Raw genomic sequence first — 144179 nt, forward strand, 5'->3', positions numbered from 1 at the left:
GGGCGCCCACTCCCAATGCACCTCCGCCTAGTCCCATGGCTATCAGGTCTCTTCTTCCCCTGTGATTTCTGTGTATGAGATCGTCCTTTCTTACCTCTTGCCCCGCCTCTATCCAACCTCTTATCATGTCAATTTGGTTCCTCACAAACTCCCCACATCTGTGATCCCACTGGTCGACTCGGAAGTCATCTACAGAAATTCTCCAAGTAAATAGGACGAATTTTGTCCCCGTGATGATCTTCCATGGGGAGGACAGTTGAGGAGCTATAGGATCTGCCAATTGATGGATAGGGGCGTTGCAAGAGTTTAAATGCATTTTTACAGGTTGTAGACCTGTCGCTTCATAGGGGATCCTCACCACCGTTACACAAACTTGCCCTCTACCTCTGAACGGATACCATTGGTCATTTTCTCCAACCTGTAGCACTAGTTTTCCTACGGGTTTGGATTTAGACAGATAGGCCCATTGTGTAAATGTCCAGCACCCTTCATCTACTGCCTCGCAAAAAGGCCATCTAAACGAACCATCTATATTGATGTCAAAGTTAATATCCCTGCCACTGGGGTCTTTCCAATCGGAAGACACATACCTACCCCGGTATTCCTCATTCATAGGGGTACCGTCCATCCATACATCCACTGTAGGGGTATCCACCCCATTGCACACTAAATCCCAACTCCAGGGATTAGTGTCCAAGGTTACCATCTGGGTATCTTGTTCCCAGTGGGCATAGGTGACGAAATAATATCCAGTCACCTCCTGAACACAATTGTCTCTCATGATGGTGATCATAAAGGACCGTATGGATGGAGATCCCTTTAACTGAGCATACCTGGGATCCTTGGCATCTGTCCGTACTTTTAAAACGGTGGCTCGGTAAAAGCCTTCCAGTTTTACCGGACCACTCTGGTCATTCCATAGGGCCTGGCCAGAGTTACTGCAGTTTAACTTTAGCATCACTATGCTGGTTCGTATGTAATCTGTGGACACATGTCCTTGAACATAACTGGATTCCCTAGTGATAATCATCTGGGAATCTCTTAACATACAATAAGCTTTTAGGGTGCCCTTTACCGGAATGGGTCTGTCAAAATATGTCCTTACCCTCAGCCCATCTTGGCTATCCCTCCTTATGAAGGTAGCTTTAAGGATATACCAGCCACTATACTCTGCACCCGTGACATCCTCGGGACTCAGAACCCCCTCCTTGGTACACAACACTGTGGTAGTGTTGGCTTCCACTTGTTTGTAAGGATGTAAGTGAGGGTCCTTAGACACCCATCTTAAGGATCTCATAGGAGTAGGGTCAGAGTCCCGAAAATGTCTGAATTCTTTGAGGCAGAGTGCATGTAAATCATGTTGTATGGCAGACACATTCTCCACCGGGGTATAATGTTGAATTACACCTTGGGCAAAACTCTCCCTCTGGAAACCATACAGATACCACTGTCCTGGTGTAAATGAAAAGTTCTCGTATGGTTTCAGGATTTTGCCCTCCAAACATCCCACCATTAAAAGGCCGGGTTTATTCATAGATATGTCAGCCATATCTATCTTAACTCCCAGGCCCTCCCCCAAAGAGGTTGAACCTGCCATCATCATGCTTACCACCAGTGCCACAAATTGGGGATATGCCATGTTCAGAGGATTTGTATATCTTTTCAGGCTAGTCGTAACCTTGGTGAGTCTCCCTCCCGTGATCTGTTAATTCAATGTGAATGTAATTAGTTTCATGGATCCACCCTCGACCCACCAAAACACCCCCCCCCCCCCCGGTCACCCAACTCTGTGAGGGTTTATGTTATTGAGTTGGGGAGGCTCGGGTGACCTTGGCCTGGTCGATATGGATCCATAAAACTCCCTGTCGCCTACGTGACTTTTTCTTGGTCGTCATCGGCCTTTGCACCTTTAGCATGGTGTCACCCATTACTTCAAGAACCTGATAGGGTCCTTCCCAGTTTGCATCCCAGGGGCCGGCCCGACGGAAGATTTTCACCATCACTAGCTCTCCTACAGAGGGCATTGGCGTTTCCCCCTGTAGATACGGTCTGTGTAGCCGTATCGCTGCATGAGGCAATAACTCCTTCAGGTTTAGTTGTACCTGTTGGAGAAACAGGTCTCTGGCGATGGCGTTCTTCACTGGTTCTGACACTAGGGGTTCATTGGGTAGGCATAGGGGCATTTTGCGTCCGGTCATTAGTTCAAATGGGGTGATACCGGTACTAGTAGCCTCGGTAGCTCGGATTCCCATTAGCACGGCTGGCAGAGAGGTTACCCATGAGGAACCTTTCTCCAGTAGTGCTTTAGAAAGTCGTGTTTTTATGGTCCGGTTCATCCGCTCCACGATGCCCGCAGACTGAGGGTGGTAAGGCACATGAAACCTTTGCTTTATATCTAAAAGACCACAAAGTGCTTTCATTACCTTACCCGTGAAATGGGTCCCTCTGTCCGACTCTATCAATCTGGGGATACCCCATCGTGACAGAACCTGTTCCCAGAGAACACGGGCAGTGGTTGTAGCCGAATCATTAACCGTGGGGATGGCTTCTACCCACTTAGAGAAGACATCCACTACCACCAGTGCGTAACGATAGTTACGACTTCCTGTTGGTAAAGGTCCGATAAAATCTATTTGTAGTGCGGACCATGGACCATCTGCAGGAGGAACTCGCTGCAACACCGGCTTCAGGGCTGACGCCCTTGGGTTAACCTGAGCACAAACCAGGCACTGTTGTGTTACTTCCTCTACTGTGTGGGACATTCCTGGCCAGTATAATTTGTCTCTCAGGAGAGACAAGAGTTTATCCCGGCCCAGGTGTCCAAACAGTTGGTGGTTCAATCTGGTTAGCTCTGCTTGCAGATGCTGTGGAACCACGGGAAGAGGAAGTTGCTGTGTACCGGTATCGTAACACAGGATCCCCTGTTGTATTGACCAGGGATGCTGTGGAGATGTGAGGTGTGTCATTAGAAGAGGATCTTTTGCTTGTTCCTCCTCAAATGACACCGGGCCTTTACTCAGGTTGGTACGAACTGCAATCTGGTAGGCCGGTAACGGCTCAGTGTCTGTTTCCTGAAGGATCCCAGACACTGCCGCTAGTTTGGCCAATTCATCCGCCTTGTTGTTACCTAACGTCAAAGGCTCATCCCCTTTCTGATGCGCAGGGATTTTTATGATGGCTGCTTCCGCCGTGTGTGCCATGCCCCATTCCCAAAGTTCTTTCAGGACCGACAAATGAGCCAGAGGTTTGTTTTGGCTATCCACAAATCCTCGTCTTTTCCAGGTGTCCAGGTGCAGGGTGAGAGAACGAACTACATATGAACTGTCGCTATATATAGTTCGTTTCCCTGGGGGTTGAAGAAGCAAGGCTTCCTTGACCGCCTCCAGTTCCGCCCGCTGTGCCGACATGTGACCTGGTAACTTGACAAGATTCTGGGTACCTGTGGTCTCATCCAGCACGGCAAAACCTGTGACATAGGTCCCATCCATGAAAAATCGAGAGCCATCCACAAAGATGACTCTGTCTTCTGGATGTTTATCGGTCCTGAAAATTTGTGGCGCGTTAATATGCGCTGGTTGGCCACAGTCATGTTCGGTGCCAGTTAGGTTCAATAACTGGGACAGAACATACTTGGCTTTGTGGTTCACCTGCAGACTCCGACCACTGAGATCCATAATCCACCTCCCGAATCTCTGTTGAGAGACTCCAGGGAGTGTATCACGGAGCAAGAGGGCCAATGGAGAGTGTGGAGTCTGTAAAGTGAGGGGCCTGAAGCCTACAATATGCTCAGTGGTTTTGACGGCATAGTGTATGGCTGCCAGTTGTTTGGCACACTCATCGAACCCTCGTTCAACAGGCGAAAGTAACCTGGAGAAGTATCCCAGCGGTCTAGTGTCATACCCTATCTGCTGTAGGAGGACCGCTGAGATAGACTCCGTCCCTGCATGCGCCTGTATGGCTATTTCCCCTTCAGGATGGGGAGTGGCCAATACAGGGGCAGAGGAGAGGTCCCTTTTCAAAATAGAAAAGGCCTCTTCCTGTGCATCAGACCAACCTTTGATTGAGGGGTCTTCTCCTCTGAGGAGTTCATAGAGGGGTTTTGCTTTGGCAGCAAAATCCTCTATGAACTCCCTCATAAAATTAGCAACTCCCAGGAATTTTCTCAAATCCTGTAGAGTGCCCGGTCTAGGTAATTTTACCATGGCTTCCACTCTGGCTGCCACGATTCCTTTGGCTCCAAAAGAAATTTGGACTCCAAGGAAAGTCACCTCTGTTCTGGCCAAATTTGCCTTGTGGGGACTCAGCTTGAGTCCTGACTTGGCCAGGAGTCCCAATAGCTCTTTTAACAGAACCAAGTGTTCTTCTATGGTTTCTGTGTGTAAGAGCAGGTCATCCACGTATTGCAGAAGGCATTCTGGCCGTGAGAATACACTCAGAACAGCTGCCAATGCCTGGTGAAAATATGTGGGACTACTGTGGAACCCCTGGGGGAGTACACCAAACATGTACTGTTTGTCCCCTACTGTAAAGGCAAATTTGTACCTACAGTTTTCAGTGAGTTCAATTGAGAAGAACCCATTGGCAACATCTATGGTTGAGAATATGCGACTTTTGCCGCTTATTCTGGCCATGATGTCGGGAGTCTGTGCCACCACTGGAGCGGACATTGGGGTGTATTTGTTGAGGACCCGGAGGTCTATGGTGAGCCTCCATGCATTGGTGTCCTTTTTCTTTACTGGCCAGAGGGCATTGTTGCATTTAGAATTGCCCTCTATGACCACCCCCCTAGTTTTCAATTCTTGGACGGTGTCCAAAATTGAATAGGTGGCTTCTGGCGGAAAGCGGTATTGGCGTTGAGGTGGAGGGTCGGGACCCTGTATGTCCACCTGAACACCAATCAGTCTGCCACAATCGTTTTTTCCCTGGGCCCAAAGATCGGGGTACTCATACACAATAGGCTCAAGGTCTGGATTATGCGAGATCTCAGGCCATTTGTGTTCAAGTACTTCAGTAGAGTCATCTATTGTTGGCAATGGTGGTCCCAGAAACTGGCGTTGGATGACAAACACCTTGGATTGTCTGGGACCCTTCCATACAATACTATTTGCCAGATCTAAGATCCACCCATTTTGTGTCATTACGTCGGTTCCAATAATGTTGTCAGAACCGGGGTAATACCACATGGGGATCCTAAGGGTCGTGTGACTGGTAATCTGGACAATTACTTCTTCTATTCTGTGGGCCCTCACCCCCCCTTGTTGGTGATCAAATCCGATCACCACACACTGAGGGCTGTTGGGATGTAAATCATGTTTGACATTGGTAATGGAAATTTCCGCACCAGTGTCAAGCATGATTTCGGCGTCCTGATTTTTGATTTTGGCCTTTATGTGGGGTCTCCCTGAAGAATCCAGTATGATGGGACATACTGGCGCCAGATCTTTAGGGATCCCTGATCTTCAATCAATTTCTACCAGACTCCCAGTAGGTACCTGTGAGGTACATACTGCCACTTGTGGGTTCTTGCTATGGACCCTTCGTGTGGATTCCCGGGATTCCACACTCATTACCGAACGCGCTGGGTCATTCACAACAGCCACACGTTTTGGTGTCTGGACCTGTGAATGTCCCAGATATTCCCCCACTGGTTTGGCATAATTAGGTTTCATCTTGAAACCGTTATTATTGCCTGTTCTCTCAGGATTTGTCCGGTTGTTACGTGACCATTGTGGACAATTCCTCGTTATGTGCCCGTATTGTAAACATAGGAAGCATCGAATGCCTCCCATTCTTTCCAATGGCGGGGCTGTGGGGCGAATAGCCGAGTTACCTTTTGTGTGCTGTACCCGTTCATCTTGAGATGTATCGTGTACAGGCGCACGCTCCGTCACTTTGACGGATTTCCTATTGAGCAGTGTATCCTGTCTGCACTGCTCAATAATCATAGCAGCATCCGTGAGGGATGGCTCCCTAGCTGCACTCAACCGGATTGCAGTGTCAAGGTATGGGAATTTTTCCACAAACATACGTATCATACCCTGTGGAATTCCGATACCGTGATCTTTTGTAACCCTTCTGTACATTGCTTCAAACCGACTACACATAGACAGAGGTTCGTCATGTATAGTGGGTTTGAACTTGGACAGGATATCCGGAGTGACGTCCCAATGGCCCGTTGCCAGTCTCATGAGTATGGAGAGACGTTCCTCCTTGTCATAAAACTGTCCATTCATGGGTTGCGTCCTCCCCGTTACCTCATACCTTTGGTTTAGGTGTGTAGGTAACCATAACTTGAATAACTCCATGCGATATTCGTGAGCCACTGAATACTTGTTACAGTGACCCTCGAAGATATCACATGAAGTAAACGGATCTACACTGGGATCATATGTTGGGATCTCCTTGCAGATCCGTAACAGGAAGTTTATCCTTTCCATACTGGAATGGTTAGGATAAAAATCTTCCTGTCTTTCCGGACGCGTTGGCGGATTGGAAGTGGTAAATGGCCAACCACTTTCCTCTCTCCAATCGTTGCCCTGTTCCTGGCATCGGTTGCTACTATTCTCCCTGGGTGTGTGGGTGAAATGTAGCGTCCGTTCCACCTGTCCCCTAGTGTCTACTGTATCGGATGTTTGATCCGTGGAAGATCTTGGCGCTGTCGCCGCTATCTCCCCCTGTGCCGTTTCCGAAACACAAACCTGTTTCGTGGGCACCATACTGTTAGCACCAGGCCGTGACAGATTCGAGATGACCTGCTGCAAATCCGCAATGGTTTGCGTTTTTGCAGCCAGGTCCTCTCGAAGTTGAACAATCATGTTATCCATAGATACCGTATTGTTCCTGAACTGGTTTATCTCAGTGTACAGTCTGAGCAGTTCCTTATCCATGTCAGAGTAGAAACTCTCCTTGTCCGAGAGTCTAGACTCTAACACGCAAATCTCCCTGCCCCTCTCGACCGTACACTGGGATTTCTCTTGTAATTGTGTTTGTAATGTGTGTAATTGTTTAATGTTCTCAACACAACAATTGCAGTGGAAGTTTGCAGTGTTGGAAACTTCCTCTGCCTTTGACGTGCTGTTAAGTGTTTCCAGATGTTCCGGCTTCCAAATGATATCCTCAAAGGTGTGAACCAATTTGGCTAACATTTGGAGTCGTTTTTTTGTTTTTTTAAACATGCTGCGATTAATGTAGAGTTTGTCATGAGCGTATGCCTGGTCCAATAAGGTGGACCATAGCAGCTCAGTGGATTTGTACGTGGTGGGGATGATGGGGTTGTATGTGCTATGTTTGCTGAGGTGTTGCAGTGTGGCGAAGTTCATACTTACTTTTTGACGAGAGGCCATCTTCATTGGTGTCGTTTGTTGTGCTGTGTTGCTGCGTGGAGGAGGTCCTTCAATATTCGGAACGCCTTCTCCCGACCAGCCAGACGACTTATGTTCGACTTCAATGACGACGGTACTCTCTTCAGTGGGCGTGTAAAGGAATCAGAAAATATTAATACAGAAAAAATTTTTTTAGATTCTCTGCTGTAGAGATTGCTCTGTGTCTGGTTCTGATTGAACAAACCGCTTTCCCTGTACGAACTATCAGGCAATGGACGCTCAGAATCCACTGACCGCGTCCCTCCCGCCTGACTAGTTCACAGCGCAAGCGATTCTTTTCACCAAAACCAAACACAGAAAACAAATTCCTAGCAGTGGGCCTGGCTCGCCAATGTTAAAGGGGATATTAATTATTGGTATTTATGCAAATCTCAATAATTAATATTCATAAATAGGGGTGGGTCGTCTTATGATAACTCCGCCTATTTATGCCTTACGTAACAACAAATCGCTACTGGTTGCCTTACACTAACCACTAAACTAGCTGCATGCGCCTTACTAACTACCGCTAGTAACCACACGTTACACAATAGGTATAAATATGACAGTATTTATTAATCCTTACTGAACATAACACACATAATACACTAATAATACAGTACCAACAATACACTACAGCTATGGCTGTCGCGCCTTACTACTAAGACGGATTTATGTTTCCAACTATATATATCTATATCAAAGGGAATAGGTATATATAGTTTATGGCAACCCACAGCAAGGTAAGTACACACACTAATACGGTTCTTTCTACGCTAACACAATCCCAATTCCTCCCCAGTATCTAACTATAATACACATACATACATTTACCAGAAGCCCACCCAATCCTATCAATATACTCTCCCTACGGGAATAACAAGGGGTAAATCCAGACACTGTTGCGTCTGGGATAAGCAGGGCAGTTGGGAAGGGGAGTCAGGGGTCGGATCCTGGGGGAACACAGTGGGATTAGGCTCAGGGCAGGGGAAGGTACCAGGGGTTATGGGGAAACCAGGGCTATAGGGGAACACAGAAGTTGGTGGGTTGAGGGTTAGGGGCTATAAGGGGTTAATCAGGGGCAGGGGATCGTTGGTGGTATAAGGGGTTACTTAGGGGACTACAGGGACTGCAAGGGAATCAGGGGATATGAGGGGTTAATCAGGGACAGGGGATCGTTGGTGGTATAAGGGGTTATATGGCAGGGGATAATATATATATATATATCTATATATGTTGTACATATATATATATATATATATATATATATCGTTGGTGGTATAGGGAGGGGGATATACTTAGCGGTAATATGCTCGTTGTCCAGGGGGGGCTCGTTGTCCAGGGGATGCCTCGCTTGCTGGTGGTGGTGCTGGACTAACCCGACTGCAGAGCGGAGCGCCGCCGGTCTATTTAAACTTCGCGGCGCCCGCACGCAGTCCTCCTCTTGGCGCCGTGCGCATGCGCACCGCCGGCCTCAACCCGTGGGCCGGCGTGGTGATGTGACGTCACCGCGCCGGCCCGAGGATCTCGGAGCGCGCTTCCAGGGGGGGGATCCTTTGATCCTCCCGCCTGTGAAGCGGACGCTTACCTCCGGCGCTGTAATTACAGCGCCGGAGGTCAGCCACTCACAGGGGCATGGGAACTCTTTGTTCCCATGTCTCTGTTAGGCGCACCATCTCCGGCGCGGCCGGAGATGGTGACAAAGGGCAGAGGATCTTATTGATCCTCTGTCCTTTGTAGAGGCCGACGCTGGACATAATTGTCCAACTGTCGGTCTCCTCCACCCACCTGGCAGGCGCACTTCGGCGGGATTCCGGCATATATGCGTATAGATGCTTGGGGCACATCTATACGCATATATGAACGGACATTATATTAACATAGGGGCAGGAATAAGCCCTCCTATATTATAGGGGCCCATATACATCCATAGATGTCTGGGCCACATCCATAGATATATATGTACCCATTAGTGTTGAGCGCGAATATTCGAATTGCGAATTTTTTTCTCGAATATCGCAATTTCGAGATTTCGCGAATATTTAGAATATCGTTCTATATATTCGCGAAATAGAATATTCGTTTTTTTTCTTTTTTTTTTTATTATATTTTTTTCTTTCCCACTTCCCTAAAGTTGTTCTTACCTGTCCTTTGGATTCCTGGCTTCCTGGCTGCTCCAGTCAGTGGCGTTTTCAACTTACTGCTATATTCCATATTAGCTAAATTACAATCTAATCTATATGTGTATTTTACGAAATTTCGCAATAGTCGCAATTGCGATGCGAGTAATATAACACGAAATATTCGCATGAAGATTTCAATTTAGCACTGCTATACTCCATATTCTAGCCTAATATGGAATATAGCTGTGCTAAGTTAGCACTGCTATATTCCATATTAGGCTAGAATATGGAGTATAGCAGTGCTAAGTTGAAATCTTCATGCGAATATTTCGTGTTATATTATTCGCATCGCAATTTCGACTTTTTCAAATGTTCTTAATATTGCTCTAACTTCGTCTTTTAGAAATTTCGCAATATTGCTCTAACTTCGTCTCTTAGAATATTACGAATATTCTAAAAAACGAAGTTAGAGCAATATTACGAAATTTCGTAAAATACACATATAGATTGTAATTTAGCTAATATAGTGCTATAATCCCTTTTTTTTCCTGTAATTTTTTTTTGCCTCTTCTGAACTTAAGTTTTGTAAAATATGTACACTATTAAAAATTATTACTATAGCAGTATATTAGCTTAAATACAATCTATGTGTATTTTACGAAATTTCGTAATATTGCTCTAACTTCGTCTTTTAGAATATTACGAATATTCTAAAAGACGAAGTTAGAGCAATATTAAGAACATTTGCAAAAGTCGAAATTGCGATGCGAGTAATATAACACGAAATAGTCGCATGAAGATTTAAACTTAGCACAGCTATATTCCATATTCTAGCCTAATATGGAATATAGCAGTGCTAACTTAGCACAGCTATATTCCATATTAGGCTAGAATATGGAATATAGCAGTGCTAAGTTTAAATCTTCATGCGACTATTTCGTGTTATATTACTCGCATCGCAATTTCGACTTTTGCAAATGTTCTTAATATTGCTCTAACTTCGTCTTTTAGAATATTCGTAATATTCTAAGAGACGAAGTTAGAGCAATATTACGAAATTTCGTAAAATACACATATTAGCCTAGCCATAGTCATTAGCATAGGAACGTTGCCTTATACTATCAAGATAAATTTTCGCAATATGCGAAAAAATATTTTCGCGATAATTGCGAATATTCGATTTCAACGAATATAACACGAATATTCATGCGAATATTCGCGAAATATCGCGAAATCGAATATGGCACCTCCCGCTCATCACTAGTACCCATATGGCTTACACACATAGAGATGCATGCCGCCCAAGGGGCACACATACATCTCTATGTGTGCAACACATCACAACTGGACGGGCCCAGAAGAAGGGCCTATATATACATATATACATACATATACATACATATATATATATATATATATATATATATATATACACATGCACACCTGAATATGTCCCTTCCCTCAACACACTGCGTTTTGGGTGGAGGGCGAACTAAAGTGACACTAATACTATTATAGATCTGACCGTGATCAGTTTTGATCACTTACAGATACTATAAAAGTACAAATGCTGATTAGCGATACGCTAATCAGCGAATAAGTGACTGCGGTGCGGTGGGCTGGGCGCTAACTGACGCTAAACTACCTAACCAAGGGGCCTAAACTATCCCTAAAACCTAACAGTCAATACCAGTTAAAAAAAAAAAGAGACAGTTTACACTGATCACTTTTTTCCTTTCACTAGTGATTGACAGGGGCGATCAAAGGGGTGATCAAAGGGTTAATTGGGGTGCAGGGGGGTGATCTGGGGCTAAAGTGTAGTGTTGGTGCTACTCACTGTGAAGTCTGCTCCTCTGCTGGATCCAACCGACGAAAAGGACCAGCAGAGGAGCAGACAAGCCATATAACAGATCATATTTACTGTAATACTATACTAATATGATCTGTTATATGGCTTGTGATTCGATTTTTTAAAAATCAGCAACCTGCCAGCCACGATGATTGGCTGGCAGGTTGCTGACGAAATACTCCTTTAACTTTTGCCGGCCCGCAATGCGCATGCGCGGGCCGGCTCTGACCGAAATCTCGCGTCTCGCGAGATGACGCACGGATGCGTCCAGGAGGAATGAATCAACCACCTTCCGGACGCATCCGTGCGTTAGGCGGTCCGGAGGTGGTTAAGTTCCCAGTCTGCCCCTGGCGCCATCTGTTAACTGCTTTGGGCAGTGGCTTCAATAACTAAACTGAATCCTGCTGGCGCATGCACAGAGTTCTAGAGTTTTTCATTTTTTTAAAAGTAGAAAAAAAACGGCTCAAGTTTGGTATTCGTATTGAGACGCAGAATAAGAACGTCAGGTCACTTTTACTGCACAGTGAACGCTGTGATGTCAAAACCTTTGGAATTCTGTTTTTTTTTCAATTTTGAAACGCAAATAATTTTTTTTCCTGTTTTCTAATACAAGACATGGTAAATTAAATGGTGGCATTAAAAAATTCATCTTGTCCTGCCAAAAACAACCCCTCATATAGTTATATAAACGGAAAAATTTTTAAGTTATGGCTTTGGAACACGAGGAAAAAATTTTTTTTTAAATTAAAATAGGCCAGGTCTTTAAGGGGTTAAAGTCAATCAGAATGTTGTCTGTTATAGTCCCCTTGTGGGACTATTAAGCAGTAAAAAAAAAAAACATTTATTCAATAAAAAAAAATTATGCTTTATTTCCATTGAAAATACGCTTTTCAATAAAAAAAAATTGCAAAAAAAAAATAAATCTCCCCCATATGTTTGGTATTGCCGCTTCTAACGACCCGGACTACATAAATATCATGTAAATTATCCTCTACGGTGAACGCCGTCAATTTTTTTCAAATAAAATAAATAAAAAAAAGGCAGAATTGCTCATTTATTCTTAGTTGCCACTGAAAAAAGTTAATAACAAGCAATCAAAAAGCAACATTTACTCCAAAATGATACCAATGAAAAATACAAGTCATCCCGCAAAAATTAAGCCCTCACACAACTCCATAGAAATAAAAATAAAAAAGTTATGGGTCTTGGAAAGCGGCAATGCAAAAACATCAAACTATATGTATTTGGTATCACTGTAATCGTAGTGACCCAGAAAATAAAGATATTATGTTATTTATACCGAAAAATGAACGCCATAAAATTTATAGTGTAAAAACGCAGTGGCAGTATTGCTGTTTCTCCCATCTCCGTCCCAGAAAGAGTTAATAAAAGTTAATCAGAAAGTTATATGTACCCCAAAATGGCGCCATTATAAACTACAACTTGTCCAGCAAAAAAGAAGCCCTCATAAAGCAATATAGACGGAAAATACAAAAGTTATAGCTCTTGGAACGAGACGACGGAAAAGGGAAGAAAAACGCTTGGTCAGTAAGGTCCAAAACAGGCTGGTCACTAAGGGCTCGTTCACACGAACGTATTTTGCGTTCCGTACACGGACCGCTTTCTGCGTTCCGCATATGATCCGTATAAGGAACCATTTATTTCAATGGGTCCGCAAAAGATGCGGACAGCACTCTGTGTTCTGTCCGCATCCGTTGCTCCGTTCCGTGGCCCCGCAAAAATTATGAGTCCTGTCCTATTCTTGTCCGTTTTGCGGACAAGAATAGGCATTTTTATAATAGGCCTCCTGTTCCGTTCTGCAAATTGCGCAAGGCATATGGGCGGCATCCGTTTTTTGCAGATCCGCAATTTGCGGACTGCAAAAAAACGGCACGGTCGAGTGAACAAGCCCTAAGGGCTTAATGCAGTAATTCATGCAAAAGGAGCCCCGATCAAGCACTGAGTGCATATATTAGACATACCGGTACTTACCAGTAGGCCAACATTTCTGTATTAGGGTACTTTCACACTAGTGTTTTACTTTTCCGGCGCTGAGTTCCGTCCTAGGGGCTCAAATCCGGAAAAGAACTGATCAGTTTTATCCCCGTGCATTCTGAATGGAGAGTAATCCGTTCAGGATGTCTTCAGTTCAGTCTTTTTGACTGATCAGGCTTTTCAGAAAAACGTAGCATGTTGTATTTTTACCTCCGGCCAAAAATCCTGAACACTTTGACTGAACGCCGGATCCGGTCTTTTTCCCATTGACTTGCATTAACGCCGGATCCGGCGCTGTGTGTTCAGTCAAACCGGATCCGGCTTTTGCATGTTAAACCCGAAAAATGTGAAAAAAAGGTTAAAGTCCATAAATGGCGGATCCGTTTTTTCCAATGCATTTTTTCATTGTGATCAAAATCCTGATCAGGATTCAAATGTAATCCGTTTTCACACGTTTTTCCGGATCCGGCGGGCAGTTCCGATGTCGGAATTGAACGCCGGATTAAAACAACGCTAGTGTGAAAGTAGCCTTAAAAATCGGATTGGTCTTATATAATATTGTAATTTTCTGAGATAAGGGTTTTCATTAGCTGTAAGCCATAATCATCAACATTAAAAGAAATAAACACTTGATATCAGGGGTGCACCTAGCCTTTCTGCTGCCTGAGGCAAAAATTGAAACGGTGCCCCCTCCCCCCTGCTAATTTCCTAACCTAACCCCTTTGCCACAATGAAAGCGCTCATTGCCCTTAACCCTTCCCGATCGCCTCATTGGTGGTGCACCCCTGCTTGATATACTCTGTGTGTAATGAGCCTATAGAATATATGAGCTTCACTTTTTGAATAGAATTACTGAAATAAATGTGCTTTTTGATAATATTCTTAATCCTGTACATTGTCCGCTGAGACGTTATATAGGCAGCGCTGTGTCTCTCCAACTCATGTGCAATCCACTGAATTTACCGCAGGTGGACTCCAGGTGAAGAGGAATGAGAGGCCCACAGAGCTAAAGTTCAGGGGTCATAGAAAAGGGTCTGAATACTTATGTCCGAAATGTAGTTTTTCTTTTTCAAAAAATTATCTAAGATTTTAAACATTCTGGTTTCACTTTCTCCTTATGGGGTTCTGAGGGGGAAAACCTTTTTTTTTTTTTCATTTTAGCCCAATGCTGCCACATAACAAAATGTGAGAAAAGTGAAAGGGTCTGAAGACGATCAATTCTTGCCATGGTTTCTGTGTGGAATAGTGATGAGCGAAACGAGCTTCGGATGCTACATTGGGTTAATACTGTACGGAGATTCATCTCCGTACAGTATTAGAATGTATGGGCTCTGATGAGCCAAAGTTAGTTATTCGCAAAGTCCCGCGTGACTTTGGTGTGGTGATAGAGGGGTCCAGATATTACCATTACATTCCCCTCCCTTTACATTCCTGTAGGGGCCATCACCACTTCCAGGTCTGTCCAGGCCGGAGATTGTAGCAATAGAAATCAGTAAGGAACCAGAGCCCCCATCATAAAATGTCATGTCACGTGGCAGCGTTAGGCTAGGTCTACACGACGACATTTGTCGCGCGACAATTTCTATAATGATAGTCTTTGGTACAGTCGCAAAAAATCCACCCTGCAGGCCCCCCTCTCCTGACTCTAAGTCCCTTCCGAGATCACCAGTTGGAACCAAAGCCGAGTTCGGTTTCAAGTTTAAGGGTCCATTCACACATCCACAAATGGGTCCGCATCCATTCCGCAATATCGGGAACGGGTGTGGACCCATTCATTCTCTACGAGATGCAGAGAGCACAGAGAACTTCCGGCAGTTCTATGGGGGTGCTAGCCGGGTGTACTGCGGATCCGCAATACACTACGGACGTGTTGAAGTTATTCAATGACGTCACACGCGACTAACTTCTACAAATCGGAGCCCATACATTCTAATACTGTACTGAGACGGAACTCCATACAGAATTATTCCGAAGTTTTGAACGAAGCAACTTCGTGGCCCAATATCAGTCTCTAAAGTAAGGATGCATTCACACTTGGCAGATTTTGTCGGAGAGCGTTTCTATGACCGGAAAACAAATGTTTTCTACAAAATCTGCAGCGTGTGGCCAGCACCTTGACATCTGCGGCTCCAGCTCTTCCATTGTACACAATCCGCCCCCCACTCTAATCCACATCCGTGACACTGTCTCCTGACCACACACTAATCTAGTTACAGGTCGCCGCGCGACGCGCACATCCCTTTAAATAGAAACTTACGTCACCTGATAACCACGCCCATCCACTCAGGTGGGCGGAGACTGCAGGGAACCGATGACGTCCGCACCTCTCCCTCTTCCCCTGACGTCGCTGTGTACACAGAGCCAAGCAGGCACGGCTAGGATGCCAGCTTGTGGCGCATGCGCGGAATAGCGGATCTGGAGCAGCACACCACACAGCTGCCTGCCTCCTGTATGAGCTGTCGGTGGCCGGTACCGCAGTGCGATTACTGCTCCGTGTCAGCCCGCGGCTGTGGAGCCGGATGCCCGGGGCGTCTGCTGGAGAGGGTGAGCACACACAGACTTTACTACATAAGAAGTGCGGGCTCAGGTGAGGGAGCAGCCCGGGTGACGGCCGCTGATTGGCTGCTGTAGGCGCACGACCTCTTGGCGCTCTTATTTGGGGTCTGTAGGAGCCTGGGTGGCCTGGATACTGGGCTGTGATTGGCTGGGACAGGTGACCCCCTGCCTGTTGCGCTGCCGTGGACTGCGGATGGCCTAGTCCAGCTCTTCTCCTCTAGTCACCTATCAATCCCGCAGAGGAGAGAACACAGGTGTATCTTCTCTAGTCACCTATCAATCCCGCAGAGGAGAGAACACAGGTGTTTCTTCTCCTCTAGTCACCTATCAATCCCGCAGAGGAGATAGATAACGCAGGTGCATCTTCTCCTCTAGTCACCTATAAATCCTGCAGAGGAGAGAACACAGGTGTATCTTCTCCTCTAGTCACCTATCAATCCCGCAGAGGAGAGAACACAGGTGTATCTTCTCCTCTAGTCACCTATAAATCCTGCAGAGGAGAGAACACAGGTGTATCTTCTCCTCTAGTCACCTATCAATCCCGCAGAGGAGATAGATAACGCAGGTGCATCTTCTCCTCTAGTCACCTATCAATCCCGCAGAGGAGAGAACACAGGTGCATCTTCTCCTCTAGTCACCTATCAATCCTGCAGAGGAGATAGATAAAACAGGTGTATCTTCTCCTCTAGTCACCTATAAATCCTGCAGAGGAGAGAACACAGGTGTATCTTCTCCTCTAGTCACCTATCAATCCCGCAGAGGAGATAACGCAGGTGCATCTTCTCCTCTAGTCACCTATCAATCCTGCAGAGGAGATAGATAACGCAGGTGCATCTTCTCCTCTAGTCACCTATAAATCCTGCAGAGGAGAGAACACAGGTGTATCTTCTCCTCTAGTCACCTATCAATCCTGCAGAGGAGAGAACACAGGTGTATCTTCTACTCTAGTCACCTATCAATCCCGCAGAGGAGATAGATAACGCAGGTGCATCTTCTCCTCTAGTCACCTATCAATCCTGCTACTTGCATAGAGGAAGCAGTGCAGATGTTTACCTCTTAAAGGGGTTGTCCAGGATCAGTAATAACATGTCTGCTTTCTCCCAGAAGCGGCACCACCCCTGTCTGCAGGTTGTGTGTGGTATTACAGCGCAGCATTAGTCACTTCACTGGCTGAGCAGTAGTACCAGCCACAGCCCATGGACAACCTCTTTAGGTCTGATGGTCCCTGGACATTGTGCTCAGAAGGTGGGCATTGCAGAGATGGGGGGCTCTGGACGTACTTGATTGCAGCATTTTATTACCCACAAGCCTCATGATATTCCTGTGTCCTAAAGAGAAGGAATTTGTGAACAAGACCCCAGAGTCTCCTCAGTCAGACGCCAGGTCGTGCACCTCTGCTTGTTCCTGGAGAAGTCTTCAGATCAGCCCAGGGCCTTCATGTGACATTCCCATTGTAGCAGCTAGGAGAGCCTGATAGAACAGTTCTCCGGTCCAGGGCACTCTTGAGGGACCCCCCTAGGGCTCCTGCATTGCCTAGTAGGGGTTGTCCAGATGTGGTATGCTCCTTCAATGGAAGAGTGGGTTATTGGGGGTAGACGACTACACCTCTTACCTGGTTATGCTGATCTTCAACAGAACAACCTCTTGTGAAAAGGGTAGGGCCCGGTGGGGGTCAGTGACCCTTCACCTCCCACAGGTCAGGAGGTTGCAGTGCTTGGATCTGTTCCTTTTTTTTGATTGGTGGAACTCTGACCACCGCTCTCCAGACTCGCATGCCATTCCTGAAATGCCATTGTGTCCGCCCCCAACTTCTCTAAAAAGCTTTCTAAAGATCTTTAACTTTTTTGTATTTTCTCGTTGTAGGTACCCAGAACAGCTTCCTGAAGTAAGGGGGATCCTCTGGCCCCCAGCGATGGGGCCCCTATGTACTTAGGACGCAGAATCTGCTCTCGGCAGGGTTAACTAATGCTTTTCCTGCTTACTTTGTCGGAACGGGCCGAGCACTCAGAATCGCAGGTAAGTCCCTACAGAAGACATGTAATCCATGCCCTAGCGTCCTTCATGTGTAGCTCTGAGTATGTGTGGAATATGGCAGTGTAGACCTGGACACCATGAATTTGCCCCGGCGTGCCATGCTGTATTTGCTATTGCATCTTGAAGAAACCACAGCAAGTCGAGGTGTAAGGCGATCCTTATGGTACCACACGTGCACTGATGGATTTTGCCATGGGTTGGATTATTTCCATCGCACCAACCTAATTTCACAAAAGTACATTTTATTGTTTTATGAAATTGACCCATCTGTAGTGCAGCGAGAACGCAGAAGGCTCCGACTCCCTCCATGTTCTCCTGCATAGTGTCTCTATTCAGAGCCTGCCAGCAGTGCCTGTGATTGCTTGCTTGAAGTATTGTTATAGGTGCCCTTACGGAAGAGTTGCACGCCCTTCTCGGTTATCCGGACGGATACTACTTGGAGGAAAGTGCTTTATGTGTATTAACTTCAAACAGAATTCCACTTGGCAGAATAAGGCTACTTTCACATTAGTGTTTTTTGCGGATTCGTCAAGGGTCTGCAAAACTGCTTCCGTTACAATAATACAACCGCATGCATCCGTCATGAACGGATCCGGTTGTATTATGTCTTCTATAGTCATGACGGATCCGTCATGAACACCATTGAAAGTCAATGGGGGCCGGATCCGTTTTCTATTGTGTCGGAGAAAACTGATCCATCCCCATTGACTTACATTGTGTGTCAGGACGGATCCGTCTTTCTCAGCACCACATGGCGGACAGAAAAACGCTGCAGGCGGTGTTTTGGTGTCCGCCTCCAGAGCGGAATGGAGACTGATGCATTCTGAGCGGGTCCTCTTCCATTCAGAATGCATTAGGGCAAAACTGATCCGTTTTGGACCGTTTGTGAGAGCCCATGACGGATCTAAGAAACGGAAAGCCAAAACGCGAGTGTGAAAGTAGCCTAAGGTGTCCTGCACTTTGTATTGTAAGTGACCTTGCTGGCTGCAGAGGGACAGCTGCTGCTCCAAGCCCTTCACATGATCAGAGGTTGTCACTTCCACTCTGGCCGCTTAGGAGAAGAATTGAAATGTGCAAAACCCCTTTAAGGCGACATGTGTTGGACTGTATATTATTAAATATAAATGGAGCTAGAAGCCACTCGTCATCAAATAAAAAAAATCTTATTGTCTTTTCACTCGGTGTGAGTTTGGGGAAGGCTGCCTGGAGGCGCTCTGAACTAAAGATCCGTGTCTTTGTCTTGCCCCGGCGTCCGCTAATTGTCATGTAGCTTTTATTACCTGCCAGCGGTAATATGGAAGCCGCCCGTATACTGTAAGTTACACCAGTGTTGGTGTAAGCACTGAGCAATCAGCTGTGACAGAGCTAGAAAGCGTCCTTGTGTACTTAATACTCTGCGGGCTTCTCTCTGTGTGGATAGCGGTTTATTATTTACTCTGCTTTTCCACAGTTCCTCGCTAAAACCATATGATGGGGCGGTGGAAGAGTGCTTACGTAATTTTTTTATCATTTTTTTTTTTGCCTTAGGGCTCATGCACATGAACGTATTTTCTTTTCGTGTCCATTCTGTTTTTTTTGCGGACCGTATATGGAACCATTCATTTTAATGGGTCCACAAAAAAATAGAACATGTCCTATTATTGTCCGCATCACGGACAAGGGTAGTACTGTTCTATTAGGGACCAGCTGTTCCGTTCCACAAAATATGCACACGGAAGTCATCCGTGTTTTTTGTGGATCCGTTTTTTTGCGAACCGCAAAATACATACGGTCGTGTGCATGAAGCCTTATCACGTATAAAGAAAACACCAAATTGAATGGATCTTCCCACAATCATGAATTAAAAATGAAAATGAAAAAGGATTGCGTTATTTTCCATTTCCCAGCATACCTGCCCTATGTTGGGATTCTGGTTGTATCTTCCTGTTACTATTGCATCCGACCATGAAGCGTCTATGGTCGTGGCAGTAGATTCTGTAAGTGGTCGACTCCCTGCACTTTTTTCAGGCCACAGACCTGTCAGAGAGCTGGAGTATGTGGAAATGAATACAATGTAATAAGTTCATTATCCTAAGGCCTCATGCACACGACCGTTGTTTTGGTCCGCATCCGAGCCGCAGTTTTTGCGGCTTGGATGCAGACCCATTCACTTCAATGGGGGCGCAAAAGATGCGGACAGCACTCCGTGTGCTGTCCGCATCCGTTGCTCCGCGGTCCGCAAAAAAAATATAACCTGTCCTATTCTTGTCTGTTTTGCGGACAAGAATAGGCAGTTATATTAAAGGCTGTCCGTGGCGTTCTGCAAATTGCAGAACGCACGCAGACGCCATCCGTGATTTGCGGACCGCAAAACACACAACGGTTATGTGCATGAGGCCTAAATGGTGATCCAGCAGCTGAGACATAAACTGGTACCATGAGTCTGGGGGCAAGTTTTGTGGCACTTTGCCCTGTGGTTAGTAGCTTGGGAACGTTGTCTCTAGACAAGGCGGTTCTGGGAAATTTAGGTGGCATGTTAAATGTGGATCATCTACAGGTTGCAGCAATTCCTGACCTGCAGTGGGAATTGTAAGGTCGTTGCAGATTTTTTGGCTGAAAATTCAACGACTGAAAATCGGTTTGATACAATTGAATGGTGCAGCAAGCACATGGCTTTCTGTAAGCCCTATTAAGGTGAATGGAACTGGTTTTCAGGCGTGGAATTTTCTGCGTCGTGTGAAGGTGCCCTAAAATCTGCAGTATTTCACCTTTAGCAATGCATAGGATGAAATCCGGGGCAAATCCGCATGTAACACACACACTGCGGAAAGGCACGGAAATCTGTGTGCAAATACCAAAGGAAAATTGCAGTGCGACACCATAGACTGCCATTCTAAAAATTGTTGCGCGACATTGGTGCAACAAAATGTTGCGCTACAAATGTTGCAGTGTAGTTGTGCCCTATCGGTCGCGCGACTTATTGTCGTCGTGTAGACGTAGCCTAAAATAAAAACCTCCTGTTACCTATCCTGCGCCGGGGTCCCTCTTCACCTCCGGCAGAAGTTGCGCTCCCCTGTCTTCCCGGCTGCACTTCTCTGTCACCTGACTGCGTGCAGCGTCAGGTCATAGTGCGCGCACTACATCCGGATGCTGTACGCGGTCAGCACAGTGAAGACCAGGGAGGGTGAGTACTACAAGCGCTTGCGGCGCTTCGCTCCCAACTCCCGGCACCTAATTTATACTAGTGAGAGGTTCCATAATGGAAGCGCTCACTAGTATTCGCTTTATAAGGCGCACGTCCATTTTCCCCCCACTATTGTCTTATAAAGCGAAAAATACGGTATTCAGTTTAGTCGTGGTTCATTCAGTCCTGTAGTGCTGGATAGATGGCAGAGCATTTTGTTTTTGGGTAAGTCTGTTATTGGCAGGCATGCACGCTATAACATCTTGGTGCTTGGCAATGGCAAGGCTAAAGTATACGGTTTAATTATTCTATGGCAGTGTGCCCTCTCAGGATCTATTTTATCCTACAGCTTAGGCTAATTTCACACTCGCGTTTGGTGTGGAGCCGTCATGGATCTGCACAGACGGATCCGTTCAGATAATACAACCGTCTGCATCTATTCAGAACGGATCCGTTTGTATTATCTTTACCATAGCCAAGACGGATCCGTCTTGGACACCATTAAAAGTCAGTGGAGGACCTATCCGATTTCTATTGTGTCATAGAAAAGGGATCCGTCCCCATTGACTTACATTGTGTGTCAGAACGGATCCGTTTGGCTCAGTTTCGTCAGACGGATACAAATGCTGCAAAACGGAATGGAGACTGAATGGAGGCAAGCTGATGCATTTTGAGTGGATCCTTTTCTATTCAGAATGCATTAGGGCAAAACTGATCCGTTTTGGACCGCTTGTGAGAGCCCTGAACGGATCACTGAAACGGAAAGCCAAAAAGCTAGTGGGAAAGTAGCCTTAGACGATACAGTGCCCTGGTTCTGCTAAATTTGCTAGTTGTGGTCACAGGCTTAGCTGGGATGTTTTGTGGCTCAGGGCTTAGGACCTTTATGCATAGCTAAAGGCTGACTGCAGCACCTAGACTTGTTTTTATACACTAATGACCTATCCCTTGGTTAGATCATCAGTATCTGATCGGTGGAGGTCTGACACCCAGGACCCCCACTGATCAGCTGTTTGAGAAGGCACCAGTGCTCCCAGTAGTGCTGTGGCCTTCTCTCTGCTTAGTTTAGGCCAGGCATGCTCAACCTACGGCCCTCCAGCTGTTGTAAAACTACAACTCCGACAATGCCCTTCTGTAGGATGATAGCTGTAGGCTGTCAGGGAATGATGGGAGTTGTAGTTTTGCAACAGCTGAAGGGCCGCAGGTTGAGCATGCCTGGTTTAGGCCACGTGACACATTCATTAGTCACATGGCCTAGGAGCAGCTTTAGCCTTATAGAAGAAAATGAGGCTGAGCTGCGATAGCAGGCGGTGAAGGGGGCGAGCCTCCCTAGCGTCACCGGCTATGCTAGGGAGGCTCGTCACCGGCTATGCTAGGGAGGCTCGTCACCGGCTATGCTAGGGAGGCACGTCCCCTCCCCGCCTGCCATTGGCTGCTCCCCCCCCCCGACACCGGATGTTTTTATCCGCGCACGGGGAGAAGCAGCAGTGGCGGTGCAGGGAGCCAGGTAAGTATATTCAATGTGAAGGGCCCGGCATATTGGGGGAGCATTTTATAATCTTGGATAACCCCTTTAAACTACAATTAGGCCTCATACACACAATCATAAGTATTTTGTGGTCCACAAATTGCTGATCTGCAAAACACGGATACCGTTTTTGTTGCAGACCCGTTGACCATACTCTTTTAGTTTATCTATGTGCTTTCCACATCCGTATGTCCATTCGGCAGAAAGATAGAACATGTCCTATATTTGGCTGCAAAATGGTGACCATGGACCCATTTTATTGACTTCTAAGTGAAAATGCAGATGCAGCACAGACGGTATGTGTATTTTCCGGATCCGCAAATTTGTGGACCACAAAATACTTATGGTTGTGTGCATGAGGCCTTCCTATAAAACTTGATTGTGACTTCTTTGAGCTCATCCTGTTTTTCGGTACGTACTGGGATATTTACTGGTGTTAGATGCTTCTGATATGTGACACACCAGTGCGGTGTACAGTATATTACACAGCAACATATTTTACTTCCGTATGTTGTATACTGAGAATGCATGATTCTGAAATATCTCACATTTTTAAGAGTTTGCCCAGCAACTGGTCATACGGTATGTGGGGTATCACCTCCTGACTGTCCACGGATAAGGGGCTCCAAGTCCTTCCGCCGGAAAGCCTGACCACCTGTGGGTGGCAGATCTGCCGTGGCTGCGCTCAGCTGGAAAGTGACTGTTCACCCTGATACTGGAGGAATTCTTCTGCTGCAGCCACTTTTTCTCTTGAGTACTGAACACGCCTTGAGTTTCTGCCAGCAATGTGACTTACTAATGCTATTATTCAGTCAGATCCCTGCATCGCTCCTCTGGAGGGGGGAGTCACGGAACCGTCACTGTGCTGGCCTAAATGAGCAGATGACATTTTGTATCTAAAGAAACCGATGATGGTCATGTAGGTGATGCTGCAGTGATACTGATCCCTCATCAAGTGGATTTGTAAGCACAGTTTTACCCATTTACTTGTGTTTCTGGTGGGGTTTTTTTGTTCAATACCGCCGCAGCCAGATGTCACTTTAAAACCAGCAGAAAATCGCTTGTCCAAGAGGACCGTAAATAAAAACGCTAAAGATGCATGTGAAAAACCTCAATGTTCTCTCTATGTGGATGGTGCATTCAGAGCCCCATCCACATGTTCTGTAATTTGCTGCAGAGATTGTTTTTGAATGAAAGCTGCATTTAACAACCAAATTCTGTTAAAGGGCATCTGTCAGCAGATCTGTCCCTATGACACTGGCTGACCTGTTACATGTGCACTTGGCAGCTGAAGCCATCTGTGTTGGTCCCATGTTCATATGTTCCTGCATTGCTGAAAAAAATTATGTTTTAATACATGCAAATAAGCCTTTAGGAGCAACGAGGGTGTTGTCGTTACACCTAGAGGCTCTGCTCTCTCTGCAACTGCTGCCCCCTTTGCATTTTGATTGACAGGCCAGACACAACGGTTTCACTGCCTGGTCATGTCAATCAAAGTTGAGAGGGCGTGGCAGTTGCAGAGAGAGCAGAGCCTCTAGGTGTAACGGCAACACCCTCATTGCTCCTAAAGGCTCATTTGCATGTACACTGCTCAAAAAAAAAAAAGGGAACACTTAAACAACACAATGTAACTCCAAGTCAATCACACTTCTGTGAAATCAAACTGTCCACTTAGGAAGCAACACTGAGTGACAATCAATTTCACATGTTGTGCAAATGGGATAGACAACAGGTGGAAATTATAGGCAATTAGCAAGACACCCCAATAAAGGAGTGGTTCTGCAGGTGGTAACCACAGACCACTTCTCTGTTCCTATGCTTCCTGGCTGATGTTTTGGTCACTTTTGAATGCTGGCGGTGCTTTCACTCTAGTGGTAGCATGAGACGGAGTCTACAACCCACACAAGTGGCTCAGGTAGTGCAGTTTATCCAGGATGGCACATCAATGCGAGCTGTGGCAAGAAGGTTTGCTGTGTCTGTCAGCGTAGTGTCCAGAGCATGGAGGCGCTACCAGGAGACAGGCCAGTACATCAGGAGACGTGGAGGAGGCCGTAGGAGGGCAACAACCCAGCAGCAGGACCGCTACCTCCGCCTTTGTGCAAGGAGGAACAGGAGGAGCACTGCCAGAGCCCTGCAAAATGACCTCCAGCAGGCCACAAATGTACCATGTGTCTGCTCAAACGGTCAGAAACAGACTCTATGAGGGCCCGACATCCACAGGTGGGGGTTGTGCTTACAGCCCAACACTGTGCAGGACGTTTGGCATTTGCCAGAGAACACCAAGATTGGCAAATTCGCCACTGGCGCCCTGTGCTCTTCACAGATGAAAGCAGGTTCACACTGAGCACATGTGACAGACGTGACAGAGTCTTGAGACGCCGTGGAGAACGTTCTGCTGCCTGCAACATCCTCCAGCATGACCGGTTTGGCATTGGGTCAGTAATGGTGTGGGGTGGCATTTCTTTGGAGGGCCGCACAGCCCTCCATGTGCTCGCCAGAGGTAGCCTGACTGCCATTAGGTACCGAGATGAGATCCTCAGACCCCTTGTGAGACCATATGCTGGTGCGGTTGGCCCTGGGTTCCTCCTAATTCAAGACAATGCTAGACCTCATGCGGCTGGAGTGTGTCAGCAGTTCCTGCAAGACGAAGGCATTGATGCTATGGACTGGCCTGCCCGTTCCCCAGACCTGAATCCAATTGAGCACATCTGGGACATCATGTCTCGCTCTATCCACCAACGTCCTGTTGCACCACAGACTGTCCAGGAGTTGGCAGATGCTTTAGTCCAGGTCTGGGAGGAGATCCCTCAGGAGACCGTCCGCCACCTCATCAGGAGCATGCACAGGCGTTGTAGGGAGGTCATACAGGCACGTGGAGGCCACACACACTTTTGAGCCTCATTTTGACTTGTTTTAAGGACATTACATCAAAGTTGGATCAGCCTGTAGTGTGCTTTTCCACTTTCATTTTGAGTGTGACTCCAAATCCAGACCTCCATGGGTTAAAAAATTTGATTTCCATTTTTTTATTTTTGTGATTTTGTTGTCAGCACATTCAACTATGTAAAGAACAAAGTATTTCAGAAGAATATTTAATTAATTCAGATCTAGGATGTGTTATTATTGTGTTCCCTTTATTTTTTTGAGCAGTGTATTAAAACATCATTTTTCTCAGCAATGCAGGCACATGTGAACATGGGACCAACACAGATGTCTTCAGCTGCCAAGTGCACATGTAACAGGTCAGCCGGTGTCATTGGTACAGATCTGCTGACAGATGCCATCCTACCCTATATTATCAAACATGTCCGCCTATTTACCGTCTTTCCCCGAAAATAAGACATCCCCCGAAAATAAGACCTACCTCTAGTTTTGCCTATCCCTGTAATATAAGGCATCCCCCCCGAAAATAAGGCCTCCCCGATAATAAGGCCCCGCCAGAATATAAGGCCCCTGACGCTACCGTAGGGCGTCTGAATCCTCTGGACTGTAGCGGCGGCTGCCGCCGCGCAGCTCACTGATTGGCCGCAGCGCATCCAGAGCTGTTCAGGCGGTGCGAGGTCTCTTTAAATCAGAGAGCCTGCGCTGCCGCCATGAGAAGCTGCCACCTGCTGCTCGCTCTGCCCTGATGGAGTCTGGCTGACTCGCGATTAGACAGTGAGTCGCACGGGGCAGGAGCTGGGCACATTGTGTGGAATCTGGCTGGCACAGACACACAGGGGTGACTGAGGTGGTGGGGGGGAAATGTTTGATAAAGTAGTGGGGGATGTCTGGTGAAGGTGGGAGGGGGGAGAGAGACTAAATAATCCACTGTCCACTGGCACAGGGGCGTGGGATCACTTAAAATGATACAGGGGGATCAGAGGTGGGAATCAAAATGACACAGGAGGATCAGAAGGGGGTACTACCGTAAAATAGTAATCCCCCTTCCCTCTGATTCTCTTGTGCCATTTTGATTCCCCCCTCTGATCCCCCTGTGTCATGGATAATAAGACATCCCCTGAAAATAAGACCTAGCGCATTTTTGGGAGCAAAAATTAATATAAGACACTGTCTTATTTTCGGGCAAACAGGGTACCATGGCTCATGTGGCCCTACCAGCGGCTTATTCCCCTCACTATAGAAATGTGAAGATCTTGAAGTCACTGGTATTGAAAGGGTTAAAAAAACATTGCGAGGAGGAGATCTAAACAGACTGCTTTATAATAGGGAGTCTTTTTGGATCTTCTTATTGCTTACCAGGATTCCAAAGGGCATGAATAATGGGCACGATCTCCTCTTTGAATATTGATTTTATATCCTATACGACTGAATGTGATTGTTGATTTATTTTTCCTTTTGTAGAAGCTTTGTTTTTGCAAGTAGTTTTGTATTTTATGATGTCACCAGACATTTCGTGTGCAAGAGGCCTAAGACAGATTGTCGAAATGTGTAGACGGTAAAGCTTTCTGATCAGCTCATGGCATTTGGATCATAATAAAGAGATTGGATTTTATCCGTGGTAGATTTTTCCGTTTTTTCAATAAAGAAATGTGAAGGTATATCGGGATGATGGTGTTTTCTTCAATTATTATATATTTTTTTTTAAACCGCATCAAACCCTCTATCTCCGTGATAAAGACAGCCGCTGACTTAGAAATAACTAGAAGGGATTTTTTGTCGTCGCAGCTCATTCAGCGTCCTCTCCCAGCCTTTTTGTTAGTTTAGTTCAATGCTTCAGCGCTAACAAATGCTTGCAGCAGCGCTTATTGTAGAGAGAGCCTCAAGCATGAGACTTGTTACGACCACGTACTGAAAGCTTTCTGAGGGGGGCTTCCAATTGGACTTATCTTCATGTATGAACAGTACTGTTCAGTTATCACCTGTGACATTATTTATCAGGGTAAGAACTGACAGTCCGGATGCTGTCAAAGGCAATACCTTGGTTTCACCTGCAAAATCATACAGCGATTGGTTCCTGCATGTGGCTGGGGTTTCGGCTGCATACAGACTGCCCGTTTTTACCATCATGGAGAGACGGCCTTATTATGGACGTCGCGTGTGAGGGCCGGATAGGATGTGGGTGCGTCGCGGGAAAATGCATGATTTTTCTGCGTGAGTGCAAAGCGTTTAAATGCGTTTTGCACGCGCATGGGAAAAATCGGCATGTTTGCTTCCCAGACCCGGACTTCTTCACAGAAGTTCGGGTTTGGGTTTGGGATCGGTGTTCTGTAGATTTTATTATTTTCCCTTATAACATGGTTATAAGGGAAAATAATAGCATTCTTAAAACAGAATGCTAAGTAAATTAGGGATGGAGGGGTTAAAAATTAAAATAAACTCCCCTTATCCACTTGTTTGCGCAGCCCGGCTTGTCTTCTACTTTGCGGACCTGGGAGAGGAGGACATTTGGTGACGTCACTGCGCTCATCACATGGTCCATCACCATGGTTTAACCCCTCCATCCCTAATTTACTTAGCATTCTGTATTAAGAATGCTATTATTTTCCCTTATAACCATGTTATGAGGGAAAATAATAAAGATTGGGTCCCCATCCCAATCGTCACCTAGCAACCATGCGTGAAAATCGCACCGCATCCGCACTTGCTTGCTGATGCTTTCGCAGCCCCATTCACTTCTATGGGGCCTGCATTGCGTGAAAAAACGCACAATATAGAACATGCTGCGATTTTCACACAACGCACAAGTGATGCATGAAAATCACCGCTCATGTGCACAGCCCCATAGAAATGAATGGGTCGGTATTCAGTGCGGGTGCAATGTGTTCAACTCACGCATTGCACCCATGCGGAAATCTCGCCCGTGTGAAAGGGGCCTAACTGTTTTGATCCTCCTTTTGATAAATGTGGATGGGTCACCCACTTAGCAGTTTTATTTCTCCCCTCAGTAAGGCTTCATGCACACGACCGTTAAGTTTTTTGCGGTCCGCAAACCGCAATTTGCGGAACGGGTGGCCCATTGTAGAAATGCCTTTTCTTGTCCGCAAAATGGACAAGATTAGGACATGCTATATTTTTTTTGCGTGGCCACGGAACGGAGGAACGGATGCAGACAGCACACGGAGTGCTGTCCGCATTTTTTGCGGCCCCATTGAAGTGAATGAGTCCGCACCCGAGCCGCAAAAACTGTGGCTCGGATGCGGCCCCGAAAAAACGGTCGTGTGCATGAGGCCTAAGGGTGTGTCTGCTTGATTTAGGGTGTAAAGGCTTTATTACACCTGCGGATTAGCAGATAATTGTCGGGGAGGGAAGCTTTCCTTCCTGGTTAGCGGAGGAGACTACTTCTATTACATGCAGCGATCACCTCTACAGTATGTGAAGAAACTATCTCTAAAGCAGTCGCTCATCCTCATACTGATCACTGTTTGCCAGCAGCAGATCATGATTAGTCAGCACGATCTGCCACCGACAACAAGGTTTTTTTAAACCTGTTGAAAGATCCAGATTACCTGATGAACAAGCGTTTTCTTGTTCATCGAGTACTTGGCGGCAGTATTACACTGCCTGATCATAGCTAACTAGCATTTCTACGAATGAGGTGTGATCAGGACAGGTTTTGTGCGAACTGATGGGACAGCGGCCATTTTGTTTCCCCTGATTGCTCCCCAGACAAAACGAGCCATAATAAATAATGAAAGGTATTTGAGAATATTTTTATAATAAAGTAATATTTAAGTGTTTTCATTTTCTTAATTCCCGGGGAACTCCTTTAAATCAGATATTTGGTAGATGATTGTTTTCTACAGCACGCTGCAATCCCAGGCTGTTGTTGCGACCGCTAGATCCTGCTAACGTGACAAGGGACAGAAATCTGATGTCCTCCAAGTAGACACTTTACCCTTTCCTGTAAAGAAAATATAAATAAATGTTCACACCTTCCATTCACACAGCAACACTTTTACCATACATCTGTAATAAAATGGAGGCCCATAATGCCATAGCATGACTACTGTCCCTATCTGCACATGCAATTAACCTAAAAAATATTTTACCTGATTATTTTATACCCATGTACAGATGCCAAATACATGCCAAGCAACCGGGGCAGGCTTCAAACCTTAAAGGCAACCTGGCAAGTCTGAACTGCTGGCAGAGGTTATAGAGCAGGAGGAGCTGAGCAGATTGATATATAGTTTATGGGAAAAGATTCACAATATGACTGTCCATCACTGATAGGACCATCTCCTCGACTTCAAAGCTCAGAATGAACAGGAATTGAAATGATCAATGTTCCACTGAATCTTTTCCTACAATGCTATATACACTGCGTGCAGAATTATTAGGCAAATGAGTATTTTGACCACATCATCCTCTTTATGCATGTTGTCTTACTCCAAGCTGTATAGGCTCGAAAGCCTACTACCAATTAAGCATATTAGGTGATGTGCATCTCTGTAATGAGAAGGGGTGTGGTCTAATGACATCAACACCCTATATCAGGTGTGCATAATTATTATGCAACTTCCTTTCCTTTGGCAAAATGGGTCAAAAGAAGGACTTGACAGGCTCAGAAAAGTCAAAAATAGTGAGATATCTTGCAGAGGGATGCAGCACTCTTAAAATTGCAAAGCTTCTGAAGCGCGATCATCAAACAATCAAGCGTTTCATTCAAAATAGTCAACAGGGTCGCAAGAAGCGTGTGGAAAACCAAGGCGCAAAATAACTGCCCATGAACTGAGAAAAGTCAAGCGTGCAGCTGCCAAGATGCCACTTGCCACCAGTTTGGCCATATTTCAGAGCTGCAACATCACTGGAGTGCCCAAAAGCACAAGGTGTGCAATACTCAGAGACATGGCCAAGGTAAGAAAGGCTGAAAGACGACCACCACTGAATAAGACACACAAGCTGAAACGTCAAGACTGGGCCAAGAAATATCTCAAGACTGATTTTTCTAAGGTTTTATGGACTGATGAAATGAGAGTGAGTCTTGATGGGCCAGATGGATGGGCCCGTGGCTGGATTGGTAAAGGGCAGAGAGCTCCAGTCCGACTCAGACGCCAGCAAGGTGGAGGTGGAGTACTGGTTTGGGCTGGTATCATCAAAGATGAGCTTGTGGGGCCTTTTCGGGTTGAGGATGGAGTCAAGCTCAACTCCCAGTCCTACTGCTAGTTTCTGGAAGACACCTTCTTCAAGCAGTGGTACAGGAAGAAGTCTGCATCCTTCAAGAAAAACATGATTTTCATGCAGGACAATGCTCCATCACACGCGTCCAAGTACTCCACAGCGTGGCTGGTAAGAAAGGGTATAAAAGAAGAAAATCTAATGACATGGCCTCCTTGTTCACCTGATCTGAACCCCATTGAGAACCTGTGGTCCATCATCAAATGTGAGATTTACAAGGAGGGAAAACAGTACACCTCTCTGAACAGTGTCTGGGAGGCTGTGGTTGCTGCTGCATGCAATGTTGATGGTGAACAGATCAAAACACTGACAGAATCCATGGATGGCAGGCTTTTGAGTGTCCTTGCAAAGAAAGGTGGCTATATTGGTCACTGATTTTGTTTTTGTTTTGTTTTTGAATGTCAGAAATGTATATTTGTGAATGTTGAGATGTTATATTGGTTTCACTGGTAAAAATAAATAATTGAAATGGGTATATATTTGTTTTTTGTTAAGTTGCCTAATAATTATGCACAGTAATAGTCACCTGCACACACAGATATCCCCCTAAAATAGCTAAAACTAAAAACAAACTAAAAACTACTTCCAAAAATATTCAGCTTTGATATTTAATGAGTTTTTTGGGTTCATTGAGAACATGGTTGTTGTTCAATAATAAAATTAATCCTCAAAAATACAACTTGCCTAATAATTCTGCACTCCCTGTACAGTCCTGATCAAAAGTTTAAGACCACTTGAAAAATGGCAAAAAAAATCATATTTTACAATGTTGGATCTTAACAAGGTTCCAAGTAGAGCTTCAACATGCAACGAGAAGAAATTAGAGTGAGACTAAACATTTTTTGAGCATTCAATTAATTGAAAATAACGATTAAAGTGAAACAGGCTGTTTTTCAGCTGATCCAAATTTTAGGACCACATGCCTTTAAAAGGCCAGATCTGTGCAAAGATGTGGATTCATTGTCATTTTCTGTCAGGTAGTCACATGTTGTGATGGCAAAGGCAAAAAAACTCTCCCTTTTTGAACGTGGTCGGGTTGTTGAACTGCATAAGCAGGGTCTCTCACAGCGCCATCACTGCTGAGGTGGGACGCAGTAAGACAGTCATTTGGAATTTCTTAAATGATCCTGAGGGTTATGGAACAAAAAAGTCAAGTGGAAGACCCAAAAAAATTTCATCAGCACAGTGCAGGAGGATCCAATTGGCTGTCCGTCAAGACACTGGACGATCATCGACCCAAATTAAGGCCCTTACTGGTGCTGACTGCAGCCCCATAACCATCAAACGGCATCTGAGACTGAAGGGCTTCAAAAACAAAAAAACTTCTTCAAAGACCTCGTCTCCTTGAACGCCACAGAACTGCTCGTTTGGACTTTGCAAGAGAGCACCAAACATGGGACATTTAAAGGTGGAAGAAAGTTTTATTCTCTGAGAATTTTTTTTACCTTGATGGTCCTGATGGTTTCCAACGTTACTGGCATGACAAGCAGATCCCACCTGAGATGTTTTCTACGCGCCACAGTGGAGGGGGCGCCATAATGGTCTGGGGTGCTTTTTCCTTCAGTGGAACAATGGAGCTTCAGGAAGTGCAGGGGCGTCAAACGGCCGCTGGCTATGTCCAGATGTTGCAGAGAGCATTCCTCATGACTGAGGGCCCTCGTCTGTGTGGTAAACACTGGGTTTTTCAACAGGACAACGCTACAGTACACAATGCCCGCAGGACAAGGGACTTCTTCCAGGAGAATAACATCACTCTTTTTTGGCCCATCCCCAGAACCTTTGGGGATGGATGGCAAGGGAAGTTTACAAAAATGGACAACAGTTCCAGACAGTAGATGGCCTTTGTGCGGCCGTCTTCACCACTTGGAGAAATGTTCCCACTCACTTCATGGAAACGCTTGCATCAAGCATGCCGAAACAAATTTTTGAAGTGATAAACAATAACGGCGGAGCTACTCATTACTGAGTTCATGTTTGGAAGTTGGATTTCTGTTTTGGGGGGGTTTAGTTTTTTTTTTTTTTGGAGGTGTGGTCCTAAACATTTGATCAGCTGAAAAACAGCCTGTTTCAGTTTATTCGTTGTTTTCATTAAATTGAATGCTCAAAAAATGTTGTTTCACTCCCATTTCTTCTTGTTGCATGTTGAAGCTCTACTTGGAACCTTGTTACGATCCAGCCATGCTAAATAGGATTTTTTGCCACTTTTGATCAGGACTGTATCAATCTGCTCAGCTCCTCCTGGTCTATAACATCCTGCCTATTACATTCCATTATCATGGTTCCCTTTAATTTCCTCAAGAGGGAGGAAATGTGAACAAACAATACATGAAGCATTCAGGTACGTTCGCGTATGCGGCAGCAGATTCCCGCAAGCTGTTTCGGCAGAGCAACCTGCCAGATTTCGCCGTATCCGACATCGCCGGGTTCTACAATTCACTGCTGAATCCTAGTTTACTATAATGGAGTCCTGCGTTGATCCGGCCACTTTCCAGGATAAATGCAACTGTTTTTGTCCGGCTGCCATTTGTACCGGATCAGGCATGCCGCAGATGCGAGCGTACCCTTACCTGTGTGTGCCGCTGCTCTGCTGTTCCACACTGGTCTCTGTTTACTTGACCGCAGCGATATACGACCTAGGTACGTTTGATGCTCTGAGAAAAGCCAACATGTCTATATTCACCTATTCTAAAAGACGTTAATGACATCCTGAAAGGGATCACGTGTCTTCACATCTGTGGGCGTTGTTTAGCCATACATAAACATTGGCCATAAGATGGACCCTGTGGCCCAACACCCGATAGCTGACCTCATTTTCAAAGTATACAATTTATCTCAGTTGGATTTTAGGACATCTGGAAGACAGGTCCACTCCCTACATTCCAGTCATGTAACACTCTGTATCGTGAAGCTTTCTTTGAGAAAGATCTCAGCGGATCGGATCTGATTCCATCATTAGTCCTGAACATATAAGTCCTACAAGGAGCCATAATACATCTATGTGCATGAGCCCCGAAATTCTTCTTTTTGTTCTTTTGTGAAGCTCTGTGCCTGATGTGTTATTTGTGAATGTCTTGGCTGCTTTCACATTTGACTATGTAATCCTTCAAAATGTAGTGCCCTTTACATACAAGACCTTGAGAAAACTGTGGGGTGGACTGAAGATGGCTGCATCCTGTTAATTGGGGTGTTCTCTTTGTAGTTGGTTTCCTTTTGGTCGGGGCTGGTCTGTGTTTGCTCGTCATTCAAGCTGTGACAGCACAGAGAATTTCTTTGCAGAAGAATGTGACTTTTCAGTTTGCTTTTATTCTATTTAGTTTTCTTCCACCAATACACCTTCTCATGGTGGGCATTAGGTGCCTTATTCTGGAGTGCTGTCTGACCGTGTCCTGTGCAGCAGTAATTAGGGTACAGCCACAGGGTCAGGATTCTGCTTGCAGTTTTGGAAGCCCAAACCAGTTGGGAATTAAAGGGGTTTTCTGAGATTTTTCCTCTGCATAGATGATCAGTATCTGATCGGTGAAGGTCCGACATCAGGGACTACCACCGATCAGCTGTTTGTGAAGGCACCAGCGCTCGCAGCTTCTCCTAGGCTAGTGATGACATGTTCATCAGTCACGTGGCCTAGGCGCAGATCAGCCCCATTCAAGTAAATGGGGCTGAGTGCGATACCAAGCATAGCCGCTATATAATGTACGGTACTGTGCTGGAAAACCCTTTTAAAAATAGAGAGTGAACCTGACCGTGTGGCCATAGCCTAAGAGCCTAGCTCCTGCTCGAACTCCTGGGATCAGAGGAACCTCCTTGTCTGCCTATTGATCGCCATGGTCAAGAGGGACCACTGCATGATCAAAGATAACTCCTTTCCATTTGGTCACTGGGTGTCCGAGAAAGGGCCAATGGTCCCCCTGTACAATAAGCATAGGGCAGCACTTGAAGTGCCCTCACAGCGGCCTGTGTCATAGTGACAGGGACTGTAATGTACTAGACTATAGGACTTTTCAAACACATTACAGATTTGTCCTGCCACATTAATGAAGAAAAAATTAAAAAGCTATTCCTACTGAAACGCGGTGAGGCAACAGGGGGGTAATTTAAGGGGTTGCCCACCTGTCTGCAGTCCTGACGTTCCAATTTCACAGCCTCTTTGGGAGACTGGAAGTGGCACGGTCACAAGACCACAGTGGCCAGTCACGAGAAAGGGGCCACAGTCTCGGAACAGCAGGACTGCGGACAGGTGAGTGTGTGTGGTTTTATTTATTTTTTGTCTGTTTATGTTTAGGGAATGTATTTGTAATGTATTTAATTTGTGCACCCGTCTTGTTTGTGCCGTAGCAATAAGGAAATGTGAAGGACCTGTGATCCCTTTTGTGTGTTGTGTTTCTGCTCTAATAATTCTGGTTTGGTTGTTTTGACCCATATTTTGTGAGCACTGTAAACCCTGATCAGTGCTGACACAAGGCAGGCTTTCTACCTAATCCCCTCACGCTGAGTCTCATTCACAATGTGGAGAGCTCCTGTTGTGTTTGCTTATTTTTCAGGTTTATGAAGGAGATGTAGTTAAAGCCTTGTTGTATGTGTGTTTCATTGTGTGACTCTTATTCGTGCTCCGAGCCATACGGTTATGTTGTGCTCCTACATTAGTGTGGAGAAATCTGAAAGGCACATCCAGTACATTACTGCAATGTTGTTTTATAAATTAGGGAATTGCTCTTTAACACTTTCAGCCCTGGAGATTTTTTGTGTTTACGTTTTTCACTCCCTGCCTTTCTGGGGCCTTAACTTTATTTTTTATTATTTTTTTTTTTCCGTTCACATAGCCATATGAGGGCTTGTTTTTTGCGGGACACGTTGCACTTTCTAATTCCACCATTTAATATTGCATGTGATTTAAAGTGGGGAGCTAGAAAGAAATTCCAAATGGGATAAAATTGGAATCAAAATGCAATTCTGCAACAGATTTATGGGTTTTGTTTTAACAGCGTTCCCTATACGTTTAAACTGACCAGTTACTTTCGTTCTCCAGGTCAGTATGGATTATGGCGATACCACATGGGTGTATTTTTTCTAACGTTTTTATACTGAAAACAAATTAGAGCCTTGAAGAAAATTTATTTTTTTATTTTTGTCGCCATATTCTGACCCCTATAACTTTTTTTTTTTTATAGTTATGTGTATGGAGCTGTGTTTTTGTGGGGTGATCTGTACTTTTCACAGATACCATTTTGGGGTGTGTATGACTTTTGGATCACTTTTTATTTAATTTTGTTGTGGGTGGAGAAGTGACCCAGAAATGGCAAATCGCCATTTGACTTTTTTGCCATTTTCCATATGGGATAAATATTTTTATTTTTTAATTGTACAGGTGTTTTCGCATGCGGCAATACACTCTCATACACACACACTCTCACACACACACACTCTCACACTCTCTCACACACACACACACACACACACACACACACACACACAGATATAGATCTATATCTATCTATCTGTAAAAAAAGAGCAGCACTCCAACGCAGGATAAAATCCACAAAAATGTATTCACCCATGGTGTGGTAACGTCAAGCAATAAATGGGACTCAGTGAACAAAATATATACACCCACATCATTAACAAAGTGTCGCATGATCATTACAATACATAAAATTTAACCATCTGTTGTGTCATGATTACAAAAAATAAAGAGTAAAAATATCCACGTGTCATAAATCCATTATTACAGCTAATTCATAAATATATGCATAATTCATCTAATACTATGTGACAATACAATAATCATAAAACTTCATGTAAAAGTGCAAGTGCTTATGTGCATTGGTACATAATAGGTTAAAAGTGCATGGTGCTGTTAATTATTGTTCGCTGGGGCTAAGTAACCAGCCATCTGTGTACAAACTCACTGGCATGGTGGAAGCGCGATCCTGCTAGACGGCCATGGCGTCCTTGGCGTGCTGAGATTCCTATTACGCATGCTCCGGATTGCATAAGCGTAATCAACATCATGATGACGTTGCTGGACTTCTGAGACTGCGGATATCTTCTTTATAGATATCCATATACAAGTTTCGCTGGGATTGAGTGACAGGAAGCAGCATCTGGTGTATTTATCTGGTGTGTTAATGATGTGGGTGTACCGTATATATTTGAGTCCCATTTATTGCTTGAGAAAGGCTCAATTGTAGAGCCAAAACGTTACCACACCATGGGTGAATACATTTTTGTGGATTTTATTTTATCCTGCGTTGGAGTGCTGCTCTTTTTTACATATTATATTTGGGTAAGCTTCAGCCCTCAGCGTGCACCCGGCTACTTCATACTTACATCGGTGCTGCCTCCCATTTTGCCTTTACTAATTATATACAGTACAGACCAAAAGTTTGGACACACCTTCTCATTCAAAGAGTTTTCTTTATTTTCATGACTATGAAAATTGTAGATTCACACTGAAGACATCAAAACTATGAATTAACACATGTGGAATTATATACATAACAAACAAGTGTGAAACAACTGAAAATATGTCATATTCTAGGTTCTTCAAAGTAGCCACCTTTTGCTTTGATTACTGCTTTGCACACTCTTGGCATTCTCCTGATGAGCTTCAAGAGGTAGTCCCCTGAAATGGTTTTCACTTCACAGGTGTGCCCTGTCAGGTTTAATAAGTGGGATTTCTTGCCTTATAAATGGGGTTGGGACCATCAGTGGCGTTGAGCAGAAGTCAGGTGGATACACAGCTGATAGTCCTACTGAATAGACTGTTAGCTGCTTTTTTCTTGCCATAATACAAATTCTATGTAAAGAAAAACGAGTGGCCATCATTACTTTAACAAATGAAGGTCAGTCAGTCAGCCGAAAAATTGGGAAAACTTTGAAAGTAAGGGCTATTTGACCATGAAGGAGAGTGATGGGGTGCTGCGCCAGATGACCTGGCCTCCACAGTCACCGGACCTGAACCCAATCGAGATGGTTTGGGGTGAGCTGGACCGCAGAGTGAAGGCAAAAGGGCCAACAAGTGCTAAGCATCTCTGGGAACTCCTTCAAGACTGTTGGAAGACCATTTCAGGGGACTACCTCTTGAAGCTCATCAAGAGAATGCCAAGAGTGTGCAAAGCAGTAATCAAAGCAAAAGGTGGCTACTTTGAAGAACCTAGAATATGACATATTTTCAGTTGTTTCACACTTGTTTGTTATGTATATAATTCCACATGTGTTAATTCATAGTTTTGATGCCTTCATAGTCATGAAAATAAAGAAAACTCTTTGAATGAGAAGGTGTGTCCAAACTTTTGGTCTGTACTGTATATATATTATATAATATAGCATCAGGGTGCAAAATCAGGCCAACACGAACCGGCACCAAGGTCCAATTCAATGGAGAAAAGTAAAAAAAAAAGCCAGCAGCACTCCGATGTAATCAAAAAGTGAACGTGGTTTATTCACCCAGTGTCAAATAGCAGCGACGTTTCAACCGCTTATTGTGGTCTTTCTCAAGCTATACAGACAAGTGTTACAACAGTGATATATAAAGGTGTAGCAATTCATTACACTAAATCATCCAATTAGAATAAAAATAATCACAATTCATATAAAAATACATCAATTGATTGTGTTCATACCATCCAACAACAATGTGCAATTATATGCGAAAAAAATTGTGTCAGTGCTTAGTGCAAAATACATTTTACATAATAAAAGTCCATTACCAGGTATAATTGTTATTAAATATTCACATGTGTTACCAATATGTAATGTGTTGATTAAAAACTTACAAAACCAATGTTACATTAAGGCCTCTTTCACATGAGCGTGTCCGAATGCGTTGCGGCAAACCCGCGCGAGTAGGTACACAATTGCAGTCAGTTTTGACTGTGATTGCGTTCCGTTGTTCAGTTTTTATCGCGCGGGTGCAATGCGTTTTGCACGCGCGTTATAAAAACTAACTGTGGTACCCAGACCCGAACTTCTTCACAGAAGTTCAGGTTTGGGTTCGAGGTTGTGTAGATTGTATTATTTTCCCTTATAACATGGTTATAAGGGAAAATAATAGCATTCTGAATACAGAATGCATAGTACAATTGGGCTGGAGGGGTTAAAAAAAATAAAAAATAATTTAACTCGCCTCAATCCACTTGTTTGCGCAGCCGGCATCTCTTCTGTCTTCACCTGTGAGGAAAAGGACCTGTGGTGACGTCACTACGCTCATCACATGGTCATTCACATGATCCATCATGTGATGAGCGTAGTGACGTCATCAAAGGTCCTTTTCCTCACAGATGAAGACCGAAGAGATGCCGGCTGCGAGAACAAGTGGATTAAGGTGAGTTAAATTATAATTTTTTTTTTAACCCCTCCAGCCCTATTGTACTATGCATTCTGTATTCAGAATGCTATTATTTTCCCTTAGAACCATGTTATAAGGGAAAATAATAATGATTGGGTCCCCATCCCGATCGTCACCTAGCAACCGTGCATGAAAATTGCACCACATCCGCACTTGCTTGCGATTTTCACGCAACCCTATTCATTTATATGGGGCCTGCGTTACGTGAAAAACGCACAAAGAGGAGCATGCTGCGATTTTCACGCAGCGCACAAGTGAAAATCACCGCTCATGTGCACAGCCCCATAGAAATGAATTGGTCCGGATTCAGTGCGGCTGCAATGCGTTCACCTCACACATTGCACCCTCACGGAAATCTCGCCCGTGTGAAAGGGGCCTAACTCTCAGTGTCGATGGAGCACCAGGGTCCTGAGAGCGTCCACACTCTGCTTGTGCGCATGCAAAAGATCAGATTGATCTCATGATATCTCAAGCGCAAAAAGACTCTATAGGAACCTCATCAAAGATGGCTGATACTGAAGGCTGAAACATGTGCGCATGTCTGAGCATTAGTTGCCACCCAAACCAGGGTCATGTGATCGCAGTCACATGATCCAGATCGCAAAATGTAAACATAAAAGTATGAATTAAGGATCACGACGACGAACAGCGAGCCGTGACCGTGTCAACAGTCAACGATTCACTGCTGGTAGGTGATGGAGACGTTACCGTGGCGAAACGTCCCCACCATCCTCATCGCGCTGTATAGACCCAAAAGTAAACATATAAATGAAAGTATAGAATGCTGGATTAGGGTGTCTCAGTCAAGACCTGCCGCGTCATCAGCCAAGTCATCACTGTTACAGGGCGGCGAAGACGTTGCAACGGGTTACCGTGTCAAACCGTCAACGACGCCCAAAAGACACCAATTTAATCCATACGTATTATATCCGGATCAAGAAGTACGGTGTAACCCCCAGGAAAACCAGAGGAAACCGCTACCTCAATGTCCACAGAGATTATTTCAAATTATAACACACTATATATACATATATATATTACTGTGTGTGTGTGTATGTGTGTGTGTGTGTATGTATATATATATATATATATATATATATATATATATTTCCCCTCCATCCCCCATTTGTAACTATATAACAAGCAGTCATTAGATTTGCTTCTTTTATAGACTCCAATGCGTTAACATTGGAGTCTGTGGGGATTACACTATGTTCCTATGGAGCCCTGCCTGGTAAGGTTGATCGTGCTGATTAAATCAATCCCTTTCTTTTGTCTGTAGCTGCAGCGATATCTGCCTTTTTATTCATATACAAATGAGCATTTGGAGCACTAGGAGGCTGGGCTGAATCCTGGAAGCACTGCTTTTGTAATGCCCCTTGTGCTCTGCACACTCCCCCCTCCACTTGATTGACAGAGCTAGACATCAGCATGGTGAGGGCAGCGCTGTGTCCTAGCAAGTACGTAGTGCATATGATATGTACTATAGCCTTACTACCTGGGAAGAGTGGATTTCTATGCTTAGGAAGCGAATATGTACCGGTATATTACTGCTTTATTCTTTTCCATACTTTTTATTTCTTCTGGTCCTATGTTCTCCAGAGGCATGCCTGCTAGGACTACTGGAAGAGGAAAATTGGCCTCATGGCATGCTCATTTTCCTTAGAGAATCTCTTTCCATGGCACACAGTTGTATAGCACTTAGGTGGTATAACCCGGTCAACCCCACTATAAGTGTAAAGACTACAAATAAGCCAAATACTGACTGTGTAATCACCGAAGATGTCCTTCCATTTAAATGTACTGTTGCAATTAATTCATAGTAAAACGAGTTTTTAAAAAGTGTTGGACCATTTGTCTTCTCCAGCCTGGGTATGTTCTCATACTATCTGTTGCAGGCTGCTGAGTCCCATTCAGTGTAAAACTCATCTGATGACCTCTCTGACAGCTCAATGTGTAACACTCCTCTGATCTCCTGTAGGCAAAGCTGGCATGTTTATAACCTAAATATAACCCTCAACAGGGATGTCAGCGCTATGAGCCTTCAGGAGACGAGGGACTGCAGACCGAGCCGTGGGAGAGCTCATCTGACGGACTTTAACCTATTATCCGACCATTGCATTAAAGAACATTTCCAAACGAGCCTGTACAAGTTGTACTTTAAATTGTGGATAAGATGTTGCAACTAAGGGCTCGTTCACATCAGAGTTGATCTTTCCGATCTTCTGTATCATCAGAGGGATAGCAAAATCAAAAGAAATGTCATTTTGCGCCCTATTTGCTTGAAATGGTGCTTCACGTCAGTGGTTCTCAACCTCCAAAGGAGTATGTGCCACAGGGTGAGGGGTACGCGGGGCTGCCCTAGCATTTAGGGGGGCTTTATTACTCATGGGAGACTGAGAGGAACATGATTACTAGAATGGGCACTGTAGGAGCACTATTAATACTAAGGGCGATTTGGGAGAGGATTATTACTATTGGTGGGGCTTTTGGGAGCACTATTGCTATGGAAAGTATCAGCTTAGCACTATTATTTTGGGGGACGCCATGTTTATGGCACTATTACAGTCATGGACACTATTTGCTGGGTGCAATTATTTTTTAGGGAACTGTGTGCCAGTAGTTATTGAAGAGGGCACTTTTTGTGTGTGGTAGTAATATTTTCAGGGGGTCTATCTGTTACCACACAGTATTGGTGGTAGCAGGATGGACTCCTAACAAACCTGCGTTGATAGAAGTTAGGGATCGACCGATTATCGGTTTTACCGATATTATTGGCCGATATTCAGGATTTTGAAAGGTATCGGCATCTGTTTTGCCGATAATGAATCGGGAACAAGGATCACACTGCTCTCTGCGCGATCCGTGTTCCCTCAGCAGCACAGGGGAGAAGGAAGTAGTGTCTCCCTCCCCCTGTGCTGCCGCTGCTGCCAATGAGAGGACAAGAGGAGGGGAGGGGCTGTGGCCACTGCGCCACCAATGATGGAAACTAACTCATTCATTCAAATTCAACAGGAGGCTGGAGCTGGCTCCCGACCTCTATGACAAGTGGCTGCAATCTGCGGTAGTTAACCCCTCAGGTGCCACATCTGAGGGGTTAACTGCTGCGGATCGCGGCTACCGCTCATAGAGGTCGGGTGCGGCTATATGATTCTGCAGCCAGCACCCGCCTCCTGTATATGAATTAAAGAGTTATCTTCATTGGTGGCGCAGTGCGCCCCTCCACAGTATTAATCATTGGTGGCAGTGGCCACAGGATCCCCTCTCCCCTCCTCATTGGTGGTGCAGTGGCAGCTTCTGATCGGAGCCCCAGCAGTGTAAGCCTGGGGCTCCGATCGGTTACCATGGCAGCCAGGACGCTACTGAAGCCCTGGCTGCCAGTCAGCTCCATGCTGCTGTGTGCAATATGCACAGGGCAGCAGGGAGTGTGTGAGGTTCTATTCACCCTGATAGAGCTCTATTAGGGCGAATAGGACAAGGGTTCTAGCCCCTAAGGGGGCTAAAAGTTAGTAAAAAAATATATATATATTAAAAAACAAACACCAAAATATTAAGTATAAATGAAAAATAAAGCTATACAAAAAAAAAAAAGCTACACGTTCACAATAAACATGTTAATTTTCAGCAGATTTGTGTAGGATTTTTATTTATTTTTTTCAAAAATGAAAATGCACAGAATATCGGTATAAATTATCAGCTATCGGCCTGAAAGATCAGATTATCGGTATCGGCTCTAAAAAATCGATATCGGTCGATCCCTAATAGAAGTAGTGATGGGGAACCACCTCCTTGCAGAGTGTTCACATTCAGTTTGCTTCGTCAAGAGGTTGGGAACGCCTTGTTTTTCTCAGAGGATAAAATGACGTCTTTCCCTTTTAAAAAAACAAACAAAAAAAAAAACGCAATCCCTTTCTCTGCACATTTAAAAGCTTCAGCTAAATCTCTCTGAAGGATTAATTAATAGCAGATAGAATTCCTCCGCTGAGATTCCTGTTGTATTAATCGCTGAAGAGTGAATGACCTTTTCTAGATCATTGATTATTCCTCTTTCCAAATGGTATTGTAGTAATCTCCTCACTAACGCTGGCTTTATCTTCACCACCTTCCTGCAAATAACATTTATGAGGCTCTCCGCTCCCGTGCAGCCTGATTTACATAGTAACCATGCCAGGCTTCGCTAGAACACAGAATGTGATTAGGCAAACAAATATGGAGACGCGTTTGTGACCAGGACATTAATTGTACCTGATGTTGATTTCATATTACAGCCTGCAAACGACTGGAGTCAGGGATATGTTCACACTGCGTTTAGGACTTGCATTCAATGCACAAGCCAAAAACAGGCTCTTTTAGCATGCACTTGGCTAGGAAGTCTAGGTTTACCCCTTTATCTGCTAGGAGAATTTTTTTCCTCACTTTCGGCAAAAACAAAACCTGAATTACGTGCCCCCTTAACTTGGGGTAATGCCCACACGTTCCTCCTTCACTTGGCTAATGCCCACACGTGCCCCCTCAGTGTTTGCATTTCTTTCTGGTAAAGCTACCTGGTTCTGGCCCGCAAAATTTATACCATGTCTAGTGCGGCCCTCAGACGAGAAATGGTTGGGCACCACTGGTGTAGTGGATGGAGCCTGTTCACTTCAGTGGGAGCAGTGCTGCAGTAACCAGATCCGTGCACTAGACAGAGCTGTCTAGTTCTGGCGCTAACGCTAGTACAGCTGATTGGCCACGATGCGGGTTGTTGGTAGGGTGGCCGGACAGTCCAGTTTCCTAGCTCCCTGTTCTCCATCTGGTGCAGGATGGATGCAAGGGTGTCCTCCTTTTCAGTGGCTCCACGCTCAGACGGCAGTATTGCACTGTCTGAGTGTGAGCTGCAGCCACAAACGGACTGACTGAGGCTTCCCTCCCCAGTCAGTCACTAGAGCTGGCGGACTGAGGGTGAGAGAAGCGCTCAGTGCTGCTCAGCACACCTTCAGGTCTTCAAGGCCTTTTTTTTTTTGCTGCCAATGATGGGCGTGGCTTAGCGGTATTGGAGCATGGCCTATTGTCCAGCTTTTTGGGGTGAAGCAAGCAGCCGCCCTAAGTGTTAGGCCCACGCTGATCAGGTATTACAGGTCTATCCTGAGGCTGGCCCACAGTGCACTAAAACCTGCATAAAAAAAAATAAAAAGAAGCATTTCTCAGATTTAGAGGACTGGATTTTCAAGATATGGTTCTGTTTTGGAGCACCTGTCCTACATTGTAATGCCTACTTTGAAACTGATTTTGGAGGTGACAGACACGATTTAGCACAAAGTGCAGCTGGACGTTCACCGTGTTGCCTTCTGAGAAATTCTTGCTGGAATGTGCTAAACGCAGTATTGCAGTTCTCCTAGTAGTTGGTGTAGATGTATCTACTGTCTGCATCATTGTTTGGAGGTGTCCATTACCTTCATTTTATCGATCATTTTGAATTGTGACATAAAAACCACTCCTAACTTCCGTAAATGATTGTTGATGATATTGATTGTACCAGGGAGGTCCTGGTGTAACTGTGCCGTCAGACACTGCCACATCCGAGGTATCCATTCTCCTGATGCGTATATTATATGTCTTTGTATGACCAACAGGATTAACGTGGGTGTTTGTTTTTATTTCATCTGCGTCTTCTAGTCACTGAGCAAATACTGAAAAATGTTACCCACTGTATGTGCCTGGGACCCAGTGTTTGCCCTTCCTGCAGTATGAGCTCACCAACCGGCATATTGATTAACCACTTGTCTGCCACGACAGCTCCTATTAGTCTGTGAGCAACATGTATCCAGTGGCCTTTGATTTATGGATCGGAGACGCATGACTCAAGTACTTTTTATGTTCTACTTACTACCCTTTTTTTTTCTCCCTACAGGGCATTATGACAATGTCCAGCTTAGGTGATCTCTCTCAGGGGGGGACAGGCATGATCACAGGTTTGCCGGCTGCTACAATTCCTGGCACAGAAACCTCTGTAAGTCCCAATCTTTCCAGGATGCCGGAGGAAGAGCCTTTCACCTTGGAGCAGCCCATGTTCCTCATGACCACCACAGCTCAGGCCATCTCGGGGTTCTTTGTCTGGACTGCATTACTGATCACCTGCCATCAGGTAAGTTTTGTGTGTATGTGCATACGTGTGTGTGTATATATGTGTGTGTGTGTATGTGTAATATATATATATATATATAATGCCAGCAGTTCTAGGGGAACGTGTCAGGAGGTTGTTTTTTAATTGATAGAGCACACATGTTGCCCGGCCGTGGCCGTATTGCTGCCTGCTAACAACGAGTCTGCAATACACGGGCACCGGCCGTGTCACGGATCCGGACCCATTCTCTTGAATGAGTCCACAATCCGGGAGATGGGGTGCGGAACAGAGGCACTAATCTAAGCCTCTGCACCTCAAAAAAGTAGTGCATGCACAAATTTTTTGCGGCGCAGACAGTCGGATTGCGGACCCCATTCAAGTGACCACAATTCCGGAAGTGTGAAAAATACTGACGTGTGAATGGACCCTAAGGCTAAATGCACACGATCATGTAGGTCATGCACACGATGCAGATTTTTTTCCGTGCGGATTTTAAAATCCGCAGCATGTCAATTTATTTTATTTTTCCTGACCGGATTTTCTTCATTCACTTAGTAAAATCCGCATGCAGAAAATCTGCACCAAATCCGCACCAATTGATGCGGATTGACCGCACAGATTTGCCTGCGAACACCGGCGGATTTCAGTGCAGATTCTCCGCACATGAATCCTGGCCGTGTGCATGTACCCTAAAGAGCTTTTTCAGGAGTACAGTATCGATATTCATTCCTCGGGATGGGTCATCAGCGTCAGATCAGTGGGTTCCACCCCTGCCTGTGGAAAGGGCCACAGTTCTTGGACGAGGTTTTTTTTTTTGTTGTATAGCGGCTGTGCTTGGCATTGCTCTTTCACTTCTATGGAGCTGAGCTGCCCATAGGCCATGTGACCGATGAATGTGACGTCACTGGCGTAGGGAGAGGCTGCAATGTTCGACACAGCACCCCAGCCTCTACAAAGAGCTGATCAGCGGGCGAATCCCCACAGATCAGATATGGTTGACCTATCCTGAGGATATATTGTCCATAATGACGCAGTAAAATTACATAGAGATCCTTTTCTGCTTTTTAAGTATACGCATCTGTTTGCGGACTTATTTGTGTGGCATCTCTCGGTACATGATTATCTCGTCTGGATTTTCCATCCCTGTAAACACCTTTATTTCCACTTGCTCTTTAGACAGGTGCTTCTTTGTATCATCTGACACTGCTGCCTCCGTAGCAACATAATAAGCGCCAAGCAACAGCAGACAGGTGTGGTGGTGACGTGCCTTAACCCTTCTTTTGCTGACTATATCTCTGCAAGAGGAGATGTAACCACCTGGAGATATAACTGGATAGCTCTTGTCGCCTGCTACGATCTAGTATGCTGCACAACTTCAGGTTGCTGACACAAAAAAAATCTTCAGGAATAGGAAAAAAAATATTAAAGGGTTTCTCCAGGAATTAAAAATAGCCACTCTAACTAATGAAAGGTATTTGGGAATATATTTATTATAAAGTAATATTTAAAGGGGTTCTGCAGTTTGTTTAAACTGATGATCTATCCTCTGATCGGCGGGGGTCCAAAACTCGGGACCCCCGCTGATCAGCTGTTTGAGAAGGCAGCAGCGATCTAGCAGCGCCACGGCCTTCTCACGGTTTACCGCAGGCCCAGTGACATCACGACTAGTATCAACTGGCCTGGGCGGAGCTAAGCTCCATTCAAGTGAACTGAGCTTAGCCCCGCCCAGGCCAGTGATACTAGTCGTGACGTCACTGGGCCTGCGGTAAACCGTGAGAAGGCCGTGGCTCTGCTGGAGCGCCGCTGCCTTCTCAAACAGCGGATCGGCGGGGGTCCCGGGTGTCGGACCCCCGCCGATCAGATACTGATGATCTATCCAGAGGATAGATCATCAGTTAAAACAAACTGCAGAACCCCTTTAAGTATTTTTACTTTCTTAATTCCCGGAGAACCCCTTTAAGCTACACACCCAGTTTGTGTGGATTTTATTATTTAGTTTCCAAAATAAGTTGGTTTTTAACCCTTTTAACGCCTAACTCTTATTTCAATATTTCAACATATTGAGGAATATCCCTGTGTGCTGGAGTGAGATGCCTAATTTATTAAGAGAAGCTCAAAAAGTTTCAAATATGGAGTGTGACACAATGTGTGCTTTTTTATTTTTATTAAAGCATAGTGGCGTAAACACTTTTAGTAAATGCCCCTCATTGTGACTGACAGAGGAACGGTACAATACAGAGTTCTAAGAGGCGGTGCTCCAGAATTATTTTATGTAAAATACAAGAATTTCGTGAAATATGTACGTCAGACCTGTCGACTCTCTAGTCATGTCCGGTTTACTAAATACTTGTATTCCCCATAATATAACATATTTACTGCCTCCTTTCTAAGAACTGTGGGGCAGATTTATTAATGCATTAGGCTCCATTCACACGTCCGTGGTGTGTTGCGGACCCGCAAATTGCGGATCCGCAACACACCCGCCCGGCACCCCTATAGAAATGCCTATTCTTGTCCGCAAGCTGCAGACAAGAATAGGACATGATCTATCTTTTGCGGAGCTGGCGACCTGAAGATCGGGGCCGCGCTCCGCAAATGCGGATGCTGAGAGCACACTGTGTGCTGTCCGCATCCATTCCATCCCCATAGAAAATGAATGGGTCCGCACCCGTTCCGCAAAATTGCAGAACGGATGCAGACCCATTTGCGCATGTGTGAATGGAGTCTTAATGTCACCTTATGGTGTAAAGAATGTACAAATGATGGTTCGTGCCAGTTTTGTGCCATACCTTGTGGCATTTTGAGCTTCTTGCCGTTTTTCAAGGGTGGCAAGAAAAGGGGCTTAGCAGGAGGGGCAGGACCAGCCATGACCCCCAGACTTATCGTACTTTACTCTAGAAATCGTCGTAAATGATACTTCAGATCTACACCAGCTCCATAGATGCGCCAAATTTATTAAGAGGCCTTGGGTTCTTAATAAATTTGGCACATTATATTCCGGTTGTCCTTTTACAAAGACTGCTGTATAAAACACCAGTCTTTTTAAATTCGTCCCTTAGTAGTGTTCCGTTCCTCTGTTATTCCTAATCAGAATTTGTGAATAAATTGCCACCTGCGTGTTACCATTTGGAGTGGTCACTGCACCCTCACACTGTCCAATCTATGCTGGCAGTGTCAGACTCTGTAGGGACATGACCCTATGGCAATTAAAAAAAATAATAATAAAAAAATAATAATAATCTAGGAGTAATACCGGAGGAATGGCACAACTTACAGTTATAAGAAAAGATGCTGGAAAATAGTTATTATATGGGGAATATCTACTAAAACATGCATATTTTTCTGTGCTTTCAGATAACGGGACATCCGTGAGAAAGATGAAAGCCTCTTATTGTGTATTCCATAACTAGGTTTAGGAGATTCTGATTAAAATCCATGTGGTCAGCGTCACTTGATCGCTTCACAAGCCTGAAGAACGGGCTGTAATGAGAACAGTCAGTTGGTTCATAAGATATAATGGGGAGAGTAACTTAGGGCTCTTTCACACTTGCGTTCTTGTCTTCCGGCATAGAGTTCCGTCGTCGGGGCTCTATGCCGGAAGAATCCTGATCAGGATTATCCTAATGCATTCTGAATGGAGAGAAATCCGTTCAGGATGCATCAGGATGTCTTCAGTTCCGGAACGGAACGTTTTTTGGCCGGAGAAAATACCGCAGCATGCTGCGCTTTTTGCTCCGGCCAAAAATCCGGAACACTTGCCGCAAGGCCGGATCCGGAATTAATGCCCATTGAAAGGCATTGATCCGGATCCGGCCTTAAGCTAAACGTCGTTTCTGCGCATTGCCGGAGCCGACATTTAGCTTTTTCAGAGTGGTTACCATGGCTGCCGGGACGCTAAAGTCCTGACAGCCATGGTAAAGTGTAGCGGGGAGCGGGGGAGCAGCATACTTACCGTCCGTGCGGCTCCCCGGGCGCTCCAGAGTGACGTCAGGGCGCCCCAAGCGCATGGATCATGTGATCGCATGGATCACGTCATCCATGCGCATGGGGCGCTCTGACGTCACTCTGGAGCGCCCGGGGAGCCGCACGGACGGTAAGTATGCTGCTCCCCCGCTCCCCACTACTACTATGGCAACCAGGACTTTAATAGCGTCCTGGGTGCCATAGTAACACTGAACGAATTTGGAAGACGGTTCCGTCTTCAAATGCTTTCAGTACACTTGCGTTTTTCCGGATCCGGCGTGTAATTCCGGCAAGTGGAGTACACGCCGGATCCGGACAACGCAAGTGTGAAAGAGGCCTTAGACTGGCATTTCATACTCACCCGACAGTGTGCAGCGAACATAGAATATATAAACCAATGCTGTATTCACTATACAACATATGAGGTACTTAGCCGATATAGGAACCTGTTGTGAGATGCAGAACATTTAGAGACGCAGGCCTCTTAATAAATGTATTTATTTTGGCAGTCAATGTGCCAGAAAATCAAATCTATGCCTCCTATGAGCTGTCCTCAGAATTGGGCCATAATTTCAAATGGAAAAAATATCAATGGCGAAGTCCAGTTTATCCAAAAGTGATTTTACCTTATTAAATAACAAATGTGCAAATAAAATCCATACTCTCCATGAAGCATCTACACGTTTCAGACCTTCATAGCTCGGTCCTTATTCATGACTAGATCATTTCAAATGATAGTAAATTTGATGTCCCCACCTTTTTGAAAAATACCTTGAGTGGTAAAGTCATAATATTTTGCAGAAATCTGCAAATGTTTCAAAAATTTCTTTTACAAATTCCCCGATTTCTTGTTATGGATTATGACAAACCTTTCCTGTGGGAAGAAAAAAAAAAACTGTGTATTTTTAATAGTAAAAGTTTTTTTCACAAGATAGCGGATTGTGAAAAAAAACCGAGCACTCAAAAAATAGGTCAGTAAATGCTTTATTACAGTGTATACAAGAAAAAGTTAAGAGAAAATTACTTTAAAAGTACACTTGGTAATCAAATGGGAGAAGGACCATGATACATCCAAATCTCAAAAACCTCCCCTCTACAAGTACTAGGAGAAATACCGTAATATAAAGTATCGGTGTATATATACATATTAATGAAAGCATCTTACACAAGTAATCACAAATAGTTAAAGGGATTTTCCGACTCTTTGTAACTGATGACCTATCCTCTGTATAGGACCAGTATGCCCAGTCTGCCTACAGCCGTGCATGATGGGATTTGTAGTTTTACAACAGCTGGAGAGCCGCAGTTTGCCCCTCACTGGTATAGGTCATCAGCATCTGATCGGTGGGGGGTCCAGCACCCTCCAGTCATCTGGGAAAACCCAGGTGCTTTTGTAAACCCTGTGGCCTTCTCATTGCGCACCCTAGGCTCCTGATGTCATGACCATTGGTCACGTGGCCTGGGCGCAGCATTTTCTTTTATTAATAATTTTTGTGTTTTATGAATTATTTAGATATATTGGATTTCTGACAGTAATATAGATGTTTGGTATACAATATATATTTACCATACATTTAGTCTGCCGTTACGTTATAATAAACCCTGCTTTATTATATGCAGGTCTTGAGCACTGTTTGTGTAACTTATAGAAAATAAATATTCCTTTTTGTTGATTTTTCTCTCTTTAGATCTATATGCATCTGCGCTCCTACAGCTGCCCCAATGAGCAGAGACACATTGTCCGAATCCTCTTCATTGTTCCTATATACGCCTTTGATTCTTGGCTTAGTCTCCTCTTTTTCACCAATGACCAGTACTATGTGTACTTTGACACAGTGCGGGACTGCTACGAAGGTAAGTGTCTTTAGAAATACCAACCACCAACACACAATAACATTTCAGTATGAGTGGCACTTACATTTGGCTAAAAATCACACAACCTCAATATAGAAAGCTGTGATTATTGTAATGATACTGTATAGGGGGGAGAGCACACGGTTTCATGTGCCTGTAGTTTCTTGATCGCAAATGATTAGAGAATGGATTTTTGTGATTTGCTGTGGTTTCCGCTGGTAAAATATTGGCATTTATCACTTTGAGAAGCTGCGAGCAGTCTCATGTAGAACATCTGGGCAACCATTTAATACAAGGTTGCTAATTGCAGCAGCCTAGCACGCAAGTTAAAGGGAACCTGTCACCAGGATTTTGTGCATAGAGCTGGGGACATGGGTTGCTAGATGGCCGCTAGCACATCTGCAATACCCAGTCCCCATAGCTCTGTGTGCTTTTATTGTGTTAAAAAACTGTTTTGATCAATATGCAAATGAACCTGATATGTGTCCTGTGTCCGGAGATGAGTCCAGCGGAAAGGAGCCCAGCACCGCACCGCGTCCTCCGAATCTCCTCCTTGCTGGCGTCACAGAGCTGGAGCGCCGAAATCTCGTGATGCGCGAGCTAGCGCATGCGTAGTTCGTTCCCTGTGCTGATGCCAGCACAGGGAATGAACATGATGCCGACACTGCGCATGCGCTAGCTCGCGCATCGCGAGATTTCGGAGCTCCAGCTCTGTGACGTCAGCCAGCAAGGAGGAGATTCGGAGGACGCGGTGCGGTGCTGGGCTCCTTTCCGCTGGACTCCTCTCCGGACACAGGACTCGTATCAGGTTCATTTGCATATTGATCAAAACGTTTTTTTAACACAATAAAAGCGCAGAGAGCTGTGGGGACTGGGTATTGCAGATGTGCTAGCGGCCATCTAGCAGCCCATGTCCCCAGCTCTATGCACAAAATCCTGGTGACAGGTTTCCTTTAAGGGGGTTGTCCAGGATTAGAAAAACATGGTTACTTTTTTTTTTCTCCAAAAACAGCACCTGTCCATGGGTCATGTCTGGTAAAGCAGCTCCGCACAATTGGAGTCAACGAGCAGAGCTGCAATACCGCACACAACCAGTGGACAGGCGTGGTGCTGTTTTAGGAAGGAAGTGGCCATGTTTTTTTTTCTACCCTGGACAACCCCTTTATTACATACTGGTCCCAAGTTATGGATCTTCACTCTATATCCTCCAGTTTTGTTACTCATGAAATTTAGTGATGACCACCCACCCCTTCATGACAGCTCTGTAGGCACAGCGGTAATTTATTCATATGTGGTCCTCTTCTTCTTTTTTTTTTTTTTTTTTTATTTCTTACATTTTTGAACATAAACTTGAGTTGTCTTTGGAGAGGCCATCTCTTGTTAGTTGTAGAAATGCAATTTCATGAAGTAGTAAGCCTAAGATAAAAAACCTTTCATGTGTTTACATCTTTACCATGGCGTTCTAGTTGTCAGAGTTATTTCTTGTCTTCTTCATTTAGTAGTTTCCCACCTCGTACGTTGTCTTGTTCCTCTCCAGCACGAGCCCTGTTCTTAATCTTGTGCTGTCCTTGCTTTGTGTTGTGCGTCTTTATTTTTCTCAGTGGCAATCAGTTGGGATAAGCAGATTATTGCCAAGGGAGAGGGCAGTGAGTTTCTGTGTTTAGTGTTCTGCTGATCTTGCGGTCTTCGTCCACATGAGTGTAACATGTTACATGTACTGTGTAAATAGGCCCTGGATGGACGTGTTATCCTCTAATATCAGTTTAATTTTATTAAAGGGGTTGACCAAGTGAATCTTTTTATTTATTTAATAAAAAGGCAAAAAAACTATTATAATAATAATAATAATTATAATAAAAAGTTATACTTGCTATCCTCAACCCACTCAATTCCATCGGCGTTGCTCTGTGATCCGCGCTGTTGCGGCCATGACATCACTGGCGTCAGCTATGTACGGCACGAGACTGCTGAGGCCGGTAATTCGCTGCAGAAGTATACGGACACATCGCCGCTGCAGTCAGGAAAACAAGGCCCCACAGGGGGGTTCAGGACGGTGAGGTTGGGGTTTTTATTTATTTATTTTTGTATTATCCTAATAACGTCCTTGGCTTTAAAAAAATAAAATCAAAAATACAGCATAAACTCTGACAACAGCTTTATGAAGGCTGACAACTGTATCTGTTGAGATAGCATGACCAGGCCAGGACATTGTCACTATGATGTAATGAATGGTGGTTGCATGTTTCCTATTTTTCCTTTGTGTATTTATGGTTGAGCATATGCATGAACACATCTTGGGTGGAGACGTTCTTCATTCGGTGGATTTCTATTTAGTATGGCGCTTGGTTTAGTGAATGAAGATGCCTTTCTATTTACAGCATTTGTCATCTACAATTTCCTGAGCCTTTGCTATGAGTATCTTGGGGGTGAGAGCAATATCATGACTGAGATTCGGGGGAAACCTGTTGAGTGAGTATTATGCATTTTTTTTTTCCTTCCAAGAATGTCATATTATTCCAGCGCTGAAAAAGAATTATAGGTCGTATTCCTATTAGAAACTGGAACCTGCAAAGTACATCACTAGCCTGTATACTCCAGCTGATGCCCTTTATACACGGAATGAAGAAACTTTTCCTTTTATTGATAATATATTATTTGTTTAGTATAGTATATATTTTTTTCCTTTTTTTTTTTTTTTTTTTTTTTTAACCCCTTAAGGCCCTATTTCACCTTAACCCCTTAAGGACACATGACGTATCGGTACGGCATGTTTCCCGAGTCCTTAAGGACACATGACGTACCGGTACGTCATGTGTTGTTCCGATCACTGCCGCCCGGCCGGCTGTGATCGGAACAAGGTGCCTGCTCAAATCATTGAGCAGGCACCTCGGCTAAATGCGCGGGGGGGTCCCGTGACCCCCCCATGTCCGCGATCGCAACAAACCGCAGGTCAATTCAGACCTGCGGTTTGTTGCGATTTCTGCAGTTTCTGATCCCAGCGGTCCCTGACCGCGGCGATCAGAAACTTTAGTGTGCCGAAAATATATTTTTATCACCCCCCCCTGCACCTCTGAATGATTTTAGCCCGGTGGGAGGTGCAGGGGGGGTGGTGCGGGAGGCGGGCGGTGCGGCAGGCGTGATCGCGATCCCCCGCCCGCCTCCCATTGAATAATCGTTGGTGTAGAGTGGGTATACCAGGGTGCCAGCACATTGCTGACACCCTGGTATAAACGGCTGACATCGGTGATGCAATGTCAGCCGTTTAACCCTTTCCATACAGCGGTCCGTACGGACCGCTGTATGGAAAAAGTTAACAGTAAGAGGGAGCTCCCTCCCTCTCCGATCGGGGGGCTGCTGTGCCTTTGCAGCCCCCCGATGGAGAGGGAGAGAGCTCCCAGACAGCCCCCCGCCAGCGCCGTCCTCGCCCTTCCCCGTCTGCGCAGTTCTGAGCAGACGGGGAAGGTTCCCATGGCAACAGGACGCCTGCTCAGGCGTCCTGCTGTCCATGGTGCTGAACAGATCTGTGCTAAAAGCATAGATCTGTTCAGTGTAAGTAAAATACAGTACAGAACAATATATATTGTACTGTACTGTATTATACAGACATCAGACCCACTGGATCTTCAAGAACCAAGTGGGTCTGGGTAAAAAAAAAAGTGAAAAAAAAGTAAAAATCAAAAAACACATTTATCACTGATTAAAAATTAAAAAAATAACATTCCCTACACATGTTTGGTATCGCCGCGTCCGTAACGACCTGATCTATAAAACGGTCATGTTACTTTACCCGAACGGTGAACGCCATAAAAATAAAAAATAAAAAACTATGATGAAATTGAAATTTTGCCCACCTTACTTCCCAAAAAAAGGTAATAAAAGTGATCAAAAAAGTCGCATGTACGCCAAAATTGTAGCAATCAAACCGTCATCTCATCCCGCAAAAAATGAGACCCTACTTAAGATAATCACCCAAAAACTGAAAAAACTATGGCTCTTAGACTATGGAGACACAAACTTTTTTTTTGTTTTAAAAATGAAATCATTGGGTAAAACTTACATAAATTAAAAAAATGTAATACATATTAGGTATCGCCGCGTCCGTGACAACCTGCTCTATGAAATTACCACATGATCTAACCTGTCAGATGAATGTTGTAAATAACAAAAAAAAAAAAACGGTGTCAAAAAAGCTAATTCTTGTTACCTTGCCGCACAAAAAGTGTAATATAGAGCAACCAAAAATCATATGTACCCTAAACTAGTACCAACAATACTGCCACCCTATCCCGTAGTTTCTAAAATGGGGTCACTTTTATGGAGTTTCTACTCTAGGGGTGCATCAGGGGGGCTTCAAATGGGACATGGTGTCAAAAAAACAGTCCAGCAAAACCTGCCTTCCAAAAACCGTATGGCATTCCTTTCCTTCTGCGCCCTGCCGTGTGCCCGTACAGCAGTTTACGACCACATATGGGGTGTTTCTGTAAACTACAGAATCAGGGCCATAAATAATGAGTTTTGTTTGGCTGTTAACCCTTGCTTTGTAACTGGAAAAAAAATATTAAAATGGAAAATCTGCCAAAAATGTGAAATTTTGAAATTGTGTCTCTATTTTCCATTAAATCTTGTGCAACACCTAAAGGGTTAACAAAGTTTGTAAAATCAGTTTTTAATACCTTGAGGGGTGTAGTTTCTTAGATGGGGTCACTTTTATGGAGTTTCTACTCTAGGGGTGCATCAGGGGGGCTTCAAATGGGACATGGTGTCAAAAAAACAGTCGGCGCACCTTTCACTCTATGCCCCGCTGTGAGGCCGTACAGTAGTTTACAGCCACATATGGGGTGTTTCTGTGAACAGCAGAGTCAGGGCAATAAAGATACAGTTTTGTTTGGCTGTTAACCCTTGCTTTGTTAGTGAAAAAAATGGGTTAAAATTGAAAATTAGGCAAAAAAATGAAATTCTCAAATTTCATCTCCATTTGCCAATAACTCTTGTGCAACACCTAAAGGGTTAACGACGTATGTAAAATCAGTTTTGAATACCTTGAGGGGTGTAGTTTCTTAGATGGGGTCACTTTTAGGGAGTTTCTCCTCTAGGGGTGCATCAGGGGGCTTCAAATGGGACATGGTGTAAATAAACCAGTCCATAAAAATCTGGCTTCCAAAAACCAAACGGCGCACCTTTCACTCTACGCCCCGCTGTGAGGCCGTACAGTAGTTTACGGCCACATATTGGGTGTTTCTGTAAACAGCAGAGTCAGGGCAATAAAGATACAGTCTTGTTTGGCTGTTAACCCTTGCTTTGTTAGTGGAAAAAATGGGTTAAAATGAAAAATTAGACAAAAAAAATCAAATTCTCAAATTTCCTCCCCATTTGCCAATAACTCTTGTGCAACACCTAAAGGGTTAACAATGTATGCAAAATCAGTTTTGAATACCTTGAGGGGTGTAGTTTCTTAGATGGGGTCATTTTTGGGTGGTTTCTATTATGTAAGCCTCGCAAAGTGACTTCAAACCTGAACTGGTCCCTAAAAATTGAGTTTTTGTAAATTTCTGAAAAATTTCAAGATTTGCTTCTAAACTTCTAAGCCTTGTAACATCCCCAAAAAATAAAATATCATTCCCAAAACAATTCAAGCATGAAGTAGACATATGGGGAATGTAAAGTCATCACAATTTTTTGGGGTATTACTATGTATTACAGAAGTAGAGAAACTGAAACTTTGAAATTTGCAAATTTTTCCAAATTTTTGGTAAATTAGGTATTTTTTTGTGCAAAAAAAATAATTTTTTTGACTTCATTTTACCAGTGTCATGAAGTACAATATGTGACGAAAAAACATTCTCAGAATGGCCTGGATAAGTCAAAGCGTTTTAAAGTTATTAGCACTTAAAGTGACACTGGTCAGATTTCCAAAAAATGGCCTGGTCCTTAAGGTGAAAATGAGCCCGGTCCTTAAGGGGTTAAAGGGTTTCTATCACTTGGTATCACATATTTAGGTGTTAGACACTAGCGATCCGCTAGTGTCTGCTCTAACAAACCATCCTAATATGATAGGTTTTGGGGCAGCCGTTTTGCTAAAATAACAACTTTTATTAATATGCTAATGAGCCTCTAGGTCAGGGATCAGCAACCTTCGGCACTCCAGCTGTTGCAAAACTACAATTCCCAGCATGCTCCATTCATTTATATGTAAGTTCTTAGAAGAGCAGAGCAAGTATGCATGCTGGTAGTTGTAGTTTCACAACAGCTGGAGTGCCGGAGGTTGCCTACCCCTGCTCTAGGTGCTATGGGGGCGTCATTAGCACCTAGAGGCTCCGTCTACCTTCATAAACTGCCGCCGCCCAGCGCGTCCCTCCAGCCCGCCCATCTCCTGCTGAATGCGATCCTCTCCGTGCGCGTCTCTGTTCTGCGCATGCGCAGTGAATGTCTGACCGCTTCCCTGCTCAGACATCTCCACTGCGCCTGTTCCTCGGAGCACTATGATGTCATCGGCGCAGGCGCAGTGGAGATGTCTGAGCAGGGAAGCGGTCAGACATTCACTGCGCATGCGCAGAACAGAGACGCGCACGGAGAGGATCGCATTCAGCAGGAGATGAAGTGATAGAAACCCTTTAAGGCCATTTTTTGCAAATCTGACCACTGTCACTTTAAGTGCTCATAACTTTAAAACGCATTGACTTATCCAGGCCGTTCTGAGATTGTTTTTTCGTCACATATTGTACTTCATGACACTGCTAAAATTGGGTCAAAAAAGTTAATTTTTTTGCATAAAAAAATACCATATTTACCAAAAATTTAGAAAAATTTGCAAATTTCAAAGTTTCAGTTTCTCTACTTCTGTAATACATAGTAATACCCCCAAAAATTGTGATGACTTTACATTCCCCATATGTCTACTTCATGTTTGTAGCATTTTGGGAATGATATTTTATTTTTTGGGGATGTTACAAGGCTTAGAAGTTTAGAAGCAAATCTTGAAATTTTTCAGAAATTTACAAAAACCCAATTTATAGGGACCACTACAGGTCTGAAGTCACTTTGCGAGGCTTACATAATAGAAACCGCCCAAAAATGACCCCATTCTATAAACTACACCCCTCAAGGTATTCAAAACTGATTTTACAAACTTCGTTAACCCTTTAGGTGTTGCACAAGAGTTATTGGCAAATGGGGATGAAATTTGAGAATTTCTTTTTTTTGCCTAATGTTCCATTTTAACCCATTTTTTCCACTAACAAAGCAAGGGTTAACAGCCAAACAAGACTGTATCTTTATTGCCCTGACTCTGCCGTTTACAGAAACACCCCATATGTGGCCGTAAACTACTGTACGGGCACACAGTAGGGCGTAGAAGGAAAGGTGTGCTGAATGGTTTTTGGAAGCCAGATTTTGCTGGACTGGTTTTTTGACACCATGTCCCATTTGAAGCCCTCCTGATGCACCCCTAGAGTAGAAACTCCAAAAAAGTGACCCCATTTTAGAAACTACGGGATAGGTTGGCAGTTTTGTTGGTACTAGTTTAGGGTACATATGATTTTTGGTTGCTCTATATCACACTTTTTTGTGCGGCAAGGTAACAAGAAATAGATTTTTTGTTATTTACAACATTCATCTGACAGGTTAGATCATGTGGTAATTTTATAGAGCAGGTTGTCACGGATGCGGCGATACCTAATATGTATACAATTTTTTTTTATTTATGTAAGTTTTACACAATGATTTCATTTTTAAAACAAAAAAAATGTTTTAGTGTCTCCATAGTCTAAGAGCCATAGTTTTTTCAGTTTTTGGGCGATTATCTTAAATAGGGTCTCATTTTTTGCGAGATGAGCTGACTGTGAGTGGCACTATTTTGGGGTGCATATGACTTTTTGATCACTTGCTATTACACTTTTTGTGACGTAAGATGACAAAAAATTGCTTTTTATACACAGTTTTTATTTATATTTTTTTACGGTGATCACCTGAGGGGTTAGGTCATGTGATATTTTTATAATGCCGGTCGATACAGACGCGGCAATACCTAATATGTATACTTTTTTTATTTTTTATTTAAGTTTTACACAATGACTTCATTTTTGAAACAAAAAAAATCATGTTTTAGTGTTTCCATAGTCTAAGAGCCATAGTTTTTTCAGTTTTTGGGCGATTATCTTGGGTAGGGTATGATTTTTGCGGGATGATATGACGGTTTGATTGGTACTATTTTGGCGTACATGCGACTTTTTTGATCACTTTTATTACCTTTTTTGGGAAGTAAGGTGGGCAAAATTTCAATTTCCTAATAGTTTTTATTTTTTTATTTTTATGGCGTTCACCGTGCGGGGAAAGTAACATGACCGTTTTATAGATCAGGTCGTTACGGACGCGGCGATACCAAACATGTGTAGGGAATTTTATTTTTTTCATTTTTAATCAGTGATAAATGTGTTTTTTGATCTTTACTTTTTTTCACTTTTTTTTTGACCCAGACCCACTTGGTTCTCGAAGCTCCAGTGGGTCTGATGTCTGTGTAATACAGTACAGTACAATATATATTGTACTGTACTTTACTTACACTTTGTCTGAACAGATCTCTGCCTTTAGCACAGATCTGTTCAGCACCATGGACAGCAGGATGCCTGAGAGGCGTCCTGTTGCCATGGGAACCTTCCCCTACTGCTCAGAACTTCGCAGACGGGGAAGGGTAAGGAGGGGATCTGTCGGGGGGGCTGTCTGGGAGCTCTCTCCCTCTCCATCGGGGGGCTGCAAAGGCACAGCAGCCCCCCGATGGGAGAGGGAGGGAGCTCCCTCTTACTGTTAACTTTTTCCATACAGCGGTCCGTACGGACCGCTGTATGGAAAGGGTTAAACGGCTGACATCGCATCATCAATGTCAGCCGTTTATACCAGGGTGCCAGCAATGTGCTGGCACCCTGGTATACCCACTGAACACCAACGATTATTCAAGGGGGAGGCGGGCGGGGGATCGCGATCCCGCCTGCCGCACCGCCCACCGCCCACAAGTTAGGTTAAGTACATATTAGCAGTACACACAATAACCTGTATGACACTGCAGCAAAATTGCTTCGATTTCCATTTTAGATGCATTGTTGTACACAGAGCATATCAAATATGTCTTTATAAAATAAATCTAAATAAGTTATGCCAAAATCATGGAAGCAATATATTTTTGGTATTTATAGGAAGACTATCTGTGTATAGGATCGACAGCTAACATTGCTGAGAAAGCCTCCCCCAATAGTCTACATCCAATATATTCACTGAAATATTATATAATCTCTATATAACTCTTGTGAAGTCTGTAAGGTCTAGTATATCCGTGATGGGTGATGTCCTAAAAATCCAATAAGGTATCCATTTGAGCAAATGACATGAGAAACCTGGTCTGAACTGTACATTGCTCACCCTACAACACAGAATAATCGCCCTGACAGGATGACGTATCTATGTACAGACAGGTATAGCGGTATCTTTAATGGGGAATGCTGGCAGCATTATACAAATATAAATGCATGCAGAAAATTCTTATGAAAAACTCCTATAACAACCTTGGAATGCATGGATTGCAGAAACTGTAGATATACAGAGATAAGAATATAGTGCCTGCATAGGAAATCACTGTATGCGCTTTTCTGCATGTAGAGTCTCTCAGTGCGTTTTTCTTGCATATGAATATAACCGGAATTCAAACAGTCCTTCTGAATATTTTGTGACTTGTATACATATGGACTGTAGTGACCTAGAGTGCGTTTTATTTGCAAGACAACACCCTGTTGTTAGGATCTGCAGTTAAGCATTTATTGTGTGTCATTGCAGACCCATCCACTATTGAGAACATCCAGGATACTTTGTCTGCAATAAGTTGATTCGAATATTACAAAACTACTACCATTGTTTAATTTATTTTATGTATTTTATTGTATTTTATCATATTTGATCAAACGTAGTTATAATAAATTGTTTCAACTCCGTGGGGCTCCGCATGTTTTGAGTGTGCCAATCCTACATTGACAGTTATACAATTTGAAGGGTGAATTCATCAGATTGTGCACCTCTTATGGTTGTGGGACTAGTGAGCTATTTCCAATATATTTACTAAGCATTATAGTGTCATTGGGAGTCTGTCAGGTACTTTTAGACGTTTAGAAGTCGTAGAGTAGCATTTGGTAGAATTAGGGTACCTGCACACGGTGCTGTACGCAGCGTAATACAGTACCAGCAAAGTGAATGGGATTTGACAAATCTCATGTACACTTTGCATATCTTTTGACTTACCATGCAGATATTAAAATCTGCAGGATGTTAATTTTTTGCGCGATTCCGCACCTTAGATAAAGTGGTTTTCCCAATAGGCCTCACTGGAATTGTAAATTTTAACAAAACAAAGACCTTATAAAAAAAAAACCCCACCAAAACCATGGATTTATGTGCATTTTTTTTATGTGGTTTTGGTGCTGATGTCATCCAGATATTCAGCGGACAGCCATCTCCCCCAATTCGGCTGGGCTGAGCACATGTATATGTTATCAGTGGGGAGAGGCGCCTCTGACAGCTGCTTATCTCCTGGGAGAACAAGAGGATCAGGCATTGAAATTCATTGTGCCAGATGTTTATCTTATATCAGGAACTCCCCGTACACTTTACCTTATCGGTGGGTTCAGCTGACAATAGTTGAATCCGTATGGAGGCCTTAAAAGTTTTTTGTTTTTTTTCTAGTTTGCATTAACATCCTTTAAAATATTCATTTATGAAGGTAGCTGTAATTTTTATTTCTTTCACTTTCATGGCTCCTATCTTCTGTTCTGGACTGTGGTCACATGACCGTGTCCATGCAGCTCTTTTTATTTTCTATTTCCTGTAATTTTATGTCCATGGGCGTGTCAAAGCAGTGACAGGGGAGTGTCTATGTAACTAGCTGGGTGGGAGGAGCTATACACTAGCTGGGCTTTGTTAGGGGCGGTGCCAGATCTGTGGCAGAGAAAGGAGAAGTGCATCATGGGCTTGGTTGGATACAGGAAGTGCTACATAAAGGATGGAAACAATCCAGAGTGATGGGTTTACATACTGAAAACTGGTCAGAAAAGTTTAAATTGGAAAAAATAAAAAATAAAATGAGGAAGGTGTACATGAGGTAAGTAACTGCATGAGCACATCTGTTAAAAATAAGTAATCCCAGAAAACTCCTTTTATAGGGGTTGTCTCATCTCATGGACGGGATGAAATGAAGTCCAGACCACGAGGTGGATGGGAAAAAGCAGAGCAGCCTAGTACTGCACTATGTTCATAGCTCACATTGCAGTGCATGGGAGCTACGGAAACAGCGGAGCACCACAAACTATGCTGTTTCCATGTTAGAGAAATGCCATGGCTCTCTGTGCTACACTGTTTCCATAGCTATCATGTACTGCCATGCGAGCTATGAAACTTGGTGCCAGGGCTGAAAGACCTTGAAGTAATCTTCAAATGTTAATGTCTCTAAGGCAGGGCTCGACAAATCCCAGGTCGCCATGGCGTCCAGGAATTTTGTCCTGGCGCCTGGGTATTTGCCCCTGCTTGAAAATAGGCCCAGCACACCAGCAGCCGGGTGCAGCCACTGGAGCGTTAAAGAGGACCTTTCATCTGGCAAAAAATTGTGAACCAAGTCTCATGATCTGTACAGCGGCGTCCAGGGATCTCACTGCACTTACTATTATCCCTGAGCGCCGCTCTGTTCTCCTGCTATGCCCTCCGGTATGTTCGGTCACTTGGTTATAGTAGGAGGAGACTGCCCTTGTTCTCCTGGGCGTCTCCTTCTGCGATTGGCCAGCGCTACAGCCTAGGAGAAGGAGACGCCCAGGAGAACAAGGGCAGTCTCCTCCTACTATAACCAAGTGACCGAACATACCGGAGGGCATAGCAGGAGAACGGAGCGGCGCCCAGGGGTAATAGTAAGTGCAGTGAGATCCCTGGACGCCGCTGTACAGATCATGAGACTTGGTTCACAATTTTTTTGCCAGATGAAAGGTCCTCACCGCAAAGCTAACAATGTGACAGGCGGTGCACATGAAGGGTTAAGCCGAGTGACATCACTCCCTCTCCCCGCTGGCTGTCAGTGTCAGCTGGCTGCGGAGTGACACACGACATGTACGTGGCAGCGCTCACCTGCCCGCTAGGCGCTCTCCACCGCACGCCTCATGTTCCGGGAGCGGTGCAGGTGACTACGGCAGGGTTTTCGTTTTCCTGTACGAAGACTCTTGTATTACTGTACTGCGACGGCAGCAGGAAGCGCACGGCGTCATAGCAACCAATGACTCCGTGCGCACAAGAAATCCAGGCCGGTATCACACGGTCCGTGTTCCACGGACGTGTGCATGAGGCTTACCACACTCACAGGACTCCGAGATCCCTCTGACAAACAGGACCGCAGCCCCACCCCCTCCCCATCACAGCATGGGATATAGATCTGGCAATAGCTGGAACCAAATCCCGGCCTGAACTCAGTGCGTGTCCACAGCAAGCACAAGGACGGCCCCGGAGACGCCGACAACAGCGACTCCATTATACCCTGGACAGGACAAATAATCCGGGACAGCAGAAGGACAGTGATCCCACAGTGACAGCGGATACAGGCGGCAACGAGGGACATTTCTCTTCAAACCCAGCGCTGCTTCAGTTTTATCTAGTCCGAAATAAGTTTACAAGAGAAGAACTATGAGATGAATGATAATCCTGGAAGGGATCTCAGTTCTGTCAGCTGCAGCGCAGGGATTATACACACAGTGACGTCACAGCGCAGGGATTATACACACAGTGACGTCACAGCGCAGGGATTATACACACAGTGACGTCACAGCGCAGGGATTATACACACAGTGACGTCACAGCGCAGGGATTATACACACAGTGACGTCACAGCGCAGGGATTATACACACAGTGACGTCACAGCGCAGGGATTATACACACAGTGACGTCACAGCGCAGGGATTATACACACAGTGACGTCACAGCGCAGGGATTATACACACAGTGACGTCACAGCGCAGGGATTATACACACAGTGACGTCACAGCGCAGGGATTATACATACAGTGACGTCACAGCGCAGGGATTATACACACAGTGACGTCACAGCGCAGGGATTATACACACAGTGACGTCACAGCGCAGGGATTATACATACAGTGACGTCACAGTACACTGATAATAAACAATGCCCATGTTCTTTGGTTCTAGACTTCTTTATATGTTAATTTTGTCGTTGAAAATTAGCCTTTATAAGGTAAAAAAAAAAAAAAACGACTCCTAATTTTTTTTTTTTGCTGGCTTTTAGATTCCAAGGAAATTTGTCAAGCCCTGCTCTAAGGGTACTTTCACACTTGCGTTGTTGGATTCCAGCAGGCAGTTTTGGATCCTGCAATCTGTATGCAAATGGTTACAATTTGTAGATGTCATCCGGAAAAACGGATCCAGTATTTATCTTTTTCAAATTTTTAAAGGTCTGCGCTTGCACAGACCGCAAAACCAGATCAGTTTTTCCGTAACTCTTGGGGCCGGATCCGACATTAATGCATTTCAATGGAAAGTGTTCCGGAATTTTGGATGGAGAAAATACCGCAGCATGCTGCAGTATTTTCTCCGTCTAAAAAACGTACAGTGACTGAACTGAAGACATCCTGATGATACTGAACGGATTGCTCTCCATTCAGAATGCATTAGGATAAAACTGATCAGTTTTTTTCCGGTATTGAGCCCCTAGAACGGAACTCGGCGCCGGAAAAGTTTAACACAAGTGTAAAAGTGCCCTAAGAACGAGGCTCCAAATTGTGCGTGGTATCTTTTTTCATGTGAAAGCAGGAGAAAGTAGTTAAATAGCGGGCAGCAAGAAAAACAACCTAACACCCAGCTGTGTGCCCCATAATAAATTCAGCCCAACTCATGGGATTTAAATATGTAAACATAGTACCTGTGCTGACAACCACTTGCTCCCACAGTGTAGCTATGTTTTTTTTTTTTTCTCAATACGCCCTCATTTGAGATGTTCCTCCATAGATTATGTTACCTATAATTGATAGTGATTGGCCACAAAGGCTGCGTATTGAATTTAAAAAAAATTTAATAATGGGGGGGCGTGGCAAGCAGCCGACATGGCTGGATGTATGTAAGCTGAGCTCCGCGGCCGGCGCAGAACTACAGGGCAAATCCTGACTACTACCAGCCAGTACCAACATAACATGAATCCTTGGAGGAACTCCGACATCATAAGGAAGCAGACACATATCCGACTTGGGGTCCATTCACACGTCCGTAGAATGGGTCTGCATCTGTTCCGCAATTTGCGGAACGGGTGCGGACCCATTCATTCTCTATGGGGTGGGAATTGATGCAGACAGCACACAGTGTGCTGTCCACATCTGCATTTCCGCAGCACGCCCCCCCGATATTCCGGTCCGCAACCGGAAAAAAATAGAACATGTCCTATTCTTGTCCGCAATTGCGGACAAGAATAGGCAGTTCTATGGGGGTGCTGGCCGGGTGTATTGCGGATCCGCAATACACTACGGACATGTGAATGGACCCTTACCCTGAAGTGTGAGTTGAAGTGAGCAGCGCGACCAACGGCACGAGCGCCGGGAGAGGAGCTGAGGGGTGGAGGTGTACAACGCAGCTGCGGCTGTGAAGAGGTGAGAGACACAGAGAGAGGGGCCCGGAGGGAGACTGAGCGGGCTGAGAGGACCAAAAAAGGGGGAAAATTAGAAGCAGTAGGCGCTGCAAGTCCCCGCTGACTTTCCTGCCAGTCGGCCATTTTTACCAGCTCCCCGGCAGCACCAGGAGAGAGGAGGGAGCTTTGTGCAGCGCAGCAGAGTATCCGGTCTACAGATAAAGTGGACAGTGCAACCTCTTCAAAAGAACCCTCTATTTCCCTCCTGGGACTATATCCTTAATACAGGGGTGCAGGACAACCTCGGCACAGACTCTGCACGCTCCTCTGGTGGGCCCCATAGCCACAAAGAAGCTAATTGAGCTATATAAGTGCTCACAATAGATATGATCAGATATACTTGCTTTCAAATCAATATAATAATGGGGCCACAAAAGGCAGCAGACAAACTGAAAGAATTTGCAAGGCAACCAGAGGAGTCGTCGCGGTCTCCTCTACTGCAGCGAAATGTGCACACTAGGGCTAGCACTGCATCAGACACTGTAGTCCCTGCAACAGCTCCTGAAGATGCTCGGGATGAACCCACCCTTAAACAAGTAACAGCACAAGTCCTAGAGGTTATTACGGCCTGCAAGACGTCTCTTACAGGGAAACTGGATGAAGTTAAGATTGATCTAGGCCTCCTGCATCAAGACATGCATAATTTGCAGGACAGAGTCCAACATGCTGAAGAACGTATATCACGCATTGAAGATGCAACTGCAACTGTTCACAGATCCATATCAGAGCTTAACACCAAAGCAGAACTCTGGAAACAGAAAGCAAATGACTTGGAAAATAGACTCCAGAGAAATAATATATGAATCATCGGCTTGCCTGAAAGAGCAGAGGGTCATACTCCAGATGAGTTTATAGAGAAGTGGATTAAATAACTTTTCCCGGATGCAAACTTCTCTTTTGGCATTTGCAGTTGAAAGGGCTCACAGGGTGTCGGCAAGACCTCCGCCACCTGGAGCCCACCTCGACCCATGCTCGCAAGATTTCTTAATTGCAAAGATAGAGATAGGATATTGGCTTTAGCCAGAAGACGACAAGAAATCAAATATATGATAATTCCAGAGTTTTCATCTTCCCAGACTTTTCCGTGGAGCTGCAAAAACAACGTGCCACCTTTTATAGATGTCAAACGGCGGCTAAGAGATGCCAACATACCCTACTCCATGGTTATCTTACGAAATCAAGAGTGGTAGAGCGGTTTTCTTCACCTCCCCCGGAGAAGTTGCTGAATGGCTAACCTGAAGGCGAAGATCACCAAGATGAGGGAATCCTTCAACCCCTCTAAGGACTGGTCACCAGATGGGACTGGCTAGACTAAGTTGAAATGTTTTCAATATGTTCAAATTTAGCTTCCTGTTCATTCTGTTGCGTGTTTTAGCTACGGACTAAGGGTCGCCTCTACCATATCTTTATGCTTAACTAGAGGTATTAAAGTAGTTACTGCAGCCTGCATACTTCTGTCAAACCATCATCAATGATAGAGGCATCCTGGTTTCACTGGCCAGCACCAATAATGGAGGCATCCTGGTTTCACTGGCCTAGAGTCTGGTATTGAAGGAGCCACACCAGACTCCACATTTACTCAGCGAATACTTTACAGTCAAGGAGTACAGTTGGTATTTCTAGTTTTCTAAGATTTCAAGGTTCCTCAAACAAATTTTCTATACCTTTATCATAACCACTGCAATTTGTTCAGCTCCTGGTATTGTTAAGATTCACAGTTTATGGATCTAGTTTTTAATGTTAGTATGTTTATGGTTAATCAAACGCACATGCTCAGTATCGTCACAGCCATCGCGATATGTCTAGCTCCTGACAACATATTCACGCCCAGGATTCCATGGCTGAGTTGAATATTCTTTCAGGGAATGTTAGGGGATTATGGACTCCACAAAAACGATCAATGGTGCACTCTTTTATTAGAAACTCCAGCCCGCACATACTGTGTCTTCAAGAGACACATCTCTCACCTATTACATCTCTGGTTCTGAAGAAGCCTTGGGTACAATGGTGCGCACACTCCTACCATTCCTCTTCCTCAAGGGGGGTGTCTCTATTTATACATAAACAGCTAAGATGGGAGGCGAAAGAAATGGCTATTGATACAGAAGGCAGATATGTCTTTGTACACACTCTTATTGACCATGTACGTTATGTTTTACTGAGCGTTTATAACCCGCTCCATGCAGATTTTACACCTAGCAGCCACCTTTGCCGCAGCACACCCACATGCTAAAATACTTTGCATGGGACACTTAAACATGATATTAGATCCCTTGTTGGATCGCCACAATGATGTGGCAGGCCCGTTCATTACAGGAAACCCCTCACAGCTAAGCAGATTTTTAACAGAATTTAGATGGCATGACCTCTGGAGGTCTAGATATCCCAGGTCTACAGTATATTCATGTCAAAGTAGCAGCCACAACTCCCTAACCAGGATAGACTATATACTAGGCAATGAATCAACGTTGTTGAATTTGAGGTCCATAACGTACTTGCCCCAGGGAATTTCGGATCATTCACCAGTACTTGGCACATTGATCCGAAGTGTCCCCTCAATATTGTACAGAATGAACACACACCCATTTTGGTTGAACCTCATGGGCGCATCAGATGGGATATCCTATCAAATACAGGAGTTCATTAGAACAGATGAAAACAAATCCAACATCGGGCTGGTATGGGACACATAGCTTTTTTACGTGGGGCGCTACACTCTAATATATCCTACATCAAGAGAGACACTAAAAGATCAGAACTGGAACTGGAGTCTCTGTGCACCACTCTAGAACAGCAATATGTTAGTCACCCGACTGACACTAAGGCTGAGTTCACACGAGCGGATGCCGTGCGTGGCATCCGCTCCGTGAAAGAGTGCCAAGACCCGATGCAGACTGCAGAGGCACGGAGCATTAACATGACTGATAATGCTCCGTGCCTCTCTGTGATCTCTTTACTACGAAATCACAGTTGTCACTGTGATTTCGTAGTAAAGAGATCACAGAGAGGCACGGAGCATTATCAGTCATGTTAATGCTCCGTGCCTCTGCAGTCTGCATCGGGTCTTGGCACTCTTTCACGGAGCGGATGCCACGCACGGCATCCGCTCGTGTGAACTCAGCCTAACAGAAGTGAGTGGCTGCAAGCAGGGAGACAATACCTAGTAATACTTAAAGATGATAGGAAACTGTTCTTTATGAAACAAACGGCTTTTGAACTGGGAAATCAATCAGCTAAGCTGCTGGCCCAATTAATCTGACATGACTCGCCCTCTGCGGTGATTCTAGCAATTAGGGATCACATGGGACAAGTACTCGGCACTCAAGAAACCATTCTCAGCGCCTTCACACACTTTTATCGAGACTTGTATAGATCCAATATAACAGCATTAGAAACTGAGATAGCTACCTATTTAGTAGACATTTCTCTCCCCAAACTCACCACATCACAAAGAGCCTATTTACTTGGCGGAGATACTGCAGGCAATAGCAGATCTAAATAACGGGAAATCCCCGGGCCCAGATGGGCTCCCAAAAAAAAGTATACGCCACATATGCAGAGGTGTTTGCCCCCCAACTGTTGACCACCTTTCACTCAGCTCTAGAAACGGGACACTTAGCGGAGTCGTCTAAGGAAGCCACCGTAATACTCCTGCTCAAACCTGACAAGGATCCTCTTGATTGCGGATTGTATAGACCCATAGCACTGCTAAATGTGGACTACAAAATACTAACATGGGATATTCCATGAATGCAGACTGGGCACTAGTGTCACTAGACGCAGCCAAAGCATTCGATTCCATAGAATGGTCATATCTAACTGGCTGTCTCAGAGGCTTTGGGTTTGGACCTCATTTCCTTAGATGGATCAGTATCCTGTATAGCAACCCGATAAGTAGGCTTCTGGTAAATGGAGAATTGTTGGACAGTTTCCCCCTTCATAGAGGGACGAGACAGGGTTGCCCCTTATCACCACTTTTATTTTCCCTGGCAACTGAAATCTTGGCGATTAAGGTGAGAAACGGCAATAATATAACCTAGGGCTGCAACGATTAATCGACGTTATCGATAATATTCGATAACTGGATTCGTTGTCAACGAATCCCGTTATCGAATAATCGGTCAATTTGTTGTTATGCGGGCGGGAGCGGGTGGTCAGGCGCTATGCCTGCGGGTCCTTGAACTTTAAATCACTGCATCTTTATTACCTTACAATGAAGCAGAGTGGGCGGCGGCGTAACGTCACTTACTCACGTGACGCGCATGCTCCACCTGCTTCATGCATAAAGTGGGTGGAGCAGGCGCGTCACGTGAGTAAGTGACGTTACGCCGCCGCCCGCTCTGCCTGTTACTGGAGCTTCTTTGTAAGGTAATAAAGATATTGTGATTTAAAGTAAAAGTTACTGCCGGTTAAAGAATACTGCTGTGAGCGGCGGGGCCGGGGCTGTTATGGGGAGGGGGATCTGTGGATGGCACTGTTATGGGGATGGGGGATCTGTGGATGGCACTGTTATGGGGAGGGGGATCTGTGGATGGCATTGTTATGGGAGGGGGATCTGTGGATGGCACTGTTATGGGGAGGGGGGATCTGTGGATGGCACTGTTATGGGGAGGGGGATCTCTGCACTGTTATGGGGAGGGGGATCTGTGGATGACACTGCTATGGGGGTGATCTGTGGATGATACTGTTATGGAGGGGATCTGTGGATGGCACTGTTATGTGGGAGATCTGTGGATGAGACATATAGCATATAGTCATCCATAGACCCCCCCCCCCCATAGCATGGTCATCCACAGGTCCCCCTCCCCATAACAGTGCCATCCACAGACCCCCCTCCTTCCAGTGCTGCAGCTCTGATTCTTACTGTCAGGCTTTGTATGTGACTAGGCTGTAAAAATCTTCCTCCCAAAAGTTGTGGGTACTGATGATAAAACACTCCTTTTTAACGTTTTTTTTTTTTCTTGTATATTTTGCCTTTGTCTCCTCTTACAGGTCTAGTTGTATGTATGGTACTTGCTGTCTTTGGGGGAAGACCTATTCTATAGGACTCTTACGCTTTTGTAAACAGGTGAGTGCTCAAAAAATGTTTGGACTTCTACTATTCAAATCCGATTGTGCTCTGCATATGTATACAGGGAGAGTAATCAGCCACCATAGAAACACAGCCTTTATTAAATGCAATTTAAAAAATCTATCACAGGAAGAAAACCAACTGCTGGCGCATTTCAACCTGATCTAGGTCTTACAATGAAGAGATTAAAACAGATGTGTTCAAGGCGCAATCCCCGATATGTCATGTGGCATATTCACAAGCCGATGTCTGCTTAAGTACGTCGCACACCTGGTTCACATAAGGCTACTTTCACACCAGTGTTTTTGCTGGATCCGTCATGGATCAGCAAAAATGCTTCCATTCTGATAATGCAACAGCCTGCATCCGCCATGAACGGATCCGGTTGTATTGTGTCTTCTATAGCCATGACGGATCCGTCTTGAACACCATTGTAAGTCAATGGGGGATGGAACTGTTTTCTATTGTGTCAGGACGGATCTGTCTTGCTCCGCACCACAACGCTTGCAGCGTTATTCTGTCCGCGATGGGGACGCAACCAAATGGAACGGAATGCATTCCATTTCGTTCAGTTCAGTTTTGTCCCCATTGACAATGAATAGGGACAAAACGGAACGGATCTCAATAACGGAAAGGGAAAGTGCAAGTGTGAAAGTAGCCTAATTGTAGAAAGATACAAAAAAGCGAAGTAATGCCACATACAAAATCTTTAGAACACAATAGGCGTACCAAAATAAATATCCTGGTACTACGTTTCATGAAGTATCCAAAAGTATTAGACTAAAGGAGTCTTGCAGTGGGTGTCAGCATCTGGTTTATCTCCATTCAAGGGCTAAACCGCGAGCAGGTGCTTCACAATTAGGGCTGCAGTTATTTTAGTAATCGAGTATTCTATCGATTTTTTTTATATTTTTTACGATTAATCGAGTAATCTAATAAGAAAAAAAATAATAGACTGTTTTCCCTTTTATAAAAACTCATCAGACCCCCTGCCATTAGTCCCCATTAGTCCTCAACACCCTTTGTTCCCCACTGTGCGATCAGCCCAAGTGCATCAGTTCCCCCCAGTGCCATCAGCTCCCCCCAGTGCCATCAGCTCCACTATCCCCCAGTGCCGTCAGCTCTCCCCACCAAGTGCCGTCAGCTCTCCCCCACCCCAGTGCCGTCAGCTCTCCCCCACCCCAGTGCCGTCAGCTCTCCCCCACCCCAGTGCCGTCAGCTCTCCCCCACCCCAGTGCCGTCAGCTCTCCCCCACCCCAGTGCCGTCAGCTCTCCCCCACCCCAGTGCCGTCAGCTCTCCCCCACCCCAGTGCCGTCAGCTCTCCCCCACCCCAGTGCCGTCAGCTCTCCCCCACCCCAGTGCCGTCAGCTCTCCCCCACCCCAGTGCCGTCAGCTCTCCCCCACCCCAGTGCCGTCAGCTCTCCCCCACCCCAGTGCCGTCAGCTCTCCCCCACCCCAGTGCCGTCAGCTCTCCCCCCATGCTCCTCCTGACACCCGGATTGCACAGCGTCACTGGTTTCTATGACGCTGTGCACTCCAGGCGCCCGGCCTTAGTCGCGCCCCACCTCCTCGGTTTCACCAACTTACCTTTCCAGCAGGGGCGCTGCCGACACTCCATCGTTCTGCGCTGCTCTACGCCTGACGTCACACAGTGCGTCAGGTCATGGCGTCTGTACGTCAGAGCAGCGCGGGTCCATGGACGTACTGTGAAGTGTCCGGAGGCCCCCTGCTGGAAAGGTGAGTATTCCAAGCGCAGCGGGAGACCACGGAGCGGGAGTAATAGCAAGCGCTTCACTCCCGCTCCGTGGTCACATGACACAAAAATTTGCATCAAGGATTTTTTTGTGTTGAATTACTCTATTTAATCGAGTAATCGTTTCAGCCCTATTCAAAATCAAATTGAAAAACTGCATAATAACTGGTGGTGGGGGGGGGGGGTTACTGGCGGATTTTGCCCTTTACAAGTAGTAACCGGTGCTGCCTCCATTATAAGCTGTAATAGTAATATGCATCATTGCCTCAGGTTACTGATATGCAAGGAAAGAAAAATATGAACTCTGACATGTCACAGGTTATACAGTATGGGTATGTGGCAGGAAACAAACCAAACGGCAAGAAAGTCAATGCCCTTCACCACCACCAGTCGATTATTTTCTAATGGTCGATATGTCTTACTAGAAGAATCTGTAGAGCACCGGCATCTGCTACATAACCAAGGTATTCATCTTCTCCCTCACAGGCCACCCTGCAGTTCTGTGTGGTTAAACCATTAATGGCAGCAATCACTGTGATACTTCAAGCTTTTGGCAAATATCGGGATGGTGATTTCAAGTAAGTGTTGGATATATGTTCATTCTTGTTGGAACCTATGGTAACTTTTTGCAGTCAGTACTCTGCCAGGGAGAACATGGTCATGTTATGGAGCATAATGTGCTTTATTTTTATACAGATTTTGCCATACGAAAATTATTATTATTATTCACCCCCCTTTGAAAAGCACATTGTCCGTGTTTGAGATCCAAGTGATATGCAACCTTAGTAGATTTATGTGCTCATCCCTAACGGCATGTGAGAACCTAATGCTAAGAAAGCTGTTTTATAGGATTTCTGCATCACTGCAATGCAAAGCAGAAGTGCTCGGATAAGATGGTGTCTTATTTCTATATATCATTGTGTCTGCAGGTGTGCTACTATCTGAAAAGTGATTATAGGGGTGGCCATCTTGCCCGAGCTGTTCTTAACAGCATTAAGAAAATTACTTTACGGCAGCCCCAGACATGCTAGGCATGCTCTGTGACCGCTGCAGTGGTCATTGTACAAGGAAAGAATAGATAAGATTTGACAATCGCCCATTGTGACTGGTGGGTCCTGTCTTATCTGTGCACAGAGGTGATATCATTACAGGCAGAATTAGAATGACAGATAAGCAGGTAACTGCAGTAAAGTGTTCTGTACAGGCTAAGAAGTGGTGCCTACTATTAGGCTTAGTCGCCAGTGCGAAAACTGCAGGATTTTATCTTTGTTGTTTAAATATATCGAATACATGGAAAATTAAAAACCACATCATCAAAAAATGTTAAACATAAAAAAATGATTTCAACAGCAGTTCATTTTCTGATCCCTTGTAGATGGCTGTAACATGTTACATGGGTATCCCCATCTCAGGAGCAGGCTGTGCTACACAATTTCTGTAGCCCCATACAAGTGAGTGCGAGTTACAGAAGCAGGGTATCACAGCCGCATCTATCAGACACTAGTGGATATCCTATGGATAAATGGGAACAGGACAATAATAATTACTGCTTGTAAATGCAGATGTTGCATACAGTGTCTATGTGACTTGTAACCCAGCATTACTCTCGTTGCAGCGTGGCTAGCGGGTACCTCTATGTGACAATTATCTACAACATCTCGGTCAGCCTGTCGCTCTATGCTCTATTTCTGTTTTACTTTGCCACACGAGAGTTGCTCAGTCCCTACAGCCCCGTATTGAAGTTCTTCATGGTGAAGTCAGTGATTTTCCTTTCCTTCTGGCAAGGTGAGATTGAAAACCCTGATGCCTTGCACGTCCAGAAGAATAGTCTAATACACTTCTGAGTGTCCACTTGAATGAACATGTGGTCATGACTCTTTAGATTCACAGATTTTGGCTGACTGCAGAGGCGTCTCTGTTCTTTTTATTTTTTTATTTTTATGCTCGTAAACCGAAGAATAAGTCCCATTTGAAAAAAAAAAAAAAAAAACGGTCACACCGTCCCACACCAAACCAAAAAAGAAAGTACTAGACCAAAAATAACACATTAAAGGGGTTATCCTATGATTAATGTAAAAAATTTAAATCGGACATCACATAGTAGATGACAACCTTTTTCTAATATAGCTAGAACCAGCCCTCTACCTCACATGGATCCAGAGATCTCCCCATTCATTGCACTGCTACATATATATCAAGCTAATGGCTCAGGGGGAGTGTCTTTTCTGCTGCAGCTCAGGAGTTGTCTCAGCTCTCCCTATCACAGCTCAAGAGGTGTGTCTTTTCTGCTGCAGCTCTCTCCCTATCACAGCTTAGGAGGTGTGTCTTTTCTGCTGCAGCTCTCTCCCTATCACAGCTCAGGAGGTGTGTCTTTTCTGCTGCAGCTCTCTCCCTATCACAGCTCAGAAGGAAGTTGAAGGATGAAACTGAGCATGTGCGTCCATCTCAGTGAGCAGGACAAAGACATAAGTAAAAGAGAAAACAGCAGGTGGTGCTATACAGATACAGTTTATTGAATAACTCAGTGGCTATACAAACATTTGAATTACATGCAATTAAAGTATTCAGATCCAGGTGTTGGTTTGAAAACTGTAGAATATTTTTTTTCGTGGGACAACCCCTTTTTAAAATACAATTTTTATTAGAAACCGATGTTAAAACCTGTGATGCCCAAATGAAAACAGATAAAAGACAAGGAGGATGAGCCTGTATCCAAAGTATAAGCATATAGCAACAAATCCACCCACTAGTACAGGGTACAGGCCCAGTGCCCTACACCGGCCCGTACACCGTATCCGCTGGGTGGATTTGATGCTGAATGCTTACACTTTGGATGCAGGCTCATCCTCCTTGTCTTTTATCTGTTTTGATTTTGGCATCATCATATTTTAATGTGGCTTTCTAATAAAGATAGTAGTTTAAATATGTGACTTTTGATCTAGTACCTTTGTTGATATTACTTTTATGCCATAGTAAGTACTGTACATTTCAGAGGATATAGTTATATTCTTAGAGTCCTAGCCTGGTGTAAATGAATAGAATTTATGTTCCACTCTATATTTCTTCTATGATAGTAAATTGTGCAGATATAGAAGGATTTATGTCAGTGCAGGGCAGCCATTTTCTGTCAGCATGATTAAACCAGGCATATGGCCTGGTAGGGTTGATTATGCTTATTAAAATTCTATATTTCATTTCTCTTGCTTGCAGTGTTGCTGGGTTGTGCACTTTTATCTTTTATTCAAATTAGACAATTGGAGGACCAAGGGTCTGGAGCTAGTGTTTCGAGCACTACTACAGCTACGCCCCTAGGGCTCACTACATCCCCCCCTTCCCCTCACCTTTGATTTACAGCACTAGACATCACGTCCAGTGTCTCCTTCTCGTGCCTGCAGTTTTGTGTTAACATCATTCCATCTGGAAGCGTTCCTCATTTACCTCCGAAGCCACCCATGCCTACACTTCCGGGTGGAACAATGTCGTCGGCGCCTGTGCAGTCTGAATCTGCATTGTTTGTGCACATCAGTGCAGGTGCGAGAGCTGTAACTTCCTAATTCCTGAAAAAGATAAGTCTGTGTAACTCGCCAATTCTGCTAGCTTCAGAGAAAAGAAATCGGGCAATATGCCTGGTCTAATGGGGTCGATCATAAGGCTCTTTGAAGGAGTCGACCAGCAAAAGTAGTACCTTTTTGGTTATTGGATGATTGTCAGAAGACCTCCTGCTGAAACCCCCACTGATCAGCTGTTACCATGGGGGATGATTTCAGGACAATACACCAGGGTGAATTTAATAATTGAGTCTATCTAAAGGTGCGCCAAATTTATCACAGTGGCTCACGCTGAAGGGCTATACTCTGTCTAACTTCACACCTCTTGATTGGCTTAGATCCCATGCTCACGACCATTTGCGTTTTGCAGGTGTTAAACGTTGTTGCATTATAGTTGCCTAAAACGTGCATAAAAGCTAGAAGCTAGGCTGCAATATGGGGATTTGTGCTGCAGCTTATATAGGTTACAGAATGCTGCACAAAGTGATCCATTGTAACAAAATGTGTGAAAAGAGGAGTAGATCAGGATGTTCCATGCAGAAACGCTGCAGTTTTCCCCCATGCATTGAAAGCGTTGCCAAAAGATAATGAGCATACTATAAAAGTGAACATTTTTCACCATGCTCTTTTTCTTTTGTTTTTTCCACACTGACATTTTCCCGCTACGTGTACTTGGGGTGTTCTAAACCGGTCTACATTTATTATACTGTAAATTGCTGCAAATTTGTAATGTGGAATCCGCATTGCAAATCTGTTCTGTAAATGGGACACACATCTCAGCTGCTTGTTCTAGATTGTGAGAAGATCATATTTCCCGTGCTCTTCAACTTATCCCAGTAATCGTTTACATTGTATTGATGGTTTTGCTTCTGTCCTGCAGGGATGCTGTTGGCTATACTGGAAAAGTGTGGAGCCATTCCAAAAATCCATTCAGCTGAGGTTACTGTGGGTGAGGGCACAGTAGCTGCCGGGTACCAGAACTTCATTATCTGTGTGGAAATGTTCTTTGCAGCTATAGCTCTGCGTTATGCTTTTACTTACAAAGTATATCTAGACAAGAGGTTGGATGCCCAAGGTGAGTGCGGCCATTACTCATCTCCATAATCATATCTATATATATCTCTGAGTAGTATTAACAACACTTAAGAGTTAAATATTGATAATCAGTCCTCGGGATAGGCCATTGATATCTGATCAGTGGCTGTCCGATCATCTATCAGCTATTTGTCATGTTCCTGGCTGCAGTGGTGGTGATAAATGTGCGCAGGTCACCACTGCAGCCAGTCAATGGCCCCAGCAATATATGGGGTGTCACTGCTGCAGCCAGGAAAACAAACAGCGGCGGAGAGTAGTGGAGCTCAGCGCTGGAAGAAGCAGGGGTGATAAAGGGATGAGTACCCTTTCTTTTAATTTCTCACATGTACAGAGGATTCCCAGGTTTTTATTCAACTTTAATGCTTTCAGCTCCAATGTTGAAATACACTCATTGACAAAAAAATGCACCCAGACAGAAATGCCAGATTGCTGCAAAACTCAGCATGCAGTTATGTCTCGGGCCGATATGGAAATGATTAAAGGTGTGGTCTGATTAGACACTGGGTCTTGTCACAAGAGAGTATAAAAGTGCTTTGCCCACTGCAATATAAAAAGACTCTCAGAGGCTATTTTTGGGTAGTGTACCTCTATGGCGCACTCAAAGATATTTTGCCCAGTTGACAGGCTTTGATAGGGGTCCATCATTGAACTGAGAGACACATGACAGACAGACCACCAGTAGAGAGGGTCATTTGATCTGCTAGTGAGCACATGCGGCTCCCACCGCTTTGTTGTCCACCATCCGGACAAAGTTGGGATTCACTAACCGTCAGAGAGGGGGTGAGGGCCAGAATATCTGTCCATTGCTCCTGAGACAATGCTCCAAGATCCTTTTATCCGGACAAAGTTGGCACTTTCATTACATCCTCTTCTATGGCTGGACCACTTGGCAGCAGGAAATTTGGTGCCGCAGTGCCCATTACGTGTCCTACCATTTATTGACTGCAAATCACTGTTGCCGTTCTTTGCACTGGTGAATGGGAAACCTGGACTGGTGGGGACTGGAACCGTATTGTCATTAGCGACGAATCCAGGTTGTGTTTTCAATCCCATGACTTTTGGGTTCGAGTAAGGAGGCCTCATCGTGAGCGCTTCCATCTTGCCTTTGCTTTGGAGCTACACACTTCCCCAACTGTTGGTGTGGTGATCCGGGGAGTCATCACGTATGACAGTCGGTCACCCCTAATAATGATCCTAGATCGGCAGGTTTATTGCCAGTCGAGCATTTATGGGACCATCCAGGACAACAGTTTCAACAACCTACGAGTGTGCAGGATCTGTGGGCAAATGTGCTGCAGGGTACCATACAGAACCATGTCCAACCACATCTCCTCTTGCATCCAGGGTAGGGGCCGTATCTCATCTTGTATCTAAGCTAGAGGTGGCCCCACAGGATACTAGAGCCTCCTCTGAGTTGTACAGTTATCCCTTCTCTGTAATATTGTGAACACTTACATATATCATTACATTCACACATAGGAAGATTCCAACAACTCCTCCTTGTGGTGTGTTTTTTTTCTTTATTTTATTTTTTTTGTCAATGAGTGTAGTTCGTCATAATCATTGATTGTCTTAAGTGTCACATTAAAGATTGGTGGCGGTCTTACACAGGACAATTATTGGGAAACGAGCTCTGCCAATGTAAAAGGGCCCTAACTGTAACAAGCTGTTTCTATCACTTCCAACCGTAGAGCACGGCTGCACTCGGTGCTCATGTCCTTCTGTTTATAACACATGATTTATTTATTTTTCCTTGAGTATCCATGTCTTTTGAACGTGACTATTATGTGTATACAGAGGACACAAGTTCTATAGTTAGCACATTTTTTCTTTTTTGACAGTACTATGTAATAGAAGCACTCTGCCACCTTGTGGCTGTCATCAGAATGACATCCATTCCACGCCTTTACTGTCAAAGGGAAAAATAATATTAGAATTTCTATAAGATCCTACCCGCAAGCGCTGATGATATAAAGATTATTGCTTATTACTCAAATTGGGAACTTTCTCAGGATTAAATGTGAACCTGTTCGGCTTGTTATTTGGCTATTTTTCAGCTCTAGGTTGTTTAGTTGGTCGCCTGGGGGCTTAAATCTTTCTCAGCAGCTCTGGTAATAAATGTGTAATCCCTGGGAGTATGTAAAGAATTTGTAGATCTGACGCTGGGCAGATCTCCATGGTTTTGGAGAAGTGCTGACCTATCTCGGTGGGAGGACATGAGGTTCTGACGATCTGGGCTATTTCCATGCGTGACTCCTCAACATCGGAGCCTCATATGATGTGCACTGAATTCTTCCACTTCTGTATAACCTCTGTATTTCTTGATCCTGTCCTCTCTCTTTTGTTTCCCTTGCTTTTGCCCTGCAGCTGTTCCAACCTACGGTCCATATGGTAGGTACAGCTCTGTCTGCGTCATCATTTTCCAGCTTGTTTTATATACTACTTTCTTTCCTTCTTATTGGCCATATTGTGTTAATTTTCAAATGTACTGTTGGAAAATAAAATGCATGAAAAGATGCTTAACAGCTGATCTCAGCAGCACTTCACCTGATCTGTAACTGCAATGATGTCCTAGAGAAGTCTACGTGTTAACATTATGTTCATATGTCTGTACACTGCCATCCATTAGCTGAGATATTGGGGGAATTTATCAAAAGTGGGTGGGGTTCTTCTGGAGGGGATGGGGCCTCCTATAGACGACTGGAAATTGGTGCAAATTATAGCGTAAATCTATACCTGTTTCTCACATATTCTGTTGCATGGGCAGCCAAGATGCACCTCTTTTAGAGCTACTTGCCATACTTTTAGTTTTTTAAGTGGTTTTCCAGGAGTTCAGTATTGATGGCCTATCCTCCATCCACCCCCTTATCCACCTCCACCGATCAGCTGTTTGAGCAGGCTGGAGCACTGCGGCCTGTCCCTGGGCCAGTAACATCACCTTTACTAGTCACGTGGCTTATTTGCTGCTCTTTAAGAAAGTGGGCCTGGGCTGCAGTACCAAGTACAGACACTATACAGTGTATGGCGCTGTGCTGTGAGGAGGCCACAGTGCTCACCATGTCAGGAGTCAGACCTCCACCCTTAAGATACCGATGACATATCCTGATAAGCTATCAATATTGAACTCCTGGAAATTCCCTTTAGGCGCAGCATAGGAAATGCCCTTCTAAATCTCCCCCATTGTGTATAATTTTACTCCCAAACATGCTGTAGATTACTGCATGGTAAACCTGCTTCTAGACAATCCTACTTATCTATTCGGGACTATAGCAGCCTAATATGCTAGGGGAACATGGGACACGTTGGATATTTTTTAATTAAGTGGTGGCGGGGCTGTCAGTAATACCCCTAAGACTACTTTCACATCTGCATGTGTTTTATTTTTTTTTACATTTTTTCTGTTTAGTTTTGGGAGCAGAAAAGCAAGAAAAAAAACATTAGCACCAGGTCAGACATATGACATATGAAAACAACAGTGCCTGATGGACCCCCATAATTATAATTGGGTCCACGGGGGGTCCCGCATTGTGCTGGACAAAATAGCACAGTGTGCTGCATTATTTTGTGTAACTCTTTTTAACAGTACCTCCAATGCAAATGTGACGCTAGTGTAGATATATATCCCAGTAAGTGAGTTAGGGTATATAGCTCAGCCAGCAGTCATAAGGCTGTATTCAAAGGGGTTGTCTCATGATACATTGGTGGCCTTTTTCATGCAACCGCATGATCGCCCATTGTCAATAGCTGCCCGTGCGGCTGCACAGAAAAAGCAGAGCCAGTAAGGGGTGAGGCGACTAGGGGCTATCCTTGTACATTTTTGTAAATGCATCTTCTATTTTTTATTTTATTTTCCACTTCTAATCTCTAAATGTGTGTTTTGTTGCTTTTCAGGCCGCTGCGCCCCCATGAAGAGCATCTCCAGTAGTTTGAAGGAGACCATGAATCCTCATGACATTGTCCAGGATGCCATCCATAACTTCTCACCAGCCTATCAGCAGTACACACAGCAGTCTACCTTGGAGCAGGGCTCAAGCTGGCGCAATGGACAAATTATTTCTCGCTCGCAGAGTCTGTCGGGCTCTCGTGACACAGAGAAGACCCTGCTTCTGAGTTCTGATGATGAATTCTGATCTGCAAGAAGAGAGAGCCTGACTAACTCCTAGGGGCGAGGACTCGGCTGTGGTTTACTTTCACCAAATTCTGTGCTGCCTTTTTTTTTCTTTTCTTTACAGAGTCCATTTAAAGCAGGCGATATCCATATAGAGCGGAGTCATAGAATTATTTTTTGGTGATGAAGGTTTGTTGCAGGTTGTGATCGTATTTTTGTAGCTTAACAGATACTGTGTGTGACAATAATTTTAATATTTTTTATTAGAAATTGGAAGAGGCTGGATTATACTTTCGCTGAATTCTATTCTTCTAGTACTCTGACAACTGTGGATGCAGTGTGATCGTCTAGTTCTGTGTAACGCTGAATGAAGGATTACATTGGTGTTTTCATATATGCCATAGAGGTCCATGGAAATGTTCCAGTATAGGTCTAGATACCATCTAGACTTGTACGCTGAGAGATGGATCACAACCTGCAACAAATCTCGAAATTCAGAACACTTGTCCCTCATGCAGGTCTAGTACTTGGTACTCTGTGGCTTCCATTACAAACAGCAGATACTACTCTGTCCTTTGACTCTGTAGTCAGTGGGCTTTTTCCCAGTGTGATGTGACTATTGAACTCTTTTGTTATCTTCTGGTGCTGATCATAGCATTTTTGTTTTTCTAAGTACTGCCCAAAAAGAATGCTGTCTAAGAAGTTCATTGGGGGTCACTTATTTCACATATCCCATTTTATTTACTTACTCCCCTGATGCTTGTTTTTTGGTTGGACTTCTCATTTCCCTTTCTCATTATGAATGGTGTATGAATTTTTTTCAGTGGTTTTCCAGCTTCAGCGCATAAATATTATATTGTATACTGTGAAGTTCTGCAGTTTTCTATTACTATGTTTTTGAGATCTCTGCTTGTAGTCATTGAATGAGAACCTGTAATTTATAAATGTTTTTTTTTTTTTTTACATTTCCAGTATGAGTCTGCCCTGGTCATGTGATGAACACACGGGTGCACAGTTCGTTACAGTACAGTTATGGTAGGTTCACATCCGCGTTAAACGTATCAGTCAGGCAGTTCCAGCAGAGAACAGCCTGGTAAGGGTGACCAGATCCGGCCTGGCTGGATAGGGCTGTTCACCTCCGATCCCCTTTCACTATGATGGGATCCGACTGCTTTCCAGCATAACTGCTGTTTTTCCGCTGAACAGAAACCATTGCAGCTATTGGAACAGCCTGCTGGATACATTTATCATAAATGTGTACTGTAACAAACCGTGCACCCATGTGTCCATCTCATGGCCAGCACAGGTTCCCATCCTTCGAATGTAAAAAAAAAAAGGAGGTTCTGACACAGTGACTACAAGCAAAGATCATGAAAACCATTGGGAATTTAACAGCGGCAGAACTTCATTTTACAATGATTTAAGCCAGGCGTGGCCATCTTGCTGCTCTCCAGCTGTTGTATAACTACAACTCCCACCATGCCCTGCTATAGACAGTCTGGGCATGCTTGGAGTTGGAGTTGTAGTTTTGCAACAGCTGTAGAGCCTCAGGTTGGCCATCCCTGATTTAAGCCTTATTTGCAGAAATACAGCGCTTTGTAGTGTTTAATTTTGATTGGCGCTTTCAGAGGGTTTTTTTTTGTGGTCAAAAATGCTGCAGCCTGATGTTACTTTTACCGTCTGTAGCAAATTATTGAAATTCAAATTATGTTCACAAGGACAGATGATTTTGGGGAGAAAAAAGGATTGGGAGTGGTGAATTTCAGCACCAGGTCCTTTGCTCTACCAGGAAATAAGCTGCTACCAGATGTGACAGCCGCTTTCTCCTCTCTCCCCACTAAAAGCAAATACACACCTGGCCAAACCAAGCATATATTTGTATGGAGGAGTCGGGAGAGAAGGCTGTCAGCCGAACAAACATTTGGCCAACAGTTCTTGAAAGGATATGGGCAGCTTAAAGGGAACCTGCCACAATGAACATGGTGGAGGAGAAATAGAAGGGCGCAGAATCGCAAACAATGGTCAAAAAAATGATTTATTCAGAGACAACGCGTTTCGGGGTGCATGACCCCTTTATCAAGTCTGGTGGATCACAGAAGAGGCTGTTCGCTCCCCAGCACGTGGGGCGTACCAGACGCCCCACATGCTGGGGAGCTAACAGCCTCTTCTGTGATCCACCAGACTTGATAAAGGGGTCATGCACCCCGAAACGCGTTGTCTCTGAATAAATCATTTTTTTGACCATTGGTTGCGATCCTGCGCCCTTCTATTTGTCCGTTCCTCCTGGACTTCCTTGGTCCAGCAAACCTTCAGCTCTTACACTCACCCGATTGGCGGTTTGGCCCCGACCAAAGGGTGTTTGGACAAGACCAGCATCACCAACCAATCACCACTATTGTTCATCCTCCATTGTAGTTGCACCCAATTAGGTGCAACTGTGACAGGTGAGCACATTACCTCCCCTAGACAAGGGAAAACATTATTTTACTTATTTACCCTATGAGCGCCTTCTCTCTTTTTTGTCCAAATACGCTACAATGAACATGGTGGCTGAGGTGCAGGCAGCATGTTATAGAGCAGAAGGAGCTGAGCAGATTAATATAGTTTTGTGGGAAAAGATTCAGTATAATTTTATATTCCATTGATCTACATTTCTTCTCTTTCTGAGCTTTGAAGTCAAGGAGGCGTCTTATCAGTGACTGACAGCTCTCTCTGGATACACAGTCATAGAGGGAAGGCTATCGATTACTGATAGGACGTCTCCTGGAATTCAAAGCCCAGAATGCGCAGGGATATAAATGAATGCTAGTTATACAGAATCTTTTCCCACAGAACTAGATGTCAATCTGCTCAGATCCTCCTGCTCTATACCATGCCGCCTGCAGATTGCACTAGATTTTCATGGTGACATGTCCCATTTAACTGCACCAACCTATAAAGAACGCATGGCTGCTGTGCCTTAATCACATTTAAGGCTCCATTCAGACGTCCGTAACGGGTTTTGTGGATCCACGGATCCGCAAAACACGGACAGCGGCAATGTGCGTTCCGCATTTTGCAGACCGCACATTGCCGGCACTAATAGAATATGCCTATTCTTGTCCCCAATTGCGGACAAGAATAGGACATGTTCTATTTTTTTCGGGAACGGAAGTGCGAACCCGGAAGTGCGGGTCCGCAATTCCGTATCCTGGCAGCACATTGTGCTACTCCATAGAAATAAATGGGTCCGCGATGCGGAACAAAATTGCGAACATGTGAATGGGGCCTAAGGGGTGTTATTTTACTAGGTTAACAACGCTGGTGGGAAAGACTGGTAGTATGTCTTTAATTTTATTACAATGAAATTATCTAGTTTTAGTCCGCTTTCAGAGGAGCGTATTGAAATCCGTCAGTATTCTGGCTCAGGATCCTAATGATATACCATCTGTATTGTCATCAGGATTGCTTTAGGATGTCATCAGGATTTCTTCCTTCATTATTTTTGCACTGCTCAGACTGAAAAGGGTCTATTTGGAAACAAATCCGCACAAAACTCAGACATGCTGCAGATTTCAAATACTGACGGGAATTATACGCCCATATGAATAGCTCCATTCATTAACATTAGCAGCGGATCTTGTTACATTAAATCCAGACTATATACGTATTGCAATTGCGATCATGTGAAAGCGGCCTTAAAGGAGTTTTTGGGCTTCTGTATATTGATTAACTGTCCTCAGCATAGGTCACCAAGATTGTTTGGGATCCGGCACCCCCACCATCAGCTGTTCGCATCTGGTGCCACAGTGGATGGAGCTGGAAGCTGAATTACTACAGCTCAGCTTCTATTCACAGCTGCCGCAAACAGCTAATAAGTGGGGGGTGCTAGGTGTTGGCCCCCCACCAATTTGTTATTGACGATCCATACTAAGGATATGTCATCAATATATAGAAAGTGGGAAAACCCCTTTAAGGACCATAACATAATAAGGCTGAGTTCACATCTGTGTTGGGAATTGTGATCTTCAATATAGGAGCAGAAAAACTGGGATAGGTCATCAGTATCTGATCGGTGTGGACCCCCGACAATCAGCTGTTTGAAAACGCACTGGCATTCCTGTGAGCACCACGGCCTTCTCCTTACTCACCAAGCACAACGCCATATATTGTATAGCGGCTGTGCTTGGTATCACAGCTCAGCCCTATTCACTTCAATAGGGCTAAGTTGTGTCTAGGCCACGTAACTGATGGCCTAGGAGAAGCTGTGAGAAGGCCACAGTGCTACAGCAAGCTGGTGCCTTCTCAAACAGCTGATTGGTGGGGGTCCCGGGTGTCGGACCCCCACTGATCAGATACTGATGACCTATCCAAAGAATAGGTCATCAGTTATAAAATGTCGGAAAACCCCCTTTAAGCATCTATTAGATGATGGACACAGTTGAGTAATAATGGAGTCTGTAGGTTCCATCATGTTGTCCAATTGTACCACAAAAGATACTGCTGTATGCTTGACTATTGTTTTTGGGCGACTATGACATTTGTCACAATCTCCAAAGCTGGTGTGAACGCAGCCTGTGTCTGGATCATTCTGGGAACAGAACGATGGTCCGGGCAGGTTCTGTGCCTTTTCTAGTGTTGCTGTGTAGTATGCTCCTAGGCTTGCAGTTAGTGAGGGGACAATATATATAAATATATATGTCCTTTTCCATTTTTATGTTTTTAAACCCAGGCCACAGACACAAAGTAGATTTGCAATGTTGGGTGGTTTTCATTTCATTGGTAAGATGTATAACCCCATCAATGGTCTACGAGTGCCAATCACAGGACAGAATGAAAGGGGTTTTCCAGGCTAACTATATCCTTAGGATAGATCATCAGTATCAGACCGGAGGGAGTCCAACACCCAGCATCCCCACCGATCAGTGTTTACTTGCAGGCGCCAGCGCTAGAATTACTACTGAGAAAGGAGCTGGAAACACAGCTCCATTCAAAATGTAGGGGCCATGGAGGGTACCTAGCACGGCCACTATACTTTGAATGGAGATGTGCTTCCAGCTTGTGTCTCAGTAGTTGTTCCAGTGCTGGCGCCTGCATGTAAAAGCTGATCTGTGGGGATGCTGGGTGTTGGACTTCCACTGGTCTGATACTGATGACCTATCCTTGAGGAAAGGCCATCAATATTGTTAGCTTGGAAAACCCCTTGAAGAATCGGGTCTGCTGCATAGTCTCTCCTGTGTTCATCCTGAGTCTTACAGCCCTTCTCAATAGGAACTATACTGGACAAATGCTGGAATAGTGGGACCACTGAAGAGCTGAGAATCTGGCCCATAACTGATGCAAACCCTACAGCGGGCTGTCTTCCTGCATCTTCCATTCGCTTTTCTGTGTTAGAAATATTTCTATTTATTAAAAAGTGGCGAACAGACATAAATTACCCATTATGCCCTTTCGCTTATCCCCTGCTATTTAACTCTTTCACTGGCAAAACAGACTGCAGCACCTGTCTGTTCTGGTGGTGGAGAAAAAAAAAAAAAAGCAGGTATATTTTTATAAATGTTTGTAGATATTATTTTCTCTTCATGTTGCAGTGATAACTGTCCAGTCATCGCTGCAGCCATTTATTCTTCCTATACGTCTGTAAATGCTCTGTGATTACTGTAGCTTGCAATAAGCTATCTGCAGCGAAGGAGAAACGTTGTATGCACCTCAGGATTTGTGTATCCTAGCAAAATGATTATGTAGAACACTATCGCTTTAAAGTAGAGATATTGTGGAAACTGCTTGGGTCAAGGGGTCCTTCTAGGATCCCATTTAGGTGCAATATCACGTATAAGTCAGGACTGGAAGATGTTGGTGGTTGTGTGGAGTTTTATTTTTTGTGTTTCTTTAAAAAAAAAAAAAGTTTTGACTTATAATTGAATGTGTGTGGCGGTAAATTATTTACATTGTTTACATTGTTAAAATCCTTTTTTTTTTTTTTTTTTTTTTTTTTTATATATAAAAAGCACTTTAGCAATTTTTGGGGACATTTAAATGATAACTCACAAGCAATATTGTAGCAGTGTAATTTGTTTCTTCCCAACTCAGTGGCATCCATGCATCTTGAACTCTTTATTCATGGGAATATGGTACCAGTCTGACCACATTTCCAGAGCTTGCTCTTCTGTGTGGCTGACATCCTGGGACCTACAGCACTCCATCATCACCAATGTTTCAGACATCTCCCTTCCTTAGGCTTTGTTCACATATGCGGTGTGAACTCCGACAGTCTGATCCAGGGGAGGAACAGACTGCAGAGGTCTCCGTATCCGGTATAGTCCTATAACCATAATGGTATCTGACGGGGATCCGGCTGCTTTCCCGCATAAATGTTGGTTTTCGAACGGATAAAAAGTCATGCATGTAGGACTTTTTGTCCTGTCGTAAGCCAACATTTATGCTGGAATGCGGCCGGATCCCATTGTAGTCTATGAAGATCTGGCAGTGCATGGCCCTCACCAGCCATGCCAGATATGGTGAACTCTGCCAGTCTGTTTCTCTGCCAGAGTTTACAGCGCAAATGTCAACTTATCCAGCTCCATTTTTCTTATTCCTCTGTAGGCGAGTCCATTAAATGATTAGCTGTAGTTATAAAACTTCCCTAACACTGTCTATACCAGGGCTCCAGCTGTTGTGAAACTACAGCTCCCAGCATGTACATTTGCTTAATTGTTCTCTGAACGCCTATAGATCTGATTGGAGCCTCCTAGGAAGTGTGGTTTCATAACCGCTGATGTACTGCAGGTTGCTTGCCCTTGGTCTATACCAGTGATGGCGAACCTATGGCACGGGTGCCATAGGCGGCACTCAGAGCCCTCTCTGTGGGCACCCGCGCCTTGGAAAAACTCTATGGCGTACCAATATGCTTTAGACTTGTCCTGCCATTCATCAGCACAGGACGCACTATGAACAGTGCAGGCAGCGCACTGAATGGACTCGGGCTATTATAGCTAAATGATAAAGTACATGGAAGATATACTGTATTGGTGTTCAGGGTAAATTGCCGTGTTGGCACATTGCGATAAATAAGTGGGTGTTTGGTTGCAGTTTGGGCACTCTGTCTCTAAAAGGTTCCCCATCACTGGTCTATACTATCTGTGTGTGCAGAATCTCCAGTGTATTGTGTAAGGCTGCGTTCAGCCTTTCCGTTCAAATGGAGCAGGAAAACGGAAAGGACGGATTTGGCACATAGCTGAGATGAACCGGAACCTAAGGACCCCATAGACTATAATGCGGTCCGTTAGGTTTCCGCTCAGAAGAAGATTTTTGAAGCTGAGACAAAACGGACCCCATTATAGTCTGAGGGGTTCTTAGGTTCCATTCGGCTCAGTTATTTGCTGAATCCGTCCTTTCCATTTTCCTACTCCTAAATGGACAGAAAGACTGAACGGTGATGTAAACGAAGCCTTAGATGCAGGGTCACACAACTCTATTTCTTATATAATATTTTGACAGCTCAATTTAGCTCTGAAGCCAATTGTGCGGCCACGGATTTTGCTGAAACGGTGCCAAGAAAAGACGTCCTTTGAAAACAATGGTAGGCAGCTTCCACACGACAACCTGGCAGATTTTTGGTGAGGAATCTATGCTACATTGAGTTATCAGTAGATGCCATGTGAACAGTCTCTAATAGCTGATGAGCAGGAGGGACAGGCTGAAAGTGAGTTAGAGGACAAAAGTTCAGTGTCATTGAAATAAGGGAACCATTTTATTGGGGAAGAAGGAATCAAGATAGCCCAGAGCTCAGAACTTACACAGTTATACACAGGGCTGGATGCAGGCCCCTACACAGGCATATGATTGAGATGTCACCAGCAGAAGTCAGGAAAATGAGGAACTTGCTGTTTCTTCAAGGAACACTAAACCCTGAAGAGCAAGAAAAAAAAGGTTCTATAAAAAAAACACCCAACATTGCCCTGATGTGTGCTTCGTATGATACCAGGGCAACATAATCTGTTGTCACCAATGCAGCTCTACAGTCTTGTCACCCGGCTTTTCCAGAACCATGTACACCAAGTTGATCTAGCTATATGAATGGATTTATCACTACATAACTAGGCGAATTTGAAATTCGGCAGTCTAAGGCTACTTTCACACTAGCGTTCAGAACGGATCCGTCTGCATTATAGTTTGAAAAAATTCTAAGTCTGAAAGTAGCCTGAACGGATCCGTCCAGACTTTACATTGAAAGTCAATGGGGGACGGATCCGTTTGAAGATTGAGCCATATTGTGTCATCTTCAAACGGATCCGTCCCCATTGACTAACATTGTAAGTCTGGACGGATCCGCTTGCCTCCGCACGGCCAGGCGGACACCCGATCGCTGCAAGCAGCGTTCAGGTGTCCGCCTGCTGAGCGGAGCGGAGGCTGAACGCTGGCAGGCGGATGCATTCTGAGCGGATCCGCGTCCACTCAGAATGCATTAGGGCTGGACGGATGCGTTCGGGGCCGCTTGTGAGCCCCTTCAAACGGAGCTCACGAGCGGACACCCGAACGCAAGTGTGAAAGTAGCCTAAAAAAAAAAAGAAGCTAGGTAACAATCTGTGCTAAGATGTAAAGGAGGCCACGCTTGGTACATACAGTACATGCTGTTCACACTGCTTCCATAGTTTAGGGACAACCATCGGTATAAACAGGCTTCCAAAGCTGCTGAAAGCAGCTCTACCCAATTATGCAGTAAATGGTAGAATGATCACTGAGTAACTGGGCAGATTAGCCCAACCCTTAGTAAAAATGTTTAGCATGGCGCAAAATTTGTTGTAAAGCCGGTTCCACCAACAAAAGAGCCAAAATCACTCAATTTATTTATTTTTTTAATAGTGAACTGATGAGAAAAGAAATCCTCCTTTTATGTCAGTTATCAGACCCAAACCTGCGCGAGGAGGTTGAGCTTCTATAGACAGCATGCATGAAAGGAGTGGGTGTATGTAGCAGAACAAGGTGTTTCATCACTAATAAAGGAACAAACCACTGTGTATGTACCATATTCAGCCTTTTTCTTTTTTTTTTTTTTTTCACTGCATCTAAAAGAAAAAATTAAGCAACTTTACAAATAATTTCATCAATCTGCTTCCTTATTTCTTTTTAATAGAGTAACATGACTGTAGGGTCAAAAACACAAGGGGTCATTTATCAACTCTGCTACGCCAGTATTGTGGTATAAAAAATTTGCCCGTGTGTGACATTTTGATAAAATTTTGAAACATTTGGTGAGCCTCACCACTTAGAAGTGGATTGAAAAGTAGGTTAGGATTTCAGATTAGAACACCTTAAAGGGGTTCTCCGGGAATTAAGAAAATGAAAATACTTGCATATTACTTTATTATAAATATATTCTCAAATACCTATTTATAATGGCTCATTTTGTCTGGGGAGCAATCGTCAGCGGAAACAAAATGGCAGCTGTCCCATTAGTTCACACAAAACCTGTCCTGATCACACATGAGTTACTTTACAACACTGAGGTAAAGAGCTGCCTCATCCTCCCCTCTGCCCTACTTGTCAGGGATTATGATCCTGAATACAGATGATAAGAACTTTAGCTGAATTTCTGGGGAATGTTAGTTCATGAGGAGACATGAAGTACAGAGAGGATGGACAGGACAGACTGGGGTAATGTGGGCCTGTGGTAATGGAGACTACATACAAGTGCTGCTGCTCATTAGCAAGACCTCACCCTCCTCTCATGACTCCTCATCTTCTCCATTCCCACAGAGATTCACCTGTATTCTGGATCATGATTCCTGACAAGCAGAGCAGAGAGGAGGATGAGGCAGCACAATGGCCCATTGTGGTGAAGTAACTTGTCCTGCTGTGTGATTAGTACAGGTTTTGTGCGTACTGATAGGACGGCGGCCATTTTATTTCTCCTAATGCTTGCTCCCCAGACAAAACAAGCCATTCTAAGTAATGAAAGGTATTTGTGAATATATTTATTATAAAATAATATTTAAGTATTTTAATTTTTTTAATTCCTGGAGAACCCCTTTAAGGGCTCTTTCACACCTGCGTTCTTTTCTTCCGGCATAGAGTTCCGTCGTCGGGGCTCTATGCCGGAAGAATCCTGATCAGGATTATCCCCATGCATTCTGAATGGAGTGAAATCCGTTCAGGATGCATCAGGATGTCTTCAGTTCCGGAACGGAACGTTTTTTGGCCGGAGAAAATACCGCAGCATGCTGCGCTTTTTGCTCCGGCCAAAAATCCGGAACACTTGCCGCAATGCCGGATCCGGAATTAATGCCCATTGAAAGGCATTGATCCGGATCCGGCCTTAAGCTAAACGTCGTTTCGGCGCATTGCCGGAGCCGACATTTAGCTTTTTCTGAATGGTTACCATGGCTGCCGGGACGCTAAAGTCCTGGCAGCCATGGTAAAGTGTAGCGGGGGAGCAGCATACTTACCGTCCGTGCGGCTCCCGGGGCGCTCCAGAGTGACGTCAGGGCGCCCCAAGCGCATGGATCATGTGATCGCATTGGACACGTCATCCATGCGCATGGGGCGCTCTGACGTCATTCTGGAGCGCCCCGGGAGCCGCACGGACTGTAAGTATACCGCTCCCCGCTCCTGCTATGGCAACCAGGACTTTAATAGCGTCCTGGCTGCCATAGTAACACTGAAAGCATTTTGAAGACGGTTCCGTCTTCAAATGCTTTCAGTACACTTGAGTGTAATTCCGGCAAGTGGAGTACATGCCGGATCCGGACAACGCAAGTGTGAAAGAGCCCTAAGTCTAATTTTTAAGAAGTTGCATCTCCATGCCAGGAAAACACCTGGTATAATTTTTTAGACATAGGCTAAAAATAAAATGGTAAAATTGACACCAAAACCACTGCAAAAGGTAAGTTGCAATAGTTCGTATTATGTCACTGTGAAGGCACATAGATCTACATAGAAGTTGTAAGATTTCTTAAAATCAAGCCTATTTGCAATGTTTATTGATTTTTTTTTTTTTTTTATGAAGCAAGGCACATAAGGCTTACCCTAGGTCCTACAGGGAAATATAAAGTAGGATGCATACCCTAAATAAAAAATCCAAAACATATGAGTGACTGCTAATGTGCCACTGCAATTTGGTCTTCCTACAAATTAGTGCAGTTTTCAACTTGTCTCTGGTAAATTCACATTGATAATATGCAAAATAACTACACTACAGACAGCCTGAGATCCCCAAGACCTTGAAGTGTCTATTGGAGCAGACTGGAGTCCTGGATCCGAAGCTTAAATTGCCTTCCGGGCAATTTTTGTCATGATTGCATTTTACTAATTTGGGGCTAAAAATCATTTATTCAATTTGTTTTTATGAAGAATATTGAGCCGTTCTGTCACAAAGAGTTAACAGTTTTTCTAGCTGTGTGACTGGTACTTTCACTTTGTGCCAGTCATCTAATAACCCTTATCTCTAAATTACTAAGAGGTCATAAACACTTATTTAGGCCACATTTTTATCAGTAAGATAAGGATTGAGCTTTCAGTGTTTATAAGGTCTGAGAGCAGAGATGAGGAGCACTTCAGCTAGCCGTCTGACAGAGAAAACTCAGATCCTGCTAGTAGAGCATCTCAGCTCTGTACAGAAAAAAAGGACTCTATATTTTTTTATAAAGACCTATTGAAAAAAAGATTTTTAGCTCATAATGAATACAATGCACTACTAAAAATAAATTGACCCCAAAGGTGTACTTAGCCTTTAAGGGCTCATGTACACAACTATGTATATTGCAGTCTGCAAAACACTGATAATCTGTGTTGCATCAGATTTTTTTTTTTTTTTGCGAAACTGTTAATTGGTTCATGATCCTCCTGATGTGGAAAATACATGGATGAGCTTTGTGCTTTCTGCATCTGTATGTCTATTCCGCAAAAGAATTAACATGTCCTATTCTTGGCTGCAAAATGCGAAACCTGGACCCATAAAAGTCAATGGGTGCGCAAAAAAATGGATGCAACACGGACATCATCCTTATTTTGTAGATCCATGTTTTACAAATTGCAAAATACATACAGTCATGTGCATGAGAACTAATAAAAAACGTCCTAAAGATTCCTTAAACCCTTAAGGACCAGGCCATTTTTTGCAAATCTAACATGTCACTTTATGTGGTGATAACTTTAAAACGCTTTTACTTCTCCAAGCAATTCTGAGATTGTTTTTCTGTCACATATTGTACTTCATGACAGTGGTAAATTTGAGTCAAAATATTTTATTTTTATTTATACAAAAATTCGCAATTTTCAAAATGTTAATTGCTTTTAAAACAGCTAGTGATACCTCCTAAAATAGTTACTTTACATTTCCCATATGTCTACTTCATGTTTGGATCATTTTGTAAATTACATTTTCTTTTTTTTGGACGTTAGAAGGCTTAGAAGTTTAAAAGCAAATCTTAAAATTTTTAAGAATTTCAAAAAGCCAATTGTTAAAGGCCAGCTCAGGTCAAAAGTCACTTTGTGAGGCTTTGTAAATGGCCCCATTTTAGAAAGTACACCCCTCAAGGTATTCAAAACTGATTTTACAAACTTTGTTAACCCTTTAGGTGTTCCACAAGAATTAAAGGAAAATGTAAAGGAAATTTCAGAATTTCACTTTTTTGGCAGATTTTCCATTTTAATAAATTTTTTCCAGTAACAAAGCAAGGCTTAACAGCCAAACAAAACTCAATATTTATTACCCTGATTCTGTAGTTTACAGAAACACCACATATGTGGTCATAAACTGCTGTATGGGCACACGGCAGGGCGCAGAAGGAAAGGAACGCCATATGGTTTTTGGAAGGCAGTTTTCACTGGGATAATTTTAAGTTGCCATGTCACATTTGAAGCCACCCTGATGTACCCCTAGAGTAGAAACTCCAAAAAAGTGACCTATTTTGGAAACTAAGGGATAAGGTGGCAGTTTTGTTGGTACTACTTTAGGGTACATATGATTTTTGGTTGCTCTATATTGCACTTTTTGGGAAAACTTTGAAAGTAAGGGCTATTTGACCATGAAGGAGAGTGATGGGGTGCTACGCCAGATGACCTGGCCTCCACAGTCACCGGACCTGAACCCAATAGAGATGGTTTGGGGTGAGCTGGACCGCAGAGTGAAGGCAAAAGGGCCAACAAGTGCTAAGCATCTCTGGAAACTCCTTCAAGACTGTTGGAAGACCATTTCAGGGGACTACCTCTTGAAGCTCATCAAGAGTGTGCAAAGCAGTAATCAAAACAAAAGGTGGCTACTTTGAAGAACCTAGAATATGACATATTTTTAGTTGTTTCACACTTGTTATGTATATAATTCCACATGTGTTAATTCATAGTTTTGATGCCTTCAGTGTGAATCTACAATTTTCATAGTCATGAAAATAAAGAAAACTCTTTGAATGAGAAGGTGTGTCCAAACTTTTGGTCTGTACTGTATATAATTATACAGTCCTGATCAAAAGTTTAAGACCACTTGAAAAATAGCAAAAAATCATATTTTACATTGTTGGATCTTAACAAGGTTGCAAGTAGAGCTTCAACATGCAACAAGAAGAAATGAGAGTGAGACAAAACATTTTTTGAGCATTCAATTAATTTAAAATAACGATTAAACTGAAACAGGCTGTTTTTCAGCTGATCCAAATTTTAGGACCACATGCCTTTAAAAGGCCAAATCTGTGCAAAGATGTGGATTCATTGTCATTTTCTGTCAGGTAGTCACACGTTGTGATGGCAAAGGCAAAAAAACTCCCTTTTTGAACGTGGTCGGGTTGTTGAACTGCATAAGCAGGGTCTCTCACAGTGCGCCATCGCTGCTGAGGTGGGACGCAGTAAGACAGTCATTTGGAATTTCTTAAATGATCCTGAGGGTTATGGAACCAAAAAGTCAAGTGGAAGACCCCAAAAAATTTCATCAGCACTGTGCAGGAGGATCCAATTGGCTGTCCGTCAAGACACTGGACGATCCTCGACCCAAATTAAGGCCCTTACTGGTGCTGACTGCAGCCCCATAACCATCAGATGGCATCTGAGACTGAAGGGCTTCAAAAACAAAAAATGTCTTCAAAGACCTCGTCTCCTTGAATGCCACAGAACTGCTCGTTTGGACTTTGCAAGAGAGCACCAAACACGGGACATTCAAAGGTGGAAGAAAGTTTTTTATTCTCTGATGAGAATTTTTTTTAACCTTGATGGTCCTGATGGTTTCCAACGTTACTGGCATGACAAGCAGATCCCACCGGAGATGTTTTCTACGCGCCACAGTGGAGGGGGCGCCATAATGGTCTGGGGTGCTTTTTTGTTCAGTGGAACAATGGAGCTTCAGGAAGTGCAGGGGCGTCAAACGGCCACTGGCTATGTCCAGATGTTGCAGAGAGCATTCCTCATGACTGAGGGCCCTCGTCTGTGTGGTAACGACTGGGTTTTTCAACAGGACAACGCTACAGTACACAATTCCTGCAGGACAAGGGACTTCTTCCAGGAGAATAACATCACTCTTTTGGCCCATCCTGTGTATTCCCCTGATCTAAATCCAATTGAGAACCTTTGGTTTGGAAGTTTACAAAAATGGACAACCGTTCCAGACAGTAGATGGCCTTCGTGCAGCCGTCTTCACCACTTGGAGAAATGTTCCCACTCACCTCATGGAAACGCTTGCATCAAGCATGCCAAAACGAATTTTGGAAGTGATAAACAATAATGGCGGAGCTACTCATTACTGAGTTCATGTTTGGAAGTTGTATTTCTGTTTTGGGGGGGTTTAGTTTTTTTTTGGAGGTGTGGTCCTAAACTTTTGATTAGCTGAAAAACAGCCCGTTTCAGTTTATTCGTTGTTTTCATTAAATTAAATGCTCAAAAAATGTTTTGTCTCACTCCCATTTCTTCTTGTTGCATGTTAAAGCTCTACTTGGAACCTTGTTAAGATCCAGCCATGTTAAATATGATTTTTTGCCATTTTTCAAGTGGTCTTAAACTTTTGAATTTTTTTTTTATTTTTTGCGACGGTCTTATGTAGGGGCTCATTTAATTCGGTATGAGATGAATGTTTTATTGGTACTATTTTGGGGGTGCATATAACTTTTTGACACACTTTTCTTTTTACGGTGTTCACCTGAGGGGTTAGGCCATGTGATATTTTTATACAACAGGTTCTTATGGACGCGGTGATACCTAATATGTATACTTTTATTTATTTAAGTTTTACACAATAACAGCATTTAAAAAAAATATATAAAAAATCATGTTTTAGTGTCTCCATAGTCTGAAAGACATAGTTTTATTTTTATTTTTTGGGCGATTGTCTTAGGTAGAATATCATTTTTTGCGGGATCAGGTGACTGTTAGATTGGTACTATTTTTTGGTGGGCGCATACACCTTTTTGATCGCTTGGTGTTGCACTTTTAATGATGTAAGGTGACAAAAAAATTGTTTTTTTCCGTACGCCTCCTAAACGGCACTGAGCAGGAGGGTACCCCGCCTCCCAGGGACAGGAAACGACATAGAGAACAAAGTTTAAAAGCCTCCTCCCCTTTACCTTCTCCAGTTGTTTCCTGTCCCTCAGGGATGAGTTGGAGAACAGGCAGGTTCCCTTCTGCTAAATTCTTTCGCTCAGCCTTTTGGTAAGTAGTCCCTGGCATCCAGGATCCTTTTCCTGCCGCCTGCTTTTGGCGTAAGTCCTGCTCTTCAAGGCAGCCCCGGGCAGCAACGGCTTATATCGTAGCCTACACAGTGGACAGAAGGCACGCCGACGACGCGAGACGCTGCTGGGCCGAAGTCTCGCGAGATCAGGGCACATGATCACGGCAGATGCCGTGCAGCGTGTTTGGCATCCCAGATTAAAGGGGTATTCTCATCTTCCCTTTTCATACCTTCTTTGAGCACGACGTTCACTTCCTGGATTCTTCTCCCGGGCCGCGCTTGCGCAGAAAACTAAAGATTTTCGCCGGGCCGCGCAATGTCCTGAACGTGCACGCGCCATGGTGACTTATTCCTGGCCTGTATAGTACACAGCCGGCGTGCGCGTTCACGGCTCTGTACTATACTGGCCAGGAAGAAGTCCTCATGGCGCATGCGCGACGGCGTGCGCGTTCAGGACATTGCGCAGCCGGGAGAGAATCTTCAGTCTTCTGCGCGGCCCCGCGAGATTCGTCAGGAGAGGTGGCCGTAACCAGGGGCGACCAAAGACATCAGGTAAGAGGGGACTTATTTTCTAAAAAAGGGTGGGAATTGGGTAATATGTATTTAGAAAAATGATCACTGTCAAATCATTAACAGATTTTACAGTGATCATTAAGATGAGAATACCCCTTTAAGCACAGTATTATGTCGCTAAAGCCTTCCGATACCCCTAAGGCCCTCAGCCTGGTAAGCCTTCTCTTGAGAGAAAATCTTTTTTTCCTACACATATGTGACACATCTTTTTTTCACTGGTGGAGGTTCCCCACTCATCCTACTCCTTGGTTAGGAGTTGTTTTTTGTGCTTTCAGAGCAGAGATGCCGGGAAGAGTGGGGAAACTGCAGAAAAGGAAGTGCGCAATCTGTAAAATAAAACAGCTGGCAGGTCACAGTAAGAGACCTATCTGCCAGAAATGCACAGACAAGATTATGTCTGAAGATGCCCCTTCCTTGGTGGATAGTTTGAAAACCATCATAAGAGAGGAAGTAAGCTCGGCTGTTGAGGCGAAAATAGCCTCCTTGACCCAGAAACCCTCCACTTCCAGATCTAATGGAGAACCCCAGATGGATTGGGATCTGGAGGTAGCGGAATATATATTGATTCTTCTGAGTCAGACTCTTCCTCTGAGGACGAAGCGGGTAGACCCCTGTGTTCCATAGAAGAAACGGGCTCTCTTAGATCCACCTTGAACATTGAAGAGTCAAAAGGAGCCCAGACTGTTCAGGATCAGATGTTTAAGGGTCTAGGGCAGTGTTTCCCAACCAGTGTGCCTCCAGCTGTTGCAAAACTACACCTCCCAGCATGTCCGCACAGCCAAAGGCTGTCCGGGCATGCTGGGAGTTGTAGTTTTTCAACAGCTGGAGGCACACTGGTTGGGAAACACTGGTCTAGGGGATAGGAATAAAAGAGTATTCTCGGTCCACGACAGCATTAAAAAACGTATTTCTGAAGAGTGGAAGGATCCTTAAAAAAGAGCTGGTACTTCTAAAGTATTTTAAAAGGAAATATCCCTTCAACGAAGATGACTCAATCCACTGGGATAAGACTCCCAGGGTAGATGCGCCTGTAACGGATCCGCTTGCGTTAATGGACGCTTCCTAGCTTGCGCCGAGGACCACAAGCACCGCACTGGACACCACAAGCACCGCAGACTCCACAACCGCCGTAGCTTAACTGGAGCTGCGCCGTCTTCCTTCCACCCTGAATGAACCTCCAGCATTCAGGACCGTGTGGGAAAGATCTCTCCTCCAGGGAATATGCAGAGCATAACAATCCCCTCCAATAATGAGACGAGGCTGCGTTTTGAAGGGTTAGAAAAACAGGAACTGAACATGAACTCTTTGTTGAGGGCTACCCGCCCGTATTTATGCAGGTCCCCACAATGCATCATGGTTTCCTCCTCTCTGCCCTAGAGACACCCGAAGACAATTTAATTATCTCCTAGGACAAAGGGAGACCACCAATACACATGTGGGAACAATAGGAGAGGAATCCCCACCCGAATACACAAAATCCTCTCTTCTGTCTGTGATATAATTATGGATTAACATAACCATCACAGACAGTAAAAATACAGTTTTTAACCACCTCCGGACCGCCTAACGCAGGATCGCGTTCCGGAGGTGGCAGCCCTGCGCAGAGTCACGCATATATGCGTCATCTCGCGAGACGCGAGATTTCCTGTGAACGCGCACACACAGGCGCGCGCACTCACAGGAACGGAAGGTAAGAGAGTTGATCTCCAGCCTGCCAGCGGCGATCGTTCGCTGGCAGGCTGGAGATGTGTTTTTTTTAACCCCTAACAGGTATATTAGACGCTGTTTTGATAACAGCGTCTAATATACCTGCTACCTGGTCCTCTGGTGGTCCCCTTTGTTTGGATCGACCACCAGAGGACACAGGTAGCTCAGTAAAGTAGCACCAAGCACCACTACACTACACCCCCCCCCGTCACTTATTAACCCCTTATTAGCCCCTGATCACCCCATATAGACTCCCTGATCACCCCCCTGTCATTGATTACCCCCCTGTCATTGATCAACCCCCTGTAAAGCTCCATTGAGACGTCCGCATGATTTTTACGGATCCACTGATAGATGGATCGGATCCGCAAAACGCATCCGGACGTCTGAATGAAGCTTTACACGGGCGTGATCAATGACTGTGGTGATCACCCCATATAGACTCCCTGATCACCCCCCTGTCATTGATTACCCCCCTGTAAAGCTCCATTCAGATGTCCGCATGATTTTTACGGATGCACTGATAGATGGATCGGATCCGCAAAAACGCATCCGGACGTCTGAATGAAGCCTTACAGGGGCGTGATCAATGACTGTGGTGATCACCCCATATAGACTCCCTGATCACCCCCCTGTCATTGATTACCCCCCTGTAAAGCTCCATTCAGATGTCCGCATGATTTTTACGGATGCACTGATAGATGGATCGGATCCGCAAAACGCATCCGGAAGTCTGAATGAAGCCTTACAGGGGCATGATCAATGACTGTGGTTATCACCCCATATAGACTCCCTGATCACCCTCTGTCATTGATCACCCCCCCCTGTCATTGATTACTCCCCTATAAAGCTCCATTCAGACGTCCGCATGATTTTTACGGATCCACTGATAGATGGATCGGATCCGCAAAACGCATCCGGACGTCTGAATGAAGCCTTACACGGGCGTGATCAATGACTGTGGTGATCACCCCATATAGACTCCCTGATCACCCCCCTGTCATTGATTACCCCCCTGTAAAGCTCCATTCAGATGTCCGCATGATTTTTACGGATGCACTGATAGATGGATCGGATCCGCAAAACGCATCCGGACGTCTGAATGAAGCCTTACAGGGGCATGATCAATGACTGTGGTTATCACCCCATATAGACTCCCTGATCACCCCCCTGTCATTGATTACCCCCCTGTAAAGCTCCATTCAGATGTCCGCATGATTTTTACGGATGCACTGATAGATGGATCGGATCCGCAAAACGCATCCGGACGTCTGAATGAAGCCTTACAGGGGCATGATCAATGACTGTGGTTATCACCCCATATAGACTCCCTGATCACCCCCCTGTCATTGATCACCCCCCCTGTCATTGATTACCCCCCCTGTAAAGCTCCATTCAGATGTCCGCATGATTTTTACGGATGCACTGATAGATGGATCGGATCCGCAAAACGCATCCGGACGTCTGAATGAAGCCTTACACGGGCGTGATCAATGACTGTGGTTATCACCCCATATAGACTCCCTGATCACCCCCCTGTCATTGATCACCCCCCTGTCATTGATCACCCCCCTGTCATTGATCACCCCCCCTGTCATTGATCACCCTCTGTATCATTTTTTTGGCCCAAGTTAGCGGAATTTTTTTTTTTTTTTCTTACAAAGTCTCATATTCCACTAACTTGTGTCAAAAAATAAAATCTCACATGAACTCACCATACCCCTCACGGAATCCAAATGCGTAAAAATTTTTAGACATTTATATTCCAGACTTCTTCTCACGCTTTAGGGCCCCTAGAATGCCAGGGCAGTATAAATACCCCACATGTGACCCCATTTCGGAAAGAAGACACCCCCAGGTATTCCGTGAGGGGCATATTGAGTCCATGAAAGATTGAAATTTTTGTCCCAAGTTAGCGGAACGGGAGACTTTGTGAGAAAAAAATTAAAAATATCAATTTCCGCTAACTTGTGCCAAAAAAGAGCACCTTTCGGATTTCACTGGTCATTTTTTACAGAATTTGATTTCAAACTCCTTACCACACATTTGGGCCCCTAGAATGCCAGGGCAGTATAACTACCCCACAAGTGACCCCATTTTGGAAAGAAGACACCCCAAGGTATTCGCTGATGGGCATAGTGAGTTCATGGAAGTTTTTATTTTTTGTCACAAGTTAGTGAAATATGAGACTTTGTAAGAAAAAAAAAATCATCATTTTCCACTAACTTGTGACAAAAAATAAAAAATTCTAGGAACTCGCCATGCCCCTCACGGAATACCTTGGGGTGTCTTCTTTCCAAAATGGGGTCACATGTGGGGTATTTATACTGCCCTGGCATTCTAGGGGCCCCAAAGCGTGAGAAGAAGTCTGGTATCCAAATGTCTAAAAATGCCCTCCTAAAAGGAATTTGGGCACCTTTGCGCATCTAGGCTGCAAAAAAGTGTCACACATCTGGTATCGCCGTACTCAGGAGAAGTTGGGGAATGTGTTTTGGGGTGTCATTTTACATATACCCATGCTGGGTGAGAGAAATATCTTGGTCAAATGCCAACTTTGTATAAAAAAAATGGGAAAAGTTGTCTTTTGCCAAGATATTTCTCTCACCCAGCATGGGTATATGTAAAATGACACCCCAAAACACATTCCCCAACTTCTCCTGAATACGGCAATACCACATGTGTGACACTTTTTTGCAGCCTAGGTGGGCAAAGGGGCCCATATTCCAAAGAGCACCTTTAGGATTTCACAGGTCATTTATCTACTTACCACACATTAGGGCCCCTGGAAAATGCCAGGGCAGTATAACTACCCCACAAGTGACCCCATTTTGGAAAGAAGACACCCCAAGGTATTCCGTGAGGGGCATGGCGAGTTCCTAGAATTTTTTATTTTTTGTCACAAGTTAGTGGAAAATGATGATTTTTTTTTTCTTACAAAGTCTCATATTTCACTAACTTGTGACAAAAAATAAAAACTTCCATGAACTCACTATGCCCATCAGCGAATACCTTGGGGTGTCTTCTTTCCAAAATGGGGTCACTTGTGGGGTAGTTATACTGCCCTGGCATTCTAGGGGCCCAAATGTGTGGTAAGGAGTTTGAAATCAAATTCTGTAAAAAATGACCAGTGAAATCCGAAAGGTGCTCTTTGGAATATGGGCCCCTTTGCCCACCTAGGCTGCAAAAAAGTGTCACACATCTGGTATCTCCGTATTCAGGAGAAGTTGGGGAATGTGTTTTGGGGTGTCATTTTACATATACCCATGCTGGGTGAGAGAAATATCTTGGCAAAAGACAACTTTTACCATTTTTTTATACAAAGTTGTCTTTTGCCAAGATATTTCTCTCACCCAGCATGGGTATATGTAAAATGACACCCCAAAACACATTCCCCAACTTCTCCTGAATACGGAGATACCAGATGTGTGACACTTTTTTGCAGCCTAGGTGGGCAAAGGGGCCCACATTCCAAAGAGCACCTTTCGGATTTCACCAGCCATTTTTTACAGAATTTGATTTTAAACTCCTTACCACACATTTGGGCCCCTAGAATGCCAGGGCAGTATAACTACCCCACAAGTGACCCCATTTTGGAAAGAAGACATCCCAAGGTATTCGCTGATGGGCATAGTGAGTTCATGGAAGTTTTTATTTTTTGTCACAAGTTAGTGGAATATGAGACTTTGTAAGAAAAAAAAAAAAAAAATCATCATTTTCCGCTAACTTGTGACAAAAAATAAAAAGTTCTATGAACTCACTATGCCCATCAGCGAATACCTTAGGGTGTCTACTTTCCGAAATGGGGTCATTTGTGGGGTGTTTGTACTGTCTGGGCATTGTAGAACCTCAGGAAACATGACAGGTGCTCAGAAAGTCAGAGCTGCTTCAAAAAGCGGAAATTCACATTTTTGTACCATAGTTTGTAAACGCTATAACTTTTACCCAAACCATTTTTTTTTACCTAAACATTTTTTTTTTATCAAAGACATGTAGAACAATAAATTTAGAGCAAAATTTATATATGGATGTCGTTTTTTTTGCAAAATTTTACAACTGAAAGTGAAAAATGTCATTTTTTTGCCAAAAAATCGTTAAATTTCGAATAACAAAAAAAGTTAAAATGTCAGCAGCAATGAAATACCACCAAATGAAAGCTCTATTAGTGAGAAGAAAAGGAGGTAAAATTCATTTGGGTGGTAAGTTGCATGACCGAGCAATAAACCGCTAAAGTTGTGGAGTGCCGATTTGTAAAAAAGGACCTGGTCTTTAGGGGGGTTGTAAAGGGGGAATATTAATCACCAATATTTATGCAAATATCGATAATTAATATTCATAAATGGGAGGAGCCACCTAGTGATAACTCCGCCCATTTATGCCTTTATATAACAATTACAATACTTTCGCTATGCTCTACACTGATCACTTATGCTAGCTGCATGCGCCTTACTAACTTGCTACCGCTAACAAGTACACGCTACACAAAAGGGTACAAATATAACGGTATTTATTACACCACGCAATACACTAACAATACACTACGCACGCAGTACACTACGCACGCAGTACACTACAATACAGCACTAAATATACAATCCTAAACTACACTACACAATCCCAAATTCCACCCATCAACTAACTATACAATTCACACATACAAGTATATAACAATATCCCACCCATCTGCACTCACTGTCCCTACGGGGGTTACAAGAGGGTTTATTATTTGTTTGCAGAACAGAGGCATGCTCTACAGAGGATTTGTTTGCAGAACAGAAGCATGCTCTGCAGAGGACCAGGGTAACCACCAGGGGTTAATCAGGGTTAGGGTTCCAGGGGTCAGTAGGGGATCGTTGGTGGGATAGGGGTGGATCAGGGGTACAAATAGGGCCACAGGAACAGGCTGCACAGGGGACTTAAGGGTTAATGCCTGGCAGGGAAGGGGTTCCTAGGGTAACCAGGGGTGTCTAGGGTTACCAGGGGGGTCACAATGGGGTTAATCAGGGGTGATCAGGGAATCAGGGGTGCACCAGGGAATACAACAGGGGAACAGGAACAAGGGGTTAATCAGGGGTGTAGGGAAAGGGTTGGCAGGCAAGGGACCAGGGGTACACCAGGGGAGAGAGAGCAGTAGGGGATAGTCTAGCAGGGAAGGGGTTAAGAACAGCAGCAATGCTGCTGAGGTACTTAGGGTTTCTGCTCGTTGTCCAGGGTGATCCTCACAAGCCAGGGGGCCTCCATCTGGGGGGTGGGGGCGGCAGGGGTCCGGTCCTTCTCCCAGAGCGCAGTGCGCGCTCTCTTCAGGTGGGGGTCCGGTCGGTCCTTATGCCGGCGGGGGAGGGGGGGTCCCGATGTCCTAAGCGCCGATGCGCTATACCAGGTGGGGGCCCCGATCCTCCACCACGAGTACAGGGGCCATGTCCTAAGCGCCGATGCGCTTATCAAGGTGGGGGTCCTCTCCTAACAGAGCGCAGGACGCGCTCCTCTTCCAGGTGGGGGCCCCCGATCTAACTCCTGAGTGCCGGGGCCGCCGGATATTTATCCCCCCGGCGGCCCGCACTCCCGCGCCACCAGGGGGCGCGCGCGCGCACCCACACCACAGTGCAGGACACGTGGGCCGGCGCGGTGAGATGACGTCACCGCGCCTGCCCGCGCGTCCCTGCACGCGCGCCGCGTGCACTTGCTGACAGGCGGGAGATCCTTTGATCTCCTGCCTGTAGCTCCCAGCATTCCGGACATCGCAAGGGAATTGCGATGCCAGAATGCACATAATAGAGTGAGCGGAGGTATCTCCTCTCTCTCTATTATGCTTAATTATCTCCAGCAGGACTGCAGATAATTAGAACAAAAGGATTCAAATTCTATTGAATTTGAATCCTTTTGAGGTCACCAGAATGACCGGACCTTGTCCGGTCATCCTGGCGCCTTCACCCAGATTACATCAATGTAAATGCTTGGGGCACATTTACATTGATGCATCTGTGTCCATGTAAGGGGGGGGGGGGATTTATATGGTATGGGGATATGACAAGGGGGCATAATATGAATATACATGTGTATCGATGCTTGGGGCACATCCATACACATGTATACATTAATCATACTTCTAAGGGGGATTAATATATATATATAAGGGGGCACATATAATAAGGGGCACATCACAAGCCCCTACATCATAAGGGGGCACAAGCCCCTACATCATAAGGGGGCACAAGCCCCTACATATATTAAAAGGGATCACATATATCCCACAGGGGGCCTTCATGAGCCCCTGTGGGCCACTAAGGGCAGATGTGCGCAGATGCTGGGAACATCCGCGCACATCCTCCTATAACGTGATTAATGCATGCATATATATCATACATGCACGCACGTGTTTGCATGTATGTATGTATATATATATGCATGCGTCTCAACCCTTCCTCAACAATCCCCCTGTTGTCGGACTATTTAATACGACAATATAATGGGGGAACGGGTTGAGATATATTTGCCCCCCTTCAACCCCATCTTTGGTGGAAGTTCAGGAAGAACTGTAGTGCACACTGATCTTTAGGTACTTAGACATCCCTCATCCAGCTTCCTCCGGCCTGCCCTTCACCGTAACCTCCTCCTCCGTCCACAGGATACACAGTCTTCTTCTTTAGGATACCACACCCCCACAGTCTCTCGGTAATTCTGCCGATCTTCAGGTATCTTCGTCCCCCCCCAATTCTGGAGTGGGTTCACCCTTACAGTCTTTAACTGGCCTTTCTATAACAGTCTCTTGGTGTCGGCCACCCCCACTTTGGAGTGACCACACCCCCACAGTCTCTCGGTAATTCTGCCGATCTTCAGGTATCTTCGTCCCCCCCAATTCTGGAGCGGGTTCACCCTTACAGTCTTTACCTTTCTATAACAGTCTCTTGGTGTTGGCCACCCCCACTTTGGAGTGGCCACACCCCCACAGTCTCTCGGTCATTCTGCCGATCTTCAGGTATCTTCGCCCCCCCCAATTCTGGAGCGGGTTCACCCTTACAGTCTTTGCCCAACTTTCTTGTTTTCCTTCTTGATGGGTGCGGTTCTCCCGTGGACAGATTAATGGGTCTTTACAAGGCAGGTCAAACTCTTAAGCGGTGATGTCATGGTACCTAAATTCTACTGCGGAGAACACCTCCGCCACACTACACCTCCAGCCCTTCCCTTAAGAACCTCACCGTTCCAGGGTTCAAGGTGGCAAATGAATTATGCCTGTCCCTATCGTGACCTAACCTTATCCCCATTCACACAAAATACACATCCCTCCCAACACCACCAAATTCCATTAAATGTGTGTACCCATAGAGACTAATGCAACCTGGCATATCTCTACACCTCCAAAGACACAGGTAGGTCGCAGACCCCTGTGTCAATGGGAAACTACTATAGGATGCAAATGTGTACAGCCGAATATAGGCTGTCACACATTTGTACCTAGAGTGTCTATGGGTATGCAATCAACCGACAAACAAAATCAATACATGTACAATACAATGTGCTATGGGGTTTCAGGGTAGTACAAGTTATACGTCCCGAACCCTCATAGGAAACAAAGTGTGTCCATACAATATTTGGCTACAGGAACAATGTTTGAGTTATGTCCTGAGCCTCCTCCTCCGGATAGTTCTGTAAAGTTCTGTCTGGTTCTGGTGTATTTGGTCAGTAAGTCCCTTGACCCTCCGATTACGATGACCAGAACCAGAAGAAGTTTCACTGGGTGAAACAAGTGATAAGTTCTTCCACCCGAACGTCTCCCAAGTCTTCCTCCAGAGCCTTAAATAATGCTCCCGCTGGATTGTGGCAGTCTTCATTGCTATAACACCTCTAGGCAGAGGTCGCTTTGTTGCCAAAATCCAGTGGGATCCTCTGGAGCTTCACAACAGTGTCAGGGGGAATAGCTGGTCTCTTCTGTGGCGTCTCCTAGGTTTTTCTTCCGCTCCATATCCTATGGCAGAAGAAAACACCAGGCGCTCCCAGGGGAATTTCTCCCCTAACAGTGCAATTAATGTGAAAATTTCCAGCACCAATACCTTTGACCCATGGGTAGAGAAAGGCATTGAGCTGCCCTTTATCTCACAGGACCCCTCGTTATCCCAACACTGGTGTCTTAACACCGTACCTTCAGAGGATTGCATCCTCTGCTGCACATCCCTCTGCACCAACAGATAAGGATGGCCACCCTACTAGGTTGGGATAACTGGAGCTCTGTGGACAAAGCACCATCTTGTTATTGATGGCACCGTATCCCCGTCCGCTCGTGTGTACCCAGGCCGATTTCCCCCTGTGATCCCATCTTGTGGAGGCCCGCAGAACCAATGGCATAGGCATGCCCTGGCTCCCCAGGACCCCACAACACAAGAACACAGTCCACACTCTGCTGCCAAACACTCTGCGTCCAATCCCTATCAGAGCTGTGCTACCTGACCGGACTAGAATTAAGTGCGCAGCACAACATTACACCAATGTTGTCTGTCCGCCCCAGTCCCCAGCGCAACACAGCCCTACCGAAAACCTTGAGCACAACAGTGTTATCCGTATCGATCTGAGACCCTGGTTGCCCAGAATAATATCACATCATCCTTTGTGTGCTGCATGGAGAAGGTCCATGCCTTCTCCCGACCAGCAGGATTTCCCGTGTGATATTATCTGCTCGCGAACCTATACGTTCTCGATCCACAGTATAACACTGTTCCACTCCAAGGGGACACAGAATGAAACAAAGACAGCAGACGGGACTTACAACACTAAAATCAGCATGGTAGAACACATCCGTAGACAAGGACTACCACCATCAACATCAAGAAGAACGTACAAACAGATAACAAAAACACACAACATGGACATACACAGGGAACACACGGTGTAACAAATAGTACAGGGGTGTCAAATGTTGCCTAGCCTAGCCTGGCCACTCTGACCCCTCAGCAGCTGGTGATGCTGCCGAGAGGTAACCCCGTTATGGCCAGACTGACTAGACCCCACTGCACAATTTGTTACCTGGCTGATACTGTTGGACACATTGCAATTACTTGCACAAGGGCAATTCCTTGCAATGTGTCCTTTGTTCCCACACCTGAAACACGTGACTTGGTTTCCTGTCCTGTGTGTTTTGCAGTGTCTCGCTATGTGACCTAGGCCACCACATGCAAAACATCTGATGTTTGCTCTGCATGGCCCAGGTCCATCTACACTGCATCCGTGCTCCCTTCTCCTGAATTGTTCCATCCTCAGGGACGCACTCTTCACCACAGTTGTTTTTCCCAAAGTCAGGGAAAAATCTCTGTTAGTCTGGACCGGCTTGACCTGATGATCAGACCGGTCACAGACTACTCTCCCCCCTTGTGGCCCTGCACAGGGCAACATTTTGGGAGATTCCGACCCTGGCTTTACGGAAAAAGAAAGGGCCGGCACCAACTTGGTGATAACCTGTTGCATGCCAGACATTAGCTGGGACCTTACAGCAACCTGAGCCTTCAATTTGGCTACCGTCACGTCAGTAGAGGCAGTCCGCTCCTTGAAGGCTTTGACTTCAGTATAAGACTGAGTCAACTTAGCCTCAATTTCCTCCTTCTGCCTCTGCAGCTCTACCAACTGTGACTTTATCCTAGCCACCTGCGCATCTCGGTCAACAGTAGACTGCACATTCTCTGCCAGCTGCGCCTGCAATGTCGAAACCTGGTCCGAATTACTGGCACAGCACTGGCAGTGAATGGCCGGAGGAATTGTCTCGGTTGACCGAGACACCAGCGCAACTTCGTTTGGCTTACAGATGCTAGCCTCAAACGTATGAACGAGTTTGGCCAGCATCCGAAGCCGTTTGGTGGCCTTGTTCAAAACCGTCCGTTTGTTAACACAAAGCTTGTCGTAACTACAAGCCTGTGCTAACAAATCGGACCACAGCATTTCTGCTGACTTGTATGTAGTGGGGAGGATGGGGTTAAATGTGCTGTGTTTGCTCAAGTGTTGCAGTGTGGGGAAGTCCATACTCACCGTTTGATGAGTGTCCATCTTCTCCTTGGCGCCGTACCTCGCAGCTGCTTGGAAGAAGTCCATTTTCCCGGATCGCCTCTTCCCGACCAGCCTGACTTGTACGCCGCTCCCACGAAGATGGATCTCCTCCAGTGACGTGTGCTCTTCTCCCTTGCAATCACTTGAGCGATGCTTGTTGGTGCTGTACTTTTCCGTGTCTTCTTCTCTTACCCCAGCGACGGTGACCGTGTAAAGCAAATACAAAAATATTAGTAACACAGATTCTCTGCAAAAGATTTTGTTTTATTTCTGGTACTCTAAGGGAAGTATCGCTTCTCCTGTATGAATTATCGGGTCCTAGACGCTCAGACACTCCGCTGACCGCGTCTCTCCTGCCCGCTAATTCACAGTACTAGCGACCCTCAACCTTAAGACCAAAAATAAGCGCAAAATCCACGCAGTGGGCCTGGCTCGCCAATGTAAAGGGGGAATATTAATCACCAATATTTATGCAAATATCGATAATTAATATTCATAAATGGGAGGAGCCACCTAGTGATAACTCCGCCCATTTATGCCTTTATATAACAATTACAATACTTTCGCTATGCTCTACACTGATCACTTATGCTAGCTGCATGCGCCTTACTAACTTGCTACCGCTAACAAGTACACGCTACACAAAAGGGTACAAATATAACGGTATTTATTACACCACGCAATACACTAACAATACACTACGCACGCAGTACACTACGCACGCAGTACACTACGCACGCAGTACACTACAATACAGCACTAAATATACAATCCTAAACTACACTACACAATCCCAAATTCCACCCATCAACTAACTATACAATTCACACATACAAGTATATAACAATATCCCACCCATCTGCACTCACTGTCCCTACGGGGGTTACAAGAGGGTTTATTATTTGTTTGCAGAACAGAGGCATGCTCTACAGAGGATTTGTTTGCAGAACAGAAGCATGCTCTGCAGAGGACCAGGGTAACCACCAGGGGTTAATCAGGGTTAGGGTTCCAGGGGTCAGTAGGGGATCGTTGGTGGGATAGGGGTGGATCAGCGGTACAAATAGGGCCACAGGAACAGGCTGCACAGGGGACTTAAGGGTTAATGCCTGGCAGGGAAGGGGTTCCTAGGGTAACCAGGGGTGTCTAGGGTTACCAGGGGGGTCACAATGGGGTTAATCAGGGGTGATCAGGGAATCAGGGGTGCACCAGGGAATACAACAGGGGAACAGGAACAAGGGGTTAATCAGGGGTGTAGGGAAAGGGTTGGCAGGCAAGGGACCAGGGGTACACCAGGGGAGAGAGAGCAGTAGGGGATAGTCTAGCAGGGAAGGGGTTAAGAACAGCAGCAATGCTGCTGAGGTACTTAGGGTTTCTGCTCGTTGTCCAGGGTGATCCTCACAAGCCAGGGGGCCTCCATCTGGGGGGTGGGGGCGGCAGGGGTCCGGTCCTTCTCCCAGAGCGCAGTGCGCGCTCTCTTCAGGTGGGGGTCCGGTCGGTCCTTATGCCGGCGGGGGAGGGGGGGTCCCGATGTCCTAAGCGCCGATGCGCTATACCAGGTGGGGGCCCCGATCCTCCACCACGAGTACAGGGGCCATGTCCTAAGCGCCGATGCGCTTATCAAGGTGGGGGTCCTCTCCTAACAGAGCGCAGGACGCGCTCCTCTTCCAGGTGGGGGCCCCCGATCTAACTCCTGAGTGCCGGGGCCGCCGGATATTTATCCCCCGGCGGCCCGCACTCCCGCGCCACCAGGGGGCGCGCGCGCGCACCCACACCACAGTGCAGGACACGTGGGCCGGCGCGGTGAGATGACGTCACCGCGCCTGCCCGCGCGTCCCTGCACGCGCACCGCGTGCACTTGCTGACAGGCAGGAGATCCTTTGATCTCCTGCCTGTAGCTCCCAGCATTCCGGACATCGCAAGGGAATTGCGATGCCAGAATGCACATAATAGAGTGAGCGGAGGTATCTCCTCTCTCTCTATTATGCTTAATTATCTCCAGCAGGACTGCAGATAATTAGAACAAAAGGATTCAAATTCTATTGAATTTGAATCCTTTTGAGGTCACCAGAATGACCGGACCTTGTCCGGTCATCCTGGCGCCTTCACCCAGATTACATCAATGTAAATGCTTGGGGCACATTTACATTGATGCATCTGTGTCCATGTAAGGGGGGGGGGGGGGGTTTTATATGGTATGGGGATATGACAAGGGGGCATAATATGAATATACATGTGTATCGATGCTTGGGGCACATCCATACACATGTATACATTAATCATACTTCTAAGGGGGATTAATATATATATATAAGGGGGCACATATAATAAGGGGCACATCACAAGCCCCTACATCATAAGGGGGCACAAGCCCCTACATCATAAGGGGGCACAAGCCCCTACATATATTAAAAGGGATCACATATATCCCACAGGGGGCCTTCATGAGCCCCTGTGGGCCACTAAGGGCAGATGTGCGCAGATGCTGGGAACATCCGCGCACATCCTCCTATAACGTGATTAATGCATGCATATATATCATACATGCACGCACGTGTTTGCATGTATGTATGTATATATATATGCATGCGTCTCAACCCTTTCTCAACAGGGGTATAAACCTGTGGTCCTTAAGTGGTTAAGCTAAAACATGACACAGGGAAAATACATGCAATACAGGTAAATACAGACCAAGCAGTCCTGGATCCCTGGATTAAAAAGATTCCGCACGGCATGGGAAGAAATCTCAAACTGCCCTTGGATTCTGGACATAATCCGTCAGGGATACAAGCTAGAATTTTCTTCTCCCCCTCCAAAGAGGTTCGTAATAAACCAAAAAACTAAAAGTAGATCACCATCTCTTAGAGTCTCAGATTCTTCTCTTATTAGAAAAGGAAGCGGTTATCCCAGTCCCGGAAGACCAGATAGGGACTCCCCAATTTTCCTAGTGAAAAAAACCGAACGGCTCCTTCAGAGCTATTATTAACCTAAAATACCTCAACAGGTTCATCCAATACAAAAAGTTCCAGATGGAGACAGTGAAGTCAGCAATCAATTTGTTAACACGGGATCGCTACATGGTCACTCTCGACTTAGCAGACGCCTACTACCATGTACCAATTTATCAAAAGCATCAGAAATATCTACGATTCACAGTCTTCTTGAAAGACCACCTAATACATCTACAGTTTCAGGTTCTACCGTTCGGCCTGGTATCCGCTCCCAGGGTGTTTACAAAAATGGTAGCGGAGATATCAAGTTTTTTCATCAGAAGAAGATCATTTTTATCCCATACCTAGATGATTTCCTGATTTCAGCATCCTCTCAGATACTTCTACAAAATCATTTGAGGACTGTTCTAGATGTTTTCCAGTCTCTAGGCTGGAAGCTGAATTTGGAAAAATCAGATCTAACACCCAACAGGGTAAAGGTCTTTTTAGGGATTCAGATGGATTCCCATCAAATGACTTCCTTTCTTCCAGAATCAAAGAAGAAAGAAATTAATTCAAAGATCTCAGCATTTCAGCAGCTCAAAAAGGTTTCCTTCAGGAAGATCATGAAAATTCTGGGGCTTTTGACTTCAACAATTCTAGCGGTCAAGTGGGCTCAGTTCCACGGAAGACCCTTGCAGGAATTTCTTCAAAAACATTGGAACAGAAGTGCGCTTTCACTGGACAGGTCAGTGACCCTTTCCCCGAAAGTGAAAAACTCCCTGAATTGGTGGCTGAACATGCCGAACTTGAACCAAGGAGTTCACAAACCAAGTGGTCATAACAACGGACGCAAGTGGGTCAGGTTGGGGAGCCCACTGCAAAGAACAGCTAGTACAAGGAACATGGGACCCAGACGTTCTCCCCTTATCCTCAAACGCAAAAAAGCTACTGGCAGTACTTTTGGCTCTAAAAGCCTTTTTACCAGACATTCACTTCCAGAATGTCAAGATCCTCTCAGACAACAGTAGAGTTGAGCGGACACTTGGATGTTTGGGTTCGGCCGAACTTCACAAAAAAGTTTGAGTTCGGGACCCGAACTTGACCCCGAACCCCATTGTAGTCAATGGGGACCCGAACTTTGAGCACTAAAATGGCTGTAAAAATGTCATGGAAAGGGCTAGAGGGCTGCAAATGCCAGCAAAATGTGGTTAAGAGCATGGCAAGTGCTCTGCAAACAAAAGTGGACAGGGAAATGACTTTAAATAACATAAATTAAGTAAAAAATAATAATAATCTTGATCTAGGAGGACGAGGTCCATATGGAGTAGGAGGTTGAGGAGGCGGTGGATGTGGCAGTGTAGGTGGAAGCGGCGATGGAGGAGGAGGAAGCCTACACAGTTTTTTGTGTTTTAAATTTATTTATATTTTTTTAATTAGGGTACAGCCCAAAACATTGGGAAATACACTGCGTGCAGAATTATTAGGCAAATGAGTATTTTGACCACATCATCCTCTTTATGCATGTTGTCTTACTCCAAGCTGTATAGGCTCAAAAGCCTACTACCAATTAAGCATATTAGGTGATGTGCATCTCTGTAATGAGAAGGGGTGTGGTCTAATGACATCAACACCCTATATTAGGTGTGCATAATTATTAGGCAACTTCCTTTCCTTTGGCAAAATGGGTCAAAAGAAGGACTTGACAGGATCAGAAAAGTCAAAAATAGTAAGATATCTTGCAGAGGGATGCAGCACTCTTAAAATTGCAAAGCTTCTGAAGCGTGATCATCGAACAATCAAGTGTTTCATTCAAAATAGTCAACAGGGTCGCAAGAAGCGTGTGGAAAAACCAAGGCGCAAAATAACTGCCCATGAACTGAGAAAAGTCAAGCGTGCAGCTGCCAAAATGCCACTTGCCACCAGTTTGGCCATATTTCAGAGCTGCAACATCACTGGAGTGCCCAAAAGCACAAGGTGTGCAATACTCAGAGACATGGCCAAGGTAAGAAAGGCTGAAAGACGACCACCACTGAACAAGACACACAAGCTGAAACGTCAAGACTGGGCCAAGAAATATCTCAAGACTGATTTTTCTAAGGTTTTATGGACTGATGAAATGAGAGTGAGTCTTGATGGGCCAGATGGATGGGCCCGTGGCTGGATTGGCAAAGGGCAGAGAGCTCCAGTCCGACTCAGACGCCAGCAAGGTGGAGGTGGAGTACTGGTTTGGGCTGGTATCATCAAAGATGAGCTTGTGGGGCCTTTTCGGGTTGAGGATGGAGTCAAGCTCAACTCCCAGTCCTACTGCCAGTTTCTGGAAGACACCTTCTTCAAGCAGTGGTACAGGAAGAAGTCTGCATCCTTCAAGAAAAACATGATTTTCATGCAGGACAATGCTCCATCACACGCATCCAAGTACTCCACAGCGTGGCTGGCAAGAAAGGGTATAAAAGAAGAAAATCTAATGACATGGTCTCCTTGTTCACCTGATCTGAACCCCATTGAGAACCTGTGGTCCATCATCAAATGTGAGATTTACAAGGAGGGAAAACAGTACACCTCTCTGAACAGTGTCTGGGAGGCTGTGGTTGCTGCTGCACGCAATGTTGATGGTGAACAGATCAAAACACTGACAGAATCCATGGATGGCAGGCTTTTGAGTGTCCTTGCAAAGAAATGTGGCTATATTGGTCACTGATTTGTTTTTGTTTTGTTTTTGAATGGCAGAAATGTATATTTGTGAATGTTGAGATGTTATATTGGTTTCACTGGTAAAAATAAATAATTGAAATGGGTATATATTTGTTTTTTGTTAAGTTGCCTAATAATTATGCACAGTACTAGTCACCTGCACACACGGATATCCCCCTAAAATAGCTAAAACTAAAAACTAACTAAAAACTACTTCCAAAAATATTCAGCTTTGATATTAATGAGTTTTTTTGGGTTCATTGAGAACATGGTTGTTGTTCAATAATAAAATGAATCCTCAAAAATACAACTTGCCTAATAATTCTGCACTCCCTGTATAACCTGTGATAACCCCCTCCAGTCGTGTTAGACACATGTTCAGACAATACACTGGCTGCAGGGCAGGCCAGCACCTCCAAGGCGTAAAGGGCAAGCTCAGGCCATGTGCCCAATTTGGAGACCCAGAAGTTGAAGGGGGCAGACCCATCATTCAGTACGTGTAGGCGTGTGCATACATACTGCTCCACCATGTCGCACGTCCCCGTGATGTCCACGATCCAATTGGATATCTTCTCTATCAACTTTCGATGTTCTTTTATGTGCCTACCATGGTGATCACGGGTTTGAGGGGATTCAGGGTTCCAGGCCGGAGAGGGAGCCTGAGAAAGGGATAGCACATCCAAGGGAGGTCAATGGATGAAATTAAATGTAATCGAGCGGAAATGTAGGACAAAGTATTGAAGCATAAGCTTATAAGTTAAGGAGGGGGCGCGCGGCAATTACTCACTCCCGACTCGGGAAGGTAGTGATGATAAATAACAATACAGGTACCCTGTTATTGGAATGATTCATAAAAAATTATAGGGAATGTCACTGTGGTATTTTGGATTTGGAAACGTTAGCCAAGAGAATATGTCTGTGAAGGTTGTCATTTATGCAGGTCATGGTATATCTGTAAAGAATAAATCAAGGCAACTGGACTTACTGTAATCCAGTTGCCTTGATTTATTCTTTACAGATGTTAGCCAGGAGAGGACCTGCTGCCGCTATGTTGACTCTAGATAACTTCTGCCTGATTGCACGTCCCTGTGACGTCCACCATCCATTTGGATATCTTCTCTATCCACTTTCGATGTTCTTTTCTGAGCCTACCATGTTGATCGCGGTTATCGGCGAATCAGGGTTCCACACAGGAGAGGGAGCGTGAGAAAGATCCAAGGGAGTTTAATTGTTTCAAATTAAATATGATAGTGGAAATATGGGACAACTTGTTCAAGTTTAAGCATTGAATGAAAGGTTCCTCATCCTCCACCTCATCATCCTCCAGAACTGTGCCCTGGCTGGACAATAGTGTACTTGGCATTTGTGGGTGCAGGAACACACCCTCGGAGCCACTTGTGAATGACTGGCCGGAAACCCTACGAAATGATCCCTCTTCCTCCTCCTGTGCCACATTCTCTTCCATCATCGCCAGCAGCGTTTTTTGAAGGAGGCTTAGAAGTGGATAGTAATGCTGAGAACGGCGTCATCGACACTGGCCATGTTGGTGGAGTACTCGAAACAGCGCAACAAGGAACACAGGTCTCGCATGGAGGCCCAGTCATTGGTGGTGAAGTGGTGCTGTTCCGCAGAGCGAATCACCCGTGCGTGCTGCAGCTGAAACTCCACTATCGCCTGCTGCTGCTCGCACAGCCTGGCCAGCATATGCAAGGTGGAGTTCCACCTGGTGGGCACGTCGCATATGAGGCGGTGAACGGGAAGGCTGAAGTTACGCTGCAGCACTGACAAGCGAGCAGCAGCAGGGTGAGAACGCCGAAAGCGCGCACAGATGGCCCGCACTTTATGCAGCAGCTCTGACATATCGGGGTAATTTTTAAGGAACTTCTGCACCACCAAATTCAGCACATGCGCCAGGCAAGGGATGTGCGTCAAACCGGCTAGTCCCAGAGGTGCTACGAGATTTCGCCCATTATCGCACACTTGTCACGGCCTTTGGTTTGCGCTGTGACACTGTTGGCACACTTGCGGTTGCCCGTGGCAATGTGTTGCTGTGTGAGCATGTGGTGGCAGTGTCTCGACCTTCTGGGTGATTGCCGTGACATGGTTGCCACGCATGCTGTTGCCGGTGGTAACGTGTGGCTTAGTTTGCTTGTGTGTGCACTTCCCCTTTAAGTGGCTTCCTTCCTCTGTCTGGTGTTGGAAGGGTTAACTCCTTTCCTAGTGTTTTGTGAACACTGGGTTGTGTGTTTGTGGGTGTGGCTGCTTGGGCTATTTAGTCTCTGCTGGATGCTTGAAGCCCAGTGTTCCTCCAGGCTTGGTGTGTGCTGGTGATTCACTGCTCCTGGCTTTACCATCTTTCCAGTGAGGGCCACCCTTGTGGTCATACTGTCACAGTGGGGAGTGGGGGAAACCCCCCCACCGTGCGGTGTCAAAGGGTAAAAGGGGATCAGCCTGGCCAAAAGGAGTAATAAGGGAGCAGGTCACCTCCTACAGCGTCCCTAATCCTCTCCCTGACTCCTCACCGTATGAGCGGACCCCGATGGTAAGACGACTTATACTCAGGATTCCTAGAGACCCTAAGTCACCCTGGTAATCCCTCACCAAGGAGCAGGGAAGAGACGACTTGTTCATCCCAGTCATCGAGGAACAGGAGTCTCTGAGGCCAGGCTGCAAGGAGAGGGGAACACATACAGCAAGGAGATGGCAGGTAAGTGACACTAATAACACACTTACCTGCCACAGACACAACGACTGGAACCCGTGCACAAGTGCTGGTGTCCACACCAATATTAACCACCTCAGCCCCCCTAGCTTAAACACCCTTAATGACCAGGCCACTTTTTACACTTCTGCACTACACTACTTTCACAGTTTATTGCTCGGTCATGCAACTTACCACCCAAATGAATTTTACCTCCTTTTCTTCTCACTAATAGAGCTTTCATTTGGTGGTATTTCATTGCTGCTGACATAATTACTTTTTTTGTTATTAATCGAAATTTTAAGATTTTTTGGCAAAAAAATGACATTTTTCACTTTCAGTTGTAAAATTTTGCAAAAAAAACGACATCCAAATATAAATTTTTCTCTAAATTTATTGTTCTACATGTCTTTGATAAAAAAAAAATGTTTGGGTAAAAAAAAAATGGTTTGGGTAAAAGTTATAGCGTTTACAAACTATGGTACAAAAATGTGAATTTCCGCTTTTTGAAGCAGCTCTGACTTTCTGAGCACCTGTTATGTTTCCTGAGGTTCTACAATGGCCAGACAGTACAAACACCCCACAAATGACCCCATTTCGGAAAGTAGACACCCTAAGGTATTCGCTGTTGGGCATAGTGAGTTCATAGAACTTTTTATTTTTTGTCACAAGTTAGCGGAAAATGATGATTTATTATTATTTTTTCTTACAAAGTCTCATATTCCACTAACTTGTGACAAAAAATAAAAACTTCTATGAACTCACTATGCCCATCAGCGAATACCTTGGGGTGTCTTCTTTCCAAAATGCGGTCCCTTGTGGGGTAGTTATACTGCCCTGGCATTCTAGGGGCCCTAATGTGTGGTAAGTAGTTTGAAATCAAAATCTGTAAAAAATGGCCGGTGAAATCCGAAAGGTGCTCTTTGGAATGTGGGCCCCTTTGCCCACCTAGGCTGCAAAAAAGTGTCACACATGTGGTATCTCCGTACTCAGGAGACGTTGGGCAATGTGTTTTGGGGTGTCATTTTACATATACCCATGCTGGGTGAGAGAAATATCTCGGCAAAAGACAACTTTTCCCATTTTTTTTATACAAAGTTGGCATTTGACCAAAGATATTTCTCTCTCTCATGGTGCTCGCCACTTCACCATGTTGTACGGCAGTGCTGGTACTAGGTCCAGGGAGGGCTGCGCTGCTGGTGTATGCCTCACCACGTGATCCGACAGCGCCAGCCCCACTCTGCTGCTCTTGAAGCGGATCCTGCGCAACCTGTGGTCTAGCGACACGGGGCCGGGTACGCCTGGTTCTATCAGGGACCTCAACCTCCTCGTCCGAACTTTGGGTCAGAGAGCCACTGCTTTCTACAGGTTCATATTCTGACCCGCTAGATTCATCAGATGAGGGTTCCCATTCCTCATCCGACTGGGTCAGAATAATGTAGACCTCTTCAGAAGAATACCCCCTGTTTGACATTTGGACTACTAAATTTAGGGGTATTCCCTGAGACCACCCAAGAAAAAAAGCAAGCCTGTCTTACAAAGGGGAGGCTAGCAAAGTACCGGAGGCCGATGCGATTGATAAAAAATATCAAAACTGATTTTTTTTATCGCCGCAGCGCTTGGAAAGTGATAGTGCAGTGATCAAAAAAATATATATTTTTTGTCACTGCGGCGGGGCGGGTGTGGGTGAACGCACGTGTGGGCGACCGATCAGGCCTGATCGGGCAAACACTGCGTTTTGGGTGGAGGGCGAGCTAAGGTGACACTAATACAATTATAGATCTGACTGTGATCAGTTTTGATCACTTACAGATACTATAAAAGTACAAATGCTGATTAGCGATACGCTAATCAGTGACTGCGGTGCGGTGGGCTGGGCGCTAACTGACGCTAAACTACCTAACCAAGGGGCCTAAACTATCCTAATACCTATCAGTCAATACCAGTGGGGAAAAAAAGTGACAGTTTACACTGATCACTTTTTTCCTTTCACTAGGTGATTGACAGGGGCGATCAAGGGGTGATCAAGGGGTTAATTGGGGGTGATTTGGTGCTAAGGTGTAGTGTTTGGTGCTACTCACTGTGATGTCTGCTCCTCTGCTGGAACCAACCGACGAAAAGGACCAGCAGAGGAGCAGACAAGCCATATAACACATCATATTTACAAATACACTGCTCAAAAAAATAAAGGGAACACTTAAACAACACAATGTAACTCCAAGTCAATCACACTTCTGTGAAATCAAACTGTCCACTTAGGAAGCAACACTGAGTGACAATCAATTTCACATGCTGTTGTGCAAATGGGATAGACAACAGGTGGAAATAATAGGCAATTAGCAAGACACCCCCAATAAAGGAGTGGTTCTGCAGGTGGTGACCACAGATCACTTCTCAGTTCCTATGCTTCCTGGCTGATGTTTTGGTCACTTTTGAATGCTGGCGGTGCTTTCACTCTAGTGGTAGCATGAGACGGAGTCTACAACCCACACAAGTGGCTCAGGTAGAGCAGCTTATCCAGGATGGCACATCAATGCGAGCTGTGGCAAGAAGGTTTGCTGTGTCTGTCAGCGTAGTGTCCAGAGCATGGAGGCGCTACCAGGAGACAGGCCAGTACATCAGGAGACATGGAGGAGGCCGTAGGAGGGCAACAACCCAGCAGCAGGACCGCTACCTCCGCCTTTTTGCAAGGAGGAACAGGAGGAGCACTGCCAGAGCCCTGCAAAATGACCTCCAGCAGGCCACAAATGTGCATGTGTCTGCTCAAACGGTCAGAAACAGACTCCATGAGGGTGATATGAGGGCCCGACGTCCAAAGGTGGGGGTTGTGCTTACAGCCCAACACCGTGCAGGACGTTTGGCATTTGCCAGAGAACACCAAGATTGGCAAATTCGCCACTGGTGCCCTGTGCTCTTCACAGATGAAAGCAGGTTCACACTGAGCACATGTGACAGACGTGACAGAGTCTTGAGACGCCGTGGAGAACGTTCTGCTGCCTGCAACATCCTCCAGCATGACCGGTTTGGCATTGGGTCAGTAATGGTGTGGGGTGGCATTTCTTTGGAGGGCCGCACAGCCCTCCATGTGCTCGCCAGAGTTAGCCTGACTACCATTAGGTACGGAGATGAGATCCTCAGACCCCTTGTGAGACCATATGCTGGTGTGGTTGGCCCTGGGTTCCTCATAATGCAAGACAATGCTAGACCTCATGTGGCTGGAGTGTGTCAGCAGTTCCAGCAAGACGAAGGCATTGATGCTATGGACTGGCCCGCCCGTTCCCCAGACCTGAATCCAATTGAGCACATCTGGGACATCATGTCTCGCTCTATTGCACCACAGACTGTCCAGGAGTTGGCAGATGCTTTAGTCCAGGTCTGGGAGGAGATCCCTCAGGAAACCGTCCGCCACCTCATCAGGAGCATGCACAGGCATTGTAGGGAGGTCATACAGGCACGTGGAGGCCACACACACTACTGAGCCTCATTTTGACTTGTTTTAAGGACATTACATCAAAGTTGGATCAGCCTGTAGTGTGTTTTTCCACTTAAATTTTGAGTGTGACTCCAAATCCAGACCTCCATGGGTTGAAAAATTTGATTTCCATTTTTTTTTTTTTGTGTGATTTTGTTGTCAGCACATTCAACTATGTAAAGAACAAAGTATTTCAGAAGAATATTTAATTAATTCAGATCTAGGATGTGTTATTTTTGTGTTCCCTTTATTTTTTTGAGCAGTGTATAATGTGTTATCTGGCTTTAGATTAGATTTTTTGAAAATCGCCAGCCTGCCAGCCATGATCATTGGCTGGCAGGCTGGTGACGAAATACTTCTTTAACTTCTCGCGAGATGACGCATATATGCGTGACTGTGCGCAGGGCTGCCGCCTCCGGAATGTGATCCTGCGTTAGGCGGTCCGGAGGCGGTTAAAGGACACTACACACACCACAAACCACACAGGAACCCAGGACACCATAGCTGCAATAACATGAAACTGGGGAATGTCTAGTAAACATGACATACAAACACCCTGAACATAACACACTCCATACAAATAGGGACAGGAAGGGAAGGAGACACCGGGATAACATTGCTGGAGACATCGATGTCCCACTAGGTGGCCCTCACACTGGAAGAGGGAACATCCAGACAAGGAGCATAACTCCAACACACACCAAGGCTGGAGTACAACTCACTCCTGGCCTAAAGCCACAGGTATAAGAAGCACAAGTGACCACACCCAGTCAGGGAGTTAACCCTTGCAGCACCAGACAGAGGGAGGCTGCAATTTAAAGGGGAAGTGCACACACAAGCATAAAAAAAACATACGTTACCACCTGCAACAGCATGCGTGGCAACCATGTCACGGCAATCACCCAGAAGGCCGAGACACTGCCACCGCATGCTCTCACAGCAACACATTGCCGTGGGCAACCGCAAGTGTGGCAACAGTGTCACAGCGCAAACCAAAGGCCGTGACAACACTACCAGGCCGGGCTTGGGGCTCACTGGCACCAACCACTCATCGGTCTGTCTGTGCAAGGCCCGTCCACAGCTCCTGCGCGGTGTGGGGTTTGTCCCCCAAACAGATAAGTTTTAAAACTGCCTGCTGTCGTTTACCCCTGGCTGTGCTGAAGTTGGTGGTGAAGGTGTTACGCTCATGACAAAGTGGAGTAGGAAGCAACAGGAGGCAAACTGAAGCGCCCTGCAATCCTCGGTGGTGGAAGGACATGCACCAAACTGCTATCTGCCTCAAGCCCAGCTGCCACTGCATTTACTCAGTGTGCTGTTATGGAGATATAACGTCCCTGACCGTGCTTACTGGTCCACGTATCCGTAGTGAGGTGCACCTTGCCACAGATGGCGTTGCGCAGTGCACACCTGATTTTGTCCCCGACTTGGTTGTGCAGGGAAGGGATGGCTTGCCTGGAAAAGTAGTGGCGGCTGGGCACGAGGTACAGCCACCGCCTCTGTTTGCGGGGTGGCAGGTGGCACTGTCACTCCAGAGGTGGATGAAGAGGCCGAGACTGCAGCAGAAGAGGAATTGGGAGGAGCCAGAGACCTTTCTTGGTTTTTGAGGTGTCTACTCCACTGCAGCTCGTGCTTTGCACTTAAATGCCTGGTCATGCATGTTGTGCTCAGGTTGAGAACGTTTATTCCTCGCTTCAGGCTCTGATTGCACAGCGTGCAAACCACTCGTGTCTTGTCGTCAGCACATTGTCTGAAGAACTGCCACACCAGGGAACTCTTTGGAGCTGGCTTTGGTGTGCTCTGTCCCTTGCTGTGGTGGGCAGTAGCAGACGTACTGTCTAGGGGATGGCCGCTCCGCTTTTGCACCCTGTTCCCTCTTCTGCTGTGCTGGATTCCATGTGGGGTCGAGGACCTCATCGTCCTCCACATCATCTTCCACCCAGTCTTCACCCCTGCCCTCCTTGTCAGTCTGCACACTTTGGAAAGCCCCAGCAGTTGGCACCTGTGTTTCGTCATCATCCGAGACGTGCTGCGATGGTCCTCCCATGTACTCCTCTTGAAACATGATGGTTGGGCATCGGTGCACTCAATCTCTTTCACTTCTTGGGCAGGGATAGGTGGATGGCCCTGGGAAACCCTGCTAACAGAGTCATCAAAAAGCAGAAGAGACTGCTGCATGACTTGGGGCTCAGACTGCTTGGCTGATTTGCAAGGGGGTGAGGTGAAAGACTGATGGACATCGGCTGCAGGTGATCTTTCAGCAGGAGACTGGGTGGGAGACAATGTGAAGGAACTGGAGGCACTACCCAATCTACTATCGACTGTACTTGTTCTGGCCTCACCATTCGTAGAGCCGCATTAGGCCCGACCAAATACAGCGGCAGGTTCTGTTGCCTACTCGCACCTGAGGAAGGGGTTTCACATGTGCGTGTAGCTGGCACAGATCGACCACGTCCTCTCCCTGCAACAGGAGCTCCACCAACAGCACCACGACCTGGGCCACGTCCCTTATTTGACGCTCTCCTCATATATTTCTCAAATTTTGGATCTTGCCCAAAATGGTGGTTTTTCAAATATCTGAATAGAACCACAATATCTAAAGTGTGTATCTCACAATGACATATGCAGCAAAGGCTGCCAAATTAATTTTTTTGCCCAAAATGGGTGTTTGTTTAATAACTGAATATGACAGCAGTACAGGGAGTGCAGAATTATTAGGCAAATGAGTATTTTGACCACATCATCCTCTTTATGCATGTTGTCTTACTCCAAGCTGTATAGTCTCGAAAGCCTACTACCAATTAAGCATATTAGGTGATGTGCATCTCTGTAATGAGAAGGGGTGTGGTCTAATGACATCAACACCCTATATCAGGTGTGCATAATTATTAGGCAACTTCCTTTCCTTTGGCAAAATGGGTCAAAAGAAGGACTTGACAGGCTCAGAAAAGTCCAAAATAGTGAGATATCTTGCAGAGGGATGCAGCACTCTTAAAATTGCAAAGCTTCTGAAGCGTGATCATCGAACAATCAAGCGTTTCATTCAAAATAGTCAACAGGGTCGCAAGAAGCGTGTGGAAAAACCAAGGCGCAAAATAACTGCCCATGAACTGAGAAAAGTCAAGCGTGCAGCTGCCAAGATGCCACTTGCCACCAGTTTGGCCATATTTCAGAGCTGCAACATCACTGGAGTGCCCAAAAGCACAAGGTGTGCAATACTCAGAGACATGGCCAAGGTAAGAAAGGCTGAAAGACGACCACCACTGAACAAGACACACAAGCTGAAACGTCAAGACTGGGCCAAGAAATATCTCAAGACTGATTTTTCTAAGGTTTTATGGACTGATGAAATGAGAGTGAGTCTTGATGGGCCAGATGGATGGGCCCGTGGCTGGATTGGCAAAGGGCAGAGAGCTCCAGTCCGACTCAGACGCCAGCAAGGTGGAGGTGGAGTACTGGTTTGGGCTGGTATCATCAAAGATGAGCTTGTGGGGCCTTTTCGGGTTGAGGATGGAGTCAAGCTCAACTCCCAGTCCTACTGCCAGTTTCTGGAAGACACCTTCTTCAAGCAGTGGTACAGGAAGAAGTCTGCATCCTTCAAGAAAAACATGATTTTCATGCAGGACAATGCTCCATCACACGCGTCCAAGTACTCCACAGCGTGGCTGGCAAGAAAGGGTATAAAAGAAGAAAATCTAATGACATGGCCTCCTTGTTCACCTGATCTGAACCCCATTGAGAACCTGTGGTCCATCATCAAATGTGAGATTTACAAGGAGGGAAAACAGTACACCTCTCTGAACAGTGTCTGGGAGGCTGTGGTTGCTGCTGCACGCAATGTTGATGGTGAACAGATCAAAGCACTGACAGAATCCATGGATGGCAGGCTTTTGAGTGTCCTTGCAAAGAAAGGTGGCTATATTGGTCACTGATTTTTTTTTTTTTTGTTTTTGAATGTCAGAAATGTATATTTGTGAATGTTGAGATGTTATATTGGTTTCACTGGTAAAAATAAATAATTGAAATGGGTATATATTTGTTTTTTGTTAAGTTGCCTAATAATTATGCACAGTAATAGTCACCTGCACACACAGATATCCCCCTAAAATAGCTAAAACTAAAAACAAACTAAAAACTACTTCCAAAAATATTCAGCTTTGATATTAATGAGTTTTTTGGGTTCATTGAGAACATGGTTGTTGTTCAATAATAAAATTAATCCTCAAAAATACAACTTGCCTAATAATTCTGCACTCCCTGTATATAACCCTTGAATTTCACACGTGCTGATGCAGCAAGGGCTGTAAAATTGTGTATTTTGCCAAAAAAGGGTGTTTTTAAAAACCCAGAAAATTTCTAGCTTAAATTGCACACTGACTAATCCTGCAAAGGCACCAGGTGTTGTATATTGCCAAAAAAGTGTGTTTTTTTAACAGAATATGAAAGCTGTATATAACGATTGAATTTCACACGTGCAGATGCAGATTTGAATGTCACAAAACCTCAGATGCAGTACTGGTGCACTGAGCTTGCATAAAATGGCTGCCACCGCCCACCTAACTGACAGACGGATAAAAGTTATTTTTTTCTGTCACTGGGCTCAGGGCAGGGTAAAAAGATTGTGCACTGCACCCACTCAACTAAATCTATGTTGATTGCTGAGTTCAACTGGAGTTCTGATCACAGATTCTGTCCTATTCTCTCCCTCACAGCAGCATCCTCTCCCTACACTAAGAACAGCAGAATGACGTGCAGCGCTACGTGACTCCAGCTTATATAGAGGCTGGGTCACATGCTGCACTGGCCAATCACAGCCATGGCTTCTAAATGAGGGCTTCTAAGCTCACACAGTTAAACGCTTGTTGATTAGCTGCTCTGCAGCCTTTCAAAAAGCGCCAAGAAATCGCCGAACAACAAACCTGAACTTTTACTGAAATGTTCGGGTCCGGGGTCCAAAAATCCTAAAGTTCGGTACGAACCCGAACTTTACAGTTCGGGTTCGCTCAACCCTAGACAACAGCACTACTGTTGTATACCTAAACAAACAGGGGGGCACAGGAAGCAGGACTCTGTGCCAGATTGCATCCCAGATTTTCTCCTGGGCCGAGACGCATAGTCAATCTCCTCAGTCCATCTAAGAGGAGAAGAGAGCATTCTGGCAGACTTTTCTGAGCAGAAGGAGGTTATTTCCAGGAGAGTGAAGCCTCAAGAGATCAGTCTTTTAGAAAATTTGCAGGAAATGGGGACATCCGACGGTGGACCTTTTCACTTTTTAGAGGAACAAACAAACAGATATATTTTATTCCCTCTCATTCAGGCACAACCCAACGAGAGTGGATGCTTTTTCAGGTCCTTGGCCGCCAGGTCTTCTGTATGCCTTCCTACTAATCCAATTATTCCCAAAGATCCTAACAAAGATTGCAGAAAAATGCTCTAATCCTGATTGCTCCATATTGGCAAAAAAGGGCTTCTGAGTCTCTCCAGAAAGAGGTACTGGATTCTTCCTCAGATCCCGGACCTTCTGCTTCAAGGTCCGGCCTGGCACCCAAGAATCAACCAGTTAAAACTCACTGCCTGGAATTTGAATGGTCCATCCTGAAGTCAAAAGGGTTATCAGATGCCGTCATCAACACTATTCTTTCCAGCAGAAAACCGGTCACGTCCAACATCTATCTTAGGACTTGGAAGACCTTTCTCCAATTCTCCAGGGACTCCTGTAATCCTACTTTACCACCAGATACTAAGGTAATTTTAGACTTCTTGCAAAAAGGTCTTGACAAAGGACTCCGAGTTAGCACCATTAAGGTCCAGATAGCTGCTCTTAGTGCCTTTATGGAAGTCAGGTTGGCTGAGTTGGATTTGATCAAGAGGTTCATTAGAGGGGCAAGTAGACTGCATCCTGTTCAAAGGGCCACGATTCCTCCCTGGGATCTTACCCTGGTCCTTTCTGTCCTGCTGGATCATCCCTTTGAGCCTCTTGACGGAATCTCTCTCAGACTCCTATCCCTAAAAATGGCCTTTCTTATAGCCATCACCTCGGCTAGGAGAATTGGAGAAATTCAAGCCTTGTCCTGTAGGCCTCCGTATCTTAATATTTTGGAGGACAGAATTGTGCTAAGACATAAGCCTTCTTTCTTACCAAAAATGTTGTCAAAATTTCATGGTCAGCAGGAAATCACGTTGCCTACATTCTGCGCCCAAGCAAAATCATCTAAGGAATTAAAGTTTCATCATTTGGATGTGCGTAGATGTGTGCTGTCTTATCTGGATTCTACAAAAGAACTGAGGAAAACCGACCGTCTGCTGGTCCAGTACGCAGGACAGAATAAGGGACAGGCAGCTTCAAAAGCTACCATCGCTCGCTGGATTAAAATGACTATCAGAATGGCATATAAAGAAAGCGGACTCTCTGCACCCGCTGAATTGAAAGATCATTCTACAAGAGCAGTGTCGACCTCTTGGGCAGAAAATGCCTCAGCATCATTGTCTCAAATCTGCCAGGCAGCAACCTGGTCCAGTCCATCAACGTTTTTCAATCACTATAGACTGGATGTACAGTCCAACAGGGACTTGTCTTTCGGACAAAAAGTTTTGTCTGCAGCAGCCCCTCCCTAGCCTGTTTCCTTTGTTAATCCTCCTGCTTAGTGCTGTTGGGGAGGCGTACGGAAAAAATTATGATTACTCTTACCGGTAATTGGATTTTCCGTATAGCCTCCACAATGGCACAGTTTTTTTCCCCCCGCTGATACTTTTCAATTATGTTATGTGCTAATGAATGAAACATTTTTTTCTCTCTCCCAAAAATAAAATCTTGTTTCTTCAGCATCATCCTGAGTTCTTGGGTATTTACTGGAGAAGGTAAAGGGGAGGGGGCTTTTAAACTTTGTTCTCTACGTTGTTTCCTGTCCCTGGGAGGCGGGGTATCCTCCTGCTTAGTGCCGTTGTGGAGGCTATACGGAAAATCCAATTACCGATAAGAGTAATCATAATTTTTTTAGCCCAGTTTTTATTTTATTTTTTGACGGTGTTCACCTGAGGGGTTAGGTCATATATTTTTATAGAGCTGGTCTATACGGACGCGGTGATACCTAATGTCTTTTTTCCCTATTTTTTACCATTTAATTTTTTTTACTTTATTTTGGGAAAAGGACGCTTTTTCTTTTTTTTTGGCTTAAAAGTAAAAAAAATTTGTAAAACTTTATTTTTTTCACTTGTTTTTTTTTTTGTCCCATTCTGCGACTTCAACTTTTGGGGGTCTGATTCCTTTTACAAAGCATCACAATTACAGTTGAGCGAACATCTGGATGTTCGGGTTCGGCCAAACTTGACAAAAAAGTGAAATTGAAGTCCATGGGGACCCGAACTTTTGAGCACTAAAATGGCTGTAAAAAAGTCATGGAAAGGGCTAGAGGGCTGCAAATGACATCAAAATGTGGTTAACAGCATGGCAAGTGCTCTGCATACAAATGTGGATAGGGAAATATAAATAATGGAGAAGCGCACCGGGCAGGGGATAAAACAACGTTTTCAGTACTTTTGCTGCATCTGCCTTCAGGAAGAAAGGCATCATCAGAAATGCGCTGCTGGCTACACGCAGGTGCTGCTGGCTGCTTGGGATGGTTTTAGGAGGTGACAGGTTCCCTTTAAGTTTATTGTGTATATCTCATAATTGTCGTCGGGACATTTGTATTTCATCTTATGTTTGAGAGGTAATATGGAATGCTGGTAGTCATGTTAGAGCCATCTAGTGGTAAATTTAGGGCACTACATATAACTGTATATTATTGAGTTTTTTCTATTGATTAAGCTTTGATTGTATTTTAAGTTAATGTATAATAAATCATTTATATTTTTGCATAGACGCTTGTACCTTATTTTACTGATTGCACAATATAATTAAATTAACGACGATCTCTTTTTGAGGTGTTTTTTATATGTCCACCTCTAGGATCAATTCCCTTTGAAATTTTTCCATTGATCCTTTCTTTTATATAAAGCATTTGCTTTATATCCCTGACAGTGCTGAGGAGGAGTAGACATCAGAGGATGAGGGTGGTGGTCGAAGTGGCAATGAAGAGTGGAGGCAATGTATGCCCAGATTTTCTTCTATTGCGGTCAGTTCAGGAACTGGTGCTGCCACTGATACTGTAGTGGCAGGCTCAAAATGTTCCAGTCCTAGGCCAAGTTTGGCTGCCTCTAGCTCTGTGCGACCAACTTCCATATGCATTTTTTTCTCCCCAGCCAGCACATAAAACCACAGCTTTGTGCAAGATCTGCAGGATTAAAATAAGCCATAAACATTCAAACATAGGTACCAGAGCTATATTGCTGTACATGAGACAATGTCACTGGATCCTGTAGAAAAATAGAACTGGGCAGCATTTCTTAGTCTTCTTTGTCGCAGCCAGCCCGCATCCCCAAGCAGTACAATGTCTTTGTGATCATCATCATCTGCTGCTTCTTCTCCTGCTTAGACTCTTCCTTGTCCTCTGTTCCATCGTGAGACGTCCATAACGGAATGGCTGCCATCAGCAATTAGCTTATGTGCAAGCTGAACTTCCACCTGACCAAGCTGATGGTGGTTCAGTTGCTGCCATACCACTTAGTTGTGGTAAATGTGGCACACTCCGTGCCTTTGACTAAATATAATTCTTCCTGGCTCTGTCCTGGGTGGTGTTGGTGTGAGACTTCTTGGCAAGCGAGAAAGGGTTCTGCTGCTACTGTATATGTAAAATGTAACTCTCGTCGATCAACAGATATGACACATTTTCGCGTCTTTGCTAAAATTTTATTTTACCTACCCTTCCCCCTTCAGAGCCCATTGACTATAATGGGACCCGGCGGGAATCCAGCCTGTTTCCGGCATTAGTGTCAGGATTCGGCTGGACAAAAACACTGCTTGCAGTAGTATTTGCCCAGCAAATCTCGGCACTAATGCTAAAAAGAGGACAGATACCCACCGGGACCCATTATAGTAACTGGGGCCTAGCGGTGCTGTGGAAATTTCCGGTTATGCCGACTGCAATGAACTCCAGCAGGCTGTTCCTCTGCCGGAACAACCTGCAGAAAGATTTTAGCGCTAGTGGGCAGTGGTGTAGGGATCGCCATAGCAACCATAGCAGTGGCTATGGGGCCCTACGCCACTAGGGGGCCCGTCCGACCGCATTCATTTTTTTATTTTTTTTTATTAACACACACAGACACTACACACAGGCAGCCAGAAGGTGGCGTAACTACCGGGGAAGCAGCTGCTTCGGGGCCCGACAGTTTATTTTCAAGTTAGTTAAATATCGATGTCTTACTGTTCAGGGCCCCCTTCACAGCAGCGGTCTTAATTGTTCAGGCCCCCTCGCTAATGTGCTCTAATCTTACTGTATTCTAAAGTCTCCTGATGTGTCTGGGATTCGAACCCACAACCTCCAATGTATCAGTGGCAAAGCATTAACCCTCACAACCATAAAGGAGGCATTGCAACTGACTTAAAAAATTTGACACTTCTACTGTTATAGTTGGCTAAGTGTACATCTATCTCTATACACATGACAGCTGCCCCAACACACCCAGCACTGCTATATCTCTATATGACAGCTATCCCAGCACACTCAGCTCTGCTATATCTCTATATATGAGCAGCTGTCATGTGTATAGATGTACACTTAGCCAGCTATAACAGTAGAAGTCTCATAATTTTTCAGTCAGCAGCAAGGCAGCTGTTATGGTCTTGAGGTTAGGTGCTCTGCCTCTGATACAGAAGGTCGTGGGTTCGAATCCCAGCAGAAAACCTTTTCTGAAATACAAGCACTGACTCCATATATGGACATACAGGGAGGGACACAGGAAGAGGCTGCATCGCATCGCTGACATGGAGGTAAGTAGAAGTGTTTATTTTATTTTTTTTAATACCCGACTGTTACTGCCATGGGGGGAGCGGGGGGCACTTGATACTGGCACATGGGGGGAGGGGGGTTGGCACCTGACCTGATACTGGCACATGGGGAAGGGGGGGGGGGGAGAGGCACCTGATACTGTGGATGGCACTGTTTAGGGGAGGGGGATCTGTGGATGGCACTATTTAGGGGAGGGGGGATCTGTGGATGGCACTATTTAGGGGAGGGGGGATCTGTGGATGGCACTATTTAGGGGAGGGGGGATCTGTGGATGGCACTATTTAGGGGAGAGGGATCTGTGGATGGCACTATTTAGGGGAGGGGGATCTGTGGATGGCACTAATTAGGGGAGGGGGGATCTGTGGATGGCACTATTTAGGGGAGAGGGATCTGTGGATGGCACTATTTAGGGGAGGGGGATCTGTGGATGGCACTAATTAGGGGAGGGGGGATCTGTGGATGGCACTATTTAGGGGAGAGGGATCTGTGGATGGCACTATTTAGGGGAGGGGGATCTGTGGATGGCACTATTTAGGGGAGGGGGGATCTGTGTATGGCACTATTTAGGGGAGGGGGATCTGTGGATGGCACTATTTAGGGGAGGGGGGATCTGTGTATGGCACTATTTAGGGGAGGGGGATCTGTGGATGGCACTATTTAGGGGAGAGGGATCTGTGGATGGCACTATTTAGGGGAGGGGGATCTGTGGATGGCACTATTTAGGGTAGGGGGGATCTGTGTATGGCACTATTTAGGGGAGGGGGATCTGTGGATGGCACAGAGGGGGGGGGCCCATAATTTTTTTTTGCTATGGGGCCCATGCATTTCTAGCTACGCCCCTGCTAGTGGGAAACTAACCTTAGAGTCAAGCATCTTCTGAACCACATACTCAGGGTGACCATGGACAAGAATATGTGGGGGTCCTGTGGAGAGACTTTCTAAAAGGAAACATAGGCTTGAAAAGTTGTGTGGCTGAGAGTTGGCCACCCATCAATCTGATATTGATGACCTATCCTGAGGATAGATCATCAATATAAAAAAGCAGACAACCCTTTTTAAAAGGACCAATAAACCTAGGACCCATTTTGCCACATGGTTCCCTTAGCTGGATGTTCTTGGTAGACAACCACATTTTATCTCTTATGTGGCCTATAGTGGAGATTTCATGGACCTTACCCCACACTGAGTTTAACATTGTGATCCTTTGTCTGAGCAACAGAATTTTAAAACTCATACTATCAGTAAAAGAAGATTATTTGGGATGAAAACCATACTATTACATAAGAATGGGGAGACAGTAGAGGATGCATTACATGGATTATTCTAATTAAACTCTGCCCATAGAAGGAAATGAGACAAATCATTATGTTTTTCTGAGTCATAACAGATATTACTCTAACATCTGGCTCAGTCTCTCAGTCTGTTGATGATAAGCAGTGGAGAAGCTCAGAGCAGTACCTAAATTAACACAGAAAGCTTTCCAAAAACTGGCTACAAACTGTGAACCCATGTTAGACACAATTTTTGTAGTATGCCAAGAAAGTCCCACTGCTTGTTGGAAAAAGAGAGTAGCCAGCATACCCACCAGAGTAAGCCAGACAAGGGTATGAAATGGCCAATCTTACTGAACCTATCCACAATGACTCTCGTTCCCTAACTTGGCAACTTGACAAGTCTATGGATATGTAAAGGTCTTAAAGGGGTTGTCCAGGCTACAAATATCGGTGACCTACCTTCATGATAGGTCATCAATATCAGGTCAGTGGGTGTCCTACACCCAGCACCCCCACCAATTAACTATTTTGGGCAGCTGTGGTGCCAGAAACTATACAGTGTACAGATTGGAAGCAGGAGGTGCGATACACTTAATAGCTTCCGGCTCCTGAAAAAGCTTATCGATGGGGGTTCTGAGTGTCCAACCCCCACTGTTCTGATATTAATGACCATTTCTGAGGATAGGTCCTAGAAAACCTCTTTAACTGACCAAAAGTTAAGGCACTAGAGTCTAGTGGTGGACACGTCACTTGTCCCAATAAGCCTCTCCACATCTTACACATTTTAGTGATACCCAGATGACCAGAAAACTTGCTACCTTGACACTCAGAAAGAACAGTGCACCTAAAATTTCCAGGAATATTACCCTGCCACAATTTTATCAGGAGGATTGGTAAAAGAAGTTACAGGAGTTTCTGCGTGTTGTTGTAGAAAACCACAAGAAAGGTTTTTGGAACCTGGATGGAAGAAGATGACAAAATCAAACGGAGAGAAAAAATTTCCATCTAGCTTCCTGGGGTTAAAGGGGTTGTCTCACTTCAGCAATTGGCATTTATCATGTAAAACGTTAATACAAGGCACTTATTAATGTATTGTGATTGTCCATATTGCCTCCATTGCTGGCTTGATTCATTTTTCCATCACATTACACACTGCTCTTTTCCAGGGGTTACGACCATCCTGAAATCCAGCAGCAGTGGTCGTTCTTGCACACTATAAAAAAAAAACGGCCTATACACACTCCCACAGTCCCCTCCACTAGAGAGGCCTGCACCTTCCCTATAGTGTGCAAGCACGGCCACTGCTGCTGAGAACTTTGCGCCCTACAACCAGTCCTTTCTCTTTTCTAAGCCCCTTTTTGCCAACAACTCACAATTACCCACATCATACAGTAGTTAATTATGAAGTAGAAAACTTTCTCAAGAAGAATGCACACTAAGTTGTGTCCTCAGAATAATTTTGCGAATGTACAGTCTAACTTAATGATAAACAACAATAACTTAACATCTGGATGTCTCAAGATAGGGCTAGAAGAGAATAAATTCTTGAGGGTAGAAAATGACGTCAGGCTTGAGGCTACTCCTGATAGCATTATCTAAGTAGCTCCCCAGGTAATCACCCTTTAACCCCTATACAAGGATCTGGACTTCGCTGCAGGGAAACAACCTGTCCACTACCTCTTAGAGTAGTCTCAGTTCAAGTGACTGCTGACCTATGGGGGTCTGGGAACACAGGTGCAGGGCAAAACCATAGTCAGTGACGGATGGTGTCTGGGCAAGCAGAGTATGTGAAATCCAATAAACAGGCCAAGGTCAGAGCAGGCAGCTCATGGTGAAAACAGGAACATGGTACAAGGTCAGGTACATGGAACAAGCAAACACAAGCATGAAACTAGCAAACTAGAAGCTATTGCTCAGTCATCTTCCCCTGCATATGCCTAAAGTACCCAAACCAGCTATTGGCTAGGGAAGATTAAAGTGCATGCACACTGGCCCTTTAAGAGCCAGAGGGAGCACACGTCTGCCAGCAGGAAGCAGGCCTCAGTCTGCGTGGAAGGAGCATAGCTACCCTCGTGGCTTGGACTGCCAGGTAAGAAGAGGAAGACACCAGCAGGATCGAGCCACCAGAGACCTGCAGCTATGGATCGAGTGAGCAAGCGGCAGATGTGACTGCCAGCAGGAGAGGAGCGGCAGTGTGCACGGACTGCTGCCATAACAGTACCCCCCTCCTTATGCCCCATTTTCTTTGGTCCAGATTGCTGTAAAAACGTCTTCAGTAGGATTGGTGTATTAACCCCCTTCCCGTATACAGCTGTATACGAGCTATCTGCACATGCCCCGTGCAGCTAGCACGTATATACACGTGCTGGCAGCTCTTTAATCCCAGCGTTGATCAGCGCAGGGATTAAAGCTCCTGCTCCTGGAGCAGGTTCAGGTCCCGGGTGACACACTCAGCGGGGACACTGAAGAGAAGACAGGAGCGGTTTATTACCGCTTCTGCCTTCTCCTGTGCTGGCAGGAGATCGCTGAAAGAGCACATAGTGGAGGGAACAAGAAGCAGGATCAGCTCTACCTGTGTGTAATGCGCCCACAGGGGGCTGTTTTCCTCTATAACTGGGGCTTCTGTGGATGCCCCAGTTACAGTGGAAACAGTTTACAAAAAAGCATTTTATTGACCTCCTGGGGGACAGATTATGTGGCAATTTTTAAAAAATATATGAGTAAAAAAAAAAGATTCCCAGAATCTTTCCTCTGTGCCCTAACCTTTTCCATCCAGCAAATAGTAGTTTTTACTTCCCTTCTTAACATCTAGGATGGTCTAAACTTCAAATTCATTTTAAGGACCAACAGGAGCAGGAGCAACGACAGAGGATCTGGAGCATCAAATAAGCACTAACGGTGAGACACATACAGCTTATAACAGACAGGATCAAATTTGTAGGAGGGTACCTTAAAACAAATATTCTTAGAAGACAACCAGACCTTGTCCCCAGGAAAGAAGAGCTGATAGCACTGCATTTCTTGTCTGCAGATTTTTTCATAAAAGCTGATGCTTTGACTAAAGCAGTTTTAGTCTCTTACCATATCTGGTGAAAATTTCTGAAAGCATCTTCTGCAGCTGGTACATCAGAGGAGATAGCAATAGGCAGAGGAGTATGTAGGTGTTGGTCGTAGACAATGAACAATGGTGACTTACTTGCCTGTAGATTCACTTGAGTGGTTGTCGGAAAATTTAGCTCAAAGAAGCAGGGAGACCCAGTTGTCTAGAAAGGATAACGTGACACCGGTAATTCTCTAGAATCTGATTAGTGCTATTCACCTGTCCGTTAGACTTATGATGTTGGGCAGATGATAAATCCAACTTAGCATACAATATCTGCAAAGAGACCTCCAGAATTTTACATTTCTGTCAGTACAAATTGTTGAGGTAGGACGTGCAGCCGGAAAATGTGTTCAACCAACAGACTGGCCAGTTTTCCTGTAGATGGAAGCCCAGATAACGAAACAAAGTGTTGGAAAAGTGTCTACTACCACCCATAACACTTTGCATTCCAAAGATGGTGGTAAATCAGTAAAAAAGTCCATCCTTATATGTTACCATGGAACATCTGGTATGGGTAATGGAAGGAGCAGACCTGCAGGCCTCTGTCTTGGAGACTATTTTTGAGCACATATCACACAGGAAGCAGCAGACTTGGATATCTTGGAGAAGGGTAGGCCACCAATAGTAATGAAGTCTCGTGTCTTAGCAAGACCTGAATGTCCCTCAAGTTTAGCTTTATGCACCTAGATAAAGATCTGCTTTATTTTGGCCAAAGGACTATACAGTTGTGTTCAAAATAATAGCAGTGTGTTTAAAAAAGTGAATAAAGCTCAAAATGCTTCTAATAGCTTTTATTTTCATACACACAAATGCATTAGGAACACTACACATTCTATTCCAAATCAAAACATGAAGAAAAATATTTTAAAATTTGTGTTGTTCCTCTAAAAAAATTGAAGAAAAGTGAATATTAGACTGTTCAAAAAAATAGCAGTGTTTGTATTCTTCTTTACAAACTCAAACATTCACTATATAAACTGAAAAATGTTTGAAGATTTTGCTTTCCTTTGAATCACTTCACTAATATTTAGTTGTATAACCGCTGTTTCTGAGAACTGCTGTACATCTGTGTTGCATGGAGTCAACCAACTTCTGGCCCCTGTGAACAGGTATTCCAGCCCAGGATGATTGGACTACATTCCACAGTTCTCTATTTCTTGGTTTTGCCTCAGAAACTGCATTTTTTTATGTCACCCCACAAGTTTTCTATTGGATTAAGATCCGGGGATTGGGCTGGCCACTCCATAACGTCAATCTTGTTGGTCTGGAACCAGGATGTTGCACGTTTACTGGTGTATTTGGGGTCGTTGTCTTGTTGGAACACCCTTTTCAAGGGCATTTCCTCTTCAGCATAGGGCAGCATGACCTCTTCAAGTATTCTGATGTATTCAAACTGATCCATGATCCCTGGTATGCGATAAATAGGCCCAACACCGTAGTATGAGAAACATCCCCATATCATGATGCTTGCGCCACCATGCTTCACTGTCTTCACAGTGTACTGTGGCTTGAATTCAGTGTTTGGGGGTCGTCTGACAAACTGTCTCCGGCCACTAGACCCAAAAAGAATAATCTTACTTTCATCAGTCCACAAAATGTCTCTTTAGGCCGGTCAATGTGCTCTTTGGCAAATTGTAACCTCTTCAGCACATGTCATTTTTTCCACAGTGGGACTTTGCGGGGACTTCTTGCAGATAGCTTGGCTTCACATAGGCGTCTTCTAATTATAACAGTACTTTGATCTTCCTGGATCTGATTGTTGGCTGAGTCCTTGCCATTTTGGCTATTATCCTATCCATTCGAATGGCAGCTTTTCGCTTTCTTCCACGTCTTTCAGGTTTTGGTTGCCATTTTAAAGCATTTGCGATTATTTTAGCTGAGCTGCCTATCATTTTCTGTACTTCTTTATATGTTTTCCCCTCTTCAATCAACTTTTTAATCAAGGTACGCTGTTCTTCTGAACAATGTCTGGAACTACCCATTTTCCTCAGAATTTCAGAGAGAAATGCACTGTAACCAGCATGTACAACATTTGCTGAATTCCTTCCTAAATAAGGGCAATAATTGCCAATGGTTTTTCAAAGAATAAATGACCTCACTCATTGAACTCCACGCTGCTATTATTTTGAACATGCCCCTTTCAATTAGTGATTGAATTACACAGAATCAGCAGCATGCTGACAGTTGGGTCTGTTGGATTTCTATTACTCTACTACACCTGCTAGTAAATTATTTGCCATGTAGAAATATCATTTCTACCAAAAACAGTGATTGATCAGGTTAGTGATGTCTGACTGCTATTATTTTTAACACAACTGTATATCTTTCCAGGAGGAATATCCTCAACCGGGACAGGTGGCACAGAGATAATTCTGGTGGGATCAGTAATATGCTGGGACTCTTCCATTCTGTCAGCAGAATGAGTCAAAAGAATGAGAGAAGGCATCAGCTTTTATATGCTGTAAGGCTAAATCAAAATGGGCAAAAAATAGTGAGTATCAGTCCTGGTGAGGATTAAGTCACTGAGCTGTCTGGAAATACGTGAAGTTCTTGTGATCGGTGTATAAGACGACAAGGTGACAGGCACCCTGAAGGAGATGACATCACTCCTCCAGAGCGACCTTGATGGCAAGCAGTTCTCTGTCCCTAATAGAGTAGTTCAGTTTTGTTGGGGAGAAGGACTTGGAGAAAAAAACGCAGGTGACCATCTTCCTAGAGGGGTAACACAGAGGTAACGCCTACTCCTGCTCCCACAGAGGATCCATCTACTTCCAAGAAAATTTTTTGTAGACATCTAGATGGTGCAGAATCGAAGTAGAAGAGAAGAAGAGACAAGAATGACGCTTCAGTCCTTGCCTTACCGTTCACCCCTTCTAGGTAAGAGCAGATATGGGGGCAGTAAGGGTAGAAAAGTGAGGAACAAATTGCATTAGTAATTGATGAAATCTAGGAACTGCTATACAGCACACATACCTAAGGGACAAATCCAGTCCAGAACTACAATCGGCTTCTCAGGCTACTTTCACATATGCAAATTCCTTTCCGGTTTTGAGATCCAGGAGAGGATCTCAAAACTGGAGGAAAATACTTCAGTTTTGTCCCCATTCATTGTCAATTGGGGATAAAACTGAACAAACCGGAACGAAGTGCATCAGAATGCATTCCGTTCTGGTTTGTTGCAAGCATGAGTTTTATATCCGGCATGGTAAACTGAACAAGCCGGATCCGGCACCAAAAACCATGTAAGTCAATGGTGTCCAAAAAATATGGATCCGGCGCCAATTGACTTACAATGGTTTTAGTGCGAGATCTGGTTTCTTCATTTTCGATATAATACAACAGAGTTTGTTCTGAACGGATGCAGCTGGTAATATTTTTCGAACAGAAGCATTTTGCTAGGGTTTTGAGATCCCCTGACAGATCTCAAAACCGGACAGCATAAATGTTTATGTGAAAGTAGCCTCAGGGTCCATTTCAAGACCGCAATCAGAAATTATATAGCCCAGGAAGGGTTGGGAGGTCTTTTCAAAAAGACATTTCTTGAACTTAGCATACAATGTACTTTCCTGTAGACACTGTAGAACAGTGAGAACATGTCTCTGATGCAATATCAGGTCAGGAGAGAAAATCAGCATATCGTCTAGGTAGACCACAACACAGACATAAAGCAGATCACGGAAGACATCATTGATGAATTGCTGAAATATAGCAGGAGCAGTACAAAGGCCAAAGGGCATGACAAGATACTCATAGTGACCATCACAGGTGTTAAAAGTGGTCTTCCATTCACCCCCCTCAAGTAAGTCGATCAAGTTGTAAGTCCTTTAGAGATGCAGTTTTGTGAATACCCCCATGCCACAAAGTCTATCAAAGAGTTCAGGGATTAGCTGCAAAGAATATGCATTCTTCACTGTGATTTTATTCAGTCCACTGTAAACAATACCCAACCACAGAGAACCATCCTTCTTCTTGAAAGAAAAAAAGTGGCCCCAGCCATTGAGGAGAATTTACAGATGAATCCCCTGTCAAGGTTTTCTTTAATATAGTCTAACATATCCTGGGTCTCAGGCAAAGGTACTGTAACAGGTATACAAAGTCACGTTGAGGTGTGGTGCCAGGCAGAAGTTGATGGGACAGGCATATTTGCAACTCAGTCCTATTCAAGTAGGGCCGATACTGAGGCAGAGTCTCCACTTGTCAAATAGGTCTTCAAAACTTGCATAAGACAGAGGCAGACCTAGTAGATTCTGTAGAACTTTTTGTACTAGGACAGGCCGAACAGAAGCCAGACCACAAGATTGACATCTGGGACCCCAGTGCAGAATCTGAAAACTGTCGCAGTCAATCACAAGAGTGTGGAGTCAAAGCCATTGCAACCCCAACAGGAGAGGACACGTCTACACAAAATGACCCTTGCTCCCACAGCAGAGACATAGGTTACATCTGTGCTGACACTCCCCCTCGGACGAATTGACTCTGTCCAGTTTCATAGGTTCTCCAGTAGAAACAGGATTAAGGGCTTCTGAAACGAGGGTGTCAGTCTTGTGGCTTTCCTCTCCAGTGCAGACTACCTGAGATGCTCACTGAACTGAATATCAATGCAAGTGACAAGAGTAATCAGGTCATCCAAGATAGCTGGCACATCTCATGATGCCAGTTCATCCTTCATGTGCCCACTCTGTCCCAGAAGGCAGCCACCAGGGCCTTGTTCCAGGATAGCTTGGAGGTGAGGATATGGAACTCTATGACATACTTCCCACAGTTAGATTGCTTAGACAGATTTGCAGCAAACAAGAAGTAGCAGAAGCTGTCTGAACGGGTTCTTCAAAGACCTTGCAAAAAGTTGCTAGAAAGTCACATTGATTATAGATAAGATGGTTGCTCCATTCCCAGAGAGGAGTGCCCCAGTCTAAGGCTTCTCTGGACAGAAGGGACACCAGGAATGCTAATTTAGACCATTCTGGAAACTGATGAGCGAGCAACTCTAAGTGAATGGTACACTGGTTCAGGAACCCATGGCAGGACTTTGGATCCCCCTCAAAACATGGCAGCAGATGCGGGCTTGAACCTCTAGAAGGAGAAGCTGGCTGTGGCGCAAACACTGCAGCTTGAGGAGGTGGAACCGGAAAGTAAGCTTCCAACAAGCAGAGATAGTGTTCAAGTATTGCAGGAGTTGCTCCTAGTGAGCAAGTTGACTAGAGGGATCCATAGCCTGAGCAAACAACAATGAAACGTGTGTGGACAGATTTGCATTATCTAAGTAGATCCCTAGGTGTTCACCCTTTAACACCTATACAGGGATCTGGACTTTGATGTAGGGGAACCACCAGGCCACTACCTCTTGAAGTAGTGTCAGTTCAAGCAACTGCTGACCCACTGGGGTCAAGAGACATCATTTCAGGCACTGAAGGATCAGGCAAAACTATAGTCAGGGACAAGCAGAGGTCAGGGCAGGAAGAGTACATGTAACACAGATCGTATAATAAAAATGTCTTATGATTGTTTAGCTACAGGACGCACATTCATTTATTTATTTGTCCTTCTATGATGTTCTGATTCAGCATCCGAATGGCCTGCATGAAGAAACTCTTCTTCATTCTCTCAGTATTAGCTTTCAAAATGCGGTAATGTTTTCCAGACCGCAGGAGACAAAACAGACCATTATTTGGTTATTTAGGTGTCTGTGGTCTTTCACCACCTTCATGGCCATGGTCAAGCAACTATCAATTTAAGGAGAAAGAGAAATGGGTTATTGGTTGCTCACCTGATCACTGCAATGTATAGGTGCTCTGGTTCTAGACTGATTCACCCAATCAGGAGGGTAGTTAATAACAATAAGGATATATAATGGAGAACCGGCACTCTACATCTATCAAGGTGCTAAAGAAGCAATATACACAGATGATGGTATAAAATATATATTTATTTTTAGAAGGGTAGGTTTGGGGGTGGGGAGTAGGAATAAATATTCTGAAATTATAGAGGTGCTGGGAAAAATGAAGTCCACAAGAAAAAATATTGATATGCAGTATGCGGCAGTGGGAATGCAGATGCACAGTAAAAAATGTTTGTGGAGGGTATGACAATACTGTGATTGTCCAGTGGTGATTACCCCCTTTCAATTGGTAGCTATGTCCATTAGTTGTATAATCCGTTAAAAAATATACCACGTGGACAAGGTAATGTGAGAAGTATAAAATATATAAAAAATAGCAATAAAAAGCAAGGAGTATCCAGTGAAGAATATGCGAAAAAAATATAAAAAATATATATATAAAAATATATGCGAATAAAGTAAATGGTATATCAGTCGGGTGCTGTGCTTCAGTGTGGCGTCCCACACATTTAGTGAAGACTGCGCCCTGACTGTTTTACCTTCTTTGTGGGGTATGGATCTCCTGGCTATTGGAGCAGCCTTACAGCGCTCAGCGGTGTCTGTTTCCCGGTCTTCTCGGCATGCCGCGTGTGTGTGACGTCACTTCTCAGGCGACTCGCGTCTCTGCCGGGTGCAGTGTTGGGATCTTCGCTGATGAAGAAGGCAGCTCAGTCCTTCGAAACGCGTCTGGTGACTCCCCTCTAGAAACCTGCCAAGAATCCCACTTCGGAAGCGCTTCCACACCACCGACCACATTCAAATCCCCTGGATCGAAAACACATTACCAGCGAAGATCCCAACACTGCACCCGGCAGAGACGCGAGTCGCCTGAGAAGTGACGTCACACACACGCGGCACGCCGAGAAGACCGGGAAACAGACACCGCTGAGCGCTGTAAGGCTGCTCCAATAGCCAGGAGATCCATACCCCACAAAGAAGGTAAAACAGTCAGGGCGCAGTCTTCACTAAATGTGTGGGACGCCACACTGAAGCACAGCACCCGACTGATATACCATTTACTTTATTCGCATATATTTTTATATATATATTTTTTATATTTTTTTCGCATATTCTTCACTGGATACTCCTTGCTTTTTATTGCTATTTTTTATATATTTTATACTTCTCACATTACCTTGTCCACGTGGTATATTTTTTAACGGATTATACAACTAATGGACATAGCTACCAATTGAAAGGGGGTAATCACCACTGGACAATCACAGTATTGTCATACCCTCCACAAACATTTTTTACTGTGCATCTGCATTCCCACTGCCGCATACTGCATATCAATATTTTTTCTTGTGGACTTCATTTTTCCCAGCACCTCTATAATTTCAGAATATTTATTCCTACTCCCCACCCCCAAACCTACCCTTCTAAAAATAAATATATATTTTATACCATCATCTGTGTATATTGCTTCTTTAGCACCTTGATAGATGTAGAGTGCCGGTTCTCCATTATATATCCTTATTGTTATTAACTATCAATTTAAATTAGCTGCAGATCAGGAAGGTAAGGGCGGATTATTCGCTTGGCCGAGCGCACCAACCTATGAAGTGCCATCCTGTCCTGTTTTTTGCCAGGCTGTAATGTTTCCTATTGGGATACTCTCGATGACACAGGTGTAGAAGTTCTTTAGTATCCTGAGGGGCAGTCTGAAATGATAAAAACGCTGACGAGACTTCTATACCAAGAAGTTGATATAACTAGCCCAAGATAATTCTTGTATAATATATACACCTAGGTATTTAAAGGGAACCTGTCACCAGGATTTTGTGCATAGAGCTGGGGACATGGGCTGCTAGATGGCCGCTAGCACATCCGCAATATCCAGTCCCCATAGCTCTGTGTGCTTTTATTGTCTAAAAAAACGATTTGATACATATGCAAATTAACCACCTCCCGTCCGCACGTTGACTATAAACGTCTGGGAGGTGGTTCTCTATCTCTGAATAGACCTTTCTGAACGTCCATTCAGAGATTGCAGCTGCACGCTAATCGTGCAGCTGCAGATCGGGTTAACAAAGCCATTTTTGTCACCTTACATCACAAAAAGTGATCAAAAAGGCGTATGTCCCACAAAATGGTACCAATAAAACCGTCACCTCATCCCGCAAAAAATGAGCCCATACATAAGAAAATCATTTTAAAAATAATAAAAAAAAATAGCTCTCAGAACATGGACACATTAAAACATTTTTTTTTGTTTCAAAAATGCTATTATTGTGTAAAACTTAAATAAATAAGAAAAAGTATACATACAGTCAGGTCCATAAATATTGGGACATCAACACAATTCAATTTATTTTTGTCTCTATACACCACCACAATGGATTTGAAATGAAACAAACAAGATGTGCTTTAACTGCAGACTGTCAGCTTTAATTTGAGAGTATTTACATCCAAATCAGGTGAATGGTGTAGGAATTACAACAGTTTACATATGTGCCCCCCACTTGTTAAGGAACCAAAAGTAATGGGACACAATAATAATCATAAATCAAACTTTCACTTTTTAATACTTGGTTGCAAATCCTTCGCAGTCAATTACAGCCTGAAGTCTGGAACGCATAGACATCACCAGACGCTGGGTTTCATCCCTGGTGATGCTCTGACAGGCAGTTATTGTAACTGTCTTCAGTTCCTGCTTGTTCTTGGGGCATTTTCTCTTCAGTTTTGTCTTCAGCAAGTGAAATGCATGCTCAATCGGATTCAGGTCAGGTGATTGACTTGGACATTGCATAGCATTCCACTTCTTTCCCTTAAAAAACTCGTTGGTTGCTTTTGCAGTATGCTTTGGGTCATTGTCCATCTGCGCCATCTGTGAAGCGCCATCCAATGAGTTCTGAAGCATTTGGCTGAATATTTGCAGATAATATTGCCCGAAACACTTCAGAATTCATCTTGCTGCTTTTGTCAGCAGTCACATCATCAATAAATACTAGAGAACCAGTTCCATTGGCAGCCATACATGCCCACGCCATGACACTACCACCACCATGCTTCACCAATGAGGTGGTATGCTTAGGATCATGAGCAGTTCCTTTCC

The 144179-nt window shown here is 44.8% G+C and overlaps 1 protein-coding gene across 3 annotated transcripts; it reads left to right on the forward strand.

Annotated features, from left to right (window-relative positions):
* The first annotated feature begins 15652 nt into the window (after positions 1-15652).
* TMEM184B (transmembrane protein 184B) lies at positions 15653-82170 on the forward strand. 3 transcript variants are annotated; one of them, XM_040406968.1, is made up of 11 exons: positions 15653-15915; positions 17748-17900; positions 44959-45192; positions 50823-50988; positions 53367-53457; positions 70683-70758; positions 73002-73093; positions 74131-74300; positions 76944-77138; positions 79526-79549; positions 81050-82170. In XM_040406968.1, the coding sequence occupies exons 2-11, from the start codon at positions 17850-17852 to the stop codon at positions 81286-81288; spliced, it is 1338 nt and encodes a 445-aa protein (XP_040262902.1). In that variant the 5' UTR covers positions 15653-15915; positions 17748-17849; the 3' UTR covers positions 81289-82170. The 3 variants fall into 3 exon arrangements, with proteins under 3 accessions (XP_040262902.1, XP_040262901.1, XP_040262903.1); XM_040406967.1 differs by having other exon boundaries at positions 15655-15872; XM_040406969.1 differs by lacking the exon at positions 79526-79549 and having other exon boundaries at positions 15658-15872.
* Positions 82171-144179: the final 62009 nt, after the last annotated feature.

The sequence above is a fragment of the Bufo bufo genome, chromosome 9 (genome assembly GCF_905171765.1).
Source record: "Bufo bufo chromosome 9, aBufBuf1.1, whole genome shotgun sequence".
Taxonomy (NCBI): domain Eukaryota; kingdom Metazoa; phylum Chordata; class Amphibia; order Anura; family Bufonidae; genus Bufo; species Bufo bufo.

Coding starts and splice junctions, on each gene's coding strand:
- TMEM184B (XM_040406968.1), top strand. CDS start 17,850: ATGCTTTTCCTGCTTACTTTGTCGGAACGGGCCGAGCACTCAGAATCG. Junction 53,458..70,682: donor ATTCGGGGGAAACCTGTTGA/GTGAGTATTATG, acceptor CTCCTCTTACAG/GTCTAGTTGTATGTATGGTA. Junction 79,550..81,049: donor TCCAACCTACGGTCCATATG/GTAGGTACAGCT, acceptor GTTGCTTTTCAG/GCCGCTGCGCCCCCATGAAG.